Source organism: Ranitomeya variabilis, chromosome 8, assembly GCF_051348905.1.
Source record: "Ranitomeya variabilis isolate aRanVar5 chromosome 8, aRanVar5.hap1, whole genome shotgun sequence".
Lineage (NCBI taxonomy): Eukaryota > Metazoa > Chordata > Amphibia > Anura > Dendrobatidae > Ranitomeya > Ranitomeya variabilis.
This window is the reverse complement of record NC_135239.1, coordinates 203,589,757-203,711,457: the sequence shown is the minus strand read 5'-3', so window position 1 is coordinate 203,711,457 and position 121,701 is coordinate 203,589,757. Positions and strand designations below refer to the sequence as shown.

General features: G+C 44.6%; 2 protein-coding genes across 3 annotated transcripts in view; both read left to right on the top strand.

Moving 5' to 3' along the window:
- Positions 1-3,729, top strand: part of TADA3 (transcriptional adaptor 3) — a 6,156-nt gene extending 2,427 nt beyond the window's left edge. Inside the window, exons 5-9 of one of the 2 annotated variants that reach the window (XM_077276320.1) lie at positions 16-157; positions 697-800; positions 1,928-2,037; positions 2,115-2,300; positions 3,179-3,729. In XM_077276320.1, coding sequence (XP_077132435.1) covers positions 16-157; positions 697-800; positions 1,928-2,037; positions 2,115-2,300; positions 3,179-3,371 — 735 coding nt within the window. In that variant the 3' untranslated portion in view covers positions 3,372-3,729. The remainder of the gene's footprint in view (positions 1-15; positions 158-696; positions 801-1,927; positions 2,038-2,114; positions 2,301-3,178) is intronic. The other variant, XM_077276322.1, reaches the window with a different exon arrangement.
- An 18,534-nt stretch (positions 3,730-22,263) lies between these two features.
- CAMK1 (calcium/calmodulin dependent protein kinase I) lies at positions 22,264-100,321 on the top strand. Its single transcript, XM_077276319.1, has 12 exons — positions 22,264-22,372; positions 41,623-41,758; positions 82,192-82,323; positions 89,017-89,091; positions 89,567-89,705; positions 90,929-91,055; positions 91,133-91,208; positions 91,364-91,476; positions 93,789-93,867; positions 94,230-94,317; positions 94,687-94,819; positions 99,942-100,321. Exons 2-12 carry the CDS (start codon positions 41,673-41,675, stop codon positions 100,043-100,045), a joined length of 1,152 nt encoding a protein of 383 aa, XP_077132434.1. The 5' UTR covers positions 22,264-22,372; positions 41,623-41,672; the 3' UTR covers positions 100,046-100,321.
- The last annotated feature ends 21,380 nt before the right edge of the window (positions 100,322-121,701 follow it).

Here is a 121,701-nt window from a genome sequence, read left to right as displayed (position 1 = left end):
CACTTCTTCTTTCAGATTCCTCCTCTCGGGAAACATTACTCCCAGCGTTGGGCGCAAGAGGACTTGCAGGAGGAGCAGAAAGATGGAGCCCGGGTGTCTATGGCAGGAGACAAGAAGAAAGGACCTCAAGGACCTCTAACCGAGCTGGACTCCAAAGGTAGCAGTCCCCTGAGCTGATGATCCAGCTCCATCCTCCCAGACGCAACATCCAGCAAAGATCCTGACCACTTCTTCTTACGGAGTGCAGGATGAAGCTTTGCTGCAGCAGCTGTTTTTTGTTTTTTTTTTGCTAACGTCGTCACAGTCGCCCATGCCAGCTCCTGTTAATCAGTGCAGTTTCTGCTCTGCCCACACTACACATGTAATACTACATTTCCCCTGTAGTGGGTGCTGCAGGTAAATGGATTCCTGACTGCCTAGTCCAACACTTTTACTGGGGGTGTAAGGAGAGAAAACTAGTTAACCCCTTCCAAACGTGATGTGCAGGATCTGAGTCTGCGCCGAGCAGCTCACTATGCAGAAAACAAGACGTTTTGGGTTTCTTATACGGTTATGTCTATGGAATGGCTGTTGGAGGGGGGGGACGACAAAAGTGCCTGATCATGAAGAGGCAAATAAACTACGCCTCTATATTCCCAGCATTACATATCTCCCCCTAGTGGTCACGCCATGTAACTGTCTCTTTGCTATTTGTAGATGTGGACTCCATGCTAAAAAAGTCAGAATCCCAGCACGACCAGCCTGAGGACGGCTGCCCATTTGGGCACCTGACGCAGCGCCTCCTGCAGGCTCTAGTTGAGGTAATTGACTTTTGTCCTTTCATTTATTTGCTAGAGATCTATGACAGAATTTTGACACATTTTAAGGTGAGCGCCATTTGTCAGGTTGACAGCTCCTACCTGAATAAAGGATCAGACAGCTCCTCCCCGGCCCGTCACTTGTGTGGCTGGCTGGCCGGTCCCCGATGCTTGTATGGCTGGCTGGCTGGTCCCCCACACTTGTATGGCTGGACGGTCCCCGACGCTTGTGTGGCTGGCCGGTCCCCACACCTGTATGGTTGTATGGCTGGCCGGCCGGCCGGTCCCCAACACTTGTATGGCTGGTCGGTCCCCACACTTGTATGGTTGTATGGCTGGCTGGTCCCCCACACTTGTATGGTTGTATGGCTGGCCGGTCCCCACACTTGTATGGTTGGCCGGTCCCCACACTTGTATGGTTGGCCGGTCCCCACACTTGTATGGTTGGCCGGTCCCCACACTTGTATGGTTGGCCGGTCCCCACACTTGTATGGTTGGCCGGTCCCCACACTTGTATGGTTGGCCGGTCCCCACACTTGTATGGTTGGCCGGTCCCCACACTTGTATGGTTGGCCGGTCCCCACACTTGTATGGTTGGCCGGTCCCCACACTTGTATGGTTGGCCGGTCCCCACACTTGTATGGTTGGCCGGTCCCCACACTTGTATGGCTGGCCGGTCCCCCACACTTTTATGGCTGGTCCCCACACTGGTATGGCTGGCTGGCCCCCGACACTTGGCTGGCTGGCTGGTCCCCCACACTTGTATGGCTGGCTGGTCCCCCACACTTGTATGGCTGGCTGGTCCCCCACACTTGTATGGCTGGCTGGTCCCCCACACTTGTATGGCTGGCTGGTCCCCCGACACTTGTATGGCTGGCCAGTCCCCCGACACTTGTAAGGCTGGCCGGTCCCCCACACTTGTATGGCTGGCCGGTCCCCCACACTTGTATGGGTGGCTGGTCCCCACACTTGAATGGCTGGCTGGTCCCCACACTTGTGTGGCTGGCCAGTCCCGCCATAGTGGTGGGGTCAGGAGTCGCTGATGATGTGTACGCTCACCTTTACCCTGCGGTATCACACGATGGTTAGAGGTCTTCTTTATAAATTTTTGCTCTGTGTCTGGGCTGCAGGAAAACATCATTTCCCCCATTGAAGACTCCCCAATTCCTGAGATATCCGGGAAGGAGTCGGGAACGGATGGAGCCAGCACGTCTCCCAGAAGCCAGATGAAGCCGTTCAGGTACGTGCCGCAGGCCTCTGTTCGGTGCCGTTTACTGCTTTATGGTAGTAATTGGTCCTGGGTAATGTTTCTTTCAGTGCCCCCCACACAAAGTCGTTGGAGGTCCGAATTAAGGAAGAGCTGATAGCTCAGGGTCTGCTGGAGTCGGAGGACCGGCCGGCGGAGGACTCTGAAGATGAGGTCTTGGCCGAGCTCCGCAAGAGACAGGCCGAGCTGAAGGCTCTCAGCGCTCACAACCGGGCCAAGAAACAAGAACTGCTCAGGTGATGGATTAAGTCTGTTAGTCCGGCACTTCATGGTCTCTTTCCAAATTATCGGACAATAGTTTCTTGCTATGGGGCTTTCTTGAGTGGAGGCTGCTAAGAGGGGTTAAGTGTACGTGTCAGTCTGACACTTAAAGGCAACCTGTCATCTGATTTATGCAGCATGGAGTCTGGCGGCATTACTGCAGCCGTGCATGGTTCATTCTGAATCGCTGCAGCATTTTCCTTTGGAAAGATGTCCGGGCACTGTGTGTCTCAGATGACTAGTCCAAGAGGCGGGTCCCTGCAGCTTCTCCCCGCCCAGGTCCCTTTGACTGACAGGTCTCTCCCGATGTGTGAACAGTCGCTGTTCGGCTTTTCAAAGTACATTAGGATGCAGTGACACCTGATGCATCGGGGGGCAGTGATATGACTACTAGGGACCTTTTAAAGGGGCTGCTTTTTGGGAAAATAAAAGGAGTATGGGGACACAATCTACGACTATCGTTACTGAAGGGAATGCTTTGACTAATGGGGGATTCTGTGGCTGCTGCTCTGTGTACTGGGGAGCTGAGAGGGTCTGTCCATTGTCTATGGGGGCAGAATTTGCTATTTTATTATAGGGGCACTTTTGTGATGAGGGGCTGAGGGGCACGCTGTGACTAATTAGGGGCGGCAGCTGTTGTGGCTTCTAGGGATCGGAGAGCGGCTGTCCATAATTTTATGCCGGGGAGGTACATGGTATCAGTAGATTATTTTAAGGGGGGACCCTACTGTGACTACTGAAGGGAGAATGGGGGGCACGTCCATTACGTGGCTGCGAGTTGTCAGCAGAGTCTCGCTGTCTCTGCACCTTACATGAACTGCAATAATCCTAATCCCATTATTTCTCCCTTCAGATTAGCAAAGGAAGAAATGAACAAACAGGAGCTGCGGCACAGGGTACGCATGGCCGACAACGAGGTCATGGACGCTTTCCGAAAAATCATGGCCGCACGGCAGAAAAAAAGGACTCCGACTAAAAAGGAGAAGGACCAGGCTTGGAAGGCCCTGAAGGAACGGGAAAGCATATTAAAACTGCTGGATGGGTGACCAGGAACGACCCGAGAACGCTGCGTGTACTTGAAGGATCGGACGCTCTGCCATTGTGGAAGTGTAACTGTTTATCACTTTTTTTTGTTGTTTTGTTTTTTTTCAGAAGGAGGAACTTTTTACAAGTGTTTTGTTGTATTTTTTTAGTTATTTTATTGTGCTCATGTTCGTTTGTTCTTGTTTTGTTTTTTTTGTTTTGTTTTTTTTTATTTTAAGAATGACCTGCGTCTGAAGATATTTTCAAAGGATATTGATAAAAATAAAGTGATTTATGGCAGATAAGGGGTTTGTCTGACACGTGGTCCACTTTAAAGTACCTGAACTTTTAGGTAAAAAAAAAAAAAAAAAGTAATGGTCTAAGGCTATGTGCACACGTTCAGTATTTGCAGCAGAAAAATGACTTTTTGAGAAACATTTACTTTTGGCGACTCTTAAAGCACGGATCGTGCTGAGCAGCGATTGACCCTGTGATGGCACCGTTCGGTCTACACGCAGTCTGCATGTTGTTGGCATTTATACTGGAACATTTTCTGCCCACAATGACTGTATTTTGCGTGGGTCAGGGTAGGTGCACACTGTGTCTGTGCCCACTGTCAGGTGCATGTACTCAGGAGTTATGTGCCTGACAGTGGCCAGGGTTGGGATGGATGTCCCAGCATCCATTCTACATAAGGACCCTTTTTTCTTTTTATAACACTTTCCCATCTGAGTCGTCCTTGTATTATACGGTATACAGTACAGACCAAAAGTTTGGACGCACCTTCTCATTTAAAGATTTTTCTGTATTTTCATGACTATGAAAATTGTACATTCACACCGAAGGCATCAAAACTATGAATTAACACATGTGGAATTATATACTTAACAAAAAAGTGTGAAACAACTGAAATTATGTCTTATATTCTAGGTTCTTCAAAGTAGCCACCTTTTGCTTTGATGACTGCTTTGCACACTCTTGGCATTCTCTTGATGAGCTTCAAGAGGTAGTCCCCGGGAATGGTCTTCACTCCACAGATGTGCCCTGTCAGGTTTAATAAGTGGGATTTCTTGCCTTATAAATGGGGTTGGGACCATCAGTTGTGTTGAGCAGAAGTCTGGTGGATACACAGCTGATAGTCCTACTGAATAGACTGTAAGGCTACTTTCACACTAGCGTTAATTGCAATCCGTCACAATGCGTCATTTTGCAGAAAAAACACATCCTGCAAAATTGCTTGCAGGATGCGTTTTTTTTCTCCATTGACTAACATTAGCGACGCATTGCGACAGATTGCCACACGTCGCAACCGTCGTGAGACGGTTGCGCCGTGTTGTGGCGGTCCGCCGGGAGCAAAAAACGTTACATGTAACGTTTTTTGCTCCCGACGGTCCGCTTTTTCCGACCGCGCATGCGCGGCCGGAACTCCGCCCCCACCTCCCCGCACCTCACAATGGGGCAGCGGATGCGCTGGAAAAATGCATCCACTGCCCCCGTTGTGCGGCGGAGACCGCTAGCTTCGGTGACCTCGGCCCGACGCTAGTGTGAAAGTAGCCTTAGCTGCTTTTTTCTTGCCATAATACAAATTCTAAGTAAAGAAAATCGAGTGTCCATCATTACTTTAAGAAATGAAGGTCAGTCAGTCCAAAAAATTGGGAAAACTTTGAAAGCGTCCCCAAGTGCAGTGGCAAAAACCATCAAGCGCTACAAAGAAACTGGCTCACATGAGGACCGCCCCAGGAAAGGAAGACCAAGAGTCACCTCTGCTTCTGAGGATAAGTTTATCCGAGTCACCAGCCTCAGAAATCGCAGGTTAACAGCAGCTCAGATTAGAGACCAGGTCAATGCCACACAGGGTTCTAGCAGCAGACACATTTCTACAACAACTGGTAAGAGGAGACTTTGTGCAGCAGGCCTTCATGGTAAAATAGCTGCTAGGAAACCACTGCTAAGGACAGGCAAGAAGCAGAAGAGACTTGTTTGGGCTAAAGAACACAAGGAATGGACATTAGACCAGTGGAAATCTGTGCTTTGGTCTGATGAGTCCAAATTTGAGATCTTTGGTTCCAACCACCGTGTCTTTGTACGACGCAGAAAAGGTGAACGGACGGACTCTACATGCCTGGTTCCCACCGTGAAGCATGGAGGAGGAGGTGTGATGGTGTGGGGGGGCTTTGCTGGTGACACTGTTGGGGATTTATTCAAAATTGAAGGCATACTGAACCAGCATGACTACCACAGCATCTTGCAGCGGCATGATATTCCATCCGGTTTGCGTTTAGTTGGACCACCATTAATTTTTCAACAGGACAATGACCCCAAACACACCTCCAGGCTGTGTAAGGGCTATTTGACCAAGAAGGAGAGTGATGGGGTGCTACGCCAGATGACCTGGCCTCCACAGTCATCAGACCTGAACCCAATCGAGATGGTTTGGGGTGAGCTGGACCGCAGAGTGAAGGCAAAAGGGCCAACAAGCGCTAAGCATCTCTGGGAACTCCTTCAAGATTGTTGGAAGACCATTCCCGGTGACTACCTCTTGAAGCTCATCAAGAGAATGCCAAGAGTGTGCAAAGCAGTCATCAAAGCAAAAGGTGGCTACTTTGAAGAACCTAGAATATAAGACATAATTTCAGTGGTTTCACAGTTTTTTGTTAAGTATATAATTCCACATGTGTTAATTCATAGTTTTGATGCCTTTAGTGTGAATGTACAATGTTCATAGTCATGAAAATACACAAAAATCTTTAAATGAGAAGGTGTGTCCAAACTTTTGGTCTGTACTGTGTATACAGCTTTATTGTAATTCTGCCTATGGATTGTCTCATTGTTTATCTGTACAGGAGGTAAATACGGTATATAGAGAAGGAGGGGGCTGTGGTGCCGAGAGTGGGGGTCTATGGGGGGACACCACACCGCTGATCACAGTCTGCACATGTCATCCCATCGCTTGTCTTATGATATAGGTGAATGAGACCGGTCTGTGCAGAATAGAGATGCAGTGTATTGTACAGCACAGCAGACCTGATAATATAGGTGAATGGGACAGGTCTGTGCAAAATAGAGAGGCAGACTAGTGTACCTCAGACAGAACAGCTGTGACCGTATGTCACATGGGTGTAGGTGAAGGGGATATGCACTTTTATAATGTACTTGAAAGGAAAATGACATGACCTTGCTACCGTTTTCTGTATGCAGCTCCTCTGCAGAGAGAAGCGTCTCCATGATTACGTACTACGATATAATATGGACCCGCAGTGTGGATGTACATAACATATACACCAGAGGATGATGGCGGCCATTTATAATCATATTCTTCGGTGTCAGACAGCATGTAACCTCCAGAATCTGCCACCAGGGGGCGCACTCACGTTACTATTGTGTAGATGGCACTTTTAGGCTGGGGTCACACTTGGCGTAAGACAATACGCCACGTATTATACGGCCGTACTACGGCCGTAATACGGAGAAATGTTCCAAAAATAGTGATCCGTATGTCATCCGTAGGCAGGGTGTGTCAGCGTATTTTGCGCATGGCATCCTCCGTATGTAATCCGTATGGCATCCGTACTGCGATATTTTCTCGCAGGCTTGCAAAACCGACATCTAATGGATTTATGTGCTCAAATGTTCGGTAAAACATATATACAGTGTATATATATATATATATATATATATATATATATATATATATATATATGTCATTGAGACACATATATATATATTCTGTATTTATATTTCATTCAGCGCGATATACAGGTCCTTCTCAAAAAATTAGCATATAGTGTTAAATTTCATTATTTACCATAATGTAATGATTACAATTAAACTTTCATATATTATAGATTCATTATCCACCAACTGAAATTTGTCAGGTCTTTTATTGTTTTAATACTGATGATTTTGGCATACAACTCCTGATAACCCAAAAAACCTGTCTCAATAAATTAGCATATCAAGAAAAGGTTCTCTAAACGACCTATTACCCTAATCTTCTGAATCAGCTAATTAACTCTAAACACATGCAAAAGATACCTGAGGCTTTTAAAAACTCCCTGCCTGGTTCATTACTCAAAACCCCCATCATGGGTAAGACTAGCGACCTGACAGATGTCAAGAAGGCCATCATTGACACCCTCAAGCAAGAGGGTAAGACCCAGAAAGAAATTTCTCAACAAATAGGCTGTTCCCAGAGTGCTGTATCAAGGCACCTCAATGGTAAGTCTGTTGGAAGGAAACAATGTGGCAGAAAACGCTGTACAACGAGAAGAGGTGACCGGACCCTGAGGAAGATTGTGGAGAAGGACCGATTCCAGACCTTGGGGAACCTGAGGAAGCAGTGGACTGAGTCTGGTGTGGAAACATCCAGAGCCACCGTGCACAGGCGTGTGCAGGAAATGGGCTACAGGTGCCGCATTCCCCAGGTAAAGCCACTTCTGAACCAGAAACAGCGGCAGAAGCGCCTGACCTGGGCTACAGAGAAGCAGCACTGGACTGTTGCTAAGTGGTCCCAAGTACTTTTTTCTGATGAAAGCAAATTTTGCATGTCATTCGGAAATCAAGGTGCCAGAGTCTGGAGGAAGACTGGGGAGAAGGAAATGCCAAAATGCCTGAAGTCCAGTGTCAAGTACCCACAGTCAGTGATGGTGTGGGGTGCCATGTCAGCTGCTGGTGTTGGTCCACTGTGTTTCATCAAGGGCAGGGTCAATGCAGCTAGCTATCAGGAGATTTTGGAGCACTTCATGCTTCCATCGGCTGAAATGCTTTATGGAGATGAAGATTTCATTTTTCAGCACGACCTGGCACCTGCTCACAGTGCCAAAACCACTGGTAAATGGTTTACTGACCATGGTATTACTGTGCTCAATTGGCCTGCCAACTCTCCTGACCTGAACCCCATAGAGAATCTGTGGGATATTGTGAAGAGAAAGTTGAGAGACGCAAGACCCAACACTCTGGATGAGCTTAAGGCCGCTATTGAAGCATCCTGGGCCTCCATAACATCTCAGCAGTGTCACAGGCTGATTGCCTCCATGCCACGCCGCATTGAAGCAGTCATTTCTGCCAAAGGATTCCCGACCAAGTATTGAGTGCATAACTAAACATTATTATTTGATGGGTTTTTTGTTTGTTATTAAAAAACACTTTTATTTGATTGGACGGGTGAAATATGCTAATTTATTGAGACAGGTTTTTTGGGTTATCAGGAGTTGTAGGCCAAAATCATCAGTATTAAAACAATAAAAGACCTGACAAATTTCAGTTGGTGGAGAATGAATCTATAATATATGAAAGTTTAATTGTAATCATTACATTATGGTAAATAATGAAATTTAACACTATATGCTAATTTTTTGAGAAGGACCTGTATGTGAAAAACCGGTAATTCAATTGCCGGCTTTTCATTTCTCCTGCACAAACCCGACATGATATGAGACATGGTTACATACAGTAAACCATCTCATATCCCCTTTTTTTTGCATATTCCACACTACTAATGTTAGTAGTGTGTATGTGCAAAATTTGGCCGCTGTAGCTGCTAAAATAAAGGGTTAAATGGCGGAAAAAATTGGCGTGGGCTCCCGCGCAATTTTCTCCGCCAGAATGGTAAAGCCAGTGACTGAGGGCAGATATTAATAGCCAGGAGAGGGTCCCGTGGCTAAAAACATCTGCCCCCAGCCACCCCAGAAAAGGCACATCTGGAAGATGCGCCTATTCTGGCACTTGGCCACTCTCTTCCCACTCCCTGTAGCGGTGGGATATGGGGTAATTAAGGGTTAATGTCACCTTGCTATTGTAAGGTGACATTAAGCCAGATTAATAATGGAGAGGCATCAATTATGACACCTATCCATTATTAATCCAATTGTCTGAAAGGGTTAAAAAACACACACACATGATTATAAAGTATTTTAATGAAATAAACACAGCGGTTGTTTTAATAATTTATTGCTCTCTCAATCCATTTGCAGGCCCTCCCTTGGCAAAATAATAAACGCACAAGATACATACCCTCAGCTGAACCGTCACGTCCCACGATGTAATCCATCTGAAGGGGTTAAAATAATTTACAAGCAAGAGCCCTGCTAATGCAGCGGTGTGCTCGTGCTTGTAATTCCCCGGCGAATGAATGAAATGTAGGTCATTGACCTACATTTCCTACAGTCGCGGTGATGCGCCCCCTGGTGGATGTCCTCATATGACCTGGAGCGTGGGAAAAAGTTCCCAGGCTGCAGTTCATGAGAACATCCAGCAGGGGCGCATCACCGCGACTCAATGTAAGTACAGATCCAGCTTTCCTTTCATCACCCGGGGATTACAGACACGAGCGAGTGGTTTATCGCAGCTCGTGCCTGTAATATTAGTTAACCCCTTCAGATGGATTACCTCGTGGGACGTGACGGTTCAGCTGAGGGTATGTATCTTGTGCGTTTATTATTTTGCCAAGCGAGGGCCTGGAAATGGATTGAGAGAGCAATAAATTATTAAAACAACCGCTGTGTTTATTTCATTAAAATACTTTTAAATCATGTGTGTGTTTTTTAACCCTTTCAGACAATTGGATTAATAATGGATAGGTGACATAATTGACGCCTCTCCATTATTAATCTGGCTTAATGTCACCTTACAATAGCAAGGTGGCATTAACCTTTCATTACCCCATAGCCCACCGCTACAGGGAGTGGGAAGAGAGAGGCCAAGTGCCAGAATAGGCGCATCTTCCAGATGTGCCTTTTCTGGGGTGGCTGGGGGCAGATGTTTTTAGCCACGGGGGGGGCAATAACCATGGACCCTCTCCTGGCTATTAATATCTGCCCTCAGTCACTGGCTTTACCACTCTGGCGGAGAAAATTGCGCGGGAGCCCACGCCAATTTTTCCCGCCATTTAACCCTTTATTTTAGCAGCTACAGCGCCCAAATTTTGCATACACACACTACTAACATTAGTAGTGTGGAATATGCAAAAAAAAGGGGATATGAGATGGTTTACTGTATGTAAACCATGTCTCATATCCTGTCGGGTTTGGGAAGGAGAAATGAAAAGCTGGCAATTGAATTACCGACTTTTCACTAACACCGCTGCGTATTTCTCGCAAGTCACACTGCTGGTCCGTGTGGAATCCGTATTTTTCTCGCCCCCATAGACTTTCATTGGCGATTTTTCTGCGCAATACGCTGACAAACGCAGCATGCTGCGATTTTCTACGGCCGTAGAAAGCCGTATATTACGGATCCGTAATATATGGTTGATAGGAGCAGCCCCAATGAGAATAATTGTGCCGTATGTTATGCGAGTTTTACGGACGTAGTTTCTGCGCTCTTACGTCCGTAAAACTCGCATGTGTGACGCCGGCCTCAGTGTTTTTCGGATGTCCTTGTGTAAATGACCCACATGCTCTAGAGCAGGCCAGGATAAGATCCAGCAACAGCAGCTCGCTGACGGTTTCAGGGTAGCATAAAAACAAACCGGAAATAAAAAGTTAATGGAAATCTGCTGATTATTATAAGCACAGGTGGAGCTTCACTATAGTGCTATAATGTCCATTGTGCCGTGCCAGCGGCGGGGTCGAGGTTTCAGAAGTGGAATATTATATGTTTGCATGGGGCCGGGGGTCTCTGTGTAGGAGAGCAGAGAGTATTCCTGAGTCTGGAGGATCCGACACGTCCATTCTTCATTTCTCCTCTGGAGGCGCTGCAGGAAAACTGAGCAACTGCGATGGGTTCCTGCAGCAGAAAATTCTGTATTCAGGGTTCTCGTCCCATCAGCCATGAACTACGAAATGGCTCGGCGGAGGACCCCTTTAAGATGCCTTCAAACTTATTTGCTGCTTTATGCAACACCCCTACATTGATTTGTAAAGGGCCGGGCATGTTGAGATTCAACATGTCTGATCCTTCATTATCCTGACACTTGTAAAATGAATGATCGGGGCGGACGATCCTTTAGTTTCACATTAGAATCATCTTTTGTTGAGAACAATGAACCAACGATTATGTGGAGCCCACGAGGCCGCTACAGTGGCGGGAAGGTGTCACGCACACGTCTGTGGTGCCGGGTACGAGCGACAGTGTGCACGTTCCTGCGCGCGGGCAGCTGGCGCCAGGTGTGACTGCGGGACGGCTCCGCAGATGGCGCGCGGTGGCTCCACACATTAGAAAGTCGTTATGGTTTTAGCAGGCCCATATGCCACATGAAGGGGCTCCCCGCCGGGCCGTAACGGCGAACGCCATGAATACCCTTTATGCCAACGGAGGAAATGGAGATTATAATGGAATAATAAATGGCCGGCGGCCGGGGACAACGACGAATCGCTCAGATACTTCTGTCCCTTCATGTCTGACACGGAGAGAAACAGCAGATTAGGCTACTTTCACACATCAGGTTTTCAGTGTCAGGCTAAATCCGGCGAATGTTGGAAAAACTGGATCCGGCGCAGATTGTGAAAAACTGATGCGACGGCTCCGGCTAGCAGATCTAGATTATTGGATAAAAAAAAAATTTGGAGCATGCTCAGTTTAAAAAAACGGATCAGGCCGCCGGATCCGCCGCTTCCGGCTCCCATAGGCTTCCATTCTAGCAAACAGCCGGAAGAACCGGATCCGGCGCTTCAGGCTTTTTCGCCTGAGACAAACGTTGCTATGGACGTTTTTTTAAGAAACCAGAAGCGGCAGATTTGCCGGATCCGGCGAAAACCGGACAAACGCAGTGTCATCCGGTGCAATCCGGCACTAATACAAGTCTATGGGAAAAAAAACCTGATCCGGCGGCAACATTTGCCTGATCCGTTTTTTTGAAAATTAGCCGGATTTAGCCTGACGGCGAAAACCTGATGTGTGAAAGTAGCCTTAGTCGGTAATAGGGGAGGGCACGGAGCTGCGGCGGCCCCCCGATACTTTATAGGAGAATAGCTGACATTGTACAAGAATAATCTCCTCATCCACAATCTGAACATGGAATATATCTGCCCGAAATCACAATGACTGCGGTGAGGGCGCTGTGATACTGATACGGGGGCAGTGTGATACTGATACGGGGGCACTGTGATACTGATATGGGGGCACTGTGATACTGATACGGGGGCACTGTGATACTGATATGGGGGCATATCCACATCAGTGCAAGACCACTGTACAGTGTCACAGAGCCCTCTTATCAGCCCCAGCCACAGTGCCCCCATATCAGCACTGTGGTCTTGCACTGATATGGGGTGCTGTGGTTTTGCACTGATATGGGGGCACTGTGGCTGGGGCTGATATGGAGGTATCATGGCTTTGCACTGATTTGGGGGTATTGTGTCCTGTGCTACTACGAAGGTCCTGTGGTTTTGTACCATTATGGGGAACTGTGACTGGTGCTAACTAGGAGGCACTGTAGTTTTGCACTGTTATGGGGTACTGATATGGGGGTGCCATGGCTGATGCTGACTTGGAGCCCCTGTCATTTTGCATCTATATGTCCGGCACTAATTCGTAGTCACTGAGGTTTACACTGTTATGGAGACTCTCTGGTCAATGCTAATATGGGGGCACTGTGGTTTTACACTGATATGGGGGCACTGAGGTTTGCACTGATATAAAGGTATTGTGACGGACACTGATATGGGGGCACTGTGATTTTGCACTGATATGGGGGCACTGTGATTTTGCACTGATATGGGGGCACTGTGGTCTTGCACTGATATGGGGGCACTGTGATTTTGCACTGATATGGGGGCACTGTGATTTTGCACTGATATGGGGGCACTGTGATTTTGCACTGATATGGGGGCACTGTGATTTTGCACTGATATGGGGGTACTGTGATTTTGCACTTTTGCTGGGTCTATTGGGGGGAGTTTTGGGGGTCCCTATACACATAAGATATTGGTGGGTGCAGCTGACTCTGATTCCCTGTGTGTGGACCCCATAGTAGACTAATGATCTTCCTCTGTGCACCCGCAGGACCACCCATACTCCATTTTTGCGCCCCTTCTCTCCTTCCATCGCCCGCTCCCCCGTTATCACAGCCCGCTGAGTTTATGTAGGGGGGTATATGAATGTTTCTGCCGCTCCCTGGTACATTTATCACCATATTGTGTGCTGGATAATGAGCGGCAGAGCGCGCCGCTGCCAGCGCCATGATAAATAATGCCTCTTTCAGGGACAGTCTCCTTCTGTTGTTTTGCAGGCGCTGATATATAAATGTATTATTAAATCCGGCCAAGGGTCAGGAGAGGAGGGTCTTCCCGTAACCGGAGGGGAAGGAGGAGGCGGTGGTGACAGGGGACTATAGAGCAGAAATGCTTCTTTGTACCCACGCTGCTCCATCGCCAGGCACAGAGCTGCGGCCGGCCCTGGCTTGGCGCGGTGGCATTGTGGCGGGCCGGATGGAAACGAGCTGCCAGTAATCACCACAGTCTGAAGTCTAATTATATCTGTCCCCTGTGGGGTCTGCACCGTGCATTGTGCAGCCTCATCAAAATGATTGAATCGCTAGGAAAGGGCCTCAGCGTGGCTGTGGGCCGGGCCCCTGCAGCAATGGCACCGGTGGATAGCCCGCAGCGAGAAAGCCCCAGGGCTCTGGTGGGAAATCCATAACAGGTGCCGTCCCCCCAAAGAACAGGCATCATTTAGAGAACGACGGCTGCAGACACTTCTGGCTCCATGTGGATTTTGGCCCTTGAGGGTCACAATGGACCCTTCCCTCAGTTTGAGTAGTTTCACCAGCATTTGCCCACATATGCCCCAGGTCTAGCTGAAAATGTATTTTGGGCTCTTTCAGTTTTCACCAACTCCCCTCGAATAAAGATCGACCACTAGGACTAACCCAAGAGTCAGCAAATCTTCCAGGCACCAAAGAATCTGCCTAAAACCTAATGAAAAGCATTTCAGGAGGTTTCTCATTTAGGGAGGTGTGGGATGGGCATGGCTGGGGCACGGCTTCACGAAAGCCTCGGATTCGGGGGCTGTCCTTCTGTCCCGGAGGGTTGGTGCAATGTCTCGAGGCAATTTTAGGACATAGGAGTGGAGATGGGGGGGTACTGTGGAGGCATCATTCTATGTCGGGGGGCAACATAATGAGTCAGAGAGCACTGGAGGCATCATAATGTTTGGGTGATACACTGGGATCATCATCAACTTTTGGGCGGCATCATACTGTTAGTGGCACTGGGGAGGCATCATTTGTGGTGAGGCACAGTGGGGGAACAAACTATGTGGGGGCATCATTGTGTGTAGTGGGCACTTTAGGGGCATCATACTGTGATGGGTTATTGTAGGGGCATCATACTGTGATGGGGTATTGTAGGGGCATCCTACTGTGATGGGGGTATTGTAGGGGCATCATACTGTGATAGGGGTATTGTAGGGGCATCATACTGTGATAGGGGTATTGTAGGGGTATCATACTGTGATGGGGGTATTGTAGGGGCATCATACTGTGATGGGGTATTGTAGGGGCATCATACTGTGATGGGGTATTGTAGGGGCATCATTCTGTGATGGGGTATTGTAGGGGCATCATACTGTGATGGGGGTATTGTAGGGGCATCGTATTGTGATGGGGTATTGTAGGGGCATCATACTGTGATGGGGTATTGTAGGGGCATCATACTGTGATGGGGTATTGTAGGGGCATCATACTGTGATGGGGGTATTGTATGGGTATCATACTGTGATGGGGTATTGTAGGCGCATCATATTGTGATGGGGTATTGTATGGGCATCATACTGTGATGGGGTAGTGTAGGCACATCATATTGTGATGGGGGTATTGTAGGGGCATCATACTGTGATGGGGTATTGTAGGCGCATCATATTGTGATGGGGGTATTGTAGGCGCATCATATTGTGATGGGGATATTTTAGGGGCATCATATTGTGATGGGGTATTGTAGTGGCATCATATTGTGATGGGGTATTGTAGGGGTATCATACTGTGATGGGGGTATTGTAAGGGTATCATACTGTGATGGGGTATTGTAGGGGTATCATACTGTGATGGGGTATTGTAGGGGCATCATACTGTGATGGTGGTATTGTAGGCGCATCATATTGTGATGGGGGTATTGTAGGGGCATCATACTGTGATGGGGGTATTGTAAGGGCATCATACTGTGATGGGGTATTGTAGGGGCATCATATTGTGATGGGGTATTGTAGGGGTATCATACTGTGATGGGGTATTGTAGGGGCATCATACTGTGTTCGGGTATTGTAGGGGCATCATACTGTGATGGGGGTATTGTAGGGGCATCATATTGTGATGGGGTATTGTAGGGGCATCATACTGTGATGGGGTATTGTAGGGGCATCATACTGTGATGGGGTATTGTAGGGGCATCATACTGTGATGGGGGTATTGTATGGGTATCATACTTCGATGGGGGTATTGTATGGGTATCATACTGTGATGGGGTATTGTAAGGGCATCATACTGTGATGGGGTAGTGTAGGCACATCATATTGTGATGGGGGTATTGTAGGGGCATCATACTGTGATGGGGTATTGTAGGGCCATCATAATGTGATGGGGTATTGTAGGGGCATCATACTGTGATGGGGGTATTGTAGGGGTATCATACTGTGATGGGGGTATTGTAGGGGTATCATACTGTGATGGGGTATTGTAGGGGCATCATACTGTGATGGGGTATGGTAGGGGCATCATATTGTGTCAAAGGGCACTAGCGGCATCATAATGTTTAGGTTCTAAATTGAGGGATCATTATGTGTTTCTTTTGGAGGGGCATTATACTGAGTTAGTGGCAACGTGGACGCATCATGTGGTGGCATCGTACCGTGTCGAGGTCGCTGGAAACATGTGGGGAGTCACGGTGGGGGCATCATTGTGTGGAAGGGGCACCATACTGTGTTGTAGGAGTACTGTGGGGGCATCATACTGTGTAATGGCCATAAAAGGGATATTAAACTGTGAAAACACGAAGGGGCTTCACTATGGGGGGCTATTTCTGTGCAGATACACAAGGACGGGCAGAGTTAGGGATGTGGCCGATCTTGCACAGTTGGGAGGTGACGTTTCGGGATTTCTCTTGATTCTTCATGTCCATTGATTGTAGCAATCTACTTAGGGGTGTAGACATAGCAGTGGCAGAGGCAGCCATTGCACTAAGAGTTTGGCAGGGCGGGGGGTCTAAATACCCCCGTGCCATAAAAGAAGACACCAGTAGTATGAATGGCACATGTTACAGATTTGCATTGCAGTCCAAGAGCTTCATCCCTGCATTTACTGACAGCATGCAGGGGTCTTGAAGAAGAACTTTTTTACCATTGATAACTTTGCTCTTTTTGGTACAGAGCCCCCCTTAATGCAGTTATTGGTGAGTTTTGCTTTGGTAACCGGCCTGTAGGTGTCGCTGTTGCTATTGCTGTCTACAAGTGTGAACCCAATGTAACCCAAAGGTACAAACCACAAAACTTATAATAAATGACATGTTGCGTCCTACTGTACAGATACATAACAGTAATTACTGCAAACAGCTAAAGTGTAAGCAAATTATGTGTAAAGGGGGGATCCAACTTTTTAAAAAGTTCAAAAACTAATTTGTTTGTTTTTTGCTCTAGAGAATCTAACATACAAAATAAAGCAACTTTGAAAACTTTGAAAAACCACCTACTGTTTTGTGTATACAGCTCACATGCAGACCTATGTGTGACCAAGGTTATGGACTACAAACAAACCCCGATTCTGCAGTCATGCCTTACTCCTGTCCATATCCCTCCATTTCTTCTGTCTGTCTGTTAGGAATAAAAGGAGTCAATGGTGGGGTAGTGACACAGGGTCAGATTACACAGGATTTGTCACCGTGGAGACACATAGCTCCGCACGGGAGCTGTATTAACGAAACGGTAGCAGATTTTTTATTAGGACTATTTGCAAAGTCGCTTCATTTTGCCTTTTAAATGTACTGGAGTGAACTAATGATAGATTGCAAAAGTCTGCATACCCATTGAAGCCTATAAAAATGCTTTGAAGCTGAGATTTGGGGTGCTGTTTGGTGTTTGATAAGGCTTGGGGGGGGGGTGCACTGTGGTCACCGGGGGGCTCTTCAGGTGTCAATCCTTCCTATTGCTGTGATGACGAGCAGTCGGCGGACGCTTCAGTAGGGTTTGTACTGGACAGGAAATGCGCAGCGTGCAGGAAGTGCCCCTCCACCCGCTCTTTATATCCTCCCTGCACCCATCACTTTCTATTTTAGTTAGTTCCTGATTTTTATGTATTTAGTGTCTATGAACTATGTACAGCTATGGGACCCCTGAGCTGGTTACATCCCCTTTAATAAAGGGAAATGAGACCTCCTGCAAATATGGGGGGTAATGTATGGAGCAGTGGGAGCAAAGACTCCAGTCCCGAAATCGTCAATGTAAATGGATTGGTAATCCTCACACGTGACCTTCACACCATTCACTTCTATGGAAGTGGTAGTGCGGATGCATAGTAAACGGAGCGGTGGTCACGCATGCGCACTACCACTTACATAGATCCATAGAAGTCAATGGAGCTGTGGTCAGGTTCTACCCTCTCACACAGGGAGATGGGGAATCCTTATTTACCATAAATGTTGTTTCTGGGACAAACCCTTTAAAGGGGGATGTCCAGATAGGTGATAATTAATGGGGGTCTGAGCATTGGGACCCGCACCTATTGGCAGAACACTTTTATCCCGGCCATCAGAGTATTTCTCCTATATAATGCAATAATGCGGCATTGCAAAGTATAATACAGAGATCACAGGTTCAAGTTCCCTAAGGCGACTAAAAATAAAGTGAAAAAAAAATAAATAAATTAAAAAAATCAGAATCACCCTCCCTTTTCCCAGTTACATATAAAGAAATGTATATAAAAAAAAATCATATTTCTATCAAAATATAAAATGATTTAACCTGTATGATGATAAAAAAAAAATAAAATGTAATTTTTTTTATACTGTTGCGCCTCTCCATAAAAATGCAGCAACAATTATTAAAACATCACATTCTTTGTTGAAAGACGTATATGAAGGAAATGTGCTAATGACATTTGAGCAGGTACGGCTTATATTCCAAATTCCAAGGAATCAATAAATTAAGATTTTATTTTGCGGGAAACCTTATTTCTAGTCAGACAATGACTAGCAATGAGCTGGATGGGTAACTCACAACTACACTGTGATCATGGATTGCATTAGTGAGTTCCGTATGTAAAAAAAAATAAACAGTATATCAAATTAGAGAATGTTAATTAAAATGTTTTAAAATTTGGAATTTTTCATATCTCACTATTTCTCCTTGTGATTAAAGTCAGAAGTGGTGGAAGGGACGGAGGGTAACTGATTATATAGATCGGGCGAGTCCGGGCACAGGTGTGTACAGGTATATATGCCATGATAAGATCTGATATTAGTATGGAGAAAAGTTTGGCAGCAAAAGTTGAAAAAGTTTGTAATGAGGTTAACAATACAGATTTAAAGTTTTAGATAAACTTTTAAACTTCTTTTTGTTATACATGCGTTCTATGTGATTACTAAATACACTGCTAAACTGTAAAGCGCTGCGGAGTATGTTGGCGCTATATAAATAAAGATTATTATTATTATTACACTGCTCAAAAAAATAAAGGGAACACTAAAATCCCAAATCTTAGATATCAATGAATGAAATATTGCAGTTGTAAATCTTTATTCATTACATAGTGGAATGTGTTCAGAAGAGTAAAACCTAAAAATGATCAACGTATATCAAAACTAATATCCCACGGAGGTCTGGAGTTGGAATGATGCTCAAAATCGAAGTGGAAAATGAAGTTACAGGTTGACCCAACTTCAGTGGAAATGCCTCAAGACAAGGAAATGATGCTCAGTAGTGTGTGTGGCCTCCACGTGCCTGTATGATCTCCCCAGGAACTGCATTATTCCATACATTATATGGTAAAGTGAATGATGTAATTGAAGACTAAAAATGCAAAAGAAAAAGAAGTTGACCGCGTCCTTAAAGAGGTTTTTTCTAGAGTGTGTCCGTATATTTTCCACTTGGTGGTCTCGGTTTACATGCTCTGATTGATTCATGGATACAGTGCTAGAGCTGCAGCACAGACTGACACATAAGCTGCTGTAGAACAGGGAGGGAATATTTCCATACTGCTTCGTATCTGCAGGGAGCTGGGTGGGTGCCTCTGGACACTGCCACCCACAGTGGTCACTATCACACCCATAAAAAAAGGTCAGGGGCAAAGGATTAAAATTTCAGAACAGTAGGTAATGATTATTTATGGTGCTGGGCTGCATATATTAAAAGGATCTATACGCTGATCAATAATGGCCGACCCCAGTGGATGACAACCCCCACTCTCTCAGGCTCCAGGACGTGATTGAAATAATATAGCGATATCCCGAGCAATCAATAATTCATACATTATACATGATACAAGCAGAAACCAAGAGACGCAGGAAGTGAGACGTGCGGGGGCCGTAGTTTGGACTTTGTATCAATTTCAAGGGGGTAATCAATAATATCGGCGTTTAACAAACAGGCATCGGGCATCTTCTACCATGATCTGTGTCCATCCTGCCGGCACTACTGTTACTGGATCTATCGTTATACGTCAGGGTTCTGCAATCTGTGGCTGTTATAATCTGTGTCCGTCCTTCCGGTACTGCTGTTACTGGATCTATCGTTATACGTCAGGGTTCTGCAATCTGTTGCTGTTATAATCTGTGTCCGTCCTTCCGGTACTGCTGTTACTGGATCTATCGTTATACGTCAGGGTTCTGCAATCTGTGGCTGTTATAATCTGTGTCCGTCCTGCCGGTACTACTGTTACTGGATCTATCGTTATACGTCAGGGTTCTGCAATCTGTGGCTGTTATAATCTGTGTCCGTCCTTCCGGTACTGTTGTTACTGGATCTATCGTTATACGTCAGGGTTCTGCAATCTGTGGCTGATGTGATCTGTGTCCATCCTGCCAGTACTACTGTTACTGGATCTATCGTTATACGTCAGGGTTCTGCAATCTGTGGCTGATGTGATGTGTCCGTCCTGCCGGTACTACTGTTACTGGATCTATACTTTACATCAGGGTTCTGCAACCTATGGCTGTTGTAATCTGTGTTCGCCCTGCCGGTACTACTGTTACTGGATCTATCGTTTTACATCATGGTTCTGCCATCAGTGGCTGTTGTGATCTGTGTACGTCCTGCCGATACTACTTTTACTGGATCTATCGCTATACGTCAGGGTTCTGCAACCTGTGGCTGTTGTGATCTGTGTACGTCCTGCCGATACTACTGTTACTGGATCTATCGTTATACGTCAGGGTTCTGCAACCTGTGGCTGTTGTGATCTGTGTACGTCCTGCCGGTACTACTGTTACTGGATCTATCGTTATACGTCAGGGTTCTGCAGGCTGTGGTGATCTGTGTCCGTCCTGCCGGTACTACTGTTACTGGATCTATTGCTATATGTCAGAGTTCTGCAACCTGTGGCTGATGTGAGACTACAGCTACCAGCATACCCAGGCAGACCTATGCCGGATCTGATTGGACGTGAATAGATGCTAGTGTTCGATAGTCGCACAGGCTCTATTCTAATTAATGTCACCAGTTTGCAGAGGAGAAAGGGGATAATTAATAGCCGGTGACTGGGAAAAACAGTCAATATGATCGATATTTTTCACTCTACAGCCATTCTTCCCTTTATGATCATGAATACAGGGGTCCCAAAGTACATGGAATGGTAACGTGTAGGAGTTTTAGAAATTAAGCGATTGCTAGGGATTATACCACTTTAAGGTGGTCATGCACCTCATTGGATGTACCACCCTTGACTTAAAGGGGTTTTCCTCATCATCACAAATGGATATTGTTGGATAGTGCTTGTAAAAACAAGCAAATTTGCAATTTACTTCTTATTAAAATTTTCAGCCATTCTTGAGATATTAAACACGTTTGTTTACACCTCATTGCCTTGGAGACCGACCAACGGTGCTAGACAGGAGTGCATGCATAAGCCCCTTTTCTATTCAGCTGGTAAGAACTATTTTGAAGCTGGATGGCAGGAGCACGTTGTTATCCCCTAATCCTGGTCAGCTTCAGCACATTGCTTACAAACTGGACAGCAGCAGTGGTCGGTCTCCAGGGCAACGAGCTGTAAACAAAAGTGTTAATATCTCACGAACGGCTGAGAATTGTAATAAGCAGTAAATTGCTAAATCGCTTGTTTTTACAGGCACTATCCAACAATATTTATCTATGGAGAAGGAACGGTCTTATTGGGAATGTTTCGTCAAAGAAAGATCATTTCTGTAATGAGATTTTTCGCCCGACCGTCGACTGAAAACTTTGAGCAGTTGACCAGTTTTTCTAGGCGGATGGTGTCACCGATCGGGCGGTTTTTCAAGGTGGACGAGGTTTCCACTGGAGACCATTTCAGGAAACGCTCCATCTGTGGGAAGGTTTTTTTGTTTTGTTTTTTAAGAGAATTTTCCGGCGTTTTTGGATCGGACCCGTCTACAACAATCGCCCATTGTTATATTTGTCCCAGTGAGCATTCGCTATGGTGGAAATTTATCAGCTTTCCTAACCAACAGTCTGTGTACAGCCGCCTTAGGGATAAAAGAACGACGAGCTATAACGCCCTCTATCGAAAACTTAACGGACCTCGGCGTTATCCGCCCAGACGGCGTCCGCCACAAGTAGACGAGGACATTTGTCTTTCAGCCACCAAAGTAATGACTAATTTGGACTGAACTGTGCACGGCTGAGAGGAAATCATCATCGGCTCCGTCCCGCGCCCTCACAGCTCCGCGCCCTCACAGCTCCGCGCCCTGATTGTGAATGAATGCTTACCTCAGCGCGGTATTTATACTGAGCCAAGACCCCGCCCATCCACGACACTATTGGCTGAGAGCAGCTTCTATCTCCTCCCCTCCCGGCTCCGCTGACATCAGTGCTGGGCTGGGCCGACTGTAGGCAGCACAGACACCGTGCGGCGGCAGCAGGAGGAGAGGACACCGCGGCTCTGCCACCCAGTGCTGCCAGCTCTGCCCAGGTAACACCTGCCCGACCAATGCCCGGCGGGGCCGCTGCCAGTGCGCAGGATGCTGGCTGCATGTAACGTGCGGTGTGTGCGCGGATGATGCTGCATCATGTGTGGAGCTGCATGTACCCTGCACATATGGGGGATGATCGTGTGTATGAGTGATGGCACCGCCTGTGTGTGATGCCAGTGCTGGCTCATGTATAGTGTGTATGATGCTATAGGTATGTCCTGTGTAGTGTGTGCGATAGTGTTCTATGTGTATGTTTCATGTATGTAATGTGTGTATGATGCATGCAGACAATGTGTATAATTCTGTATAGTGTGTTATGTGTAGTGGATATGATGCTATAGGTATATAATGTGTATGATTCTGCATGTAAGTACGTGTAGTGTATGGTGTATGTAATGTGTATGATGCTGTAGGTATGTAATGTATAGATTCTGTATGTGATGTGTATCATGTGTAGTGTGTATCATGCATGTACTCTGTATATAATGTATAGTGTGTGTTATTTGTATACGTGTTACTATATGTAGTATGTGTCCTTATACATATGTGTATAGTTCAGTATGTAATGTGTAGTTTGTATGCTGCTGTAGGTATGTAATATTTGTAATACCGTATGTATGATGTATGTGTAGTGTATATGATGTATGTATGATGTATGCATGTGTATGATGTATGTATGTGTAGTGTATGATGCATGTATGTATATGATGTATGTGTAGTGTGTATGATGCATGTATGTGTAGTGTGTATAATGCATGTATGTGTAGTGTATATTATGTATGTATGTGTAGAGTATAATGCATGTATGTGTAGTGTATGATGCATGTATGTATATGATGTATGTATGTATGTGTAGCGTGTATGATGTATGTATGTATGTATAGTGTATATGATGTATATAGTGCAGTGTGTGATGCCGCATGTTATATGTATACGTGTAGTTGTATCCTTATGCATGTGTGATGGCTCTCTGTGCCCTCGGTAGTTGCCCTCCCTGCAGGGTGCATGTGTCCGGGCACAGAGCTCCTCTGTAGCTTCTTATAGGATGTCCCCATTAATCCTGGATTTAGTAGGTTGCACCTTGTGCCTGCTGCACCTGTGATCCCATGCGCTCCCCTCCGCTCCCTGCGCCCGTGTCTGTGTGTGACCCTCTCCCGGGTCGGCTGACAGATTTCTCACTACGGGGCAAATTAAACCCAGTGGCCCAGATAATGTGACATCCATGTCACTGGGCTCGGTCACAGCTGCTGCAGAATCTCTTGGAAATCATCTGTCGCTGTCTATAAGAGTTTGTCATGCTCTGTATGCCGCCATACGGTGCAGAGTTGTGACGATCGCTGCGTCGTTAACCCCGAGCAGCTCCATGTGTTTCATTAGAGATTGTTTTCTAATTTCTCTTCATCTGAATATTCTGTGATCGACGACTCCGTCCTTATTATTTATACACTGGCGCCAGAAATGTGTATAATTGTATGAAAACAATTGCAAAAGTATCGGGGTCTCCGCCATAAAGTTACACACGACCACCCGTCCCCTAAGGTAACGCAACCCCCATCATCCTGCGTCAGATATACCTAAAGCAAGCACTGCGCCTCTTTGAGGTTGTGAGAGAACTACAAGTCCCAGCATCATGCCATCTGCTAGTTAAATGGCCTGTTTGATAAGACCCCAATTCTGGGACCCCGTCCAAACATCAGGGTGATGGTTCATTGTCCACTGTTCCTCTATTCTGCCCCATTACAAAAATGGAGATTTGGGACCCCCATAGATGGAGGAACAGGGGCGTAACTACAGTAGATGCGGGGGGCCGCAGAGGCAGCCGGCCCATGGAATTGGGGGTCCTGTTGGAGATTTTGCATTGGGGCACACACATTTCTAGTTACGCCAGTGGTCAAATATTTGCCACCAATGTTTTTTTAGGTGGGTGAAACCTCATTTTCAGTGCTTGCTGAGACTTGTAGTTCTGCCATGGTTCTTCTGGGTTCATCACTGCTGTATTGGAATAACGGGACTTTCTGTGACTTAGGATCGGACTTTCCTTTCTCTTGCTGGATCCACATGTCGGCCACCTGTGCAAATGTGACTTTCCGGAGCCTTTCCTGTATCTATGAGGTTCTGTGCGGAGTCTTTGCTGTAAAGAAGCAACTTTATGGCTTAAAGGGCTATTTCAAGAATCAATACATTCTCGCCATCCATGACATTAGGAGTTAACGGAGTGAGGGCATGTTCTAATACTTATAATTGGGGCTACAAATTAATTTTTGCATTTGAATTTCATAAAAAAATTTGCACTGTTTGCCTCCTGTAGCATCGGACTCCAGAATGAGTTAACTGAGAATCTGTCAGTGAGCGCCATGGGAGAGTTTATCAATCCTTTTATCTGCCTTTTTCTGATTTCTGACCAAAGCTGAATGTGTTGGGAGACAAGTGAATGTGAAGCCGGTGATTAGTGAGCTGCGCTGGTGGACAGTCTTGTGGCTTCATGTCCGCCTGTGGGGAAAAGACTGAATGTACAAACTTTTACATTGTGCCTCTAAATATAGCTGAGATGTATCTGCTCCTATTGTGGAGTGAAGGATGTCCGCCGAGAGCGAGGCCCATGGTGGGACGGCCCGGTCTGTCCATAGAATAGTTGTCACCGGGGTCAGACTCGTCCATCACAGGACAAGGGGGACTTTCCAGTATGACCAGTTCTGGCTCAGTAATGGGTGAGGTCTAGGTGCCAGATTTACAGGGTCCAGTGTTCAGGTTTATTATAGTTTTTATTATAGTTAATCTTTACTTAACTCGTACCCATCCTGATATAGATCCATTGTGCTGCTGGTTACTGGAGACCGTCAGCAAGCTGGCTGACTGAGTGCAGCTCTGGAGTATACAGGATGTAACTCAGGACCAGTAATGTATGTACACAGTGACTGCACCAGCAGAATAGTGAGTGCAGCTCTGGGGTATAATACAGGATGTAACTCAGGACCAGTAATGTAATGTATGTACACGGTGACTGCACCAGCAGAATAGTGAGTGCAGCTCTGGAGTATAATACAGGATGTAACTCAGGATCAGTAATGTATGTACACAGTGACTGCACCAGCAGAATAGTGAGTGCAGCTCTGGAGTATAATACAGGAGGTAACTCAGGATCAGTATTGTAATGTATGTACACAGTGACTGCACCAGCAGAATAGTGAGTGCAGCTCTGGAGTATAATACAGGATGTAACTCAGGATCAGTAATGTAATGTACACAGTGACTGCACCAGCAGAATAGTGAGTGCAGCTCTGGAGTATAACACAGGATGTAACTCAGGATCAGTAATAATATATTGATGTATGCGCATCAGAACTTCCTGTGATCATCATTTATTTGTGAACCCTCCTAACAAAAGTGACAACCACATGCCATTCCACCTTCTTTCTTCCACGTGACATAACATTGCAGTTGTTCGGTAGGATGGGGCAGGTCTCATTAAGGGGCTCTGTCAGCACAGAATGACTGTCCAAACCCAGTACAGGCGCTCGGAGCTTAATGGTGGGGCCAGTGATTTCTAGACACCTTCCCACCTGCTTTTTTTCCGCCAGTCTCCTCCCCCTTCTTTGATTGACAGCTCTGGCTTCATAGAGCAAGAGAAGGATGGAGATGGGAACGAATCAGGTGGGAAGGTGGATGGATATAAAGGATTGGCCCCACCATGATGCACCGAGCGCCTGTACTTGGTTTGAACAGTCATACTGTGCTGACAGCCCCTTTAATGAGACCCTCTTTGGGATGGTATTGTTGGTCGGCATTATATGAGTGTGTAATGAGGGCGCTTCTTTCTTTACTTTTATCCAATGCTTATCTCTTTGCCAAACAAATATTTTTTCCTAGTGGCCAACCCCTTTAAGGTTTGTTGATCACTGGGCTTTGGAGGTGAACCTATCCACTCTGGAATCCGCATATCATACTGACTGTGTGAACAGACCCTAGGGTAGATGGCAGTGTGTCCGGTCTGGTATCCTTAAAGGGATTGTCCAGGATTGCAAAAAAAATGTGTGACTGTGGATTGTCTGGTATTGTAGCCCATCCTCATGGAAGTATATGGAGCTGAGCCGCAATACCACACACAACCCATAGGCAGGGGTGGCGCTGTTTCTGGAACAAATTTTTGGAGAACCACATTAATAGGGCCTCCTTTTTTATATTGTTTTTCTGCTAGAAACGATTTACAAATGGCATAGATGGTATTATATTTGTGCATGTGTCATCAGCAGAGATGTTACAGTAATTGTATTTTCCTTTACACCTACGTAGCTTTTATATAACCATCATAAAAGCGCAGAAAATCCACATCCAAAGTGGATTTTTTTTTTCCCAATACCGCTGCAGAAATAGTAGTGGAAATTACAGTAATATAAATAAATATAATCTATTTTAATAATTTTTTTTAATGCTTTTTGGGTGGGGGGGGATTAATTATCACATAACCAGCTAATTACGGTAACTTGGAAGACACCTATGTATTAGCCACAAAGCAGATAAAAAGAGCGTCTTTCACTCCGGAGGACCCAGCTTGTCCTTGTTTTCTGGAAACTGTGTAATGCATTCTTTTCGCCTGTGGGAGTGCTGTTGTAGAATTAAACACTCGCTTCCAAGATTCACCACTGATCACAGCTGATCTCTAGGGGTCTCGACAGCTAGATTTCCTGAGCAGTTTATAGTCAGAGAACCCTTTTACCAAAAAGGATTATCAAAATCGCGCAACCCCCTTTTAAAGGTAACCTGTCAAGACTTTTTACTTCCCGAGGTGCAAGCGCTACCTCTTGGTTCACTTCCTGCAATCTATATGTCCTTAGTAGCTTGAGTGTCATTTTTAAAAAAAAAAAAAAAGAAAAAATTAATCCCCTTCCCGTTTTGCTTTGGTTTGAGGACACCCCCCAACCCTTTAACAGCAATATATAAAAAAAGTTAAGTTTTTAATTCATAATAATTATTATTATTATTATATTCACATCTCGGAAATTGCAGGTCGCGCCTCAGGATACCGTCTCGTGCGGCCGGTAATGGAGAGGTGGCTGGCGGTACAAGTTGGGACCCCCTTACTCGTGATCGGTGCGGGTCAGTGCTGTAAATCCGATATTTATGCCATAGGAGCGGGGGGGGGGGGGGGAGGTTGCGTTTGGACCCTTTAAAGCTCAGGATGTGATTTAATCTGTTCTGCTTTTTAATGGTTTTTCAGAACCAGCAGCTGAAATCTACTTGTTTGACACAAGCATTAAACATGTAAACGGGACGTAATCCCGGATTTACAATGTATTTCGAAAATTTATGCTCCGGGGCCAAACATCTTCCAGGTGGTCGTGTGGAGCGGCATGTAAATCCTTGCCTGTGGCAGAATGTGGAATGTCTATTGCTGAGGGTTTATGTTTTTTTTTCCTTAACTAGTTCATCATTATTTTTTTTTAAACTTTAATAATTACAAGATCTCTGCTTGCTGTTTGATGAACGGGAACTTGCTCCAAGCTGAAAACCTGTAGTGACCTGAAAGTTCACACAGCAGAGGGTTGGACACCATTGTTCCCAGTCTAGGTGCAACAGTCAGCTGGAGAATATCTCACGACTAATCCGTGTACATGCACACTCACTTGGCTGAGCATGCATGTGTTTTCAGTTGGGAGAGGAAAGAAAGCTGCTGCGAGAAACATCTGGCAGCAGCTTATCTGCTCTTGCAACAAAAAAATGAGGCGTTGAAATTCAACATGGCCAATGTTTCTTCTGACATCATCAGGGGAAGAGTCGGGAGGCTCTAAAGGCCCCCATAAGTATTGGGGTATGTGCACACGTCCGGAAAGTATGCAGACATTTCCTGAGGTTTTCCGCAGGAATTCTGCACTCATGTTTTGCGCGTTTTTTTGTGCGGATTTTTCACATTTTTTTCCCGGAGGTTCCCAATGCAATAATTTAGTGGGAAATCCGCTTAAAATCTGAAAAATTAATGAACATGCTGCATATTTTTCTACATGCTTTTTTTTTTTCGCCAAAAAAACACAAGTGCACAAAAATTGCAGAAACCATTAAAAATAATGGGAAGCTTAATGTATGGGTTTTTTCCTCACGTTTTTGCCTCGGAAAGCCGCCGAAAAAACGTGAGAAAAATCCACGAGTAATCCGGAACGTGTGCACATACCCTTGACTAACGATGGCTGAACCTGTCGACAGTCTTGTGTAGAGGGTCTCCCAAATCTCCCCTGATAGCTGATGTTGGATTTCAAGTTGCTAATCCTTTTGTTCTAACTGGAGATAAGCCTTTACCAGGGGTATGCTGGGGGGCACGCAAGGAGTAGGCTAGTGGGTAGGCTGGGGGAAAGACAGAGGACTCTAGGGAAGCACTCAAGGGTAGTCTGGGGGACATGCAGGGGTAGGTTGGGGAACCACAGAGGAGTCTGGGGGACATGCAGGGGTAGGTTGGGGAACCACAGAGGAGTCTGGGGGTCATGCAGGGGTAGGTTGGGGAACCACAGAGGAGTCTGGGGGTCATGCAGGGGTAGGTTGGGGAACCACAGAGGAGTCTGGGGGACATGCAGGGGTAGGTTGGGGAACCACAGAGGAGTCTGGGGGTCATGCAGGGGTAGGTTGGGGAACCACAGAGGAGTCTGGGGGACATGCAGGGGTAGGTTGGGGAACCACAGAGGAGTCTGGGGGTCATGCAGGGGTAGGTTGGGGAACCACAGAGGAGTCTGGGGGACATGCAGGGGTAGGTTGGGGAACCACAGAGGAGTCTGGGGGACATGCAGGGGTAGGTTGGGGAACCACAGAGGAGTCTGGGGGTCATGCAGGGGTAGGTTGGGGAACCACAGAGGAGTCTGGGGGACATGCAGGGGTAGGTTGGGGAACCACAGAGGAGTCTGGGGGACATGCAGGAGTAAGCTGGGAGACAGACGAGGCTGGCGGACACTCGGGGACGGCTGGAGGAAACATTGAATTCTGGGGAACACGCAGGGGGAGGCTGGAGGGCGCGGAAGGGATTCTGCAGGACACACAGGAGGCCAGCAGCTGTTTCCTCATAGAGAATAAAGGGACAGTTGTTGTTCTTGTACATGGAAGAGTCGGGGCAATAGTTGTCTGCTGAAAACCTATTTAATGTCTGTAGTGGGCTTTCTATGCATTAGGTGGTCACTCAGCTCTGCCAAAATTGTCGGGTTCAGCAGACCTCTCTTCTACATGTATGGGCAGTGTAAGAAAGGTGATGTCCGCCTCCACTCAGATGGTCCGAACATCGCCTCAGCGACTGTAAAAACTATCAAATCGACCATTGAATAAGACACAAAAGCTTCTCAAAAAGCTTCTCAAAAAGCGTCGCCCCACGACCATTACATGGTTTAGATCGGAATGTAGTGTGGACCTTGGGGTGAGTCCTGTTCTGAGGCCCTTGGACCGTCGGCCGGTGGTTGCACCTGGTGATCACACCTTAAACGTTTTTTTTTTAAAGCAACTCAACCCATAGGACAAAATTGTTTCCACACAGTTTGGGGCCTAAGGCAAATGTAGTAATCTCGCCGCTCCACTTGTGCTCTCTGTCCCAGGACTTCATACCTTCAGACCAGTAACACCCTGGAATGCACTCCTCTCATTATGGGGAGGGTCCGCTTCCTCCGGCGATTACTACCTCATGTAACCGCACCAACACCTTCTCTCATTATTTGTGTCGTCCGTGGCTCACGGTGCGGAGTAGGAACTTATGTTTTTTAATGAAGGCGGCTCGCGATGGCCTTGTCTACTTTTTGAATAGAAACTGGCGGTAAAAAAATCACTTACTGCGGCTTTCATTAAAAAAAAAAAATAATAATCATAATAATGGGCTAAAGAATCCCTGTACGGTTGTAGCTATGTGTCCCACAGGAGTTGTCTCATTCAGTGACAGCAAGCAGACGTGTCGAAAACCACATTAAATTTCTACTCAAATTTAGTATAAAATTGTGTAAATTTTCAGCAGACAGTTCATGAGTATTGTTTGTTTTCTTCTATTAAAGGAACATGGAGGGGACTTGTTGTTGTGATTATTTTTTTTTTTTTCTTGCAATTGTGCCACATAGAGACCCTGGGGCGATGCCGGGTCTTTGTAGAATGTTTCTGCCGGGACTTTGCGCTTTTTTTTTTTTTTCTCCTCCTGACCTAAATCTGTACGAGGGAGAGCTGCTGTCAGAGCAAATCCTGGTGTGGAGCGCTCATCGAAAGAGATAAATAAAAGCTGTTTTGCCGGGAATCTCTCTCCACAGGGGGATATGAAACGCGTTGCGATGACTGCTCCGCTGCCTCCTGACTGTCAGACTTCAGCAACTGTTTATAGAGCAAAAGGAACAAGTATTTAAAGTCATTTCCTGTTTCCAAAAACTAAACAAAAAAATATAATCCTCAGTTATACTTTTAAAGGGGTTGTCCGAAACATAGATATTCATGACTTAGGCTACTTTCACACTAGCGTTAACTGCATTACGTCGCAAATCCGTTTTTTGCCGAAAAAACGGATGCGTCAAAAAAAGTGAAAAACGTATGCAACGCATACAGCATTCCGTCGCAAATCCGCTAAACGTTTCCGTCGAAAATACTGGATGCGTTCCATACGTTGCATCCGTTTTTACCATCCGTTGCATCCGTTTTTACGACGGATCCGTTTTTAAAATGGGAGGCTCCCAAATTTGATTGGCTACTGGAAAATATGGAAAACTATATAGTTACTGTTTTTACAGCCCATCTTTGAGGGTTTTAGTTTTGTGGCAGCGATGGAAGGTGTTCTTGTGAGGATTGCGAGTTTGGTTACCGACGTTATCTTTGAGACGAATTGCCTGGATATCATAGTGCGGGAGAAGGAGGCGGCAGCGGAAAGGCGTAGGATGCTTCTGCAGCAACGGAGACGGAGACGACTGTGGATTCATCCGATTAATGAACTACGGATGATAAAGGGGTCCAAACCCTAACCCTACCCCTAACCTCACACCTAACCGTTTAATGAACATTTTCTGACAGTCATAGTGCCACGTATTTCAGTGCCACGTACTATAAATACTATAACTACGTGGTTATACGTGGCACTGAAATATCGTGGCACTTAAATACGTGGCACTTAAATACGTGGCACTTAAATACGTGGCACTTAAATACGTGGCACTTAAATACGTGGCACTTAAATACGTATCACACGTGGCACTTAAATACGTGGCACTTAAATACGTGGCACTTAAATACGTGGCACTTAAATACGTGGCACACGTGGCACTTAAATACGTGGCACTTAAATACGTGGCACTTAAATACGTGGCACTTAAATACGTGGCACTTAAATACGTGGCACTTAAATACGTGGCACTTAAATACGTGGCACTTAAATACGTGGCACTTAAATACGTGGCACTTAAATACGTGGCACTTATATAAGTGCCACGTATATAAGTGCCACGTATATAAGTGCCACGTATATACGTGGCCATATATGTGGGGTTGAAGGCCCAGGCCAGGTTTATATAGATGTGGGGGTGTCTGGCCAATTGGCAACAAAATCCAGCTTCTGAGCATGCTCAGTGTAAAAAAAAAACGTATTGCAGCGCTGCATTGCGTCGTACGACGTGTCCCGACGCATCCGTCGCTCATAGGCTTCCATTGTAGCCAACGACGCATGCCGCAGGATGCGTCGCGACACGTTTTTTAGGCGGAGACAAAAAACGCTACAAGCAACGTTTTTTGCCGACGACGTATCGCCAAATTTCGACGCATCCGTCGTAAAACGTACACGACGTATGTCAATCCGTCGCAATACGTCGCCAATACAAGTCTATAGGGAAAAAACGCATCCAGCAAAAACTTTTGCAGGATGCGTTTTTTCGAAAAAAAGACGTTTTGAGACGTAATGCAGTTAACGCTAGTGTGAAAGTAGCCTTATCCTACTGTATAGGGGTTGGCTGCTACATTTCATGATTGTGACAGGGTGGTGGTAAAAAAAAAAAAATAACACATACTCGCTGCTCCTCCACATTCTGTATTGTGTCCGTCACCGGTCTCCCATTCACATGGTCGTGTCCTAGGGGACGGGGCGGTATACCATGTGACCAACTGGCACAATACAGACGAGCGGAGGTCACATGACCAGATTGATGGTGCTGGGATTTCTTGCTCTGAGAGAGGCACGCCGTGCTGTCTCCCGAGGGCGTGCCGAGCTGCTTCACCTCACAGACAGTCGTTCTGGAGCTTTGTCTGCGGGGCTATGTTCCGGAGGCGGTGTGTGAGAGGTAGGGGGGGCAATTTCTATGTTTTTATAACCCTTAAATTTATTATATTCGGAGCTCATGTAGAATTTTCAGCTACAGAAAACTTCAAGGTACAAAAGTGAGTAGGCCTCGCCGTTTTCCTCTGTGCTGTTGCTTAGTAACTGGTGCAGTCGTCCTTCCTGGAAGTATTGTCAGTTCTCCCAATAATGCGTTATCATATTCTGAGGCGCCAGTTGTCGTCTTTTCTCCATTTTATCACTAATATTCGGTCCTGTTAATGAGCGCTTCCTGGGCTCCCGGATCCGGTCCTCCATAGACCTCTCTCTGCATCCTGACCGGTCCGCGATCATATTAATGCCTTCAGGGGACTTCCTATACTTGGTAGCAATCTGCAATTCTTATGGGACCCCCTCCTCTGTGCAGACCCTTCCTGTAAGACTAACCCCTCCATGTTACTTACACCGCCGGTCCTTTCATTGTCCATTCATGACCTGGACAAAGTCAGACAGAGGATATGTGGAAAGTTCCAGGATAGATTTAGGAATTGTTAGCTGTTTTCGGTGGGTTTTCCAGAAGCTGAGGGAGGTGCACAGGGTGGTACACTTAGAGAATAGTTGTAAATACAATTTCCACAGACTGGAAGTTAGAGAAAATATAGGGTTGGATTCTTTCTGGGAATTTACAAGAAACTCTTGAAAAAAAAAAAATGGAGGGAACGTGGAACTTTTGCGCTTTTTGTGTGTTGCGTGAGAATGATCCAGGGGCTGTAAGGATGCAGAGGTTCTGCTGGGGAGGACGGTGCGTCTGCCGATGGTGCGTAGGTTCTGCTGGAGGACGCGAGGCATCTGCCGATGGTGTGGAGGTTCTGCTGGAGGACACGAGGTGGCGGCTGATGGTGCGGAGATCCGCTGGGGAGGACTGCACGTCTGCCGATGTGCAGAGGTTCTGCTGGGGAGGACGGCGCGTCTGCCGATGGTGCGTAGGTTCTGCTAGAGGACGCGAGGCATCTGCCGATGGTGTGGAGGTTCTGCTGGAGGACACAAGGTGGCGGCTGATGGTGCGGAGATCCGCTGGGGAGGACTGCACGTCTGCCGATGGTGCAGAGGTTCTGCTGGAGGACTCGAGGTGGCGGCTGATGGTGAGGAGGTTCTGCTGGTGGATGCAAGGTGGCTGCTGATGATGCAGAGGTTCTGCTTGTGGTGTGGAGGTTCTGCTAGTGGACGCGAGGCGTCTGCTGATGGTGCGGAGCTTCTGCAGCTGGATTTGAGATGGCTGCTGATGGTGCGGAGGTTCTACTAGTGGACGCGAGGCGTCTGCTGATGGTGTGGAGGTTCTGCAGCTGGATATGAGGTGGCTGCCGATGATGCAGAGGTTCTGCTAGTGGACGCGAGGCATCTGCCGATGGTGAGGAGGTTCTGCTGGAGGACATGAGGTGGCGGCTGATGGTGCGGAGATCCGCTGGGGAGTACTGCGCTTCTGCCAATGGTGCAGAGGTTCTACTGGAGGACTCGAGGTGGCGGCTGATGGTGAGGAGGTTCTGCTGGAGGACACAAGGTGGAGGCTGATGGTGAGGAGGTTCTGCTGGAGGACTCGAGGTGGCGGCTGATGTGAGGAGGTTCTGCTGGTGGATGCAAGGTGGCTGCTGATGATGCAGAGGTTCTGCTTGTGGTGTGGAGGTTCTGCTAGTGGACGCGAGGCGTCTGCTGATGGTGCGGAGGTTCTGCAGCTGGATTTGAGGTGGCTGCTGATGGTGCGGAGGTTCAGCTAGTGGACGTGAGGCGTCTGCTTATAGTGTGGAGGATCTGCAGCTGGATTTGGGGCGTCTGCTGATGGTGTGGAGGATCTGCAGCTGGATATGAGGTGGCTGCTGATGGTGCGGAGGTTCTGCTGGAGGATGCAAGGCATTTTGTGAAGGGTGTGGAGCTGCATTTGATGAGTTTTTAATCATTGTGAGTGCGTAGAATTACAAGGTTTGTGCTATAAGTAGTGACCCAGGGGCTGTCAGGTTGCTGGGGGTCTGCTGTAGGGTGTTGAGCTATGCTGAAGGGTGCCTGTATCTGGTGTATCGGAACCTGCTGTTTTTCCTCTTTTTATTTCCATGGAGATTTTCATACGACGTTCCTTTACCTACTGATGCAGTAAAATCTTTTTGCTTCCTTGCACTAAAACAAATTTTGATGAGTCCTGAAAAATACATGATGTTAAAATGTATTTGGATCTCATGAGATATTTATGGGAATGAAGCCTACAAGCTTAATGTGCTCTCAAGTTTTTGATAATTAGTTTTAGTGGCTGCTTCATACATTTAAGTGGGCGCCCAACCTCTTGGAAATGTGAATTACATGTGGATGTCTCTATAGCTGATGCTCAGGGCTGGGACCATTATCGACAGATTATCTGTGAACAAAATCCTGGCGGGAAATCTACAGCAATTCTGTTCCATGTGGACATATCCTTAAAGGGTTATTCCCAAAATACCAAATTATTCCCTACCTATAAGATAGGGGATCACTTGTTGGGGGTCTGATCATTGGGACCACAAGCGATCACAAGAATGGGGGTCTAAAACTTCGAATACGGGGATCTACTAGACTGACATAGACCGCCTCTCCATTCATTGTCTGTTCTCGGGACAATGGGAGTCCCAGCCGACGGACCCCCGGCCATTGGCAAATGATCCCATTTCTTATCGTTAGGAGTTGGGAATAACCCTTTAAGGGTGCAAAAGGACTCGTGCTCCAGGGTCTTTGAAACAGAACGAGAAGGGGGCTTCGAAGAGAAAAGAGGTGTGTGGCCTGGAAAAAGGAGTATGGGTTTGGAGAAAACATTTTGGCATCTTCTTCCAAATATTACCATCATATAGTACACAAATATTACCATTATTATAAACTGCATTTAAACAATATTGTATCACGTTGTATTCTCATATAGTTATACTTGCCATACTCCCTTAAAGAGGAGTGTACGAGGGGATCAGAGAACTTTAAGGAAGTGAGATTAATTCACAAGTCTGAAGTTTGAAGGGCTCATTTCATTGTTGTTCTCTAGTCGCTAATTCTTGACACCTCTTCTGTTTTGCTCTTTTGTTTTGTTTTTTTTTTTTTGTTTCTTTCCACAAAACCAAATTTATTTTCGAAGATGATTGTATAGAGAAATGTTTCCCCCTAGAGTTCAGGTAGATGTCTGGACGCCAAGACTGTTCACTGAATATTCATCACTTGGACTGAGATCAAAGGCTTCATTTCCTTCCTCTTGATGCAGCGGCAATTAAAACAGGAGAACGAGCGCCAACTGAAAATGTCTATGCTTTAAAGACTTCTTTTTTTTGGGGACCTGAATAAGTTGGAATAAGTTGCGCTGGGTACATTAAGAGGCGTGGGCCTCTTTAATTAATTTGGCCCATCTTTCATCTTTTTAACGACTGCGCCACCTCTGGCAATGAACGCCAATCAAGGGCGGAAATTATGTTGAATCTGTAGTGAGTACTTGCTCGCACCCCATTGTGACTATTTTTTTTAAACGGGTGGAGATGTAAAAAGAGGCCAAAAGTCGCAATAATTTTGTGATCTCTCAGTTTTATGCCAGAATTCTGCCAAAGTGTCCTTGACAAATTGGGCCTTTGATGAGAACTGATGCTTTTCGAGCAGATAGTCAAAAAATACGTTTGGGATCTATCTTGTGCTGCCCCTTGTTAAGGCTTTCATACACATTAGGGTTCACGGCCGACGTCCATGAAACTTGGTCCGATCACGCAGTCCGTACATTGTGTTCAGTGTGTCGACTGACAAACTCGACAGTCCCATATGAGGCTGTCGAGCTTGGGTTGGACGACCAACAATACGTGTTTTACGTTGCTTGCTCAGGCCGAAGCTCACGTTTTTAGCGTATTCCTATGGAAACCTTGGCCAACAGCTATCTCTCCCGATATCCCTTTATATAAGAACGCTCGGTTCTTCTAAGTGCTCCTATATTCTTTATTAGAAAGCTAATGTTGAGTTTTTCGGGCAGCAGCTTCACCCTGCACAGAACAAAAGTATCGTCCATCAACATTTCTATGACTGAATCTTTCTCTCCTCCAACATCATCCGTCAGGGGAGAGTTTGGATGTTGCCTAAAAAGAGACGACTGCCGGAAAGTAAAATTCTCAGAAAAGCCCACAAATTGTTCTGAAAGTTCCCGAAAATCTTTCTTAAAGTTCTCTTCAATGGAGGGGATATGGTCTGCATTAGTGAGGCGAGTCAACTTAGAAAAATTGTTAGATGTTGTCTGGGTACCACAGTGGATAAAGGTTGGTCCTGCTCCTCTCACTTATGAGAGGTGAGAAGGGCTGGTGATATCACCTCTACTAACACTTGATGAGTCGCTCGGATTGTCGGCAAGTATCGTGACGTCGCCTGCGCCAATCATCTCTTGATTCGAAAGTGAACGAAGCAGGACTAACCCTTTATTCTGGTCCTTTTCTGTCAACCTGTTCAGTGGGCAGGTAGTCTTCACCGGTGACGAGACTTGTTGATAGATCTTATAAAATGGGAACTTTTCCAATCATAGACTTCCTTTTTGGGTCTTCAGACTTTTCAGTTTCATTTTTCATCATATGTCTCAATCTCGGTGGCCATCCATTTTCTTTTCACTCCTTGACTTGTCTGCTTCTGGCTTTTGTTCTCGTCTCCTGTGGGCAGGTGGTCTTCACAAGTGACAAGACCTGTTGATACGTCTTGTAAGATTGGAAATGTTTCTATCATAGACTTCTGTTTAGGGTCTTCAGACATTTTAAGCTGCTTTTTTTTCATTGTATCTTTCAATCTCGTTGGCCATCCAATTTCTTTACACTTGTCTTCTGTTGGCCTTTGTTCTCGCCTCCTTTGCTTTTCGTATGTTCACTCTCACTAACCTCAAATCCTTAAAACCCAATGGAATTGTCTTGTTGAAGTATCTGATCAATTTTATGGACTATATAAAACTGTAGTTCTTGTGGGATTTTTTTTTTTTTTCGGTTTCACATCAATACTTTTCTTTGATAATCTTACATGTCTTCGTAGATTTTTTTTTTTTTTACAATTATTTCCTTTTTTGGGTTGAGAGACTAAATTGGATCTTGTTGAGAAATCGGGACATCCACCGTCACAAGCCTGATAGGGCTGGGGCAACCATCGTTTGAGAGTGCCCTAGTTTTCTCGTCTAAAATTACATTAGGAGCCCTACTTTTTCTTTACACTTGGATGGGTTCCTGTAAGCGTTGAGGATTACAGCTTGGAGCCTTCGTCGGTAGACTATTTCTGGAGGGGCGGATGCTACACACAAACTGCAGAGGTTTCTAACAAGTGTCAGAGGTGTTCTCATGGGTGGGAGGATAAGGGGGATCTCTACGAACACTTGTGAGCTGCTGCTGTTCTCATGGTTACCCGTGAGATGTTATTTAAAAAAAAAAAGTTGATTAAATATGTTCGGAAAGAAGGGAAAAAAAACCCTGCCTGATACTTGAAGATAGTGGAAATCGAGCCAAGTGATCTGATTCCTTCAGATTTGTGTCTTCTCGTAACTTTGAGTTTCGGTTGGAATTTTTGATTTGTCAAATTTTGAATTATTGGAATTCTCGAAGATTGAGCGAAACTTCATCTCTTTGGTCAAGAAGAATTTTCGAAGTGAAGTAAACAGTTACAGTTTCCGCTCCTGGTGCTTAACAAATCCTGCTACGTCTGACCACGGGTTCTTTGTGATATTCCACCCTCGCCCCAAGACACAACCCATGGATTGTGGTGGCACTGTTATGGCGAGCAGCCATGTTCCTGGACAACCTATTTAAAGGGTTACTTCCAACACTACTCGTTATTACCCATCCACTTTATTCTTGATCATGGGGGAAGTTCGACCGCCGGGACCTCCACCAATTCTGAGAAAGGAACAATGAAAGGAGTAGGGGTGAGTTCCATTAGCTGGGGCTGCCGGAGATTGGTAGGGGTCCCAGCAATCCAATCCCCTCTTAGTAAGTTATGACCTATCCTGGTATTTTGGTGATAACTTGCAATGTTATAATAACCCTTTAAAGGACTATTCCCAAAATAACAGGTCATCCAGAGGGTAGCTTTATTGCAGGGTGTCCGACCACTTTGGCCCCAAGTGATCCTGAGAAGGGCACTCTCTGGAATTTGGGAACTAGCCCGGTATGGAATGTCGATGCTCGAAGTCTGTCTAGTCATTGTCTATGGGACTGGTGGGAAGAGAATAGATGAAGTAGAGGTTGGACATCCGCATCTCCTTCGCATGCAAGATGGGGCTCTGCAGAGCCTTTCTCAGAATTGTTGGGGGTCCCAGTGGTCAGACCCCCTGTGACCAGCAACTTACCATATCTTATATGCTATGAATAGGGGATAACACTAAATCTCTGGATCCCTACAAATATAAAAGGAGGTGTATTATGGCCAATGCTCTGGAATTAAGAGAATGGCACCGCAGGTGCACCTCTACATTTTTTAAAAAAATGAAACTGATTAAAAAAAATCTCCTTCCGGCTCAGCTTCCCCTTTTTTCTTTTTCTCAAGCAACGTGTGTTTTTGTGCAACCTTCCAATACTCTCTTCTCCGACTTCCCCATAAGCATTAACTTTTTAGCCGTGTATGACATTCGGGACTGCGAGAACAGCTGCTGCCAGAGACATCTGGTTCCACTTATCTTTTTGGGAAAATGAAGGTTTAGATAAGTAAAAATGCCGCTTTTTCCACCTTTTGTGATGGGACTAATGTAAGGGACAATAAGGCTGCTCCCCTATACGATGGTTTTGGGATAAATTCGCACGGATTAGATTTGCCAGAGAAAAATTGAATCCAGGGAAATTAAGCAAATCCTGAAGCAAATGGTGCAGGATTGCCGCTAAGGATTTTTTGCAAATTCTTTTCGGCAAAAAAAAATAAAATAATGGATTTGAATTCCCCAACATTACATTTCAGTGGGGATTTTTTTGCAGATTTTGATGTTTCAATGGTGATCATCCACTACAAATCTGCTACGAATTGTAGCACCCAAGGTCAATTTCTTTGGAAATTTTGTTAAAACTTGCTTCCCTATTTCTCTCCCATGGACAGCTACTTTTTTTTTTTTTTTTTTTTCCGGTTACTACCTAATGCTTATAGGGGTGTTCAAAAAATAAGGATGGGACATGTTGAGTTTCAGCTTGCCCGATCCTTTGTCCACCAGCAGACGAGTCTGGCAGCTGCTTATCCCCCCTCTCCCCATTGGAGACCGATGCCCGCTCAGGAATCTGGAAGAATAGCTGTCAGCCAAATGTACGTTTGGCCAAAACTAGATGAAAGCATGCTGGGAGTTGTAGTTGCAGAACAGCTTGCAGTGCTTTGTTTCATACATATGTAGCTATACTAAGTATTTTCGGTCTTTGTCGGAAAGGTCGCGTCAACGACTCTGTAATTGGCCGGCTTCATATCTGGGATTAGTCCATTGTTCTGTGTAAACCTGCTCGGCTTGTTTTCTACATGGTTATAAGTATTTATAGGAATGAGGATTTTTTTTAAAGAATTCTGCGACGTGATTCATGTTACTTCCCTGTAATCCCAGCAGTATATTTTTCCACATTTTCCGTAAACTTCAACTTTTTTTTTTTTTTTACTTTAATCCATATATTCTTGGACTTATTTAATGTCCTTTTTTAATTACAGCAACCTTTGCTCTGTACCTCTAGTCTGTCCTGTTTGTAGAGTTGAATGATAAATAGGTCTGCCTGCAGCCGCCACTAGAGGGCGCTCAGGACTTCACTGCATACATAAACAGATTGCAGTGAGCTCCCTCTAGTGGCGATTGCAGGCAGATAAAATGTACGGTACTTATGAAACAGATTATTGGAGGTGTTCTGTATAAGAAACTAAAATCTAATTATTATAAAGAATGTGTTAAAAGAATGGTGGACTTTAATATGGAATAGTGATTAAAGGTGAAAAATTATATTAAAGCGGTCCTGTCACTACCCTTAGATATGTAATTATTATTATTTTTGCCTGGTGTAAATGCCGCTGTTCTCCTGAATCCGACTTGGTCTTTCTTTTGTTCCTACGCCTCTCCGTTCCTGAGATATGGCCTCCCCTTCCCTGTGGTCCATTTAGACAAGTGGGTGTGGTCTTCAAGGCAACACCCACAGAGAACAGCTCAGGCTCTCTCCCACTTGGCTAAAAAGAAAAAAATAGTCACCTACAGGAAAGAAGGGGCCATATCTCGGGAACGGAGCGGAGCAGGAACAAAATAAAAACATCGTCGGATTCAGGAGAACTGCGGCGTTTATACCAGGAAAAAAAAAGTTGCATATTTAGGGCAAGTGACAGGTCCCCCTTTTTAAATTAGGAAAAATAAATCATAAAAAGCTATAATATTTATTAGTATTATGTTTGTGCTTGAATGAAAGCATGAGACGGTTGCAGTGGGATATATAGGATGGGATGTATCAGTCACACTTCTCATTTTTGGGGTTTTCATCATCTTCGGGATTTCATTTTTTTTTTTTAATGATCAGTACCCGACTGGTAATGCCGAGTCTGTCTATTTGCAGCCATCAGGTATACTAAAGATAAAGTGTGTTTGTTACAGAGGTGTCAGGGTGTCTGTAATGTTCCGCTGTCTTCTAGAACGTGTGACTTTTATTTAATCGGCTACGAGTAATTAAATTGAAAGAATAGAATTCTCAATTAGTACAAATCATCGTTGTGGGCCTGTACAAACCCCAATGGGCCAAGATGGGCCTTGGATTGTTGGGGTGCGGTGCCCTGCGCTGGGAGCCCCCCATTCCCGTTCCATATCCCCTTAAGGGGTTGTCCAGTCCACCTTTTAGGATCTTTATTTTTCTTCTTATATACATGTATTTTGTACCAAAAAATAAAACTTCATTACTGCCGATCGCTGGGCTTGGACCGGAGTTATTGGCGATGTCTGCGGTTTATTTATCTCCTTCCGGTATTTGCCGATCTAAAGTTCCGTTCTTTTCATGGATGTTTCTTTTTTTTCCTTTCCCTCTTTAGACTTGGTGGAATTTCTATCAGCACTTAGTGGTTCAGGAATACCTCTCAGGATGCCCTTGGGAGAGGATGGGCCAAGTTGGAAAAAGAGAGCAGAAGACATCCGGGATATCTATGAATTCCGGGACGTGTTGGGAACGTGAGTATCTCCGGGGATCGGACAAAATCGTTATCCAGATTTATATTTTACGTATCGTCGGATCGGATATCTGTGTTGTAAAGGGAAACTCTCACTTTTGGTTCACTCATTGCTGGCTCCTTGTGCTACGTGAAGATTATTATTACATTATATTTATTATTATAAAAATGAAATGAAAATGTTCTATTTTCATTTATGATTATAATGAATATTATTATAATTTTGTAAAAATATTTATCAATATATAATAATAAAAATGTAATAATTATATTTCCACTATTAATAACAATTGAAAATATAATAATCTAATAATTATTATATTTTCATTATTATTTTTTATTTTATTATTATAATATTTAACTTTATTTTATTTTTTATTTTTTTTTATGTGATACCCGCAGTTTGATATCATGTTAATACTGAAAATTCTAACCATTGTCAGATCTGCTTTTTGTCAATTGAGATGAGCGAATTCGGTCCCAATTAAAAGTGCTGTGATGGGAGAGATAAAAAACAACCAAAACCTTTTTACTTTCCTTTCCGCATCTGTCCTGCTGTTTCTGTCGCAGCTCTGAGGCATAAGTCTTTTCTTTGGTGACTCGTCGCTCCATTCAGGCGCTGAGGCTCGTAACTGACCTCCGGCCGTCGTTCGAAGGAGGGTGGAAATGCACGCCATGACATTTGTCAAGCCTACCGTGTGACATGATCGCCAGACTGTAATGATGGATCATGGGGAAAAAAAAAAGACCTGTCATGGATGAACTGACAAGTTTCGCCAGTAGAACCAGCTTCATCAGGAGAAATGGGGCAAATGTCCTTCAGTTGCTGCATTTCCCCTGATGAAGCTGGTTCTACCGGCGAAACACGTAAAGAAGTTGGGTGGGGACATAACTGATATTTTAATAGCAGAGTTCAGGCCTTCTCCTAATAATGAGTGTTACAGATGACGAGCTGATTAATTTAATGGTTGCATTAAAAAAATTGTGTTTTTTGAGCAAACTCATGCAGTTGTGATGCAGACGTTAACTGATGCTCATGTCTCATACTATCCTTATTGAAAAAATGATGAAGTATGGGATTGACAAGGCCGAGGTTAGGTGGATTCATAACTGGCTCAGTGATCGTACTCAGAGTGGTGATAAATGGTTGCACAACCAATTGGAAGAGGGTTTCAAGTGGGGACCACAAGGCTCTGTCCTGGCCCTAGTGTTGTTCAACATCTTTATAAATGATCAAATTTGCAGACAATGCAAATCTAGGAGGGATAGCTAACAGTAGAGAAGACAGAGAAAGGATTCAGAAGGATCTAGAGAAGCTTGAACAATGGGCAGCGACTAATAGAATTGTAAGAAATGCAAGATTCTACATCTGGGCAAGAAAAACAAAAATTACATCTACAGAATGGGAGGAATAGAACTAAGCAACAGCACGTGTGAAAAAGACTTGGGTATACTAGTAGATCACAGACTGCACGTGAGTCAACAGTGTGATGCAGCAGCAAAAAAGGCAAACACAGTTCTAGGATGTATAAAAAGCATAGAGTCTAGATCATGTTAAGCAATTCTCCCCCTCTACTCCTCCTTGGTCAGGCCTCATCTAGAATACTGTGTCCAGTTCTGGGCACCATATTTTTAAAAAGATATTGAAAAACTGGAGCAAGTTCAGAGAATAGCGACCAAGACAGTGAGCGGACTGCAAAGTATGTCCTATGAGGAACGGTTAAAGGATCGGGGAATGTTTAGCTGCAAAAAAAGAAGCATAAGAGGAGACTTAATAGCCGACTACAAATATCTGAGGGGCTGTTACAGTGTAGGGGGATCATCATTATTCTCCTTTGCACATGGAACACGAGAAGTAATGGTATGAAACTGAAAGGGAGAAGATACAAAGTAAACTTTTTGACAGTGAGGGTGATCAATGAGAGGAACAGGCTGCAATGAGAGGTGGTGAGTTCTCCTTCAATGGAAGTCTTCAACCAGAGGCCGGACAGACATCTGTCTGAGATGGTTCAGTGAGTCCTGCATTGAGCCGGGGGTTGGACACGATGATCCCGGAGGTCCCAGTGATGCCAGTGTGTTTGCCTAAGTAAGTGATAGCAATTTAAAAAAAAAATAAAATGTAATTGCGTTCTAAATTAACTTTTTGGGCTTTTTTTTTCCCATACTTTCTCAGTTAAGGATTAAAAAAAGCAAAAAAAAAAAAAGTTGACTGAAAAGCACAAAATCCCACACACATAAGGGTGGGGAATTACCAATCATATGTAGTATATAAACAACAAAAACTTAGACTCAGCAGTCAGAAAATGCAATTATGCACTGCTGTCTGTCTTAACACAATGTTAAGTCCATGGAGACATAATTAGTAGTGATGAGCGAGCGTGCTGGGATAAGGTGTTATCTGAGCATGCTCGGGTGCTAACAGAGTGTGTTCGAGTCCCTGAGGCTGCATGTCTCGTGGCTATTCGACAGCTGCAACATATCCAGGGAATCCCTGTTTGTTAGGCTGTCGGACAGCCGAGAGACATGCAGCCGCGGGGACTCGAACATATTATTCGAGCACGCCAAAGACACTTAGTTAGCACCCGAGCATGCTCAGGTAACACCTTATCCAACCACGTTCGCTCATCACTGATAATTATTCTTTGAACTTTCTACTTTAAAAAAAAAAGACTTAAAGTAACTTCTTGCTACATTTTTGTTCAGAGTAATAAGTTGCAAAAGTCTTCACACCCCCTATGAATTGCCTTGTCCCTTTTAAATCTTAAATCTTTGCCCTGTCGCCTGTCTGTTGTGTTTTTCCATTCATAAGGAAATCACTGGATTGTATATATGTATCTTTTTTTTTTTAATATCACATGGAAAATGTTATAATTCCGACCTTTAATATCGGGATGAGAGGATCTTACGAGCTTCATCCGCTTATTGCTGCAAAAACCCGCGAGCTCCTGTTATCTGAGACACGAACGCTGTGTAATCTGCGGCCGCCGCTTCCTGTCTGATCCGCCTCTGATGTTTGTGTGTAAACCGTGCGCTGTCCTCTGTAACCTCGGCCCGTCTTTATTTACACCGCTACATGTATTGGGGTAAACAAAACAACAACAAAAAAAGTTTTCTCGAAAAACTTTCAAAAAGTTCATTAGTAACTTTTATATTTAAAAGTTTCCCATCAAAGTTCTACTTGGCATGGTACAGATTAGGAAAAGGATTTGTTCCATTCCGGTATCCTCAATCTGTTAATGTTCCGAGCACTGATACATTGTATCTGTCTGGAGTCCGGGTTGTGTCACTCAGACACTTGTCTAAATAGAATGTCATTGTAGCAAACCCCCAGCTTATGTCTGTACTCGGGTTCCCATTAGTTTATTTTCATTAAATTTATTTATTTTGTAAAGCGCCATGGAATAAATGGCGCTATAATAATAAATAATAATTAGTTGACAGCAAGCAGAGATCTTTAAATTGGTGGGAAATTCAAGCATAAAGTATATTAGAAAGTTGCAGAACTTATGAAAAAGATTATAGCAATTTTTGAGCTTTTACATGGGGACCTGTACAGTTGAGTAAAGAATTGCAAATCTTATGGGATTAGTTACAAAGTTGTTGTTTTTTTCTTTTTACTGAAAGAGCGCCACTCTTGTATATAGGTGGTGTCCGGTATTGCAGCTCATGACCCTCGCCAGAATCCTACAGCGGTCAGCAGAGAATTCTCCATGTTTCCGTATATATCCAGCGCTTCTATAAACGGCTCCTTCTTCTTCTCCGCTTCTCGCTGGCGGAAAGTTCTGACATAGCAGCAAGTGTTTCTGTAAATTCCCCTGAGCGTCTCTTTCTCTCTCTTTCTGTCTCACAACTTGACCTCCTCGCTCTATTACTTCTATTCCTGAAATCCGCTTCCTTCCTGTATTTTAACCTCTGGCTTCAGATAAGACGCAATGTAGAAAGGGACCGGCCAATGTCCCAGCTTCAGCGCCAGTCTGGATATCTGGGAGTAAAAAAATATTTATTTAAAGGGCATTTCCATATGTGTTTCAGTTTCGTTCTGCCCAATATATATCTCCTAATATGTAATAATTGATCACTGCCCTTGTAGCGGGAGAAATCCTCAGTGATCGCCTGGAGAGAGGTGTAGATGGCTCCACACTTTACCTACAGTGGCCACTGCTGGACAAGTGCGGTATTACATAATCTCCTATTCAAATAATATATGGTCGGGTTGAGTCCTCCAGGGCAGAACCAGGAAAAAGAAACTTTTGAAAAAAAAAACAACATAAGGAGCAAATTATTTGTAAAGCGGCTCTTTCCTTGCCCATGGCTGTGTCTGGTATTGCAGCTCATTCTAATTTCTCTTGACTATGAGGTGCAATAATGGTCATCATAGCCCCTTTTTTTTTTTTTCTTTTTCTAATCTTGTACAATCCTTTTTAAATTCCAGTCTGTAACCAAGAGAGGCACATCGGTCTGCAGAGGAGCTGTATACACAAAACGGCAGGAGAATGTCAGACTGATGCAAAAGCCTAGATGCCATTTAAAGGGCCCTAATCAGTTTTAGGTATAATGCTACAATATAGATTTACTGAATTGGAAATACTTAGGCAGGGATTTATTGGAGGCTGATATGATTGTAGCTGATCGGGAGGACGGGTTCTCGTGTTTCATCCGAACTCTTTCTGGGACGCGGCGATGATTGCAGTGAGCTTTGTACAATCGGTTATTGGACGCGGCGCTGGCCTTGCTGCAATAGGAAACTGTCATCTGCCCAGGAGCGGCCCGCCGACCGGCCATGGTTGTGGAAATAACGTAATAAAGTCACAGCCGTAAAAATTGTGACTCCTTATGTAAAGTTTTTGTACAATTGACTGACTGCCCACCCGGACTTTGGAGGGTCCTGACACTTTACAGAGAATTGGAAACCCCAACCTTTAGCACACTTAATACTTGTCACATGCGGTCAGTCGGAAATGTGTGTGAAGGGGGCTGGCTGACTGTTTAAATAGCTAAGCCAGCCCCGTATTTGTTTATGCCAGAGCTGTGGCGAAGAAGGGGTCTGGCCCCATATTTCAGTAGGTAAACCCCCCCCCTCTTCTGTCTATGCATCGTCCATAACAGAGAAGGGGGCTGGCTGCTCATTTCAGTAGGTCAGATTGCTTTGTCTTTATGCTCATAACTGCTATATGGCTGGCCTCCGCCTTCTGAGCGCGCAGACAGGTAATAGAGGCCACTACAACTTTGCCTTTAGGACACCCTTTAGGGCAGAGTATATAGAAGCACGGAGTCTTCCAACTTCATTACATACTTGGCGTCCCTGATATGAGGCCACAGATACAGCGGAAGCCCCTCCTCGGCCCAACCCTGGACTTTTGTTGACCGGAGACTGGTAGCCCCCAGGGACCCAGAACAAAGTCCCTTTTATCTACATTTTTCCAGCGTCTGCCTTCTATCCAATGTCATTGTCATCTGAAGTTATTTACTGCCATGGACTGTTCTCCTCACCTGCCGGCCGTAGACAGGAAAAATAACACTGCCCGGTTTTTCACGTTTTTTTTTCTTTTTTCTTTTATTATGCTTAAGAACTTTTAATTATTTTTTACTATGAATTTCCAATGTGGGCGATTGTATCAGTCTGATTTACAGGGAGCCCTTATAATTAGGAGCTGCCATGACACATGGGAGCAAACATTGCATAGTTCTGTCTAAATATTCTCCCCCTCAGGGGTATGGAGTTTTCCCCACTATCTGAGATGTCTCCCTTTTTTTCACTACTAGGCCCAGAAGACCTTGGTCTCTTACTTCCCCAGTAGTCACAGCAGGGTCCTTTCTCCCATAAAGTCAAAGCAGGACCCCCCCCCCCCTCCAGTTGGCCCGGCAGGGTCTTCACATCACTGGTGGTGATTCCTATCCCCCTTCCCCATAAGAATCGGACCCTTTATAGAACGATGGCTCTCAGATTGTCACAACAAGATGATTTTTTTTTTTCTTTTTCCTAGGAAGAGCCTTGGCATGTAATTCAGGGTTGGTTCCTTTGTAAAATGTTCTTTCTCCCGTTCTCAGAAATGATGTGTTTGCATGTAGTGATCCTGGCTTCCTGCAGGTATTTGCATGTGTGACTCTCTCTTGCATTCAGGTGAGAAATCTACCAGCTGGGAGAGAGATGAAGTGACAGAAAAAACTGCTTTACCTGCTCATATCGCTTCCTTTTCTATGGAAACGTTTGATAAAAAGAAACATGAAGCGACTTGAAAGACATATTCTAGGAATTCCTTCTAATTTCTCCTCAAGGACACGTTCACCTCTAAGTATTGTAATGTTTGCATCAGGTTAATTTATGATGAGTGTGTCTATGTATGTCTTGTATTATCCTCCAGAGCTGCACTCACTATTCTGCTGGTGGAGTCACTGTGTACATACATTACATTACTGATCCTGAGTTACATCCTGTATTATACCCCAGAGCTGCACTCACTATTCTGCTGGTGCAGTCACTGTGTACATACATTACATTACTGATCCTGAGTTACATCCTGTATTATACCCCAGAGCTGCACTCACTATTCTGCTGGTGGAGTCACTGTGTACATACATTACATTACTGATCCTGAGTTACATCCTGTATTATACTCCAGAGCTGTGCTCACTATTCTGCTGGTGCAGTCACTGTGTACATACATTCCTGATCCTGAGTTACATCTTGTATTATACTCCAGAGCTGTGCTCACTATTCTGCTGGTGCAGTCACTGTGTACATACATTACTGATCCTGAGTTACATCCTGTATTATACCCCAGAGCTGCACTCACTATTCTGCTGGTGCAGTCACTGTGTACATACATTACATTACTGATCCTCAAGTTACATCCTGTATTATCCTCCAGAGCTGCACTCACTATTCTGCTGGTGCAGTCACTGTGTACATACATTACATTACTGATCCTGAGTTACATCCTGTATTATACTCCAGAGCTGCACTCACTATTCTGCTGGTGCAGTCACTGTGTACATACATTACATTACTGATCCTGAGTTACATCCTGTATTATACCCCAGAGCTGCACTCACTATTCTGCTGGTGCAGTCACTGTGTACATACATTACTGATCCTGAGTTACATCCTGTATTATACCCCAGAGCTGCACTCACTATTCTGCTGGTGCAGTCACTGTGTACATACATTACTGATCCTGAGTTACATCCTGTATTATACCCCAGAGCTGCACTCACTATTCTGCTGGTGCAGTCACTCTGTACATACATTACATTACTGATCCTGAGTTACATCCAGCATTATGCCCCAGAGCTGCACTCACTATTCTGCTGGTGCAGTCACTGTGTACATACATTACATTACTGATCCTGAGTTACATCCTGTATTATCCTCCAGAGCTGCACTCACAAGTATTCCTGCATTTTTCATTTGTGGTGCAGTGGTCCTCTCTGGTGGGGTCTCCTGATTTCCTCTCTGGCCTGCACTGTTTACATAATGAGATGTCTCTTGGGGACAAGCCATGGATTTTGGTTTGTGTTTCCATCACTGGTGACCCCTGGACTCCCGCAGACCCCCGTTTCCAGATGTGGACGCTCTGTGCTGTCAGCTGGTTGGAATGTGAGAGACTCCAGAATGTTGTATTTCGGCTCCTGATCGGTTTGTTGTGAATACAGAGCGGACGCAGTAAACATTTTACATTCTTAACTAAATGTTTATCCTCTTTCTTGCATAATATTCCATTCCCGCTTCACTGGCCGGAGACCGCGGGCTCATTCCTTACCTGATACCAGACCAATTTGCAAATAAATTGTCCGCCCTTACAATTATTCTTGAATCCTTTTTTCTGTTTCCTTTTCTTTTTTTAATGTAAAAATGATCTCCCTTTTCATTGTACAAGTTTTATGCTTTTCTATGGTAACAGACTACAAAAAAAATCTGTGTAGTCTGACCCTCCCATCCTTGTATATATATTTTTTTCTTATTTGTCCTTTGATCCAATTCTAGGTTATTAATAAAGAATGGAATGTCCCCCATAGTATGACTCTTCTTCCCTCCCACTCTTCACCAAATTCACATTCTGTCTTTGAACTGGTCACGGAAGAAGTTACCCAACTCCTCGCCAGTTCTGTCTGATTGGGTCGTTCACATCCCTCATCTTTTTCATCTTGTCCAGATTGACATGATGTCCTCTTCCAGCCACGACTGTTTATTAGAAACAGCCCAGTTCCCTTTTATTCCCAACCTACAAAAACTTCCCATTTTGTGTGCACCTGTGGCGTGGAACAGTGACCCCAAAACTTCAAATATTGTGTTATTTCTATGATCACCCCCTCCCCCAAAAAATAAAAATGGTGTCCATCCAAATATTAAAGCCCCCCACTGTGCTGCATAGAAAGTAATAAGGCCCCGTATGCTCCTTTTGAAGGTCATAATACCCTTGCTTGTTCCATTTTTAAAGTAACAATGCAACCCAAAAAAGTAGTAGTGCCCCAATTAAAACTCAAATGTCTCCATTTAAAACAAATAATGTCCTCTGAGTGCTCCCTATATACAGTGATGTACCCCAAAGTTCTTTACATGCATAATGAGGCCCCCACAGCCTCTCTACATGTTATGATGGTCCCAAAGCTCCACTGTATATAGTATGATGGTCCCACAGCCCCCTTGTATATAGTATGATGGTCCCACGGCTCCTCTGTATATAGTATGATGGTCCCTCAGCTCCTCTGTATATAGTATGATGATCCCACAGCCCCCTGTATATACTATGATGGTCCCACGGCCACCCTATATATAGTATGATGATCCCACAGCCCCCTGTATATACTATGATGGTCCCACGGCCACCCTGTATATAGTATGATGGTTCCATGCCCCCCCTTGTATATAGTATGATGGTCCCACGGCACCCCTATATATAGTATGATGATCCCACAGCCCCCTGTATATACTATGATGGTCCCACGGCCCCCCTATATATAGTATGATGATCCCACAGCCCCCTGTATATACTATGATGGTCCCACGGCCACCCTGTATATAGTATGATGGTTCCATGCCCCCCCTTGTATATAGTATGATGGTCCCACGGCCCCCCTATATATAGTATGATGGTCCCACATCTGCATCTCTGTATAAAGTATGATGGTCCCACAGAAATATATACAGAGGGTGAAATAAGTATTGAACAAGTCACCAATTTTCTAAGTAAATATATTTCTAAAGGTGCTATTGACATGAAATTCTCACCAGATGTCCGTAACAACCCATCCAATCCACACAGACACAAAATTCAAACCATAGATGTCCATAAATTATGTGTAATAATGAGCAATGGCACAGGGAAAATGTATTGAACACATGCAGAAAGAGGTGTAAATGCCATGGAGAGTCATGACGGCAGCTGAAATCTATCAGTAATTAGAAAGCAATCCTGCCACTTGGTGACAAATATTATCTGGTTCATCTGATGGCCTACAAAAAGGTGTCTCATTAACAAGGTGCCACACGATACACATCTCATGATGGGTAAAACCAGTGAGCTGTCTCAAGACCTTTGCAGCCTTATTGTTGAAAAACAGTGATGGCAATGGCTACAGAAGAATTTCTAAACTACTGAAGGTTCCCGTGTGCTCTGTTGGGGCCATAGTCATAAAGTGGAAAGAACATAATTTCACCATAAACTGGCCATGACCAGATGCTCCCCATAAGATTTCAGACTCAAGAGTGAAGAGTTATCAGAATAGTTTTCCAAGAGCCAATGACCATCTGTGGAGATCTACAGAAAGACCTGGAATGAGCAGGCACAATTGTTTCAAAGACGACTAGAAGTAATGCACTCAACCTCCATGGCGTGTATGCATGTTACCACACAACCTTTATTGCCTCTTTGCACCTACATCACACAATACACCATTGCTAGACAAAAAGCATGTTCAAATTTACTCAACAACATTTAGACAAGCCTGTGAAATAACGGGAGCATATAGTCTGGTCAGATGAGACCAAAACCGAACTCCGTGGATGCCATAATATACATCATGTTTGGAGGCCAAAAGGCACTGCCTATCACCCCAAACACCATACCAACAGTGAAGTTTGGAGGTGGGAGCATCAAGGTGTGGGGCTGTTTTTCAGCATACGGCAATGGCTTTATGATTGAAGGAATGATAAATGGACAAATGTACCGAGACATTCTTGATAACAAATCTACTGCCATCTACCAGGATGATGAAGTTGAAACCAGGGTGGACATTTCAACAAGACAATGATCCAAAGCACACAGACAAGGAAACTCTCAATTAGTTTAAGAGAGAGAAAATAAAGCAGCTATAATGGTCGAGTAAATTATCGGACCTGAATCCAATAGAAAATGTATGGAAGGAACTAAAGCTCAGAGTTCATAGAAGGAACCCACGGAAGCTTCAGGATGTAAAGTGTTTTTGTGGAAGAATGGGCCAAAATCACACCTGAGCAATGCCTGCGACTAGTTTCTCCATACAGTAAGCTTGAAGCTTCATCGCCAATCACTTAGAAAATTGGCGATGTATTAAATACTTATTTCACTCGCCGTGTGTGTGCATATGTGTATGTATAAATAGTAAGACTCACTTTTAAAAGCTATTGCAAAAAGAAATATATAAAACTGCAAAGGTGGAATTGTAATGCTTCTGAGCCCTGATGCAAAATATGTATTGGGACCACCAAGCCGTCATCCGTTTTGATCAAATTTTTTTTTTAAAGGTGTAGCGGTCCTTGGGCTTTACCAGGGTGTGACTACTACCTAAGCACCACCCTTTATTGAAGCAGCAGAAGAGGGCTGTAATTATGGTGGTTGACATATTTCCATAACCGCACTCTACCAGGATTACACAACTGTTCCGAACATACAAACTCTGTGTGATGGCGGATTTTTGCCCAGAGTTGTACCCGGTGAGAGATGGCGGTATGTTTTATGTGCCAGGAATAGAACGTAATGTCCTTTCCTATTGAATTAGTTTTGGACACTGCACATAATTAAATTTTAAGGGCCGGTATCGCGGTTATTATGATTGAAAATGCTTATTAATGTATAATGGGATTTCTTCTTCTCCTGGTGCTTTTATTTGATGGTGAGAAGTTTGTGTCGTCTTTGTTTCACTGCTGTTTTTTATTCTGCTGCAGGAGGTACTTTTTTTTTTTTTTTTTTTTTTTTTTTTTCCCCCAAAGGGTCCGACATGTGGCGCTACGGACCCTTCTGTCTTCCGGTCGAGGGACATGAATGGAGTATAGTCCTAGCAATGCCATATTCGATGAAAAAAAGGAAAGGGGACACAGCGCAAAACTATTCCCTTTCATTCTCATGATCAGTTGGGTCCCAGAGCTCGGACCCCCAACTATCATAAAGTGATGGCATATTGTAGCAATACCCCTTTAACGTTCTCAAATATAGCATCTGTCATAGAACTTCATTACATTGTTTGTGAATTTAATTTTCAGTTCATTTATACCCTTTGCAGTGTAGACACTACTTTTCGGTACCTGGAAACCATCACAAAGCAGGTTATCTGCTGTTGATGGATCTTATCCATAGTTATATACTTTAAATCCCAGCAGACGTGACGGGAGGAATTGCCTTGCACGCACCCCTGCTCTTCTCATCAAGACATTGGTGATCATGACGAAACCCAATATCAAATAAGGCCAATCCATTTTTATTAAAGATGCTCAATATTCCAGGCAGTGTTTTTTTTTCTAGTATGTGTACTATCGGTATGTCATTTTTAGCATTTTTACCCTTAAAGGGGATTTTCACCCAAGATGTATAAAAGTGGCTATATATAAGTAAATTAGAAGTTAGAGATTGTGCCGAAGTTTTGGGGGTTAGGCTGCATTTAGTTACAGAGATATTGCCTCTTTTCTGTTTTCTGTCGTCGGCCATTTTTGCTAAAGTAGAAACAGGAAGTGCACCCACTAGATAGTTTTATTAGTTTACTATTTCAATCATATAATTTTCAATGGAACATATCAAAAGAATAAACCTTTACCATAAGTTCTGAAGAGGCTACATCAACTATGTCAGGTGATAAGGGCGAGGTTCCTCTTGCAAAATGGCGGCTACAACAAAACAGAAAGATGCCTATATCTCTTAAAGCAAATATAACATAGTGGCCAAATTTTGCCTACTGATCCACCTCATTGTAAACTAATATGTGGTCAATTTTAAATTTTGGGTGGAAATCCCCCTTTAAGCATCACTTTTGGGCTTTTTTCCGCAGTTCATTTTCTATGAAAGATCCGGTATTTTGGATAATCGTGTTGCAGTGTTTCCAACCTTTCAGCGTCTGGGGCTCGTTGACAGTGAAAGCAATTCCTGTTTTACAGCTCTGAGACGGTCTAAGTCTCTTACACTGGATTATTGCGTTAATTAAGATCATGGATCAGACTGAGGAGGGGGGAGAATTATCCGAGAACGAAGGCAGAATCCTTGTCATTGCGATACGTCTGATGGCTGCTATCACTATAGTCTCGCTTTACTATAGCAACCAGACAGTAACAGGGATGTTATCATGAGTTGACGTTGAGAATATTCCAAGTTTGTGTTTCTTAGGTGCTTGTTGATCGTCGGCCAAAACTCTATTTGGAAGAGGCAGATCTGAAAATCTGCCGGGATTGCACACGAGTCATGTTCCTCTGGCTGGGCTGCTCGGCACAGACGGAATATGATGATGATGAGACATGCTGATCGCTGGGATACAGCACTGATATAATTGTATCCAGAGCCCTGGGGGGATGGGGGAGATTTCCAGGCGACCTATACACTGGAACAATGCTTGCGTTGTTTAATGTCCCTACCAGTCCTTCCTGTCCTATTGCTGCAGCCAATGTGCTGTGCTACTTTTTGTATTAATTTTGGAAAGTCTGCATAAAACTTCACAGCAAATAGATATCTGTTGTTCTCTATTATCAGCCATTTCTATAGCTCACTCTGATGACATTTCCCACCCCTTTACACCCACCTTGTGCCCCGTAGTGCACAAGTTTCTGTCCCCTGAAATCGTGCATTAATTTACAATTAAGGTTTCGCCATAATCAACACTTCACCAGGGCCTTCTGTCAAATACCCATAAACCAGTATTCAGATGTGCCCCTGATGGAGCCATTTTCTTCAATAAGGCAAACAGTCTAAAATATGAAACTGTGAACTTTGGAAAGGAGGCCAAATGTGTTTCCAGGGATCTAAGCCTCCTGTGGCTGTTTCATGGACAAAGATCTTTCCGTTTCTGAAATCAATAGCTGAAATTAGAATATCCCTTTTAGGAGCCAAGTAGGATGGTGAAGCACAACCTATAGCTGGTAATGTTGAGGAGCTGCAGAGATGGTGGAAGGTTAGATCTTATATCAAACTGCTAATAAGGGGACCATAAAGTCTACTGAAGCAGGAGTAGACCTCTCTCCTGCCTCCCGGCTTCCTACTTCCTGGGGGCAGTGAGCTCCGGCTTGATTGACAGTTCAGTCCGGCAGCATCTCTGCACTGTTGCCCGGTCTGTGCCCTCTGATACTGGTATATGAGGAAGTCTTGAGATGTAACCCTAGAGTGCACTACATGGTTGCAGGATTTCGGTGTTACAAAGCCCCCTAGACCCACTTGCTTAGTGACCATTGCTGAAACGTATAAAAAAAAAAAATCCCAATTTGCCCGGGAATTGGTGTTTTTTTTTAATGTTTGTCTTGATCAGAGCTGGCAAAGAGGAACACTGTGGCCTGGCAAAGACTCGATGTGTAGTCTGAACCGAGCACGTTTGTGGCATGCCTACAGTGAGAAGAAGTTTGCAAACCAGTCTAATGGGAAGAAAGGGGTGGGCGTTATGGTAAAAAAAAATAAAAAATAGAAAATGGTCTTTGTTCTTGGTGGCTGACATAAAGCATCTGCTTCCATGGCAACGTTTGTTGAGAGGTTCCGTATGTAGAACTCTCGTTCTGAAGGAAACATTCATGTGTTTCTCCATCTCGCAGCTGGTTGTAGGGTGGACATGGCACAGCTGCTCTTCCTTCTGTACAACACCCTTTCATCCCATTGCCCCCTACTGTGGCAGAAGGGCATAATTAGTGCTAATTTGGCCAACGACATCTCTCCCGCAAGTCAGAGTTTAATGGAGGAGAACGGGTAACATTTCTAGTCTAGGTGGCCATGGAGTAGGTCGTGTACTTAGAGGGACTTTCTGAGGTTGCGAGGACCAGCGCCATATCTGCTCATAGGTTGTGTGGTGCTGCAGATCACCCCATTGCTGAGCTACAGTACCAGCCTCAACCTATGGACACATGTGGCATTGTTTTCCCACTACAAAGATGGTTCATGGACACCGACTCTAATCTATAATTAGTAATTATTATGAAACTTTTTGGGTTGTTTTTGGTTCATTCTGTCACCGGTCTTAACCTGTCAGTGCCACGGGTGGTGCAGGTCATAGTCAGAGAACGTCTGCTACTAACAGACAGCTTCGCACACAGAGAACCTGCGGGATGAGGGGTATCGATTGACTGATGAGCTGTCCTCCAGCTACTGCTGCCCTGTGAATAGATGTGAACATGTTTATTGAAATTAGGTCTCCGAATGTGTTCTATAATCTCTCGGCTGCTGTTAACCTTGTCACTGCTGGACCCAATAGAAAATGGGAAACCTAGAACATTGTGCTTTCTCCATTCACATCCCCTGGTGGCCTTTATTCTTTCTTTTTCTTTTCTTCCCACTTTTTTCTCCCATTTTCTATTTAATTCGTTTTCTCTTTCCCCTCCTTTTTTTTTCTTTTCTCTTAGTAGCTTTTCTCTTTCTCTTGCCTGTTATTTTTTTCTCTTGCTCTCTATTTTTATCCCTTTTTTCTACTCTTTTTTCATTTCTGCTCACTTTCTCCCTTACTCCCAGCCTTTCTTTGTTTTTGCTCTTGCTCGCCCTCTCCTCTTTTTGTTTCTCTCATTTACCCTTTTCACTTTCTTTTTAACCTTCTCTCTTCTTTTTTCTACTTGTCTTTCCCCTTTACTCTCCTCTTTTTCTGTTTATTCTCTTATGTTCTCTTGCTTTTCTCCGCTTTTTCTTTCTCTTTCTTTGTATCTTTTTTTTCTTTGATTCCTCCTTTTTTCTTATCTTTTTTATACTCTCATTCTTTCTCTATTCTTTTTGTGCTCTCTCATTCTCGCTTTTTTTTTTTTTTTTTCAATCTTTCTCAAGCTTTATCTCTTTCACTTGCTTCGTTTCTTCCTCTCTTTTTTTTTTTTTATCACTGTCTTTTCTCTTAGTTTTTATGTCAACCTTTGGTCTTATCGCCTTTTCTTTCCGTTTTAGTGTTCGTTGTTCCTCTTTTTTTCCTTTGAGTGTGTACGTCGGGAACTTTTTTTGGGTGACCTTTTGTAGCGGCCTACGTTCTTTCTGCTTTCAGTGTACACTTTATCAAACATGGAATGGTTAAAATGAGATTACACTAATATTTAGTCATTTAGCGGTTCCAGACTTTTGACTCTTGCCTGTTTTTGGGACAGTAGTACAGCAATAAGAGCAGCTGCAAAACATTCACATCCATGCCAATTTGATACACTGCCATTGGGCAAAAGGCTACCTGTTCTCTAAAAACTGGGTAGAAATGCCTTTTTTTTAGGGTACTTTCATTATGTGCTGGGGAATCCATAGCAGAAATTGTCGCTGACTCTTGGATTTCTGCTGTGGATTTGCAATTAGAACTTCTCTACGTGGCCATCCAGCATGGTTTCCGTTTGTGGTCACCCACATTTTATATGGCAGTGAATGGGAGACATTTTGACAATTTCAGCTAGGAACCACGGGCCCAATTCATAATTTTCTTGTGGTATTTGTTGAATTCTTTATTTTTTTTTGTTCCAAATTTTTTAAAATGGCGCTCGCGTTTCATAAATGTTGCACACAATAAAAAAATGCTCTTTGCTTTTGTCTTTTAAGTTTGTTTTGCAACTTTTATAGATCAAAAGTCGCCTATTCTGCTAAAATGTTGCTCCAAAAATCCTATAATACATAAAATCATTCCAGGGAAATCTGATGTGGATTTGTGCAATAATTTAGCGATTTTAAAAAAACAAAACTTTCTTTTAATCAGCCATAAACCCTGCCCACAATGACTTCTGACCTTTTTAAAAAAAAAAAACAAAAAAAAACCAACATAAAATTGGGCAAATTTTTGTTTAAAAGATAAAAAAAAAAACCAAAATTAGCCAAAATAAAGAGGCGCAAATGCAATAATGAATCGGCCTCATCTGTTTTCGAGAACACTTACGGGGATTTGTTCCCCCCAAAAATAGAGGAAGTGTTAGAAACTGAAAAGTGAGATTCCCCAGAACTCTTCTCTTTAAGAGAGCGTGATAAGGAAGCATTTACTATAAACTGGATTATAGGGTCATGGATTTATTGCTCGTATTAAGCTTTTATAACTGTACAAACAACATAAAAGATAAAGGCCGCAGTCCCATCTCCGGATACAGGCAGCAACTTTATGAACGGGCGTTTTATGACTTGCTGAAAAAAATTACCTTTTTGTGATAGATTCCGCTGGGATAAAGTCGCCCTTCCAGCTGTCGGCCAACATCCATATGGCAGGCGGTAGTGTCCTGGCAGGAGAGCAATGAGGCACGTGGGTTACTCCTGCAGGACAATTTCAGCAGAGGAGTGAGTTGATCTTGTGACCTGTCTGTGGATTATTAGTGACATTATCACTATCTTGAAATGTCATTCTGTGAGTGAACTACGCTGTAGGTGGCAGATGAAATGTCAAAAATCGCCCCATGCTTTTTTAAAAGTAAAGAAATCTGTCGCTTACCATAAATGTTTTTTTATCCCTGGTGTAAATGCCGCTGTTCTCCTGAATCCGGTGATGTTTTTCTCTTGTTCCTGCGCCTCTCTGTTCCTGAGATATGGCCTCCCCTTCCCTATATATAAACCTACCCTCGTTAGCCAACTGGGCGTGACTATGCGCTATTCTGTGTTCATCTTTTTTTTTTCTGTTAGGACTGCACCCAGTTGGCTGTAAATGACAAGATTTGGGCCGGTTTCACACGTCAGTGGCTCCGGTACGTGTGGTGACAGTTTACTCACATACCGGAGACACTGACTCGCGTAGACACATTAAAATCAATGTGTCTCTGCACATGTCAGCGTGTTTTCACGGACCATGTGTCCGTTAGAAAAAGACGGAGACATGTCAGTGTTCGTGGGAGCGCACGGATCACACGGACCCATTAAAGTCAATGGGTCCGTGTAAAACACGTACCGCACACGGATGCTGTCCGTGTGCCGTGCAGGAGACAGTGCTACAGTAAGCGCTGTCCCCCCAGCTTGTGGTGCTGATGCCGCCATTCATTTCTTCTCCAGCAGCGTTCACTGGAGAGAAGGAATGAAAAATCTTTTTTTTTTTTTTGCGGTTGAAATAAAGTACCCTGTGGGAGGTGGAGCCTCATATTCATCACTGTAATGACATACAGGACAAGCTGCGGCGCTGAGAGGACGCATCGAGGGAGCTGGGTGAGTATTTTATTTCCAGCGGGCGCACGGGGTGGGAGGGGGGTTGGTTACAGGGTACTTTATTTCAACCGCAAAAAAAAAAAGAAAAGATTTTTCATTCCTTCTCTCCAGCGAACGCTGCTGGAGAGAAGAAATGAATGGCGGCTTCAGCACCCAAAGCAGGGGACAGTGCTTACTGTAGCGCTGTCTCCTGCATGGTCCGCGTGGTACCCAGTCGGCACACGGGCGGCACACGGCTGCTGCACGTGTGCCACGGTAGCTCACGGACACGGATAACTCCGGTACCGATTTTTCCGGTACAGGAATTATCTGGACGTGTGGGACAGGCCTTAAATAGAGAAATTATAGGTCCATATCTCCAGAAAGGAAAGGAGCAGGAGTAAAAGAAATACATTACCGGATTTAGGAGAACAGCGACACTTGCATCAGGGGAAAAAAAAATCAGATTTATGGTAAGGGACGAGTACACTTTTTTAAAAGGGGTATTCCCATCTCCTAAAGTGATGGCATATCGCTATGTCAGGAAAGACTGGGCTGTATAAGTGCTGCGGCCTCTTTATTTTTAGGATCGAAGAGGCTCACCTTGGTTGGGACCCCACCAATCATGAACGTGAAGGAATATTCTAGTGATATGCTGTCACTAAAGATGAAAATGTCCCTTTTGAGATGAACGAATGAAAGAATGGAGTGTACTGTATATCTGCCAAAATTTCCCCTCCCTGCAATCAGGGATTGTGGCCTGAGGTGTCTCCTTGCCTCATGGCTTAAAACATTCGGAAATCCAAATTTTGGACATTGTAGTCATGTGGCATGCCCCCTCAATCATCCACAAACTGACTCTTTAGGTTTAGTTTTGTTTAAAGCCCACCCTTTCGTGGGTCGCTTCGTGGGGATATCCTGGCAAAAATCTTTTTTTTTTTTTTTTTGGCAAGTATGGGTGGCCAAACACATGAGGTATCCGATGGCTGAACCCGCCTTCGAGTGGCCCAAATCCCCATACACAAATAATCCGATACCTTTTCGCAACAGCTGATAATCCCATGGGAATAAAGGATCCTGATAATTCTCCCTCCAATAGTGGCATGTCGGGAGACCCCAATACATATTGGATAGTCTGACAATTCTTCTGAAATCACCAACGTGCTGAGAGCATTTGCCCCTTTTTATTTCCTCCCATTGGATTGGGGGTCCATGAAATTCTCCTGTCCTGGGACTCTCCTATTCTGGATCTTAGTCTTGACAGAGACATTTACCGCCATAACGAACGAGCATTTTCTTGCTGAACTTCACGATGATGTTGCAGAAGTCTAGAATTTGCCCCATCGAACACTGCTCTTGGGTTATGCCATGTGGTATCTGGAGGAGTTTAATGGAAGGATTGGTTCTTCTCGGCTGTTCAGTTATGCAATCCATTAAAGCTGTGCGTGATATATAGAAATTAAGGTCCACGATATAAGATTATCCTCGGACTTTACCGAGATGTCTGCCTTTAATGAACGTGTTCTGGTTTCTCCACCTCCTGTTTACAAAAACAGGATCTTTTTAATCAGGTTTTGGACTGTGCCGTGGATGGAGCCTGCCGGACGTGTCTATCTTCTTGTAGACTCTGCTCTGCTTTAATACACGTTAATAAGTTTCTACTCAAACTTAGTATTTTGGGTTGACTTTTTTTTATAAGATTGTGCCGGCATCCTTGATTTCAGCAGGACACTTGGTGCCACATTTTCAAGGGCAAATTACCATTTACTGTAGTTGGTCACAACATTGCGCCACCTTTAATTGCAGTTGTTGGCTCGTGATGTTTTTACATGGCATCCGAATGCGAACATCTGTTACACCTGAATACTTAAAGCTGCCCATACATATCACTGTTCTTTCAGCAGACGACTGTCCCTCCCGACTTCCCCATAAATGAGTGCTCGACCAAGTGTTCATGTGTTTTCAGCAAGAAAAAGGTAAAAGCTGCTGGCAGATTCCTTTTTGGCAGCAGCTTCTCAACCCAAGAAATGAGGTGATTAAATTTTGAAATTTCAACAGTAAGATCCATCACTGTTGTCGGGAGGAGAGTAAGGAAGCCCCTGTACGAGTTTGGCAAAAATATTTACAGGACCTTGGTCCAGCGGCCACCTCGGTAGTCTGTGGCTTCCGCATCAAAACTCTGTGGACTCCCCTGCACCTCTTTTGAATGTCATGCGTACATCACAAAATAATGTTAAGGAGCCAGACTTTGCAGGAGGATCATTCAGTTAGTAGGAGGTTGACAAGGCTCTAGTCAGGCTGCCATGGACTACTGACATAGCTGGACCAGGGTCATACAAAACATTTTGCTCAACTCTACCACATCAGCCGGTTTTGCTGACTCTCTTTTACGTGCATGTTGGACTTGCCTTCACTTGCAAAGCCACTCTTCTTTAAGCTGATGACGATGACTAAGCACCGTGCTACTGTGTGTTGCCCACTCTGGGCCACTATACATTCTGGTGGCCTCCTACTATCTAGTTCTCAGTAGCTTCCTAGGTGAGTGACCCCAGATTCTACACAGTAATGGATGCAGTAGCTGTGGAAACCAGGAACATCTGCCAACTTTATTCCACAGGGTTGAGCTAGTAACCTTTTTGGGGCTGTAATGTCTGCTTTATAAAAAAAAACTCTAAAATTTTGGATAAATATTGGAAAGTCTCTGAAGTCTTCCTACTTCTCACTGTCGAAACAAAGACTCTTAGTAATTATGCCTTTTGAGGCTTGGCATTGAAGACTTGAGATTTTCATTGACTGTCCACCTCAAAGGCATGTTGGGCGGACTCCTTTTAGTTTTCAGCCCTTCCTTCCAAACTCCTATCTTACTCTTCGTTCAGCCAAGCATGTATATGTTCTCAATTAGGAAAGGGGGATGAGTCTCTGCTAGTTACCTGTGGCTATGCCTAATCTGTAAGATCAAAGCATTGGGAGTATTGAAGTTCAACACGTATGTTTCCATATTCCTCTGATTTCTATTTTTTGGGGTTGGGACAACTCCATATACATTAAAGGGTCTGTTAGTTTTGCCAACATTGTTGGCTTTGGTCAACATTGATCTTACTTGTATGGGCACGTTATGTAAAAGATACAAGTCATTGACCAAATTAATCCAAAAGTTCCAACCTAGGGACAAATATCAGGGAAGAGAGAAGAGAATGTAGCCATTGATATTGTTGATGGTCATCAAATAAGCAGTCCAAAGACTGGACATTTTGGATAAAACCTAATCCTATGGTTGGCTGAACAGAATTTAAAAGAACCATAATTTAGTAATTTCTAAATAATTTGGAAACCATGTAGTCTTGGCCTACAATTTGTTAGTAAAAGAGAGATTGCGGTTTTGGGTCTTCCTTCGTGAACACCAAGAGGAATTTTTTGGTCAGCAGTGGTAATCTTCAGTGAAAAAATAACAGAATATTTTGGAGTAATTTAGATATTGGGAGACCTTCCTTGCATTGTGGAATGGATGACAGAGGCAGCCTGGAGACATTGATATTTCCGTTGGTAGATCATTCGTTCCGAGGAAACCTTTTGTACTCCTTGTATCTGTGTGTAACGCGATCATTATTCAGAAGTCTGACATTTGTGCTATTTCTGGCTGATATGTTTTTTTCTTTTTTTACATGATTGCAATGCAAATAGCTTAAGCAAATAGAAATTACAACAGGAGGCGGAGGCCTCTTTAACTGCTTACGCTCTGGGGCAGAAGATTTTTATTTTTTTGTATTTTTTGTGATTGACAATGGTGGAAGGGCAGTGGCCTCCAAATGTATGTAACTGATTTATTGACCCTGTCAAGTATTGATGTTGAGCAGCTGAACATTTTCCGCAGGGTAGGATGTATTTAACCAGTCCTTTCTCCTCCCAGTGGGCCTCAGTCTATTTTCCTTCACTCACACGCTTTTATAGAGAGTCAAATTAACCTGTCAGAATTGTTTTTGGTGTGTGGGAAGAAGATGAAGAACTTGGTGTAAACCCACGCAAACAATTCTTAGCGCTCATCGTGCTTTGAAGAATGTTTGTCAGTATATTGGTCTACCTTGCCTAGAACGTTCATTCAGGAGATGACATCTCTCACGAATCCTTAGTACCCATGAGCACTCGCCTCGTCCGTGTGTTCTTGCTGGTTTTACAAGAAAAGGGAAAATCTAGTGCTAGACAACTCATCCCTCAAAACAAAAAAGCTTGGGCATTGAAATGCCAACTGCCCAATCCTTATTTTCTCCGGCATAATAATGTGTTGGGGAAGAGTCTTTAGGCACCTGTACAAATTAGATGGCTGACTGGTGGTGCAGAAATCAGCCCGTTTGATCAACTTTCATCCAATCTGAAAGGAAGTCTTAATAGCCATTGTTAGGTGACTTTAAGAAGGCCATAGTGCTGGACCATTTTTATGTCTGTATTGTGGCCACAGAAGCTATTTCAGGAAATCTGGATGAAAAAATAGGAATCAAAATTTCTGGACAAATCCTCAACAAACTTAAGTACACAGATGATACAACATTGATGGTAACAAGCGTAGATGTAATGAAGGACTTCTTATGGAGTGTCCAGATGGAAAAGCTTGAACATGGGACTGCTACTCAACACAAAAAGACAGATATTAACTACTGCCAGGTACGACCAGGACACATTTGAGATTAACTAAATTGTAAAGGACTTCAATCTACTTGGATTGATGATCACTCAAGATGCAGCAACGACATCGTAAGTCAATAGGAGAATATCTATGGGCAAATCAACAGTTAAGTCACTGGACATGGTCTTCAAATCGAGGAACATTTCACTGGCGACAAAGACAAGGCTCGTACATAGTCTGGTCTGCTCTGTAATAACATATGGGTGCTATTCCTGGACACTAAAGAAGCAAAAACGGAAGAAGAATCAACACTTTCGAAATGTGCTGGAGAAGGTTATCAATACCATGAATGACATTAAAACAAACAAATCAAGCCAGACATGTCGCTGGAAGCAAGGATCACCAAGCTATGACTTCCCTACTTTGGATACACCATACGAAAAGAGCAATCACTGTAGAAGAACATCATGGTCTGAAGAATAGAAGGAACAATGCGAAGTGGAAGACCAGAAATCTGATGGCTTGATAGTATATCAAGATAACTGTGGAGAAGACCCTGGTGGACCTATCTAGGCTGCACAAGATCGATTTTCCTACAGAGCGTTCATTCATCAAGTTGTAATGGCTCTAGGTCAAGCCGAAGGCCGTTAAATAAATTATGACCATAGTATCGGACCACCTACAGTAAAACCCTGTAGTAATCTACGTTTTGGCTCATTTATACCCCAGGAAGTCATGATTTTGTAAACGTAATACAGATTTTAACATTCGGCCACCAGAAGGTGGTCATATTGGATCTCCCTGTACATACCCATTAGTATGAATGATGCTCAGAGGTGGAGCTACTTTTTAAGACTGAACCATAAGGGGATGGGACAGTGCTTTAATACCAACCAATGCCTATGGACAAAGGTAACGCAGTAACACTACCCAACCACACACACAACTTGCTTATAAGTGTGTCCACTTTGTTTTCACCATTTTATTGCCTATGTGTGGTAAAAATGTATTTATCGTTAGTTTTGCATCTCGTATTTTTACATGGCTTGCTCTACTTTGCTAGTGTAGCGCCCCCACTGTCGCAGGGCCGAGGGGTACCCGGTACCGGGCCTCTGAGTCTCTGTTCTGGGGTAGTCACGGTGGCTAGACCCGGCCCGTGACCCTGCTGAGGGGCGTACAATGTAGGTAGAGGTATAGGAGGGTGTTATCGTGCAGGACGCAATCAATCACAAGGACACAGGGGTGCAGTCTCTTTACCTCTTTACTGAAGGTCTCAAAGTCCTCAATCCGGAATACGGTTAACCAGGCTGCGCAAGTCCGGCCGGTCCGATGGCACCTCCAGAATTCCCTTTGCAGGTGGAAATCTGTGTCTACCTGCTAGCGCTTGTGTGTTGCGGTCCTCCCCTGCTGTGCTTATGGGATAGTCCCCACAACTGTTGTGTCTGTTTCTCGTGTTCCCTCACAACTCGATCGGATGATGTTCTTCTCCTCCGTCCCTTCCTGATGTTCTGGTTAGGACGCACCCGTATGACGGGTAGGCTCGGAGCTCTTCCGGGACCCTAGAGTCGCCCCTCTCCTGTTGTTGCCCCCTATGTCTGCTTAGGTGATGTATGTGAGACAGCCCGCCTATGACTGACTGTCCTGCCGTAGGTTTGAAGTATGGCCTGGAGTTCTATACTTCCTCGGTGTTCCGGCCACCGGTAAATTGCACCTCAGTAGGATGTTGCCTCGGTCTTACAGCACGACTCCCACTGGTATTTCTCCTTCTTGGTTTGATCTTGTTTCTCACTCAGCACAATAAATCTCGCTTCTTATCCTTTCTTGGGGCACCGCCGCAATGTCGTGCAGGCACGGTCCCGTAACGTTCTCTCTGGTTGCCAGGCCTCTGTCAGGATCCCACCCCTGACAGGGACCCTACCGAATCTTCCCCCACAACACCCTCTGCCACAAGGTGTTGCCTGGTTCCAACCCAGTCAGCTTTCTGATCTAACTTCCTGCCTGACCCCCAGTTTTACCAAAGTGTGAGGAGAGTGGCCTAATGAATAGAACCCTTAGCTCCCCCTGGAGGCCAGACTGTGAAATGTATTGGTGTATGTGATACCTGGTCAGATGAACTCCTTCAGTGCCATCAGACGTACCATAGCCCCCCATAGTGGCGGGGCAACAGTACTGCAACGACCAGGACTCTGGGGCGCTGCACTAGGAGAAGAGATGTACATCACCCCCGATTATCTGAGCTCTGAATTATCTTTTAGTGGCAGAACAGTCAGTTAAGCAGATGATATCAATATCTACCCATGAGACATAACTGCCGTATACATAGATGCTGCGATTTCTTCTAAAAGTGCCAGAACATTAAGGAATCATCTAGAATGAGAAAAACGTCTGCTTCCTTCCGAAACCCGCCACCCGAGCTGTGATACCGCGTACAACCAGTGGACAAGACTATTCCAAATGTCTCAAATTCTTATAAACCTCTTTTTAATTAAGGCTTCCAAGCAAAAAACAGCACTAAGTGTTAACGTCTGTGGTTTTCTTGTTTTTTTTTTTTTTTTTTTTCATGCTCATTCTCATGACTGATAGATATGCCGTATCACTAAAATCAGCATTTTCTGATTCTTCTACATATTTTGCTTCTGCTTTTTTCTTATGACGGAAGATGTGGGGTTATCTGGTGTATTTCCTACTACTTGCTATCTTTCAGAGTTTCTCCTTCCCCTCAAAATTGGGTTTTCTGGTGTCCTGATCGTCAGGCCCGTGTTTGTCCATGGCCTAATGGACTCCAATACCCTCATAGAACAGCCCTCAAAAATTATGAACCCTTTTTTTTATAATTGTGTACTTTCCTTCTATAATCCTTGTAGTTACTCGGTGCCGTCACGTAGATCATAGATTTGTAGAATTCTCTCCACACTGTATGGACGTATCTGGGTAAACAAATATTAGACCTTCAGCTCTTCTGACTACCAAAGTCCAGTTCTAGGGTGTCATGAAATTTCCTAATCCAATGACCTGGGAAGATTAGATTTTGGGCTTTGCTCCACAGACCTCATTGACTTTTTTGGGATTCCGGAACTGCACAACTCCATACATCTCATAGTAGCCGTTCTCCGGTACTGCAGATCGTTTCCCATTGAAGTAAATATACAGCAAAAGAAGCTGCAAATAACTGAGGAGTTGGATCTGACATTGATTACCTTTTCTTAGAAAGGTGGAAACAAACCAGGAAAGTAAACTTGGGGTTCATCGAACGCAATGTAATTGCCCTAGAGTTTTGCGTCGGTGTCTGTTTTGCTTGAACATGTTGTTTCTCTTCTGCATAGAACTTTCTGTTCCTGTTGACATGTCGGACAGATAGTAGATAGTGGAAAAAAAAATAACCAGAACGCGTGTATAACCTGGACGATGAACAAGTGTTGTCGTGCATCATCATCTTCAACAGATGTTCAGTGTTATTTCAAAGGACCTTGTCGCGGCAACCCAAAAGTACCGAATATAATGCGATGGATAATGATGCTTGCCTAATTCATGCACTTATGTAATTGTCACTACTGGACACTTCTAAAATGCTGCAAACAAAATTTAAAACAAGTTCTCACCTCCCGGACCAGCACATCTCCAAAGATGATGACACTCAGCTGACTCTTCTGGAGATCATAGGACATTATGTCTCATGAATGCTGCAGATTTCACACTTCTGTCAATCAGCATCCATTGTTTGGCAGCAGTGGTCACACAACTTTATTTCAAATGACCGATGGGAAAACTCTGTGCCGACATTGCTGGAACAGTGCCGGTCCGATACTTGGGTATGTGTTAATTTTTTGGGGGGATAAGTTGCATTTTAAGAAAGGAGGTTCTCCAGTGGTGAACTAACCTTTTCCGATCTTGGACTAGAAGCCCCAGAACTATAGGTTCCTCTTCCTAAAAGTTGAAAGGATTGAAGGTGCTAGCTCTGGTGTGTTATCGCAGAATGAGATCCTTAGCTCAGTAAGGTAGACAACCTGTTCTTTTGGATGAGTTGGAGGTCTTTAGTGATGAGAGAACATGCTGGGATAAGGTATTATCCGAGCATGCTCGTGTGCTAACTGAGTATCTTCGGCGTGCTGGAAAAATATGTATGAGTCTCGACAGGTGCAATACTTGCATTGATTGCTTAACAGCCAAGAGACATGTGTTATGATCCGTTGACCTTGGAGCCGCATGAAACTTTCTCTGGAGTGGGTGGAAACTATACTGACTGCAGATCCTGAACTAACACCGCAACTAGAAGTAGCCGTGGGGTGTGCCTAACAAACCCTAGACACCTCGACACAGCCGGAGGACTAAATACCCCTAAAGATGGAAATAGGAATACTACCTAGCCTCAGAGCAGACCCCCAAAGGATAGGCAGCCCCCACGAATATTGACTGTGAGTAGGAGAAGAAAAGACACACGCAGGCAGAAAACAAGATTTAGCAAAAGAGGCCACTCTAGCTAAATAGGAAAGGATAGGACAGAATACTAGGCGGTCAGTATTAAAACCCTTCACAAAATATCCACAGCAGATAATACAAAAACTTCCACAATCTAACTAAAGACGTGGAGTGAATATCTGCAACCCCAGAGAATCCAACAAAGACTGAGAAAATACTGACACAATCTAAGCTGGACAAGAAAACACAAAAGAATAGCACTGAATTATGAAGCACACAGCATGTGCGCCACAGAAACAAAACCAGACACTTATCTTTGCTGATTTGGCAGAAAGGCAGGAGGAACCAGGCAGAGGTCCAATACCTCCCAACAACAATTGACAACTGGCAAGGACTAATGAATCCTGCACGCCTAAATACCCCAGTCAGAACTGCAATCAGCAGATGCCCCTGACCAGGACTGCAACTCAGGGACAACTGCATTACCACCTACAACCACCGGAGGGAGCCCAAAAGCAGAATTCACAACAGACATGCAGCCACGAAAACTCTAGCATGTTTTTCGAGCAAGCCGAAGACACCTGGTTTGTACACGAGCATGCTTGGATAACACTTGATCCCAGCATGATCGCTCATAACTAGTTGTCTTCCTTGAGCAGTCCTTTTGTTGGCACCCTCAGTCGGCTGCTATAAATTATGGGGGAAAGCAGCAACAAGTATTTAATTACCCCCATCCCCACTTGTGAAATTAAGCATTATGTGGTATTTATTTAAAGCAATGGGTCACCCGTGTAACGCCCAAACATCCAGGGTAAATGATGCTTTTTGTAGTCGCCACTGTGGCTAATAGATGAGGATCCTCCTTCCATAATTTTTCCTATTAAATTCCCAAATGGGGTATTTGAAAATTGCATTTTCTAAGCCTGACAAGGTGCCCATAGACGTGCCGATATCTTTATTGCTCTCTTTCTGATAACCATTTGCCAAACCAATTCTCAATTATTTAAATAGTTTTGATGCGTATGAAAACTTCAGAAAAACTCGGATTCCATGATTGTGCATTTTTCCAGCAGTTTAGAACTAAATTCAATAGTGTCCTCTTAAGAAATGTCTCATGTTATCCAGTTGTAGAATGATTTAATAAACCTGTGGACTTGTAGCCGCAGAGGTAGAATTTTTCCTAAGTCCATCGTCCAAACGGTATTATAAGTAACACAGGATAGATCCGGGCCTGTTACAGATCTTGCACTTCGGTCCAGGAGCCTCACCCAATTCCTCCTCCTTGCTCTTTCATATAGACATTGTGAGGCCGATCCTCTCTATGTGATAAATGCCGGTTATTCTAGGACACGTGGCGTAATGAATATCGCAGTGGGGGTTTCCTATAGGCGCCAACATAGAAATTCTAAAATTATCCACTCCTGAGTTACATCGAGACTTGGGTTATGCCTGGCAAACTTTGCATACTCGCTCACCGGCATGTTTTGCTTGTTGTACCACATGTTAACTGCTGATGATTGAAATGACTTTAGAATACATTGAGAACGTGATTAAAAATATTTATACTTTGCCCACAATTTTGCTTGCCAAAAGTAAGTTGTGGTACGAACACACTGTACCCTATGAATAAATACACGTCTTAACACATCATTAAAGACTCCCACCCAAACGTGCATTCTCATTCACGCACACTGAGCCGGATGAGGCAGCTGCGGGCTTCATGTCGGGATTGTATCAATCATTCTATCTGTAGGACTAGCTACAGAGAAAAGCAGACGTATCCTACTACCGGCTGGGAGGCTAGACGAGAGGATATCTTTCTGGAAGATGTAGGTTAGTGGCACCAGTGGTGTTGCATAACCATGTCTTCTTACTGGTAGACCATACTCCATTTCTTGCAGGTCCTCTGGATGTTCTCATGACACGGGAAGTTCTTCACTGTTTTTAGCCACTCACACTTTTTGAGAATGGTAATTCTTTTTTGGGTAAATATATTTTTATTAAAGAGAAGAAAATTTTACAAGAAAAACAGTAGTTAAAAACTACGACAATGATCAAAGTACTTTTTCTTATGATATACAATTCGAGAAGAGTAACACAAAAAACACTCGTTGGTAATTCTTTTTTGGACCATTTTTAGAAACTAATTGGAAAAGTGTTCCCAACTATCGGCCTGTCTAAACAGGCCGGCAATCATTTAGCAAACTAGCAAAATGCTCGTTCTTTGGGTGTGATGATTTTCAAGCATAGTATTCTATGGGCACAGAATGTTTGTTGGACGATCGACAGGTTCGTTTAGAATGCCGATCGGCTTGTTGCATGTAGCCGATCTGCTTTCGTTTATCAGTCTGAATTGGGTTGCCTATAGGGACCATGGATGCTTGGATATAGACAATTTAAGGGTCAAAGCTTGATGCGGCACCACTTAGTCTGATGACTCAAAAGTAAAGTTGGGACACAGTACTGGATGCGTTGCATCCAACAGGTTTGGTGCACACTTACAAAAATTTTAAAATGTTGTTTTCTGGGACACATGCTCCTTTTAAGGAGCTCGTTGCTTGTTTCTGCCACCTGCATGTTCCTTTTGGATGTCCTAATGGCAAAGTTTGTGGCACGCAAAGCACTTCCCTGGTTTTTGTTTGCATATCCGCAATGCCTTTTCCCGTAGACCATGCCCTTTTTTTTTTTGCACCCAAATGCTAAGCCAGACCCTGTGCCAACAATGAAAAGAAAAAAAGTTGGGACAGCATCACCGTAGGCTCTAATAGTTCTCAACTACAAACTAGTGGAGTCTCCATAGTGGCTGAAGTTTCTGAGAAGTAAACAATAAAAACTTGTCTGTGACTCCAATGGTGGTTTAATTATCAAATTGCAATAATTTTCCAAATTTTAATTTTATTACTGTAGTTAAAACTTTTTCTTTTAGATGAGGTCACTCGTTCAGCTGGGACAGAGGAGACCGTCCTGATCCTGACAGCCGTAGCAGGATTGGTTTATACACCGGAATAACAGACCATCATCACCTCCACTGTAACCTCCGCGGAGGGAGAGACGCTATCATCCATGCCGCGTCCTTATCATACGTGCACATGACAAGACCAAGGTGTAGTGGAAGAGCGGGTCACAACCTTACAAGAGAGAAGGGCTTTATATTTAGACTTCTCCATCCTGAGAAATTCCTGAAATATTTTGTGTCCCTCAGAAAGACACAATATGATAGTGATGGCATTTTCACAATATAAGGACCAGGCCGGCAGCTGGAAAGGGCTCACCTCTCAAATTCCAGACCCCGAAATCCAGGAACCTGACCAAGAACCAAATGTGATTGTTCTGGCAACCTGTTGAGTTATCCAGCCAACAAAACTTAACACAGAGATATCCATCCACCAATAGTGCTATACAGAAATATCGCATGGAGAAAAGTATGTGCCCCCTCCACGTACCGTTTTTTTTTTCCTACGCTTATCCACATTTATGGATTTTGTTGCGAATCTTCGTTCACATAATCATTACATTTTTCAATGAATCTTTGCTCATTGCAAGGATCCATTGAAAAATACACATCCATAGGTAAACTCTGCAATGTTCTCCACCTGCGTGGACAGGGCCCCGAGCGAAAGAGTCTCAGTGGGCCCCCCCCTTTAACACATACCACGATTCATGATGCACAGATACAGCAGAGAAATATAGGTATAGTACAATGCCAGATTTCGCTTCTTACATGAGTGATAGCTATTTTAAATTCAACAATACCAGACAGCAGAGGGGCTTTATATAAGTCAACCCCTTATATGCCAATTTTTGTGACCTATTCCCTTTTCCTCAGTTACCAGTATGCATTTAGCTGAACTTGCTGCAAAGAAAAAATTGCATACATTGAATGACCATTTTTTAATGGAAAACTTTTAAAAGTAAACATTAGAAAGTATTAACGTAGCATATAGCAGAGCCACGTAGTATATAACACAGCCACGTAGTATATTACACAGCCCATGTAGTATATAACACAGCCCACGTAGTATATGGCACTGTCATGTAGTATATAACAGCCCACATAGTATATGACACAACCCATGTAGTATATGACACAACCCATGTAGTATATAGCACAGCCATGTAGTATATAACAGCCCACGCAGTATATAACACAGCCCACATAGTATATGACACAACCCATGTAGTATATAGCACAGCCATGTAGTATATAACACAGCCCACGTAATATATAGCACAGTCATGTAGTATATAACAGCCCACTCAGTATAGAGCACAGCCCATGTAGCATATTGCACAGCCATGTAGTATATAGCACAGCCCATGTAGCATATTGTACAGCCATGTAGTATATAGCACAGCCCGCATCCCCCCCCCCCCCGAGAATGGCCCCAGAGTCCAGTACTCACTGTTATAATAAAAAAAAAAAAAAAAACACGCTCCTCACCTCTCCTCGTGCCCGTGCTGCTCCATGCTCCTGTTTCAGCGGCCGCACTGCCTGGCACACAGTGAGTGCACCTGCAGTGTCAGAGGCAGAGCGGGGAATGATGGGAGAGGGAGCGTCAGCTGATGTTCTCTCCTCCATCATTGCTTTGAGCTGTATCGGCAGACGCCTCACAGGGGCCCCTTAGCGGCTGCGTGATGTGCCGCTAGCTGGGGGCCCCTTGAGGAGCGGGGGCCATAGGACGCTGCCTGCCCCTAACGCCAACCCTGCCTGCAGGGGCCCCCCGGAGCCTCCGTGTACTGTACCGTGAATGGGCCCCCCGTCTCACCAGGGCCCCGGTACTTGCCCGGGTGCTGACACCATCCCTGTGCGTGGAGCTGACCCACCCAAAGTGAATCGTCACACCGTTTTCTTTCCGTAGATTCTTCTGGCGCTGCGTTTTTATATATAAATGTGATTTATTGAATCAAGAGAGGCAGAAAAATAAAAAAAAAACATATATACAGTATATCACAAAAGTGAGTACACCCCTCAAATTTTTGTAAATATTTTAGGTTTTCATGGGACACCACTGAAGATGTGACACTTTGGTACAATGTACAGTAGTCAGTGCAATGCTTGTATATCGGTGTAAATCTGGTGTGCGCTCTAACTCAACACACAGCAATTAATGTCTGTACCACTGGCAATAAAAGTGAGTACACCCTTAAGTGAAAATGGTCAAATTGTGCCCAATGTTCCCTCCTCGGTGACATGCGATTCATTAGTGTCACAAGGTCTCCGGTGTGAATGAGGAGCAGACGTGTAACATTTGGTGTGATCACTCTCATACTCTCTCCTACTGGTAACTGGAAGTCAGCATGGCTCCTCATGGCAAAGAATTGTCTGAGGATCTGAAAAAAGAATTGTTGCTCTACATAAAGATGGCTGAGGCTATAAGAAGATTGTCGACACTCTGACACTGAGCTGCAGCTGTGGCCAAGACTATACAGCGGTTTAACAAGTCAGGTTCCACGCAGATCTGGCCTCGCCATGAAGTTGAGTGCATCTGTTAAGCATCGTATCCAGAGGTTGTCTCGTCAGAATAGACGTATGATTGCTGCAGAAGTTACAGGGGTGGGGAGTCGGCCTGTAAGTTCTCAGAACATACGCCGCACACTGGATCAAATTAGTCTACATGGCTGTCATCCCAGAAGGAAGCCTCTCCTAAAGATGATGCAAAAGAAAGCCTGCAAACAGTTTGCTGTAGACGATGGCTTACTGAAACCATATCTTGAGTTCTGAGACAAAGATAAACTTATTTCGTTCATATGGTGTTAAGCATGTGTGTTACGGCAACCAGGTGAGGAGTACAAAGACAAGTGTATCTTGCCTACAGTCAAGCATGGTGGTGGGAGTGTCATGGGTTGGGGCTGCATGAGAGCTGCCAGCTGTGGGGAGCTACAGTTCATTGAGGGAACCATGAATGCCAACATGTACGGTGACGTACTGAACCAGAGCATGATCACTCGGAAACTGGGCCGCAGGGCAGTATTTCAATATAACGACCCCCAAGGACACCTCCAAGATGACTACTGACTTGCTAAAGAAACTGAGGGTAAAGTTGCTGAGCTGGCCAAACATGTCTCCAGACCTAAACCCTACTGAGCATCTGTGGGTCCTCCTCAAACTTAAGATGTAGGATCACAAGGTCTCTAACACCCACCAGCTCCAAGATGTCATCATGGAGAAGTGGAAGAGGATTTTAGTGACATCTGTGAAGCTATCGTGAACTCCATGCCCAACAGAGTTAAGACAGTGCTTGAAAATAATGGTGGCCACATAAAATACTGACACTTGGGCACAATTTGGCCATTTTTACTTAGGGATGTACTCACTTTTGTGATATATTGTGTGTTTTGTTTTGTTTTCCGGCTTCTCTTGCTTCAATAATCACATTTAGAGCATTTTTTTTTCAAGCAGAAACTTCAAAGGCATTGAACTCTATCCATGTTTTCTTATTAAAATGAATGTGGATCTTATTCAGAGATGATGGTCTTATTTATGTGGCTTTTGAAGCGGAATCTGTTCCAAATTCCATGTAAAAAAAAAAAACCCTCTGGTCCCAATTCATCATAATTACATTTTCATTTCATTTGCGCCTCATTTACGTTAACTTGGTTTTATCTGTTTTTTTCTTACATTATGGGTGGGGTTTTGCTTATCCGGATATATTATATTATCTCCTCATTTGCGACTCTTGGAAATGTCGCAAACGTTTCTGCACCTTTGTGCTCCACGACCCGAGTGGTGGGCAACATCCGTAAAATATTTTTTTTTTTACCCACTTGAAGACTAACGTGCAACTTTTTTTTTTTCTTCTCCCCCCACCACGACCATTCTGATATACTACGTGCATTTATTTATTCCGTCCTTCTCAGTGGTTACACTATGGTTTCAGCGATCACTGCAGATTTTTATTTTCCTCTCCTCTACATCTTTATACCTAAATTCCATTCCATGTCCTGTTTTCTTTTGTGTTGCGTGATAAAATATATATTTATTATCTCCATCCTCGTGATCCGGCTCCTCTGCAGGTCACCCATCATCTAGTGAGACCCCGGTGTCAAACACAACAGGCCGGTTGCCTAGCGACCCCCTTTCAATACCGCTTATTAGACCAGGTATCGGGAGGAACATTCCGTTGCACATTCTAATAATTAGATTCTTTTTTCCGCTTTGCGAATCTCCCTCTCCACGCCTTCTCGTTTATCACATTAACCCTTTCCATCACTCATTGCGTGTCGAGAATATATGTGGAAAATCAGCCCTGGCACCGCAGGAATGAATATGCCAATCTTTTTTTATTTTTTTATTTATTTATTTAATTTTTTTCCTTATTAACAATGATCTTTGTGGGATGTCCTGGAAAAACCCAGTCCAACCAATGGAGGCCTCACTGAGCAACTGGATCTGCTGCTAATGTCTTGGTGCCGGGGTCTTGTTTAGTCCAGGCCTTAATGGACCAGGACTGTTTTGGCACTGACACTAAACTACATAATACATAAGACCCCATGGCACATATGGACCTCCGTATATGTCCACGCTGGGGTCCACTTGTACAGTTATCCTGGTGGCCATGGGCCGGACAAAGGCCCCTGTCGTCGCCTCCATCAGTCGCCGCCTCCATCTTGGTACTCTGGGCAGCGCAGTCTCAGGCCGAGCTTTATAGGTGGTGTTATACTGCAGTATATAGAACAAGTAAGCGAACAATCGCAGGTTCATGTCTAAACCGGGCTAAAAGTAAAGTAGAAATTTAAAAAAAAAGTTTTAGTCGCCCCTGTGAGGAGCTGACTATGGACCAAGGACTATTGGACCAATGGACGCGGAGCAGAGTCCACGGCTCTACGGGATGCAGACTTTTTCCAGCACGGAGCACCGGTTACATAGATATTATTGATGTGTTTGATTGGAGATTCGCTTGCTGGTCAGTTCATCCTCAGGAATCAATGTTTCCATTCAGTGACAGCAAGCAGAGGAAGACATTCAGGCTGGATCTTCTGTATACCACAGAGGGTCTCCCATGCAATCCCAGGTGATGGGGTTCAGCCTGAGTTAGACGCTCCCACCAGTGACCTTTGGGAGGGGAGTGTTTTCCGGGGGGGCGTCTTGGGGTATTGAGGGCTGACGTTATATATGGTAAAATGATCCCGAAAGAAAAAAAAAAAAAGCCCCTTACGGCTATGGGGATGAAAAAATAACAAAGTTCTGACTCTTACAAGAAGAGGACAAATCAAAAGCCTAGCGGGACCCACTGGTTCCATTGTTGGTAGGAAGACTACAGCAGTGGACGGACCTTACCAAACAGCTCCTCGGATCCCGGCTGCCAGGACTGAATGACATGATGTCTGACGGAGACTGTCGTCCCGATGACATTTTAGGAAGAGGCTTTGTGACACCACGACCCGCTTACAGTTGGCTGTGACTCTGAAACAGATGGCGACCTGGAGATTGTGCATTGTCGGAGCGCTAGGTGGCACTTCTAGATTTCCGTCATTCCAAATGGTAGCACTCAGTCCGGTGACAAGCTCTGGGCGCCATGTTTGTTATCGCATCGATCTGCAGTTTCCGTCTGTCAGTTGTCACACTTTTTTTTTTTTTTTGCATCTCTGGTGGAATGTTCTTCACCTCCTGGCATTGCCGCGGTTAAGCCGCTCATTAGCACAGCCGCCGTTAGATGGTGTGACGCATGTGTAACTAGGGCCTTCCAGGCTATCACTGCCACGCGATGCCTTCACATGCATTGGAATCACTGATGCTTTCCTAAAAATAAATGAGAATTATTCTCTGTTTCCATGGAGGCAGATGGCTTTGTCAGTCGACAGGGAGAGGCTGCGGGGAAAATGGAGTGAACAGGACACGATGAAGACGACCGTTAACCCTTCTCACTCCAAGATCCGATTATCTCAAGAGGCTGCATCTGAATTCCTCAGATAGAGGCGGCATCTGATAATCCGGCATCTACTGGATAGTGGATCAACCATACAATTGGGCATCAGAGCGGGCACGTATGTCAGCTAAAGTCCTCCTTGACTACCACACTATACATAGATGTAGGACCATTTTTTAGATTACTGGGTTTAGTTGGTCGGAGATCATGGCGGGACACTGAAAAACGATTGCGGGGCCTAGTGAGGCAAGAGGCGCCGAGGATTCTGGCCGCAGAAGTGAAGGCTGCCATGGAGGACCAGACTGGACACTGGACCAGTCCGGTGCAAATCTTTTCGCTTAACTCTGGATTATCTTTACACCACCCATTTTAGCCATCCTGGAAGTAATGGGGTAGATACACTGTAGTTTTGGCATATAAAAGCTTCCTACAGCTGTTTGTCAGGTCATTGAGATATATGCAATTATTATTATTTTTATTTATTTTTCATGGGGCAGCCAGAAAACAAGCAGAGTCAAATGTCAAATTTGTCTCTGCTTCATCTGCATTTGCTCATGTCAGGAAAGCGACAATCTTAACTCTTCACTTGAGAAGAGATATGTTCTTAGATCAAGTCACTTTTCTGCCTGAGATCTTGCGCCTGGGCGTTCCCCAGGAAAGGAGCTGTTTTTAATAATAATTTTCCAATACCGTAGCTGAGTCCTGCTCCATTGGGATGCCTGTGTCGTAGCGATCGGTCCTCTGTGGCCGCCCCAGTAATGAGACTCCTGGGAATGGCTCCGTGTTAAGCGGCGTTTCAAGAAAATCACCATCACCTTTAAATTGGGCCAGTCATTGTCATAAAAAAATTCTACAATTTTGTTATAAAGTTTGTTTTCAAACCTTTTCACCATTTTCAAGACCTCTGCCTACCCTGAGTGAGTGGAAACATCCATAGGTTGAAATCCGTAGACATCGGCCACGATTCATCTTTTTTTTTGCTTTATTTTTCTGTTTTGTTTTTTTTTATTTGTTTTCACTGGTGGAACTTGTGCCAAATTCATCCAAATAGCACACAGTGTTTCTTGAACTTTTTTTCTTCACTTAACCCTTTCAACGAGCATTAAAATAAAAATAAAAAAAGGCAAGTTAGAATAAAACATCTGAAGAAAGAAAATCACCCAGTGTTGAGCAACACCTACGCCCCTCAAAAAAATACTGTAATAAAAAAAAATGTGGAAGGTGAAATAATTAGGATAAAATGATAGAAAAGCCACAATGATTTTGGTGCAAAAAGAAAGATGCCTACCTTTTATACATTAGTATTACTCACAGCTGAGGGTTTGCTACAGTGTATCCAGTCTACAGAATCCAGTATCCAGGTTACAGAATTGCAATGTATCTGTAAAAATTGGATGCTAGATTGTGGATCCGTATGGCATCTGATTTTTTTTTTTTTTTTTTTTTTTTTTTAATGCACTCAGGCTGGAACTGGCCAGAGGGGAGATGGAGAATCCTGTGGTAGGCCCCTGTATAGTAGTGCTGAAGAGTTCAGGCTTGGACTGGCCAGAGGGGAGATGGGGAATCCTCTGGTAGGCCCCTGTATAGTAGTGCTGAAGAGCTCAGGCTTGGACTGGCCAGAAGGGAGATGGAGAATCCTGTGGTAGGCCCCTGTGAAGTAGTGCTGAAAAGCTCATGCTTGGACTGGCCAGAGGGGAGATGGGAAATCCTCTGGTAGGCCCCTGTGAAGTAGTGCTGAAGAGCTCAGGCTTGGACTGGCCAGAGGGGAGATGGGGAATCCTCTGGTAGGCCCATATGAAGTAGTGCTGAAGAGCTCAGGCTTGGACTGGCCAGAGGGGAGATGGGGAATCCTCTGGTAGGCCCCTGTGACGTAGTGCTGAAGAGCAGTGCTATTACACTTGATTCACTATTTCAGGAAAAATATATAATGTAATCATTCAGTAAATAAGGTAGCCAAATTAATATTACATAAAAGTAAATTTGCCTTTTAGGGTCTGGTCCTTATTGCATGTAGCTGAGCAGTAGACCCCAAGAGTCCGTTATTGGTGGTCCTTTTGTCAACCCAGTCTGACACTGTACGCACCTATAGACTTTAATGGGTCCGATTTATGGAATAAGCTGTACAACTGTTAGAGCAGTTGTCCAGGCTTATGACATTGATCAGCGGGGGTCCGACACACGGCTCCCCCACCGATCAGTGGTTTTTATCTCCGGATGTGAACAGAGCCCAATGATGAGGCCAGTTTTCCATTTAGTGTCAAGGGGACCCTTATTCTAATAAATGGGGAGCCTCGAGGTGGGACACTTTTATGGATATACCATAGGTGATAGTAGTTGGAATACCCCTTTATGGTCACCTGAAGGCTGTCAAGTGGGTTGTCACCCAGCTTTTCTAGAGATTATAATGCATTGCATCTGTTACAGTTCGGTGAGTTCAGCCTCAGCTGCTGCACAACATCGTACTGAGCAGACGGCTATAAATAAAATCTCTGCGGCGTTCATCCTAACCATATGGACCGGTAGTCATAGCTGCCTGCTCTTATAATAGAGATGTCTGCTGCTCAGCCGGAGATGGGAGACCCTGGAGAGAACTAGTGAGCCGGCATCAAGGTAGCACCAGGGGAGGCTCATCCATATACATGAGGAAATCTGGGCCCCCGCTGCCTCGTTACCAGGGACAGTGCCTCCTCTGGGGATGACTGGGTGCATGTAAACCAGAAAAAAATCACACCTCTTTATTAGCTGTAACCAAAATTCCCAGGGTCATAGGAGATGTCCCCTTTCTTCCAGAAATAGCGCCACTCTTATCTGATGGTTTAATTTGGTATTGCACGGCACCTTCCTGCATATTTTTTGCAATTGGGTTACATTAAAAAATTTGACACCATTTTGGCTTCTACAGTCTCTGCACTGTCAGTTACTGGCTGCAGAATGAGCTAACGGAGAATCCACAGGTGAGCGCATTCTGGCGGGAGAGATGGAGTCGTGTCTTCCTTCGTCTGAGCTCATTTCAGATCACAAAGTTCTGCTCAACTTTCATGTGGTCATAGATCAGTACAAGAAGGAAAATGAGCGTTATAAAATCATCCGAAGCTCACTGACTGATTCTCAGGTAACTCAATCTGCAGCCATCAGGACTGTAGAGCGGTGCAAAACTTTTAATGAAACCCAATTACAAATCTTTTTTTTCTTTTTTTTTTTTTTTTTTTTAGCCAAAAATATCTGATCTTTTTTAAGGGGATCCTGCTTTTGGAGTGGGAACTCTCCAAATCCTTAAAAAAAAAAAAAGTCAGTTTCCTCACCAAAAACTCAGCTAAAATATTCAGTGTGCACATGCCCTCATAGAGAAGCTCAGTTTAAGCTCATAGTGGGGGTCCTGAGCAGGGGACCCTGCACATGGGAGGCAGGTATATAACCCAGATGAAGTGGCAGTGAGCATGTGCGACCAACACTCCTATTGTTGATGAATGGAGTAGTGGTCGCACATGCTCACTGCCACTTCATTTACACATGAGACTTTGGGACCCCATTCTCTCGGAAGTCCTAGCGGCTCAAATCCCTGCGATCATACATTAGCCCTCTATTCTCTGGAGGAAAGTGAAAAATGTGTATTGTGTCCTCCATGACAAAAAAAAGTTGTTTTCCTTTTTTTTTTTTTTTCTTAAATAGATTTCTCAGTAAAAAAATGTTTTTAATTGTCTGGGGAAAAAAAAAAATCTCCATGTTCTTCTTATGTAATAGCGTGTGGTCATGAACCGAGGCAGCTGCCCGGACCACCCGGCTTCCTCAGATCATTAAGCCTCTTTACAATGTCTCAGGTCCCCCTCCCCAGATCCAAAAGGTTTTCACTCAGCCGTGCCGTGATTGTCCTAAAGTAAGTGTCTTTCAGACCGCGAGGGGCATCATTCATCATTGATTTAAAGAGCATATAATTATGGCTGTCCGTATCCAGCGGAGGATGAATGCGCCGTCGGGGGGGCTGCATTGCTCGGTGTCACAGAGCATATGACTATAGAATAGATCTCGGTCCTCGTCTGTCTCCAGATGTAGGATTCGAGCTTCTTCCATCCTGTGTAATTAGCTTGTTATAGACGACAATGGATCTTTACTCCTTTTATACTTGACAGCCGGCGATAATTGATCTGTGTATATTGTTTATTATTTGTATTGCCCGAGGTTGACTGCTCTAGTTTCACTTAAAGGGATATGTCATGATGATCTTAATGCTGGAGCTAGTGGCACGGCTGTATAGGTCCTTTTTCAACAATAAAAATGATATATGCCTTGTATTAATCCGATGTGCCAGTCCTAAGAAATCAAGCTTTGAAGCCACTAATAAATTAAACAGGAAGTTAATTTACATTAGACATGGCTAATTTGCATGCAGTTTTGAAAGCTCGATTTCTCGACAATGACACATCGGATTACTTCAAGACAGGTATCATTTTTTTTGTTGTAGTAAAACCTATACAGTCATAGCACTGGCATTAGTAGTAAAATCATCAAGATATGTCTCTTTAAATCTGTGACAGACTATGTTTTACAGTATTGCATATGCCCCAAATACTTAAATATCACTTTTACATAATGGAGGAAGGGGGATGAGATTAAGATAATAAAAATTGTGATAGAAAAAAATTATAAATTTAACTTAGCTGATGCCAAAAATCTGGGCCATGAAATGGTGATGCCATGATGATACCTTCAGACAGAGAAGGCCTCCATCTTGAGAGATAACTAGCCAAATTTATCTCATTGCAGCGTATAGAAATTTACAACTCCAACTATAGAAAACTCTTAACTGTAAAGAACCATTTCCTATACCGCCACCTATCAATATTACGGGATGAATTTTCAGACCCCTTCCCCAAAACAGGGCCACATGTCCCTTGTGATATTTCAGCTCAGCCAGATTAGCTATTCTAGATACAGCCTGTACATCGGCGTGGCGCTGTTTGTGGAGGACAGCAGTCATGTTTTTATCATCCCCTTTACATTTATTGAGTTCTTTTGACTTTACATTTCAGCCTATATCTCTTTCCATTCTCGTCCACAGTGGGGCATTTTCGGAGGTGGTCCTAGCCGAGGAGAAGAAAACCCAGAAACTAGTGGCAATAAAATGCATTCCGAAGAAAGCCCTAGAGGGGAAGGAGACGAGCATCGAGAATGAGATCGCGGTGCTGAGGAAGTAAGTGGCGGACCCTCTTCTTGACTCTCTCACGGGGGAGCACTGAACTTTCAGCTGATATTTTTCTGTAAGCCAATCCTGGAATATCCAAGGCTGGTCACTATGGATGAGCTACCTGTGATCTCCTACCATGGCAGCACCATGATCTCATTCCAGGAGATTAAGGGCCGATCCCTCAGTCTTGGCTCTTGGAGGGCGATGACTATCCCTGGCACTGTACTCGTATTTTCTTGGGCTAAGTAACAGCAAACCACTTAGACCAGTAGACCAGAGCCCTGCGACCCTTATCCTTTCTGCCGGCATCCCTGGTGCCTCTTCCGATTAGTTGGATCCTCGATGCGTCTTTGCAGCTTACTAATCAGAAGAGGCGCCAGGGAGGTCGGCAGGAAGGAGGAGGTTTGCAATATTCCACTCCTGTGGCTACGAGCTAGCCTTGTGGACAATGGACCAGTTTCTGGCAAAACTTTTTTTTTTCTGAACTCTATAAGGCAAGCAACTATATAGCCAGTGAGAAAAAGCAGTAAGGGAGTCCATTGCATTACCGTTTTTCTATTCCTGGGCCTGGTAATGTATATGTATTTTTCCATGCTGATTATACCTTGTGACGTGATTACTCAGGTGACAGAACATCCCCGGAGGAGAAGGGGTGCATTATATGTCATATGATGTACGAGGAGCTGTGGCCGCATTTCTATACTGTCACCATGGTGTTCTGGAAGGATCCTTATTTTTACACTACCTGCATCAGCAGCTTCTCCGGTGACTCATCTAAGACATTTTGGGGTAATCGACAGCGTCACATCTGTTCTATAATGAATTACTGAGAGTTATATAGCAATGTGATGTGCACAAGAGCTTGCAATCTATACACCTTCCCTCCCCAGGACTAGATAGTATGTCCTAGGGAGAGCTCGGGAGTATTGAGCAGGCTCACCAGAGACCTATTTAGTATTACCACATACAGTGGCATGTAAAGGTTTGGGCACCCCTGGTCAAAATTACTGTTACTGTGAATAGTTAAGCAAGATGAAATGATCTCTAAAAGGGCTAAAGGTAAAGATGACACAAAAAGGAAAATGTTGGGGTACCCTTGGAGATTTGTGTGCTCAGATAACGTTGTCCAAGGTTTCAAACCTTCATTAGCCTGTTAGGGTTATGGCTCGTTCACTATCATAGTTAGGTTAGGCCAGATGATGCAAATTTCTAGCTTTATAAAAACTCGGCCTCCTCTAACCTTGTGCCAAAAACCAGCAGCCATGGGTTCTTCTAAGCAGCACTCTGAAAATGAAAATGTTGAAGGCCTACAAATCAAGAGAAGGCTGTAAGAAGATAGCAAATCATTTTCAAGTTGCCTTTTCCTCAGTTTGAAATGTAATTAAGAAATGGCAGTTAACAGAAACAGTGGAGATAAAGATAAGGTCTGGAAAATCAAGCAAAATTTTAGTGAGAGCTGCTCGTAGGATTGCTAGAGAGGCAAATCAGAACCACCACCTGACTGCAAAAGACCTTCAGAAAGATGTTCACAGACTCTTGAGTTGTGGTACATTGTTCTGCTGTTCAGAGACACCTGTACAAATATGATCTTCATAAAAGTCATCAGAAGAAAAAAACTCCCGCGTCCTCACCATAAAATTCAGCATCCGAAGTATGCAAAAGAACAAACATGCCTGAAGCATTTTGGAAACAAGTCCTGTGGACCAATGAGGATATAATAGAAGTTGTTGGCCACAATGATCAAATGCATGTGTGGAGGAAAAAGGTCACAGAATTTCAGGAAAAGAACATCTCGCCAACCATTAAGCATGGGGGTGGATCAATCATGCATTAGGGTTGTGTTGCAGTCCATGGCACGGGGACGTTTCATGGGTAGAGGGAAGAATGGATTAATTAAATTTCAACAAATTCTTGATGCAAACATAACACCATCTACAAAAAAAAGCTGAAGGTGAAAAGAGGAAGAGGATGGCTTCTACAAATGGATAATGATCCTAAACACACTTCAAAATCTGCAATAGACAACCTCAAAAGGCACAAGCTGATGATTTTACAATGGCCCTCACAGTCACCTGATCTGAACATCATTAAAAATCTGTAGCTAGACCTCAAAATAGCAGGGGATGCAAGGCGACCCAGGAATCTCCACAGAACTGGAAGAATTCCCCAAGGAAGAGTGGATGAAAATCCCTCAAACAAGAAGTGAGACTCTTGTCTGGTTACAAAATGCGTTTACAAGCTGTGATACTTGAAAAAGTGTATGCTACCAGGTACTAACCATGCAGGGTGCCCAAACTTTTACATCCGGCCCTTTTCCTTTTTGTAATTTTTAAAATGTAAAAGACGAAAATATTTATTTATTTTTTGCCTAAAATACAAAAGAAAATGTGTCATCTTTAGCTTTTTAGGCCTTTTTAAGATAATTTCATCTTCAATTTGCAACTTTGACCGGGGGTGCCCAAACGTTTAAATGCCACTGTATATAAGTGTCTGATATATCAAATTCTAAAATTATTCACTCTGTAAGAAAAATGCAACAAAGGAAACAAAAATGAAATGAAATGCCATTATTACCATTTTTTGTTCTCACTGCCTGCGAAAAATTCAATTAAAAGTGATCAAAATATATCACTGAAAACATCAGCTCGGTGCGCAAATAACAAGCCCTTACATATCTAAAAAAAATAAAGTTATGGGTCTTGGAAATTTTTTTTAACCGAAGTAATAAAATACTGTAAATTTGGTATCCCTATAATCGTATTGACCTGGAGAACCATGCTACCAGATAATTTTTATCGCACAATAAACACCGCAAAAACGAAACCCCAAAAATAATGACGTATTTTTGTCACCATTTTACTGTACTTGGAGGTTTTTTTTTTCCCCTGCTTTTTAGTACATTGTATGGTAAAGTGAACGATGTAATTCAAAACTACAGCTTGTCTGGCAAAAAAATGAGTTATGTCGACAGAAAAAGAAAAAAAGTTTTGGGTCTTGTAAGAAGAGGAAAACAATTACAATGCAAAAATGTAAAATTGGCCGCCCTACTGCCACAGTGCTTTAATGCTTTGTCTTGAACATGATTTATGGTCATGTGACTTAGAGGAGATGTCCAGGAGAAGCTGTGATAAAATACTGGGAAACAACCTTTATTCCCTTTCCAAAAATCCTTTCCTTTGCTGCTCCACCAGTGCTCACCAGCCTTTGATTACTTTGCTGCTGTGGTGATCATGTTCCACGTGACCGCTGCAGCCAATCACTGGTTTCAGATTTCATGTCTGCATATGTGCCACGAGACCATTAAGGCCAGGGATTGAGTGAAGTTTTTACTTGGATGTATGTGGCTTCATTGGTGGAGGATGCGGACCACCTGAGCAGCAGTAAACCCCTCCAGGTAGTAGCTGTAGGCAGCCATTATTGATCATTTAAAGGGGTTTATATGATTTATTTATATGACAATTAGATCATTTTAAATGTATTCTTATGACCTATAGAAGTATTTTGATGTAATACAGGGAATGTTCGCAGCTTGAAACCACCCTATATTTACTAGTGAGGTGGACAGTGGCTGCAAATGGCCGCCTTCCATCAAGAGCACTGTATGAACATTTCTTTGCTTTTTCATGATTGTAGTGGTACCCGTAGTGCCCACTTTAGTCAGATAGTCAGGATACTGGTCCCCTAAAAGTGGGCTGTCCAAACGAGAAAACCCCCTTTAAGCAGAGGATTTGGTGGATATCTGACTTTGGCGTCACATGATCCCCACCATGATTTTAGAATGATGGCAAATGGTTAACTCTGCTTTCAAGTATATAAAACTCAAGTGTGAATAAAATACCGAAGCATCGCGTCCTCCTACACACATTTCCATAGCGACGCTGTGAACCCTGAGCGCTCTGCTGTAACAGGTCACTTCAGGCATTGTGGGCCCTGCGTCTATCATTGGCCTTTGGCAATAAATGGCATTATAGTGACAGAGATAAATGATGTGATAGATGACCGATAAATCTGATTGTGTCATACAGTGCATGCAAATATGGCAGCCAATATGTAATTCTAAAGCCTATTGCGACACTAGAACTTCCAGCATGCTAGTAGTTGTAGTTTTGCTTACAGCCTTATTGAATCATTTCAGTAAGTACTGCCAAGTAGCTATAGGGACCACCACAAGAGGGTGACAGCCAAATAATTCTGCGTAGGTGCCCGCCATAGACATTTATTAAGGGCCATTCCAGTCTTCTGTAAAATATTCTATATTTTGGGCCTAATTTACCAAAAGTGTCCAACATAAACACAGGGCCTTGGTTTCCCATAGCAACCAATCAGAGAGCAGCTTTCTTTTCTGAAACTGCTCTAAAGCAATGAATGCTGCGTTGTGATTGGTTGCTATGGGAAACGGGGCCTAGTTTTTCTGTAATACTGCTAAGGCCTTTTGGGCTTGAATTCCTTACTACCAAATACAATCTGCCTGATGTCAGTGAATATATATATATATATTAATTATTATATTTGGATATTAAGATCTGCATATGATCTGACTGTGAACAAAACATTTCAGAAAAGGGATTTTTCATACACATTTGCATAACAATCATAGGAATTTTCGTAAGCTATCTCGGCTAATTTGGGCCCAAAAGTGTCTGAATTAAAAAGGGCTCACAATATATGACCCATATGGTACCTGCGTTCATTGTTTGGTCACCGGACGGGCAGCCTGTAATTTGGAGCCCTTGTTAAAATACTGAGTGAAACCCAGAACTGTAAAATCCTGCTGCAAACTAAGAATAGCCGCGACATCTGTGCAGCATCTTTCGGCGCGGGGAGCTTTAATCTGCTGCCTCCATCCTGTTATCTGCTCCGGGATCTCTGCCTTTCTCTTTTCTAAACCTGAGGATGATTAAGAAATCCCTCATTTACCAAAGCAGCGGTAATGGCCCAAATGTCTGCGTGATCCCCTCTAATGCCCTGATCTCCGAAGTCTGCAGGGATTTGCCTTTTTCGACCACGTAGCTGGTGGTCCGTCTGGCCCCCAACCCCCAAATTATATCTACGTTTGTTTTTTTTACTATAGATACAGGGTCTACTGTTTATCTACACTTTAAAGAAAAGTATGTGCCCCCAGCCTACCCTACACAGTCATGGGGAACAGAAAAGGATCTTCCCCAAACTGTTCCCACACAGCTGAAAACTAAAATTGTCCACAATGTCTTGTGCTGAAGTATTAAGATTTTTCTTCACTGAAAGTAATGGGCGGAGGCCGACCCCTGATAACAATCCTTAGCATTATCCTCCTCCACCATCTGTACAGCGGGCACAATGCAGTCAGGGGGTAATGTCCTCCTGGAATCGCCAAACCCAGACTCCTCCATCAGACGCCAGATAGAGAAGTGTGATCCACCACTGCACAGAACACGTCCCCTCCAGAATCCAGTGGTGGCGGCTTTACACCACTCCATCCGATGCTCAGCATTGTGCTTGGTGATGTACGGCTGCATGCAGCGGCTCGGCCATGAATCTTTCAGCGGGGGGCGCAGTGTTTGTGCTGATGAGGAGGTCTGGACTCTGCAGTTATGGGGTCAGCAGAGCGGTGGTGACTTTTCTGCCCACGCTCTGTAATGTTACGTGGTCACTGCTGGGATCTCCTGGCCTGACTACTATTGTCACCTTTTATGCCATCCTGGTCAGTGGGCGCCATGGGGAAGGGGGGGCAGAGTGTTCCTTCCAGCTCCATCACTGGGCCTTGTCTATTGATTGTGCCAGTGGGCGAAAGCGTGGGGTGAACATGTCTAATACATCCTGGTCCACCTCCTCTGCACCCTTGTAATTGTCTGGCATGTTTTACCTTTATCAACCGATCGTTGGCGTTTTCCCTGAAATCCTCTATGGGAATGGTAGTAACAATGCATGATGGAGAACAGAACATGTTTCCACACACATGCAAACCCTCCGGTGCACCCCCGCGACTGCAGAAGCCCCTTTTGTTATCCCTTCGGTCTGGCGTAAGGTGGGCATTGTCGATTTTTAACCCTGACTCTTGTATTTTGTCTTACGGCTCACCCACTCCAAACCTTTCATCCCTTCCAACTTTCTCGTACGTGGGCTGCGCGGAGAGAACACTGCATACAGCGGCATGACTCAGCCGCGCGCCTCGTGCTGCACGCTCGCTGGATACATTGTATCAGAGGTTTCTGCACCGTTACATGTTATCGCTTACTCCAAAAGTCCTTTGCTGCTCCGTAAATCCATGAATCCTCTTTACTTATTTTGCAGCCAGTTTATTTGTTACATTGTGTTCTCCACTCTAGTCGCTGTGTTCACAGTTCATAAGGACATTGGAATTGACGGTCAGCTTACAAATGGCTCATATACATATATTTACAGCATTGCTATTTCTCAAAAATATTCTTAAAGGGTAGCGGATGCTAGAACAGTAACCTCTGCACTCACCGAATGCTCCCCTAACCCAATCAATGGGATCACGGCTCAAGACAGGGTCCAAGAGGGACCACTGAAGATTAACTAATAGGGTGAGGTGTGAGATGGCATCTACCTACTGGCATAGCACATCTGTAAGCATCCACCTGGTGATCTGCACTAAGGCTGGAAGTGTCCGAAGTTTCGGATCTGTCTGTTTCCCTAGTTGTGGCGCCCGTTCTCTTGCATTATCTATGTAGTAATTATTGCTCTCATTTCTTTAAGGATCAAACATGCAAACATCGTGTCTCTGGAGGATATCTATGAGAGCCGCAGTCACCTGTACCTCATCATGCAACTGTGAGTGCAATAAGAATTCGCAAAGTAAATGTTTTTGGAAGTGTCTGATGCCTCCTGCTGGTGGAAATACAGAATTACAACTTTTGGTATTTTTAGAGCAGCCAATGTCTCGGGGTTGCAAATACAGATAAAAATTTGTCAAGCAGAAGCCAACACCTCCAGACCGGAGAAGGGGACACAGCCTTTGTTTATGCTAAGCTACACCCCTAACCTGTCCCTTTGGTTTCCCACACAGTATGATAACCCTTTCATGCCCCCACACTATATAATGCTGACCGCTCTCAGGATGCAGATACTGTTGAAATCATGACATGCCACCGACCTCCCAGGACAATGGGACCACTTCCCAAATCCGGGGGATATCCCTCTTGGATCCAGAATAGTTGGGAGGTGCGCCTTAGTGTCAGGATTGGGGGCTGATATTTCATTTATTGACCCCCATATGTGTATAACGTGCTCCTTTGCTTTGTTGCAGGGTGTCGGGGGGCGAGCTGTTTGACAGGATTGTAGAGAAGGGGTTCTACACGGAGAAAGATGCCAGCCAGCTCATCAAGCAGATCCTGGACGCTGTGAAATACCTCCATGATATGGGGATCGTGCATCGGGACTTAAAGGTACGTGACATGGGGGGCCGGTGCCCGCCGTGTGCACTGCTGGAAAATGGCTGCAGCGATGGCACAGAAATGATAGGAGTTTTCCTCTTTTGGGTAAAGCTTGGCCTCATAATGATCGGACATGTCCTCACCCTATTTTTGCCCCTTTTTTTTTTTGCTTTTAAGCAGCCATAACTCCCCCGATCCCCCCCCGCCGATGTGGATGTATGACGATCTTGTTTTCTGCAGGACATTTTTTTTTTTTTTTCTTTTGAAAACGCTAGTTTGGGTTACATTATACAACTTGCCAGACACAAAAAAAACAAACATTTTTTGGATTACACACGAAGACTATATATATATATATATATATATATATATATTATTACTTTGAAAGAAGTTTTGGATTTTTTTATTTTTTTAGTATTTTTTTGCAGAAGTAACTTTTAGTTATTTTTAAATAATTTGTCCAACGAATCTTAAGATTTCTGGGGAACATTTTAATTTATTGTGCATTTTATTTCTGCTGTAAGGCTGTGTGCACACGATGCGGATTTAGTGCAGATCCGCAGCTTTTTTTTCCGCGCAGAAACGCTGCAGTTCCACAAAGTGATTTACAATACAATGTAAATCAATAGGAAAAAAAATGCTGTGCTAATGGTGCAGAAAATTCTGCATGAAAAACACTGTGGATAAAAATAAGTAGCATGTCACTTCTTTTGTGCGGATCTGCAGAGTTTCTGCACCCTTCCATTATAGAAATCCGCAGGGGTAAAAAACGCATAAAATCCGCACAAAATCTGCAACAAAAACGCCGAAAATCCGCATAAAAAACGCGTCAAATTTGCACCTGCGTTTTCTGCCAGGAGATGTGGATTTTGTGCAGAAAATTCTGCACCCCAATCCGCAACGTGTGCACGTAGCCTAAGGGTCTGTTCACACAGGTATTGCAGCTTTTTTTCAGCATGGAAAGCACAGCTTTTGGCAGAAAAAAATAGCTTTTTTTATTGGGTTTTTGTTGCTTTTATATTTGAATTGGTGAAAAGTGCTGCAAAAACTTTCGAACAATTCTGCTGTTATTTTGCCCGAAACACACATAAAGAATGCGGATACACACACACACAACAAAAGTACACACAAGAAATGTCAGACATCCCCTTGGTTTTTGCTGGCACTATAAAACGCCGTGTGTGTGTGTGTGTGTGTGTGAACATGCCCTAACGTGGCGGTTTCTGACTTTGCAGCCGGAGAACCTGTTATACTACAGTCTGGATGAAGATTCCAAAATTATGATCAGCGATTTTGGATTGTCGAAGATCGAAGGTTCTGGAAGCGTCATGTCGACCGCCTGTGGGACACCGGGATATGTCGGTGAGGATGAGCTCCATTTTCTTCCTCCTTAGATGACGGGAGGGGGATCTGACCCCGTCTGTGTTCTTCTCTCTCAGCCCCAGAAGTTCTGGCCCAGAAGCCGTACAGTAAAGCCGTGGACTGCTGGTCGATCGGAGTGATCGCCTACATTTTGTAAGTCCAAACTCCTCCAGCATCGGGCCCATGGCATATCCCATCCATAGAGATGTATAGCTTTATGTCATGGTAAACCCCTTTAAACCCCGCATGTTCAGCTCTGTTCATCCAGATAACTACACCTGGTAACTCTTTCGCCGCTCCCCTCGCAGGCTGTGCGGTTACCCCCCATTCTACGACGAAAATGACGCCAAACTCTTCGAGCAGATCCTGAAAGCTGAATACGAGTTCGATTCCCCGTATTGGGACGACATTTCGGACTCGGGTAAGTGAATGTTCAAGGATTTTTGTTGAAACCGTTCATCCATTTAACCAGTTCATGACCAGTCATGTTATTTTCATGAAAAAAAAAAAAAGTTTTACCGTTTGCCTTCTGTAGTTTTGTGGGTCTATTGCTGACTGCAGAATGAGTTAACTGAGGATCAGTCGGTGAGCTCATTCTGACCTGAGAGTTTGTAACTCCTTTTTGCTTTCTGAGCTCCTCTTCAGCCGATTTATGACCACAGACCACATCAAAGTTCAATGTGTAGGGAAGCAGAGACTGTACAAGCCGAACAGTGAAACTTTTTTTTTTTTCTTTTTTCAATAAAACACAACTTACAAAAATGATTAGCCTCAAATACATGAAAGCAAGTAAAATGAAAAAAAAAAAATCGCTCAAAAATTGGACGCCTTATTTTAAGGGTACTGGAGTACTGATTAATTTCACAATAAGTCTTAATATTAGTTGATTCTCCCAAAACTTCAAATCCAATAATACAATTCTTACTTCCTGCAGACACCACTAGGGGGAGCTCACTGATGACTGAGATGTACAGCCACCACTAGGGGGAGCTCACTGATGACTGAGATGTACAGCCACCACTAGGGGGAGCTCATTGATGACTGAGGTGTACAGTCACCACTAGGGGGAGCTCACTGATGACTGAGGTGTACAGTCACCACTAGGGGGGAGCTCACTGATGACTGTACAGTCACCTCTAGGGGGAGCTCACTGATGACTGAGGTGTACAGTCACCACTAGGGGGAGCTCACTGATGACTGAGGTGTACAGTCATCACTAGAGGGAGCTCACTGATGACTGAGGTGTACAGTCACCACTAGGGGGAGCTCACTGATGATGTGTACAGTCACCACTAGGGGGAGCTCACTGATGATGAGGTGTACAGTCACCCCTAGGGGGAGCTCATTGATGACTGAGGTGAACAGTCACCTCTAGGGGGGAGCACACTGACCTGTACAGTCACCACTAGGGGGAGCACACTGACTGTACAGTCACCACTAGAAGGAGTTCACTGATGACTGTACAGTCACCACTAGGGGGAGCTCACTGATGACTGAGATGTACAGCCACCACTAGGGGGAGCTCATTAATGACGAAGTGTACAGTCACCTCTAGGGGGAGCTCACTGATGACTGAGGTGTACAGTCACCACTAGGGGGGAGCTCACTGATGACTGTACAGTCACCTCTAGGGGGAGCTCACTGATGACTGTACAGTCACCTCTAGGGGGAGCTCACTGATGAAGAGGTGTACAGTCACCACTAGGGGGAGCTCATTAATGACGAAGTGTACAGTCACCACTAGGGGGAGCTCACTGATGACTGAGGTGTACAGTCACCACTAGGGGGGAGCTCACTGATGACTGTACAGTCACCTCTAGGGGGAGCTCACTGATGACTGTACAGTCACCTCTAGGGGGAGCTCACTGATGAAGAGGTGTACAGTCACCACTAGAGGGAGCTCACTGATGACTGAGGTGTACAGTCACCACTAGGGGAAGCTCACTGATGACTGAGGTGTACAGTCATCACTAGAGGGAGCTCACTGATGATGAGGTGTACAGTCACCACTAGGGGGAGCTCACTGTTGACTGAGGTGTACAGTCACCACTAGGGGAAGCTCACTGATGATGAGGTGTACAGTCACCACTAGGGGGAGCTCACTGATGACTGAGGTGTACAGTCACCACTAGGGGGGAGCTCACTGATGACGAGGTGTACAGTCACCACTAGGGTGAGCTCACTGTTGACTGAGGTGTACAGTCACCACTAGGGGAAGCTCACTGATGATGAGGTGTACAGTCACCACTAGGGGAAGCTCACTGATGATGAGGTGTACAGTCACCACTAGGGGGAGCTCACTGATGACTGAGGTGTACAGTCACCACTAGGGGGGAGCTCACTGATGACTGTACAGTCACCACTAGGGGGAGCACACTGACTGTACAGTCACCACTAGAAGGAGCTCACTGATGACTGTACAGTCACCACTAGGGTGAGCTCACTGATGACTGAGGTGTACAGTCACCACTAAGGGGAGCTCATTGATGACGAGGTGTACAGTCACCCCTAGGGGGAGCTCATTGATGACGAGGTGTACAGTTATCACTAGGAGGAGCTCATTGATGACGAGGTGTACAACCGCCACTAGGGGAAGCTCACTGATGGCTGGAGTGTACAGCCACCACTAGGAGGAGCTCACTGATGAATGAGGTGTACAGCCACCACTAGGGGGAGCTCACTGATGACAGATATATAAAATTCCCATTAAATTCAACTTTTTTTTCATTATAGCAAAAGATTTTATTCAGCATTTGATGGAAAAAGATCCTAATAAGCGGATCACGTGTGACCAGGCCCTGCAGCACCCTTGGTAAGATTTACTTAGCCGGTGATATCATTCGAGTATGCGGTAATGTCCACCTAGCCCAGATATGGAACCTCAAACAACCCCACCCCTATATTCCTTATAATGGGGTCCGTACACCATAGGAGTGATCCAGAGGTAGCGATCTGCAGTATAAATACCCAGCTTTCCCAGAGCGTTCTGTAGAGGAGGAATCCACTTTGGACTTTTCACTATTGTTAGGGGGTTTACTGAACTGCATGGCAAATATTGAGCTGAATGTGCTCCTTAAAGGTGGGTTCTTTTTACTGCCCTCCAAAATTCCTTTGGGGGCCTAATATAGGAATCTTGACTTCGTGTATAATATTCGAGCATTGTATCTGTCGCAGGATTGCCGGAGACACAGCCCTGGATAAGAATATTCACGAATCAGTCAGCGAGCAAATCAGAAAGAATTTCGCCAAAAGCCGATGGAAGGTAAGTTTGACCCTGTGTCCCCCTTGACGGCACTTCCTGCCCAGAGATATTGTGAGCATTCAGAATATCGATATCCTACCAGCATGTACCATGATTTTGAAAAAAAAAAAAAAAAAAAGATTTCGATCCTCAGGCTGACAAGAAGTGTTGTCATAGGGGCAGGCATTGCACTTCTCATCACATTACATTATGGTCTAACGTAGACAATACTCAGTTGCAGTTAATGCTGCAGCCAGTAGGAGGCGCTCTGCTTCTGATATTTTCGCTCCCCTCCCGGCCATGCTATACCGCCATATAGTGTTATTTGCCCATTTGCATAAAATCCTGATGGCGTCTTTTTCCTTTTTTTTTTTTTTTTTTTTTCCATAGCAAGCCTTCAATGCCACGGCCGTGGTACGTCACATGCGCAAATTGCAGCTAGGCACCAGCCAGGAAGGACCCGGGCAGACCACCCCAACCAGTCCATGCCATGGGAACTTACTGGTGCCCGGAGACAATCATGGTGGGTACATATAGGGCCGCTCAAAAATATTGCGGACAGTGAGGTCCCGGAGTACATGTCATCCCTTTAAGGGGTAACCAAACTTTTGAATATCTTGTAGCCCCTTGTTGATCAATGGGGGGCCCGCATGCAGAGACCACCACCGATCGCTCAAATCAGTGGGTAGAAACTTCTATCCTCGAGCAACTACACAGGGCTCAATCTAAAAAGACTATGGATCCGATTCATCATCTGCTTTTTTTTTTTAGGTTACTTTTCTTTTTTTATATTTTATATTAAAAATGCTCTAAATTTTAATTTTTCGTAGCGCAAAAAGTAGCATGATCCCCCTAGAAAAACTATCCCAAATTTTCACCATATTTTTTTTTTTTTCTTTTTGATAGTACATTAAAATAATTCCAAGGGTAATATTTGCACAAAAGTATTGCAACTTTATTAATTTGCTGCAAACATCTAGAAAACTAACACCCAGCAGACATTAGCGAACGTAAAAAAAAATAATTATAAATAAGACTTTAAAAAAAAAAATAAAAAAAAAAAAAATGCAAATTTAAGATTAATTTGACCCAAAAATAAAAGTGGAAAACTAGACAAAAAAAAGACGCAAATGCAATAATGAATCCGGGCCATTTGTGTATTTCTGTGTTGTTGTTTTTTCTTTTTCCGCCATTGTAACGTTTCTGCCGCAGCCGTCATCGGAGCGGAAGTCATTTACTTGGATTTTACGAAACCCTTTGACTTGGTTCCGCAGCTGGGTATTTTGGCTCGAGTCAAGAGCTTCGGACGTGGAGGTAACATAGAGTAGGTAGTTAGAAGCTTCCACCAGAGGGCATCCTCTGCGGGCGGAGGGAAAAGGAGCCTGGTCTGGTAGATCTTGTATCTCGCGGACATACAAGGGTTAATACATGTTGGCGAATAGGTGCCCACGGTGGAAACAGTAAAATGCCCCTCTAGGGGGCTTACAAAAAGATTGGGGACCATAGTTAACACATTACAGAATTAAGGGGTTTAGAGGTTAATATTTAATATTTTGGGGGGGAGTTACAAGGGTTAAATTAATAGAGGAATTTTCATTTTATTTAATATAAAATTGGCCCAAAATTTGGAATAAAAGCCTTTCTGATCCGGAGCTTCAAATCTAGAGATAAGTGATAATATTCTGTTTGTCTGCAGTCACCACTAGGGGGAGCTCACTGCATTCGGAGCTGTACACTGTTCCTATAATAAAACAGAATGTGATGAGCTCCCCCTAGTGGCGACTGAAAGGATTTCACATGGCTTCTCATGAACAGTTTATGGAAGCCTGGGTTAAAAAAATAAATAAATAAACTACGAAGGAGAATGCAATCGCCCAATAGAAGTTAGAGGGTCACATACTGTTATAATCCAGGATAAAAGGAAACTAATTTTCTCCCTCCTATGCTGAATCTGAATTTTTTTTTTGTGTGTGATAAAGTCTGAGATTTCTGGCAGAAAATCTGATTCACTTTTTTCTTTTATGAGGTTTGACAGTGCAATAACGTCATGTTGCTGACTCTGTCAGAATGATTAATAAAGGCATAATTCCCAGTCCAGCCTGTGTAGCCAAAACTATTTTTATTAAATCAGAGCACCACTTAGAGCTTTATTTTTTATTTTTTTTTATTTTTTTTATTTTTATGATCCAGAGCTCCAAAGGTTATGCACGGATATAGAATTAAATGCTGAAATTAGAGCTACCAGCAGCCTCCACTAGAGGGAGCTTGCAAGCGAAGTGTAGACTGATTTACAATCAGCCCCCTCTAGTGGCGGCTGCTGGCAGAAGAATGTTATAATTTGCCTACGTGTCTATGGAGAGGTTTTGGAGTTAAGTGTTAGAGAAACTGCGTGTGTGTGTGTGTGTGTGTGTGTGTGTGTGTAATATAATATATACATATATTAAAGCAATATAATATTAAATATATTAAAGATAGATATATATATATATATATGCAGTATAATACATATATATTAAAGCAGTATAATATATACAGTATAAAATATTACAATATTAAATATGAATTAAATATAAATAATCAATATATTAAAGTATAAAATATTACAATACTATATTAAAGCAATAATTGGTACATATGATGCTCATAGCTGGAGTAACTTTTATTAAAGTGTATTAAATTGAACACACTCCTAAGAAGGGTACAAGAGGGGGTCCCTATAACCCTCCACATCTGGTTATATGTGGAATTACTGTAGTTGGGCAGAGTGTTCACAGACCTGGCATAATAAGGTGGCGCGCATTAGCTGATCCCCCTCTGAACGTCCGCTAGCGTCCTAAGGTTTGGCTAATTGCAGTAATGAGCTTTTCTTGGGTAGAGCTCGTAGCTGGCGCTTGTAGCACTAGGATAGATTATGTGTAATTATTTCCTCGCTTGTGCTCTGTAAACTGTTTTTATGATCGTTTGATTAAAGCAAAGAGATGTTGTGACACGTCTAATGAGCCCGCCATTAAGCCCTGTTATTGTAGCCGAACGTCAGACGCTATGCGCTTTTCTTACCAGCAGGAGAAACTTGCCAAAAAAAAAAAGAATCCTTTAATTAAACACTTCTTAGTTGGTCTTATTTTTATGTTGAATTTACTGCCTTGAGCTGACAGGTTAACTCAAGTTGCCTGCGAGGGTTAAATCCCGTTTCCTGATCCTTTTTAAAGACCCTTTTTTATACATTAAAAATGTGAAATCGGTTTTTAAATATCTTACTCCTAAGCTGAGATACAATCGTTTAAAGTTGCCGGCTCAAAGACAGAGGCTGCACCACTGAGAGGGCTTCTGGTCACTATGTGCAGTGTTGTCATGGAGACCGGTAACTGTTTTTTTTGTAACATTTGAAAATCTGGATCCAGGTGAATTGTTCATAATCAAAACAGGTTGGAGCCGGAATGCCTCAGTGGTGCAGCCTCAGCTAATGGGCCTGTAACTTCAAGCTGGTATATCTCAGCCTAGGAGTAAGATGTTAAAAAACGGATTTCACATCTTTAATGTAGACAAAAGGGTACTTATATCTGATACGGAAGAACTCTGTTCACTTATAAAAGTGGGTTTCAGCTTTGTGCACGGAGATGTTACTGCATGTGTGGCCAGCGAACAAAGCCCCCATTTTACGTCTGCCCCGTGGCCCCTCGATGAGCTGCAAACGTGTGAACTCATTGTGCGCAGAAAAGTGCACGCTTACAGCACTGAAAAGAGCTTATTGTGTCGGACTCGGGTTGTTTGAGCGGCTCACACCTAAAACAACACGGTGAAATGCTCAGCGCGGCAGTCATCCGTTACAAGCGTGTCCCGGCCGGCAGGATTTTTCCCATGAATATGTATGTGCATTTGAGGTTAGGCCAGAGGTGGCCACCAATGGGAATATACGTTTTGTGTGATTCCAAGACTGGAGCAAAAGGGAATTTACCCTAATGTTCATATACGTAGCTGAGCGATGATTCTGCTGGCTCAGCTGCTGTCCTGATGTAACCTCCCCTCCATTGTGCAACATGTGAGAATGGTGTCAAACCTTACGGCAAAAGAAATGATAACAAAGAATAATCTCACGCAGTAAAATAACTTTTATCTTGCCTTTATGATCATCTGGACTTTTCCATAAAAATTGAGAAATCTGCTTGACATAACTTCAGACTTTGCATCAAAAACATGCTACGGAATCTGCTGTGGGAATTCCTCCCTGTGCGTGTAATCTTGCCCCACTAGGGGGCAGCACCTGTACATTGTGCCCTAGTTACTAGTTAGTATAAAGTTTAGCAGGATGAAACTTAAAGGACTTTTCCAAACTATTGCTGTCCCCCTTCGCCGGGTCTCGTTTACTTGGGCAGCGGAGTGCTATGCCGTACCAGACGTGATGAGGGCAGCCGATTATAAGGCTATAGGAGTGATGCGCCGTCATAGCGAATCAATAAAGGGATCAGTGGGCACCGTTCCATTCATTGACAGCATGCAGAGATCTTGGGAACAAATGTAGTACTTTTCAAAGGAACTAGTGGGATGTGGTCTCCAAAAAGGGTGGAGTTTGTAAAAAATATGAAGCCATTTTGGAATAGTGGTCAAGAAAAATAAAGAGGTTGGCAACTCTAGCCTAGATATAGCCCTATTTTTATTGTGTAGGCTTGGAAAAGCATAGCTGCTATCTTCCAAAAAATGGCATCTCGCCTCATATGCATTGCGTGTGGTTTTACAGCTCCAACTCCTTTTATAAAATTAATTTGTCTGAACAGAAATTATTATAGGCAACCAAGAATGTGGCTGTGTTTTGTAATCTTGGACATCCCTATTAACTTATACTTGGAAACATGAACCTAGTATTGTGGGGCCACATGGGTGAAGATAGAGAACTTGGTATTGAGATCACATGGGTGAAGATGGAGAACTTAGTATTGTGAGGTCTCATGGGTGAAGATGGAAAACTTAGTATTGTGAGGTCACATGGGTGAAGATGGAGAACTTAGTATTGTGAGGTCACATGGGTGAAGGTGGCGAATTTGGTATTGAGATCACATGGGTGAAGATCGAGAATTTAGTATTGTGAGGTCACATGGGTGAAGATGGGGAACTTACTGTTGTGAGGTCACATGGGTGAAGATGGGGAACTTAGTATTGTGAGGTCTCATGGGTGAAGATGGAAAACTTCGTATTGTGAGGTCACATGGGTGAAGGTGGAGAACTTCGTATTGTGAGGTCACATGGGTGAAGATGGGGAACTTAGTATTGTGAGGTCACATGGTTGAAGATGGGGAACTTAGTATTGTGAGGTCACATGGTTGAAGATGGGGAACTTACTGTTGTGAGGTCACATGGGTGAAGATGGGGAACTTAGTATTGTGAGGTCTCATGGGTGAAAATGGGGAACTTAGTATTGTGAGGTCACATGGGTGAAGATGGAGAACTTAGTATTGTGAGGTCTCATGGGTGAAAATGGGGAACTTAGTATTGTGAGGTCACATGGGTGAAGATGGAGAACTTAGTGCTCCATTTTCACCCATGTGACCTCACAATACTTAGTATTGTGGGGCCACTTGGGTAAAGATTTAGAAGACCTTTTTGACTATGATCTGTTTTGATAAGTGTCTTATCATTCTGCTCCATTCCAGGCTCCCTTTCCGACAGCTGTCAGGACCGCTGTTCCCAGAAGACCCCAGAGAACAACTCCTTGACCTACAGCACTCACCACTGCCCCCAATCAAATCGGGTTTAACGTCGTCACCCTGGGATGTGATGTCACTGGAAACAAAGGAGGAGGCCGTGCTAAGCATTACTCTGGTGGGCCGACTGTAAAGGGCGGATCTTCAAGCCAGGATAGACCTTACCTATTAAACAACGGGGGGAGGGACTTGGGTGGAGAGAGATGCAGAATGAAGGGGGGAAGGGCAGGCCTTGTACGTATGCTTATACCTATGTACGACGGAAGAAGCATGGGCCTGATGGAATGACTGAAACGTTTACAGATTGTCCAAGGACGTCCTTCTCGTTTAAAAAAAAAAAAAAAAAAAAAAAAAATGTAAACTGTTGCCTGCACATTGTACGTAGGGGAAGGGAATGTGTACATTTTAATGTCTCGAGGTGAAGACTCTTTGCTGCTGTTACTTGGCTTCCAGTTCCAGTGAAAACTCTTAGTCGCTAATAGGAAGAGCTTGAGGTCATGAAATATATCGTGGGGTGGGACACCACCGAGTCTCCATGGCGTGGGGCCCTGAGATGAAAGGGTAGCCCTTTAAGTAGATCATGTCCAGTCATGGTGGACAAGAGGGATGGATGATGGTGAAGGTTCTCCGTGTTCTTCCAGGTCTGGAGCAGATTCTCGGCTTTGTCTCATAACATCGCGCCGCGCTGCGAATAACACAAATACTGAGCGCCCGATTCGTCTCATGAGGTCTCCTGGGGAAACGTTTTCTGCAGTTTTTGCTCATTTTTGTTTTTTGTTGTTTTTTTAAGTGGTGGAAAATTTGCAAAATGTTTTTTTATTTTTTTTTATTCTGAGGACACATCTGTAGTGTTGAAACCCAACACGGGGGCGATGATATTACTGGATGCTATGGTGGATTTGTGAATGTATTTTTCTGCAGGTCAATGTAATAAGACCCCCTAAACCCCTGGGGCCAGTATCACCCCTCCCGGGGCCAGTAATGGCTAGTTACAGTCTGGTGCTAACATATGTCAACCAGATTGGCCGATACTGTAGGTGGAGCTCCAGGGCTGCGTATGTGCGCCACCGTTTTATGGCGTACTTTCTGTAGGTTATAATCATTTTATCCATGCGGTAATAGGGATATTCAATCCCGGAATGTGGAGGGCTCGTGCTCCTGGATGGCAACCAGTCTGTTTAGGCAGAGCTGCAGTGTAAAGCATGGAGGCGAAGAGGTAGATTTTAGACTACCTTAGGCTCTATTGGACAGTGCAGTTACATTGAAGTCATTGATTACAGCAGACCCATCATGGGGATAAAAAATGGCCATAGAAAACAGGCAATCATTTCCCAGAGGGGGCAGCTCGTATGTTTAAGGCCACATCTGGACATCCCCTTTAAGGACCACTTTTTAAAGGACCGGAATCGGAGCTCGCTTATGTATAAATAAAATATATATATATACTAGCTGTACTACCCGGCTTCGCCCGGGTTAATGACTGCTGTTAGCAAAATAGAATGTGTTAACAAAAATTTATTCTGCACACAAAAACCACAAAACAAATAGATAGAAATGTAATTATTAAAAGGCAAAAACTAAGCAAATAGAAGCATTTCACAACATATATTAGCTTTGTTATACTGAGAATGTCTTTGTTGCCTATATTAACCAATCAGAGCTCAGGTTAATTAACTGTAGCAAAATAGAAGCTGAGCTGTGATTGGTTGCTATTGGCAGCCTGATAAATCCCCAGCCAACAGGAAGCCCTCCCCCCTGGCAGTATATATTAGCTCACACATACACATAATAGACAGGTCATGTGACTGACAGCTGCCGTATTTCCTATATGGTACATTTGTTGCTCTTGTAGTTTGCTTATTAATCAGATTTTTATTTTTGAAGGACAATACCAGACTTGTGTGTGTTTTAGGGCGAGTTTTATGTGTCAAGTTGTGTGTGTTGAGTTGCGTGTGGCGACATGCATGTAGCGACTTTTGTGAGATGAGTTTTGTGTGGCGACATGCGTGTAGCAACATTTTGTGTGTTGAGTTGCATGTGACAGGTTAGTGTAGCAAGTTGTGTGCAGCAAGATTTGTGCATGGCGAGTTTTGCGCGTGGCGAGTTTTATGTGTGGTGCATTTTGAGTATGTGCAAGTTTTGTGTGAGGCAACTTTTGCATGTGGTGCAACTTTTGTACATGTGGCAATTTTTCTGTGTGTGCAAGTTTTGCATGAGGTGAGTTTTCCATGAGGTGAGTTTTGCACGTGTGGCGAGTTTTGCGTGAGCCTAGTTTTGCATATGGCGAGTTTTGCATGTAGCGAGTTTTGAGTGGTGACTTTTGTGTTTCGACTTTTATGTGGCGAGGTTGGTGTGTGTGTGTGGTGAAATGTGTGCTGAGGGTGGTATATGTGTTCAAGCACGTGGTAGTGTGTGGCGCATTTTGTGTTTGTGTTCATATCCCCGTGTGTGGTGAGTATCCCATGTCGGGGCCCCACCTTAGCAACTGTACGGTATATACTCTTTGGCGCCATCGCTCTCATTCTTTAAGTCCTCATTGTTCACATCTGGCAGCTGTCAATTTTCCTCCAACACTTTTCCCTTCACTTTTTCCCCATTATGTAGATAGGAGCAAAATTGTTTGGTGAATTGGAACGCGCGGGGTTAAAATTTCACCTCACAACATAGCCTATGACGCTCTCGGGGTCCAGACGTGTGACTGTGCAAAATTTTGTGGCTGTAGCTGCGACGGTACAGATGCCAATCCCGGACATACACACATACATACATACACACATTCAGCTTTATATATTAGATATACCTGTATGTAATCTCCTGTATATAGTATATACCTGTGTGTCATCTCACCTATATATAGTATATATCTGTGTGTCATCTCCTGTATATAGTATATACCTGTATGTCATCTCCTCCTATACATAGCATATACCTGTGTCATCTCCTCCTGTATATACTATATACCTGTAGGTAATCTGCTCCTGTATATAGTATATACCTGTGTGTCATCTCCTCCTGTATATAGTATATACCTGTATGTCATCTCCTCCTGTATGTAGTATGTACCTGTATGTCATCTCCTCCTCTATATAGTATATACCTGTGTGTCATCTCTCCTGTATATAGTATATATCTGTGTGTCATCTCCTCCTGTATATAGTATATACCTGTGTGTCATCTCCCCTGTAAATAGTATATACCTGTGTGTCATCTCCTGTATATAGTATATAGCTGTATGCCATCTCCTCCTGTATTAGCCCTCGTTCACACGTTATTTGGTCAGTATTTTTACCTCAGTATTTGTAAGCTAAAATGGCAGCCTGATAAATCCCCAGCCAACAGTAAGCCCACCCCCTGGCAGTATATATTAGCTCACACATACACATAATAGACTGGTCATGTGACTGACAGCTGCCGGATTCCTATATGGTACATTTGTTGCTCTTGTAGTTTGTCTGCTTATTAATCTGATTTTTATTTTTGAAGGATACCAGACTTGTGTGTGTTTTAGGGCGAGTTTCGTGCGTCAAGTTGTGTGTGTTGAGTTGCGTGTGGCGACATGCATGTAGGGACTTTTGTGAGATGAGTTTTGTGTGGCGACATGCGTGTAGCAACTTTTTGTGTGTCGAGTTGCATGTGACAGGTTAGTGTAGCAAGTTGTGTGCAGCAAGTTTTGCGCATGGCGAGTTTTGCGCGTGGCGAGTTTTATGTGTGGTGCCTTTTGAGTATGTGCAAGTTTTGTGTGAGGCAACTTTTGCATGTGTTGCAACTTTTGTGCATGTGGCAATTTTTCTGCGTGTGGCAATTTTTCTGCGTGTGCAAGTTTTGCGTGTGGCGAGTTTTGCACGTGTGGCGAGTTTTGCATGTGGAGAGTTTTGCGCGTGGCGAGTTTTGAGCGGCGACTTTTGTGTTTCTACTTTTATGTGGCGAGGTTGGTGTATGTGTGGTGAAATGTGCACTGAGGGTGGTATATGTGTTCGAGCACGTGGTAGTGTGTGGCGCATTTTGTGTGTGTGTTCATATCCCCGTGGTGGTGTGATTATCCCATGTTGGGGCCCCACCTTAGCAACTGTACAGTATATACTCTTTGGTGCCATCGCTGTCATTCTTTAAGTCCCCCTTGTTCACATCTGGCAGCTGTTAATTTGCCTCCAACACTTTTCCTTTCATTTTTTCCCCATTATGTAGATAGGGGCAAAATTGTTTGGTGACTTGGAAAGCGCGGGGTTAAAATTTCACCTCACAATATAGCTTTGACGCTCTCAGGGTCCAGACGTGTGACTGTGCAAAATTTTGTGCCTGTAGCTGCGACGCCTCCAACACTTTTCCTTTCACTTTTTCCCCATTATGTAGATAGGGGCAAAATTGTTTGGTGAATTGGAAAGCGCGGGGTTAAAATTTCACCTCACAACATAGCCTATGACGCTCTCGGGGTCCAGACGTGTGACTGTGCAAAATTTTGTGGCTGTAGCTGCTACGGTTCAGATGCCAATCCCGGACATACATACATACATACATACATACACACACACACACATTCAGCTTTATATATTAGATATACTGTGTATGTATATATGTGTATATATATATATATATATATATATATATATATATATATATATATATATATATATATATATATATATATATATATATATATGTGTGTGTGTGTGTGTGCAGAATTAGCACACATAGTACAACTTCAAGGCTATGACCCACAGTGAGTTGTCCTGGACTAGACAGAGTGCACCTAACCTCTTTAACGTGATCTACCTTCACATCCCCTGTATGATTTCTCAGTTTATCCTTGTAGCTGTCACAGCTTTGTTTCTCCTGATGCAATGCTCCAAATCCCCTGCGGAGACCTATTAAATGAAATAATTCTTCCACCACTAGAGGGAGCTGAGGAGCTCACTGAATACTGTTTATACATTGGAATCAATAATAAAGCTGTCTGCGGTGAGCTCCCCCTAGTGGTGGGTGCAGGTAGACAGATTCTAATTATATGACTTTTTGCTGTGGATTTGGATCTCTGTATCAGAAAATATAGAGTATAAAAACAATTAATTGGAGCAAAATCTACCAACAATCCACTGGTTCATCACATACGGTTGGTTTTGATAGAGTTCCATGAAGATAAACGGCACCAAATGTGCATGCAGTGTTACAGATCTTTGGTCTGCGGCTCTGGCTGCCTGTTTCCTGCCGTTTTCGTGCACATGGGTGCGCAGCATGTCTCCACCGTACGGAGCGCGTCGAGGGGTTGGTAACTCGCCAGTGGAATTCACATACGTTGTTTCAACCTGTTCAGGGCGTAGATTAATTTTTCAAGTATGTTTCATTATTGCAAGTTGTTTCTAGATTTTTTTTTTTTACAGCCAGCAGGGATTTTTTTTGTTATATTTTGTAATTATTATTTTTATTATTACATGGGACTTCTGGCTGCAAAGAATAATCATCAGAAGAAATGTAAATTACGTGCCGTACCCAACACTAGTGGCCAAGAAGTGAGCATTAATCCCGTTACTCAGCCTCTGTTTTGCCCCGTATCCTCTGCTGGGGCAGAATGACTATTCAGTCCAATCTGTTCATAGCATTGATGACAGCAGCATTACAGGAGTGTGTTGATTATGTAAGAAAAAGTGACCTCTTTTTATGATAAGTGATGTGACTGGAGCAAGCTCATCATGTGGGAAGGCCACAGACTCGTCAATCCCAGTAGTCATTTGGATCATGGAAAGGATGATACCAGCAGATGAGGAGTGTGCTGATTTTGTAGAGGAAAGTGACTTTTTTTTTTTTTTTTTTACTCTCGATGATAGTGAGGCGTTGGGAGAACGGTCATGACATGAGGATGGGAATACAGGCAAGTGGGAGGCCACAGGTTAGGTTCCCAGTTCCCGATAGGATCATGGGAAGAATGACACCAGCAGAAGAGGAGTGTGCTGATTCTTGCAGGGGAAAGGGACCTTTTCACTCTTTTTTTTGATGGTGAGGAGTGGAGAGAATGGTCATGACGTGACGGGATTACAGACCAGGGAGGCCAAAGGCTAGGTACCCAGCTGACAATGGAATAATGGAGGATGTCAGCTGGAGAGGAGTCTGTAATGCGCTGCCGTCTTGAGACTGTTAGTGTGAATAGAGGGATTCGGGGAGAAGCGTCGATGACGTCAACTGAGTGCGGATGGAGTTTGGTCCCCGGCAGCACTGAGTATTTAAGGAGAGGATAGTCCTGACCTTGTGAGGGGGATAGTGACACGTCTGTCTCTCGGATTTAATTCATGAGGCAAAGAAGATGTGAGAAGGCGGCATCATGATGCAACAAAGGACAACTAGAAGGGTCACTGTCCCCGGAGGAACAGGATTTCAGGAGAGCGGTTTGCTGACCCAAAATATCGGTGAGGAAAGTTAATCTAATCAAGACCATGACATGAAGTGGGAGGCGACAGAGCAAGTGGGAGGCGACAGAGCAAGTGGGAGGCGACAGAGCAAGTGGGAGGCGACAGAGCAAGTGGGAGGCCACTGACCGCTAACCCAATACTAAATAGTAATGAACCCCTTGTGTGTTGTAAATAGAACTGTCCTATAAATTACTATTTTGTGTTTTTATTCTTATCTATTACAAAACTGAATATATATATATATATATATATACATACATACATACATACATACATACATACATACATACATACATACATACATACATACACACACACATACACACATATATATATATTATAGTATTTTATGACTTCTGTGACCAGTTACCAAACCCAGGCCTGATATTCCAGTGTGAACAGGCCCCGGACCCCCTTGACACTCACTAGTTCTGCCAGAGATCCCCACCACCTATTGGAGAACTGCTACTCCCATCATGCCCTGACTAATGCCCTGACTGCAGCCCACTCCAGTCCGGATACCTGGCAGCGGAGGAGACCCCCGGGGGACCTCCACTGAAAGCTGCGGGTGAAGCTGTAACTTCCACCTCTACTTCTTGACCAATGTTATTAAATGGAGTTTGAGGCCATTTTTAGAGAAGGTCAGACCACTGATTCCGGACCCTCACTGTAGGCTTCTGACTCGGAGAGTTGGCATAGGTTAGTCACTTTTTTTTTTCTTGCACTTGGTTGAAGTCCTATTTTTGGGCTTGGGACCACCGGAAACGATCTCCAAGTTTTAGGGTCATCTGCAGCCAGTTTCTATGTCTGTATTTTGGGGTTTTATGGAGCCAAGTAGTGGGTTAAGGGGTCCTTGGTTGTCCCCCAATTGTCTGTTGTATTATAGTGTTCATTCCTAGGAGCTCATAACTTATTCCCTTCTCTAGACCCTTTTATTTGTCTGTCGAACAAATAGGAAATTAGAAATAATCGCATGAAAATCACGAATTCCTCTTCAGAAAATTACCTATTTTATTCAGATTTTAGTTGCATGTACTTTTTTTTTTTTATAATTATTGCCATTTTTTTTTAAATTTCCGATCACGATCTTTATTAAAAAATATATATATAAATCTTGCCATTTTCAGGGGCAAAATGGGCTATTTTATACTCATTTGTATAGTCCTTTCAGTAAGAGTTTTCACCAGACTCGTTATCATCAGAGGCAGGATTACAATGAGCGGTAACCCTGCTGATAACACTTGATCCACCAATCACAATGGACAATGTCACCTTCTCCTCTCCCTTCCCAATGAACTTTGCACACGCTCGTTGGTTGATTCAATACATAAGATAGGGGCGGAATTTGTTCTTTGTTTCAGGAAACAATACATGTACATTAACTACAAAGTCTATGTATATATTAGAAAGAAAAAAAAACTTTAGCCATTGTGAATAGTTTCTAATTTTTTGTGTTTATTTTTTAATTGAAAGATCGTGATATTGAAAAATTAAAATAAAATGTAAAACAAAAATATCCATTTAAAATATTCCAGGGGCCAAATATATAATTTCCATTCTGCAACCTTCAAGCCTTCTTATCATTGGCTTGCAACAGGGCGGTCGTAAGGATAATGCTATGTGACAAGTTGCAGTTTCCATTTAATATTTTATTTTTTTCCATTTTTCCGTGTATTAAATCATTTTACCTTGTATAAAAAAGGTATATACAGTATGTAATGCTTTTATTTAATGGGGGTGGGGGTTGTCCTGTTTCTGTGGCTGTTTCTAAAAGCTTTTTCTAAACCTGCACAACCCCCGTTACAACTAAGAATATATATGGTAATACAGTGAAAGTGAAGGTAAGACCCCCGGTCACATGAAATCTGATCGGACTGACGTATCGGCCAATTCTAACCCGAAAAGCTAATACTATGAACCGTTTTGCCTGTTTTCACCCGGTTTCATGTAAAAGCATGTGTAATGAGGATTTTTTCAATAAAAGCAAAATATATATATAAAAAAAACGTTAACAAATGTATATTTTATGGCTTGTTTTGTACTAACCCTGTTGCTGCAAAACTAAATCCCGCAGTGCGTTGTGTTGTAGGCCACTGCTGGCAGCAAAGAGTTAAAATGGAGTTTTCATTGCTGATACTTCTGTTTTAAATTTTGCGTTCTTTGTATATGTACATATATGTATAAATGACGTTTTTCTGGACTCACCGGTCTTTGCCTCTTTATTTGTGGGAATGTGTGTTCTGGGCCTCAGTCTTATATGATAACATCCCGGCCGAGGACTGGACAACAGCACACCATCTGAGGGCTGTCCCACACGTCCAGATAATTCCGGTACCGGAGTTATCCGTGTCCGTGTGCCTGGGAACTCACGGAGGCCATACGTGCGGCACACGTGTGCCGCCCGTATGGCGAGTGGGTACCACACGGAGCGTGTGGTACCCACTCTGCATGGTGCTGAAGCTGCGATTCATATCTTCCCTGCAGCAGCGTTTGCTGCAGAGAAAATATGAAGAATAGTGTTTAAAATAAAGATCCATGTGTCCGCCGCCCCCCCACCCCCTGTGCGCCCCCCCGCTGGTCAGAAAATACTTACCCGCTCCCTCGCTGCTTCCTGGTCTGGCCGCGGCTTCTCCTGCATGCGGTCACGTGGGGCCGATCATTTACAGTCATGAATATGTGGCTCCACCTCCCATAGGGGCGGAGCCGACTATTCATGATTGTAAATGATCGGCCCCACGTGACCGCATACAGTAGGAGGCGCGGCCAGACCAGGAAGGAGCGAGGGAGCGGGTTAGTATTTTCTGACCAGCGGGGGGGCGCACAGGGGGTGGGGGGGCGGCGGACACCTAAATCTTTATTTTTAACACTATTCTTCATATTTTCTCTACAGCAAACGCTGCTGCAGGGAAGATATGAATACCGGCTTCAGCACCATGTGGGGGGGACAGCGCTTACTGTAGCGCTGTCTCCTGCACGCACACAGACCCCAGACGGAGAATGTCCGTGTGAGGTCCGTGTTTTACGCGGACCCATTGACTCTATTGGGTCCGTGTAATACGTGCGCTCCCACGAACACTGACATGTCTCCGTGTTTGGCACACGGAGACACGGTCCGCAAAAAATCAATGACATCTGAACAGATGCATTGATTTTTATGGGTCTACGTGTGTCAGTGTCTCCGGTACGTGAGGAAACTGTCACCTCACGTACCGGAATCACTGACGTGTGAAACCGGCCTGAAGATGACTGGAGATCAAGTCTCTTGGTGCTGGATAAAACCCTAAATTACACCCTGTATTATACCCCAGAGCTGCACTCACTATTCTCCGGGTGCAGTCACTGTGTACATACATTACATTACTGATCCTGAGTTACATCCTGTATTATACTCCAGAGCTGCACTCACTATTCTCCGGGTGCAGTCACTGTGTACATACATTACATTACTGATCCTGAGTTACATCCTGTATTATACTCCAGAGCTGCACTCACTATTCTCCGGGTGCAGTCACTGTGTACATACATTACATTACTGATCCTGAGTTACCTCCTGTATTATACTCCAGAGCTGCACTCACTATTCTGCTGGTGCAGTCACTGTGTACATACATTACATTACTGATCCTGAGTTACCTCCTGTATTATACTCCAGAGCTGCACTCACTATTCTGCTGGTGCAGTCACTGAGTATAATACAGGAGGTAACTCAGGATCAGTAATGTAATGTATGTACACAGTGACTGCACCAGCAGAATAGTGAGTGCAGTTCTGGAGTATAATACAGGATGTAACTCCGGATCAGTAATGTAATGTATGTACGCCGTGACTGCACCAGCAGAATAATGAGTGCAGCTCTGGGGTATAATACAGCATGTAACTCAGGATCAGTAATGTATGTACACTGTGACTGCACCAGCAGAATAGTGAGTGCAGCTCTGGAGTATAATACAGGATGTAACTCAGGGTCAGTAATGTAATGTATGTACACAGTGACTGCACCAGCAGAATAGTGAGTGCATCTCTGGAGTATAATACAGGATGTAACTCAGGGTCAGTAATGTAATGTATGTACACAGTGACTGCACCAGCAGAATAGTGAGTGCAGCTCTGGAGTATAATACAGGATGTAACTCAGGATCAGTAATGTGATGTATGTACACAGTGACTGCACCAGCAGAATAGTGAGTGCAGCTCTGGAGTATAATACAGGATGTAACTCAGGATCAGTAATGTAATGTATGTACACAGTGACTACACCAGCAGAATAGTGAGTGCAGCTCTGGGGAATAATACAGCATGTAACTCAGGATCAGTAATGTAATGTATGTAAACAGTGACTGCACCAGCAGAGTAGTCAGTGCAGCTCTGGAGGATAATACAGGATGTAACTCGGGATCAGTAATGTATGTACGCGGTGACTGCACCAGCAGAATAGTGAGTGCAGCTCTGGAGTATAATACAGGATGTAACTTCGGATCAGTAATGTATGTACACAGTGACTGCACCAGCAGAGTAGTCAGTGCAGCTCTGGAGGATAATACAGGATGTAACTCGGGATCAGTAATGTATGTACGCGGTGACTGCACCAGCAGAATAGTGAGTGCAGCTCTGGAGTATAATACAGGATGTAACTTCGGATCAGTAATGTAATGTATGTACACAGTGACTGCACCAGCAGAATAGTGAGTGCAGCTCTGGAGTATAATACAGCATGTAACTCAGGATCAGTAATGTAATGTATGTACACAGTGACTGCACCAGCAGAATAGTGAGTGCAGCTCTGGAGTATAATACAGCATGTAACTCAGGATCAGTAATGTAATGTATGTACACAGTGACTGCACCAGCAGAATAGTGAGTGCAGCTCTGGAGTATAATACAGCATGTAACTCAGGATCAGTAATGTAATGTATGTACACAGTGACTGCACCAGCAGGATAGTGGGTGCAGCTCTGCTCAGCTGCTACTCACTGTGCTGATTGTGGGTGCGGTCGCCACTGAACCTGCTGTCTGCTCCTGAGCTCCTGAGAACCACCACCTCTCCACCCGGGGACCTGCTTTCTCTCTTACCCAGGGAGGGAGTGGGTTTCCTGGGATGAGTGAAGGAGCCAAGTCCCAGGCTTCTGCTTCCCGGACCAGGCTGGCGGGGGGCAGAAGGAACCAGCAACCAGCCTGCACATCAGAGGATTCGGGGGTGAGACGCTCCACCAGGAGTCGCAGCAATGTGGCTCCTACTCCCCCCAGGTCTGCAGAGACCCAGAGAAGCCGCAAGGCTTCCATGGAGGAGAAGCCTGCTAGTGTGCAAGATGGCGGTCCTTCTGGAGGAAAGCTGAGTGCTCACGGAGGTGAAGCCGACCTCACTGAAGAGGGTTGGGCGCTGCAGAGCCCCCGGGAGTCTGTGTCCACCTATGCCTCCCGGGTCATGAGCCACCTCCGTGAGTATGAAGACGCAAGCAAGACCATAACGAGGCTCCGAGAGGAGCTGCGCTGCACAAGCAACAAAGCTGCAGGTTCCTCCAAACCGAGGAAGAATCAGCTCCAGGCGGAGGTAAGGAGACTGAAAGATGACATCAATGAGCTTGAAGTCAGAAAAGCTTTCATCAGAGAAAAAAGTGGACCGTTTAAGGAAAAACTTAATGAAGATCGATTCCGAGAAATGGCTGATAACAGAGAGCAAAGGCAGATGGGGCTGCAGCCTGAGTGCCAGGTGGATGATGATGAGGAGGAGGATGATGACCAGCAGAAAGCCCCACCTGGCAGCCTGCTTAGTCACTCACAGGCCACGTGCAGCGAGGTCCCTGCTGGACAGGCGACAATGACATCTCGTCGCAGTTCTGCTGGCTCTGGGGAGGACAGTGACATCTGCCAGGGAGGGGTGCTAATGGCAGAGATCAAGCTCCTGGAGTCCCCAGTGTGCCTTCAGAACTTCCATCTTGGTGATGATTTACCAGAGGAGGCACCTGGGGGTCAGAAAAAAAAGGCAAAGAAAACCACCAAGCCAAAGCTGCAGGAAGCGGTAAGCTATGTATATGCCCCCCTCCCTGTACCCCCTGAGTCGGCTGCAGGGTCAGCTCGCTGTATAAGCCCCGTTGCCCAGCCCAGCCCGGGTTCTGCTGTGGATCTGGTGCAAAGGCACGGGGAGACTACAAAGCAATGTAGTGAGGCGCAGAGCTCCGTCTCTGCTTGTAGTAGCGGGGACGTAGCAGCAGGTGCATCAGCCGAGAGGCTGGACAGTGAGGGCGGCCCGGCGTCGGGCGAAAAATCAGGCCACGATACTGTGGTGCGCTCCCCAGTGGGAGGGGGGAGCAGCCCGGTGTCAGGCGCAGCTCCGGTAGCCTCGGTGCCCCTGAATGTTGTTGCCGCTGATCACTTAGTTGGGGAGCGGCGGCAGTGTGAGGGGGTTACCGGGGCTGGGCGTTCCGGTCCTGCCACCAAAGTCCTGTTCTGTGTTGGCGCCGTTGGTCAACAAGATCCTGATGCTAAGGATCAGCGGTGCCTCACAGCAGCTAAAGATCAACGGCGCCTGGTAGCAACCATGAAGCAGCGGAAAATATCAACTGATGATGCGGAGGGCACACGTAAGACCAGGGGTGAGGTCACCTCCAGTTCTGTGGAGGAGACTCAGCCCCTTGTGCCTGATGATGCGGAGGCCAAAATGTCACCCCCTGTTGTCACTGGTCCAGCAGGAGTGAATGTGGTGGTGGGTATGGATGAGGAAAACTCTTTGTCTAGTGGTGTGGTTGCTGGTTTGGTGGAGGGTGAGGAGGTTATGGAGGTGGGTAATGGTGATGCTGTTGGTGTGGATGTGGTCACTGGTCTGGTTGCCCCCCCCGGTGGTGGCAGCACCTGTCAGGAGTTATGCCGCTGTCACCTCCGGGGGAAATAGGGCGTCCTCCTCATCTCTGGGCTCTGGGGACGGCATGTTGCAACGGCGTCTCCTGGAGGCTCTAAAGAAGGGAGAGAGATCACTAATGGTAGAGGGTCGAGAGGTTGATCTATCCTTCTGGATAGAGAGGCATGGCCTCGGGGCCTTCCGAGAGCAAAGAGGGGGGGGAAACAGTGTGGTCCCTCCCAACAGCCGGGCCCGGGTAGTGTGCGTAGGAATGTGGTCCGTCTTCGGTGGAGGGGCAGTGATGCATGTCCTCCAAGGTCGAAGGTTGTGGAGCTCCTGCTGAGGATGGGCTTCAAGGCGATTGACATCTACGCCTTGATACATCCCTATTCCACACCTGAGTTTGATGTCAGCTTTGTTCGGCCGGAGGGGCTTGAACTTTTCTGGTCGAACTATGAGTTGGCAAAAAATGAGCCCGGCTGGCGAGACTTTGCCGTTCAGGCGGTGTCTCGCCAAAATCAAGTCAAGAAAGTGACCGTGATTACATGTAACGAGTCGCTTTCTTGTTATGACATCATGACGTGGCTTGGCCGGTATGGAGAGGTAGTGGAGATGCCAAAGAAAAACCGTGATGAGTTTGGTATCTGGTCAGGGGCCTGGACGTTTATGGTAAAACTTAAGCGTTCAGGTGGTACGGTTGCCCACATACCATCATCTGCCTTCCTGGGTAGGGATCGTATCCTGGTCTTCTACCAGGGGCAACCGAAGCTCTGTCACAAGTGCGGCGACCCCACACACTTCAGCACAAACTGCACTGTGCAGAAGTGTGCATTGTGTGGGGATATCGGCCATCTTGCTGCATCTTGTGTGGAGATTAGGTGCCACCTGTGTGGTGAGTTAGGTCACCCATTCAGCCGTTGTCCTCGCTCCTTCGATAACGCAGTCGTGACCCCGGTGGGAGAAAGCCGTGAGGCTGATTCTGCTGGGGAAGGGACTAGCAAGGGTGAGGGAGCTGAGGGGCCAAGGAAGAAAAGCAATAAAAAGACGCCTGCCCAGCTAAGGCGTCTAGACAAGCGCAGACAGGATAGGGAGCTGGGCGAGCCTCGGGCTACTGGGGCGGCCCCTGTCCTGGATGCCAGTCTTGCTGCTGAGGCCCCAAGGGATGATGAGTTGGATGAGGAGGTCAGGAGGATCCACAGGGAGGAGAGTGCCACTGCCTCAGAGTCCTCCCATTATGAAAGTATGGATGAGGATAATAGGCAGTGGCTACAGGACAAGCGTAAGCTCGGCACCAAAAAGAAGAGAAAGAAGGGAGAAAAAAAATCTTCTGTCGCTCTGACCAAGGTACCTAAGGAAGGAAGGACCGACGCCCCTCTGGTTGGTCTTTCTAACCGGTTCCAAGCCCTTGAAAACATCTCTTCCTCTGAGGAGGAAGCTGAGGGTGAGGTTCTGGCTTCGGCGGGGCTCACAGGGGGCGCCGAGTCTCCTCCTTCTGGGAACGTAAGATCCTTGGAGGGGGGGACTGGCCCAGAGTCCGGAGACGAGGACGAAAAAAATAAAAAACGCGTGGAAATGGATACCTCCATGTCACTAAAGAGGGGGAAGGATTCCTCCTCTGAGGCAGAGGATAAGGGGAGTGGGAAAAAGAAAGCCATCTAACTCAATCACCAATGATGGCGGAACCCACTCCGTTGACGCTGGCGTCCATTAATGTCGCCAGCATAAAGTCAAATACAGCTAGATTTGCGGCCTTTGATTTTCTCAGCCGGGTTGAAGCTGACACTTTCTTTTTGCAAGAGACCAGGCTGCCAAACATGGCAGATGTGTTTAAAGCTAAGAGGGAGTGGAGACTCGGGCCCTCCTATTGGTCTCTTGCGGCCGAGCCGTATAGCGGAGTGGCGGTCCTTTTTACCGCACCGGTGGAATGCCGACGGGTTATTGAGTTAGAAATGGGGAGGTGCCTGATCTTAGATGTCCTCATGAAGGGACAAGAGCTCCGGCTCATTAACATCTATGGTCCCCAATCTAAGTGGGACCGGAAGTGTCTCTTTATGAGGATCAAGCCCTACCTTTTTACAAGTCGGCAGGTTGTCTTTGGAGGGGACTTCAATGCTGTCACGAGGCCCCGAGATAGAGGAGGTTCCAGAGACAAGCTGACTTATGATAGCGTCGCCCTTAATAGTATAGCTAGTGAGGCTCGCCTGGTGGATGTCCACATTCGGCACACCCCAGGCCACGAGGGGTTCACCTATCATAGAGGTAACTGTAGGTCCAGAATAGATAGGTTTTATTTAAAGGAGGAAGCTGTCTCTTCAGCAGTGTCTGTTGTTGAGGTGGAGTTCTCCGACCACTGTTTAATTTTGTTTTCTCTGAATGTTACAGAGACCCTCCAGATGGGAAGAGGCTTTTGGAGGCTCAATTCGTCTCTCTTGGAAGAAGCGGAGATAAGACAGTCCTTTGAGGATTTTCTTCAGAGCCAGGTACCCTTACTGGATCTTTGTAGTAGTAGGTCAGAGTGGTGGGAGATGTTCAAGGAAAGGGTGGCGAGATTCTTCCGCCAGCTCTCGAGCCTCAGGAGTCTGAGCAGGTACCGCCTGTATCAGGGTCTGAGGAGGAAACTCGAGCATCTTGTCTCAACTGGAGGTAGCCGCGAGGAGATCTCCAGAGCGAAATCTTTGCTTATGAGGTGTCAGTACGATAGACACGCATCTTTGGTTTTTGAGAGGGATTACGGGAAGTACCGCTCGCCCGACCCTTACAGAAACTGCAAGATGTCAGTGAATAGTAAAGTGGTTACAGGACTGGTCGACACTACGGGGTCCCTGAGGCGATCCAGATCAGGGATCCTGGAGGTTGTCAGATCCTTCTACTCGCACCTCTTGGGGAAGAGGGATCTTGATTGGGATGAGATGTCGGCTTTCCTGGCTGAAGCCGTCCCCGAACCAGGGGTAAGACCCCTCTCTTGACGTTTTGACAGAAATGATCAGGGAAGAGGAAGTTCAGTTGGCGATTGAAGGGCTTGCCCAAAAAAAATCGCCTGGTCCAGATGGCTTAACATCTGAATTCTATAAGACCTTTAAGGACGTTTTGGTTCCCCTCTTGACTGAGGTATTCAATGAGTGTCTTTCCTCGGGCACTCTGCCGAAGTCAATGAGGAGGTCTGCTCTGATCATCTTGTCAAAGGGTAAGGACCCATCTTGCATTGAGAATTGGCGTCCCATAGCGCTTCTCAATGCAGACAGGAAGGTTCTGGCAAAGGTGCTGTTTAATCGGCTGGTGAAATTTGCACCCCGACTCCTTTCGGAGGCCCAGCATTGCTCTGTTCCAGGCCGCAGCACATTTAGTGCTGTGCTCAGTGTCCGAGAGGCAGTGGAGCAGGGTAGGGCTGGTCACTGGAAGGGGTACATGCTGTCACTGGACCAGGCAAAAGCATTTGATCGGGTTAATCACGAGTACCTCTGGTCCGTCCTTCTGAGATATGGCCTGCCGGGGGGGTTTGTTGATTGGCTTAAGACCTTGTACAGTGGGGCAGAGAGTTTCCCGCTTGTGAATGGTTGGATTGGCAGCTCTTTTGAGGTTGGGTCCGGTGTTCGCCAGGGTTGTCCCTTGAGCCCGCTGCTGTACGTGTTTGCGATTGACCCTCTTGTTAGGAGGGTGGGGCGTGGACCGTTGGCTGGGATCGGGATGGACCAGGCAGCACCGGAGGCCACTCTGAGGGTGGTGGCGTATGCCGATGATGTCACCGTGTTTGTTTCCTCTCACAAGGAGGCAGGGTGGCTGATGTCAGAGGTAGATCGCTACTCGGAGGCATCCGGGTCCAAGATCAACCGGGATAAGTGTGAGAGTCTCTGGCTGGGAGGAGGAGATCCTGGTTTTGATCTCCCGGACACCCTTCCAGGACCCAAAATCTCTGCAAAAATCCTTGGCATCGAATTTGGCCAGGGGGATTACCCCAAACAAAACTGGGACAGCAGGCTAGAGATCGCCACTCAGAAGGTGAACCAATGGAAGGGTTGGTCTTTGACCCTAAGGGAAAGGGTAAACCTGATCAAAACTTACCTGCTTCCTTTACTGATTTATCTGGGCAGTGTGTGCATCTTGCCGGAATCTCTCTGGACTCGGGTCTACAGTTTGTTCTTCCAACTGTTATGGGGGAATAGACTGAACCTGGTCAAGAGGGAGGTTACTTACCGTACGAGGAGACTAGGAGGGTTGGGTATGGTCAACCCTGTGGTATTCCTTGTGGATACCTTCATTAAGATCAATATTGCAAACCTCTGGAAAGAGAGGGCTCCTCCGTGGGTATTCTCCTGTAGGGGATGGTTTCAGCCTTTCTTCCAGGAATGGGAGACAGGAGGGCAAGTGAAGGATCTTCGCACACCGCATGGACATCTTCCGGCTTACGCTACCTTGGTTCTGAAGGTAATTCGTCGGTGGGGTCTGGGAATGTGGGAGATCAGGACTCTGCCAAGGAAACTCCTTGACAATAGGGCTCTGTTGACCCATTTCCAGAGGCCTCTGGCGCTCAGGGACTGCCCAAGTCGGGATCTTGGGGTGGGTTTGCATCTTTTGAATTCTATCAGGATCCCCTCGAAGTTTTGGGACTTGGCTTGGCGCTGTTTCCATGGGAAACTGTGTGTGAGGGACAATCTGAAGTGTAGGAGCTCTGAGGACAGGAATTGTCCTCGGGAGCATTGTGGTATCTTGCTGGAAAGCATGGACCACTTCCTGCTTCATTGTCCCTTCAACACAGAGGTGTACAACAGGGTGGCGCCTTCATTGGTTGGTCTCGGCTGGCCGGCCTCTCCTATGCGGAATGGGCCTATGGAGCATTCGGAGACCTTGGTGGTCGGGACCGTTGCACCTTATTTCTAGTTAGCGCAGTGGTTAGGTATCACACGTGGAACGCACGGTGCTTAGTATCGACGCAACGAAAAATCCTCCCTGTGGATGAGGTGTTTAGGACCATACTCGGTGACCTGGTGAAGGTGCGCTTTCTGGAGTATGGGAGACTGGGCGCACGGAGGGCCGCGCTCCTCTGGAGGGGCTTTTCTTTTAGTGTGCCCTAGTCTGGTCATCTCCTTTCCTGGTGGTGGGCTGCTGCTGACACTGTAGATTTTTGTTTTGTTTGATTATACAGTGATGTAGGGCTGCAGGCGCCGAACTTGGGCTTCGTGAGTTGTGATTATTGTGGTGTGTGCTGCTGTATATAATGTATATATTGTATATGGGGATATAGATTTGGGTGTAGGTGTTAGGTTGGGTGGTGGGAAAAGGGGGGAGGTGGGATTATCTTGTGGGACTATGGGACACTGGGTTGTTTGGGGGAAAACTGGCACTGCCTGATCTGGCCTATGGACGTTGGACATGGACTGAGGCATGAGACGCAGGACCAGCTCTCAGGTCAGTGCGGGGGGGGTTGGGAATGGAGGATAGCTTGTAGTATTGTATATATTTGTTTAAATTTGTGGCTATTTTATTTAAAACTAAAAAAATAAATAAATAAATAAATAATAAAAAAAAAAAAAAGAAAAAAGTTCATGTATATAGTCTTTGTTTGCCATTGTTTATTTTATTTGTTATTATTATTTTGTTTGGTGACCGGACCAGAAGGTCAAAGTAGTTATTCTGTATATACTGTATAATATGTGTGAGAGGAGAGAATGAGCGGCTGGACCAGTGTTCAGTATACTGATTATTTTCTGGCTAATATTTTTGTTATGTTTTCTGCTATTATTGTTGTTATGTTTTTCATTTTTATAATAAAAGATCTACAGGATGTAACTCGGGATCAGTAATGTAATGTATGTACACAGTGACTGCACCAGCAGAATAGTGAGTGCAGCTCTGGAGTATAATACAGGATGTAACTCAGGATCAGTAATGTAATGTATGTACACAGTGACTGCACCAGCAGAATAGTGAGTGCAGCTCTGGGGTATAATACAGGATGTAACACAGGATCAGTAATGTAATGTATGTACACAGTGACTGCACCAGCAGAATAGTGAGTGCAGCTCTGGAGTATAATACAGGATGTAACTCAGGATTAGTAATGTAATGTATGTACACAGTGACTGCACCAGCAGAATAGTGAGTGCAGCTCTGGAGTATAATACAGGATGTAACTCAGGATCAGTAATGTAATGTATGTACACAGTGACTGCACCAGCAGAATAGTGAGTGCAGCTCTGGGGTATAATACAGGATGTAACACAGGATCAGTAATGTAATGTATGTACACAGTGACTGCACCAGCAGAATAGTGAGTGCAGCTCTGGAGTATAATACAGGATGTAACTCAGGATTAGTAATGTAATGTATGTACACAGTGACTGCACCAGCAGAATAGTGAGTGCAGCTCAGGAGTATAATACAGGATGTAACTCAGGATCAGTAATGTAATGTATGTACATAGTGACTGCACCAGCAGAATAGTGAGTGCAGCTCTGGGGTATAATACAGGATGTAACACAGGATCAGTAATGTAATGTATGTACACAGTGACTGCACCAGCAGAATAGTGAGTGCAGCTCTGGAGTATAATACAGGATGTAACTCAGGATAAGTAATGTAATGTATGTACACAGTGACTGCACCAGCAGAATAGTGAGTGCAGCTCTGCAGTTGGTATAACATAATCTAATTGTCCTTACTTGCCTTTCTGAACCCTCCACCATATGTATTAATGTCCTGTAGGGTTTTTCCGTTGAGTAAAGGCCTCATTATGGGGAACATGTGGTGAAGATTTCCATCCACAATAACAATCAGACCTTATACCGTTTCCTCGCTTTACACCGATCCATCAGCTGTTTCTTATAATGATGAATAGGTTACAGAACACAGAATTTTCCAATCTTGTTTGCACTGGGATTATGGCGTCCCCCATTCCCCAGGAGTGAGGTCATACATGTACTTTATGCGGAAAAGAATAATCCAAAAGGATCCTGCTAGGAAATATCCTGGAGCCGCCAACCCCAATACTGTAATAAACCTGCGATAAAAGATGACCCCAAAGCCGGGGGTCCTGGTACAGGTGACTGCGGCCATTGAGGCATCCTGTCCCTCCACTCAGGACCACAGACTCCAGTATGTCCATAAAGTGGAGCAAAACTGGGCAGGACCCCAATTTCTAGCAGTCCAAAAAGGTCAGTAGTTTATTCTCCTTTTGTAAAGTTTTTGGTGTTTTTTATCTTTTAATTTTTTTTTTTTTTTATCAATGAATTCATTTAATTTGAGCTATTTTTTGAAAAACCATTTATACTTGTGTTCTCCTGTTGTGTGTGTGTGTGTATGTATGTATATATGTATGTATATATATATGTATATATATATACCCACTTCCTGCTACACTGCCCCAAATACTCAGCAGTGAGGGACACTCACTTCAGGAGACTCTCACATCTCTTCCCGGATTTCAGCTCCATGAAGGAGGAAGAGAAGACATATATCCTGCTGGGGGAAGAAGAGAGCGCGGTGGAGATAGCAGGCCAGTATGTGAGCGCTTGCCATAGACTGCGAGAAAGACAACCATGATATGCCATGGACTTCCTTACCCCCACCCTGCACCCCATCCATCGTCCCCGCAGTCCTCACCCATTATCCCCACAGTCCCTGCTCCCTATTCCCTATTGTACTTGTGCTTTGGCAAAACTGATGTTCATTTGGTCCTGCCAATAAAGCTGATTTGATTTGATTTGAATATATATATATATATATATATATAGATAGATATTTTTTTAGATATAGAAGCTTTATTGGCAGGACCAAATACACATCAGTTTTGCTAAAGCAGGTGTATAAAGGCAATAGGAGTAGGGACTGTGGGGATGTTGGGTAGGAGCTGTAGGGGAGGTGGATGGGGGCAGATCCATTGTGGGGGCTATAGTCCATGGCATAGGGGAGGTGGATGGGGGCAGATCCAGGGTGGGGGCTATAGTCCATGGCATAGGGGAGGTGGATGGGGGCAGATCCAGGGTGGGGGCTATAGTCCATGGCATAGGGGAGGTGGATGGGGGCAGATCCAGGGTGGGGGCTATAGTCCATGGCATAGGGGAGGTGGATGGGGGCAGATCCAGGGTGGGGGCTATAGTCCATGGCATAGGGGAGGTGGATGGGGCAGATCCATTGTGGGGGCTATAGTCCATGGCATCATGGCTGTCTTTCTCGCAGTCTATGACATTCGCTCACATACCGCGCTGCGATCTCCACTGCTCTCTCTTCTTCTCCCAGCAGGATATATGTCTTCTCTTCCTCCTTCATGGTGATGAAGTCCGGGAAGAGATGTGAGAGTCTCCTGAAGTGAGTGTCCCTCACTGCTGAGTATTTAGAGCAGTGTAGCAGGAAGTGGGTTTCGTCCTCTATGGCCTCCTGATCACAGTGTTGGCACAGTCTTTCCTCCCTGGGCTTGTAGTTCTGCCTGTGTCGGCCACATTCGATGGCCAGACTGTGGGCACTGAGTCTATATCGGCTCAGGATC

Excerpts from the sequence above, each read along its gene's own strand:
- CAMK1 (XM_077276319.1), top strand. The coding sequence starts at position 41,673 with ATGCCCTTGGGAGAGGATGGGCCAAGTTGGAAAAAGAGAGCAGAAGAC. Across the intron at positions 89,706-90,928 it reads TCGTGCATCGGGACTTAAAG|CCGGAGAACCTGTTATACTA; the intron begins GTACGTGACATG and ends CTGACTTTGCAG. Across the intron at positions 94,318-94,686 it reads TCGCCAAAAGCCGATGGAAG|CAAGCCTTCAATGCCACGGC; the intron begins GTAAGTTTGACC and ends TTTTTTCCATAG.